General features: G+C 47.9%; 2 protein-coding genes across 9 annotated transcripts; one reads left to right on the forward strand and one right to left on the reverse strand.

Annotated features, from left to right (window-relative positions):
* The first annotated feature begins 449 nt into the window (after nucleotides 1–449).
* Nucleotides 450–44673, forward strand: ETV4 (ETS variant transcription factor 4). Of its 8 annotated transcripts, none has more exons than XM_044999839.1 (13): nucleotides 450–579; nucleotides 953–1055; nucleotides 1187–1280; nucleotides 1542–1589; nucleotides 20065–20118; nucleotides 28187–28313; nucleotides 29910–30068; nucleotides 30488–30738; nucleotides 36749–36823; nucleotides 36936–37004; nucleotides 38535–38707; nucleotides 40015–40116; nucleotides 41087–44673. In XM_044999839.1, the coding sequence occupies exons 2-13, from the start codon at nucleotides 978–980 to the stop codon at nucleotides 41306–41308; spliced, it is 1452 nt and encodes a 483-aa protein (XP_044855774.1). In that variant the 5' UTR covers nucleotides 450–579; nucleotides 953–977; the 3' UTR covers nucleotides 41309–44673. The 8 variants fall into 8 exon arrangements, with proteins under 8 accessions (XP_044855774.1, XP_044855775.1, XP_044855780.1 ...); XM_044999840.1 differs by having other exon boundaries at nucleotides 38538–38707; XM_044999845.1 differs by having other exon boundaries at nucleotides 29994–30068.
* Nucleotides 44674–58999: 14326 nt separating this feature from the next.
* DHX8 (DEAH-box helicase 8) lies at nucleotides 59000–77064 on the reverse strand. Its single transcript, XM_044999663.1, has 23 exons — nucleotides 76918–77064; nucleotides 75247–75332; nucleotides 74572–74644; nucleotides 74072–74157; nucleotides 72958–73067; nucleotides 72542–72853; nucleotides 72027–72171; nucleotides 70589–70792; nucleotides 69681–69768; nucleotides 69219–69316; nucleotides 68477–68624; nucleotides 67899–68080; nucleotides 67298–67492; nucleotides 66872–67057; nucleotides 66071–66281; nucleotides 65701–65882; nucleotides 64862–65002; nucleotides 64405–64560; nucleotides 63500–63637; nucleotides 62860–62988; nucleotides 61215–61411; nucleotides 60869–61048; nucleotides 59000–60284 (listed from the first exon to the last, which is right to left on the reverse strand). Exons 1-23 carry the CDS (start codon nucleotides 77057–77059, stop codon nucleotides 60065–60067), a joined length of 3609 nt encoding a protein of 1202 aa, XP_044855598.1. The 5' UTR covers nucleotides 77060–77064; the 3' UTR covers nucleotides 59000–60064.
* Nucleotides 77065–143880: the final 66816 nt, after the last annotated feature.

The raw sequence follows: 143880 nt of genomic DNA on the forward strand, positions 1-143880 counted from the left end.
GGTTGGTACAACGGGACAGAAGGAGATTCTAAATGTGAGTGATATTTTCAAAGTCTCACTGAAACTTTAAAAAAAAACAACTCGTGATAACAGGAGTGTAGATACTTTAAGACCTGCTTTAAAAATGACTCCAGTGTTGAGTGGGAGTTGTCAGGCCGGGACGTGTGCAAGTCCTGGGGGAGTCTGGTGGTGTGAGCCGTGCACACGCCGTGCCATGCACACAACTCAGCTCAGCACGGCTCTGGCTCCCCGTCCCTTGCAGACCTTTATGAATGAACTTTGGGAGTTTTTTTATGAATGGGAGCCCCAGCCTTGAATGAATCCCAGAGTGACGCGATCTGATTGGCCCTGGAAGCCGTAGCCTCTCCCCCTTCTGCTCTGGGAGAGGGCCAAGCAGAGCTGTGATTGGCGGGCGTGTCCCAGCCCGGGGCTTCATTCACAAAGTCAATGAAACAAAGAAGCAAGAAAGCTGAGCCTGGGAAGGAGGAAATGCACCAATGGGAGGCTCCCCCCGGGCACACAACTGTCTGAGCCGCCAGGAAAGCGAGCCCTTTCCGTGGGAGCGGGACTGGGGAACAGGTGAGAGCCCGGCCCGGGGGACTGGGCAGGGTGCTGGGTGGCAGTTTCTATTGGGGAGAGAGGCATCACCCCGCCTCTTCGCACAAGTTTTGCCAGATGCAGCGCGAACGACGCCTCGTTGCACATCACACCCAGCACTGCAGCCGGGGAACAGGGAGGGGCGGTGGGGCCGCTGCTGGTAACCTGCCCCCAGGGTCGTTTTAGGAAGGGGCCCCGCTCCCGCAGCTAGGACAAGCCCCGGGGGTCGGGGATGGGGAGATGCCACGAGGCCCAGCCCGGGACCTGGTGGGCTAAAGCAGGTGCAGCCGAGACTCCCAGGGGCGCTCTCTCTTTGCCCGCCAGCCCTTGTGAAACAGGCTCCCTCTGCCCGCAGGTCGCTGCACTGAGCTGGCTGCTCCATGCCCACGAGGAGTTCACACGCCGACGGGAGGATGAAAGGGTACTTGGACCAGCAAGTGCCTTACACGTTCACACACGTGAGTAGAGCTGGAGCCCCCGGGCCGAGGCTGCAGGCAGCGCCCAGCGCCCAGCACCCAGCCCCGGGGAGAGGTGGCCCAGGGCCCAGTCCTGACATGACTTTCCCAAGCGGGTTTGTCCTTTTCTTCAGAAACCGCCCGGAAATGGGACCCTCAGCAGCCGAGCTCTGATGGGCGCCAGGAGACCCATGGACCCAGGCTTAGCTCCCCTTCAGGACTCGGAAGGTAAAGGCAGTAGCAGCACCCCAGGGGCAGTGGGGAGGGACAGGGCTCATGGGGGACAGTGGGAGGAGGTGGGGGGGAGGGACAGGGCTCATGGGTAGGGAGGAGGTAGGGATCAGACCCTCCCCTCCCTCTGCTTCACTTCCCCATTTCCCTGCAGTGTTTGTGTTTCTTTCCCATCCCACATCACCAACCCTGGAGCATCCTGCTGCCAGTCCAGCCCAGGTCAGCCTTCAGTAAAGGCACCTTTCACTTTTCTTGCAGACCTCTTCCAGGATCTGAGCCAGTTTCAGGAGACTTGGCTGACAGAAGGTAGGCACCCATTCCTCTCTTTTTGTCTGTCAATCATTTGTTTGTCTTTGGTGTTTGCTCTGTTCTTCCTTTACTTCGTTTGCCTAGTTCCAAACATTAAATATATTTTTCAGCCTGGCCAACCTCTAGTCTTGTGTAAATCAAGGATTATGAATCACACTATTGTGCTGGGTATTTGCTTATGAATGGAACTTGGCCCTTGGCCCATTTTCAGTGTCTGCTGGCAACTGCTGGGATTTTGTGTTAATTTGTCACTTATCTTTGTTAGTTGCCAAAACACTGATGATTTCTTTAATAAACAATGGAATGTTGCCTTCAGTTTTGGGAGCAAAATGCTCTTCTGCTAATTCAGAAAAGCCAGTGCTCTGAGGAGATTGTCTTGGAATTTCTTTGTGTCTCTAAACTGTGTATTTAGTTTTTATGTTTAAACTGTTTTGCCTTTTGACTTCAGCACTGAAGGGAAATTATCAAATCTCGATGAGCCTGATTAATTTAAATTGCAACTAATTCTAAGTGGTCTTTCGTATTTGCTTTAACTGCAAGGATACCAGTGGCCTGTCCTCTGAAAGAGTTAAAATGTTTGTTTAATTTACTTATTAGCTGAAGAAGTACTCATGTGTCTAAGAAAGCCCCTAGTATGTTGTTGGTATTTAACAAATATTTAATAATAATATCCTAAATACATATGGTAATCTGAGCAGCAATCTTTCCCTTAATTCTACCACAACAAGAAAATATACTCCTGCAAAAGCAGGGTTTTTAAAAACAAAAATTTGTCAATTGAATACAAAAAATTGGCTTTTATTTAAAAAAATGTTTTCTATTCAGTTAAAACCAAAGTGAGAAGACTTTTTGATCAGGCAATGTTCAGGAATGCGGACTTCATGGGCACAAAATATCATCTAGAGGCCAGACCAGGATTAGAATACCCATCCTGTTCATGCTACAAGGGAAAAAGAGGTGGATTTGCTTGAAGTCCATCTATGTAAATACCTTTCATACACTCAGATTATGAAAGAGGTTCTTTTAACTCTCAAAAACTGTAGAGGTGTTAGCAAAAGGACATCACGTCAGACTTGGGTTCTGGTGGAGTTTCCGTTCGGGGCCTTCTGCTCTCTGATAGTTGTTTTAAATTTGACACCATTAAAGTCAGAAGAGTTTGCACAGAATCTCTCGTGCAATGTTCCCGTAAATAATAGCATGCCCTGCAGTAAGTAATTTGTGAAATTACTAGAGGGGGAAAGAGAGGCCACATCAAGGTCTCAGTGCTATGGACAGAGATAAGATATTGTTAGATAGTAATGCAAATCACGACAAAATATAGTGAAGAAATTATGGCTCTCTGCCTGGGCATACGTTGGGTAAAAGTTGTGGAGAGCTGCCTAATGGTTAGAGTGCTGGACTGGAAGAAAGAACTCCTGGATTCTGTTTCCCAGCTTTTGTCATCGGCTTTCTGTATGACCTTGGACAAGCCACTTCACCTCTCTGATCTCCAATTTCCTGACTTGCAAATTCATAATAAATATTAATCCTTTGCACTTCTGTAGTAAGCTGCCATGCCAGGATCTCAAAGCACTTTACTGACAGTGATGAATGTATACATTCTCTGTGAAGAATGTATTGCAATTCCCCTTCTGAGGCATGGAGCATCTCGGAGACTTGCTCCAGGGCACACAGCGAGGAACAAAATCCAGGTCTCCTGATACTTGGTTGCACGGTATAACTGCAAGACCACACTCCCTCTCATGGGGGATAATACGGACCCACTTTACCCAGGCAATTTGCTATGTCATCTTTGGATGAAAATGCAGAGTTGTTATATTTGTTGAATATTTGGAGCTGGGAAAATGATATTTTTGGGGGAAGGAGTAGGTGGACTGGGGTAGACATTCTCCTTCCCCTGACAAGTATATATATACAGTATATATTAGGGAGCTAAGAGAAGACCATCCATGATAAGTCTGTGAAGCTGCCTGCACCGTACAAAACCCTATGGACTTTCCATTCCCACCACCTCTTTCTCTTTCATAAGATCCAACTTCCAGAGCAAAACTAAAGAAATCCTGAGCTTCCCAGTTATTTACAGACCATCTGCATTATAAGAAATGACCAACTATAACAAAAATAATTGTATTTATTTGTAAAAAAGTGAGATGCTGTTTCTGCGGACACAGTTCTCCTGGAAACTGCCAAACTTCTAGTATTTTAAATCTAGCTCACTGAGTCTAGTCAGAGTCCATTTGGAGCCTTAGTTGAGATTGTGCAGAGGCTTTAACAAACCAGGTTCCATTCCTTAGACCGTAAGTGTGTGGTGAACTGGCTCTTCAGCTAATCAGAGATGCTGTAAATTTGTAAGTGAAACAAACAAATTGCAGGCTGAGGATTTAAGTCCCAATTTCCCTGAGGAGAGCTCCCCTCTCGAGCAGGCTATTATTTGTTCACTGTACTTGCATTTGCTAACATGTTTGATAATCAGTTATTATCTAATGTCTGGGTATGTGGCTATCTGCTAGCATTTTTGTATCAGATTTAGACAATTCTAAGCTACAGACATATCTTTGAACAGTGCAAGGGAAAACTGAGAAATTTAAGAAATATGAATAATGTGAAAAAAGTGAAACTTTGAAATATTTTGTGTATTTCCTGCCTCCACCTCATGCAATTGAGAAATATAGCTTTGTGTTAAAGGCTCCTGCAATTACTTTTAAAATAAAAGACTGCAGGAAGGAAACAACTTGTAAATATAAAATCAGGAATTAGTTTGTGCCAAGCATCCAGCTATGCACAAAATAAAAAATTTAAGTATGTAACTTAACTTTGTTCTACAATTAGTTTCATTCAGGATGTTTTTATAGCAGCAAATAGGGCCCAATTTACACATTGCACTGGTATAAATCACCAATCTCTGTACATGTGCAAGTCTTTTTTAGCAGACACGGGAATCTTAGGCCTTATAGCCATAACTTTGATGCTCTTTTCCACATCACTTTCTGTCTGAATTGGAGCATGTTAGAATGAAATGTGACTCTAGCAGTAGGTAACTGTGGAACTAGTTTTGTGCCAAAGCTTTCATAAATGTGACTCAGGATTCAAAGATGCAAAGGCTTCCCTGGAGAAAAGTTTCTGTATTTTCCTTAGTTGTCTGTGCTGACTCCTCTGTTTTTAGAACAACCGGGGAAGTGGGGTGTGGGAAATATTCTTCCTTGTGTGACTCTGGTCTGAAAGTGTTGGTTGTAACCCAATGGAGACCGTAAGTGCTATGGGATAAGATCGGGCAAGTGTTGATGGATTCAGTTTAAATAACTAAAATAAGCCAGGAGAGAGGCTATGAGAAGCCTCTTTAGTTCGCTGCTCTCTTGGAAGCACGTCTGGTGGCTTAGGGGCAAAGAGGATGGAAGTAAATTTCTTGGACTATGTTTCAGTTATGTGAGATGGAGAACAAATTCGGAGAATTATGGTTCTCATGTAAGTGAGACTGACTGACAGCTCTGGCTTCAGGGCACAGGGCCTGTTGGTGCATCCTCCCACTGCCCTCCCCCAGCCCTATAGGGCAGTAGTCTTCAACCTTTCCAGACTCCTGTACCCCTTTCAGGAGTCTGATTTAGCTGGTGTACCCCCAAGTTCCACCTCACTTATAAACTACTTGCTTACAAAATCAGACATCAAAATACAAGTGTCACAGCACACTAGTACTGTACAATTGCTTACCGTCTCATTTTTACCATATGATTATAAAAAATCCATTGGAATATAAATATTCTACTTACATTTCAGTGTATGGTATATAGAACAGTATAAACACATCATTGTCTGTATGAAATTTTAGTTTGTACTGACTTCACTAGTGCTTTTTATTTAGCCTATTGTAAAACTAAGCAAATATCTAGATGTGTTGCTGCTCCCCTGGAAGACCTCTGCGTACCCACATGGATACACGTACTCCTGGCTGATTGCCACCGCTATCAGGCATTACACCTCAGAGTTGCATTCCAGCCATGCCCCTTCTGTTTGATTCCCCCACCTTAGAGCAGACACCATCCACTCTGTGGGGCTGAGATATGGACCATTGCCCTTTGGCAGCTGGTCATGATGCTCTATTAAAAATAACAGAATAGACACAGGCTCTCCGGGCAATAGACTGAGACCCCTAAACTCAGCTCATCTGTTGCTGAGACTGAATTTTAACCTACAGTCCCCTTGGTGCTATTTTCCAACTACCACCTAGAGCCTGGGTGCCCTCGTCAGTCACTTGCGATGACAGATTTCTCAAAGACTGTTGTTCACTCTTTGAATTCTGTAGGAATTTTCTTTTCTTGGCTCTTGGTTCCACTTAGAGCCATGCAGATTATTTCAAATGACAGTAATTTGAGTGTTTTACTGGCTCCAGTCTAGTCTGTTACTCAGGCCAGTACAGGGTTATTCCCTACAGTATCTTTCTGGGGTGCTTTGTCCAATCTAATTTTAAGTGCCTTGGGTGGCTGGGCTTCCACCGGTGGATGTAGCTGGCTGCCAGTCCTACTATCGTGTATTCAGGCAGCTGCTAGTCCTGCCTTGCCTCTGTCCTTTAAAGCGTATGGTCTCTAGCACACTTTCTGCAGTGCAGTTGAAAATGGTTTTGTCCATTCAGCACTAGCAGCTGAAGTGTTTTCAGCAGCAATTTGATAGAGGCTTTGGGGAACAAGCATTCACTGCCGGTACTCGTTTTCCTGCTGTGAGAAGGCCCAGGAAATGCTTGTAAGAAATAATAATAAAACACTAGCCAGGCCTGTGCCGTCTGGTCTGTATTGTCTCCATGACTATTTCATTTATGGCAACGGGCAGGTGCTTGGTCCTTTGGCAGATATCTTATGGACATGCCCTTTGCGATCTCTGCACGGCGCTAGTGACCTGACCGTGTGTAACGGCAGGTCTGTCTGAGCGAGGCTCGGGACTCTGTCCCTATTTGTGTGTTCCAGAGAGCAGAGCTGGCACATAGCTGAGAGGAGTGAGACGAGCGGGCAGTGTGTACACAATCGCTGGTTGCCACCCTGATTCCAGCTCTGTTCCTGGGAGACTGTCTTGGGCTCTGACTGAAATGTTTCCTGATATTCAGCCTACAACTTCCCCTGACCAGTCAAGTGAATCGCTTGGTTTTGGTTCTGTCCCCTGGGATCCCACCCTAGTTTTCCCACATCCTGTGCTCTTTAGAGACTTGCAGCTGTTTTTCATTCCCTCCTGCCCCCATCTACATTACTAACATTTTCCACTATTTCACCTCCACTGGTGGTGCCAGTGCAGAGAAGGGTCTCGATGCTGCCACTGTGGTCACGTAGACCTGCTCTGAGCAGGGTTGGCATCAAGGTGTTACCACACTAGCAGCTGCTGGAGTCCTGTCTATTCTGGAGCCCCAGGGGAGCTGCACCCTTGGGAGAAATAGCAGAAACAGCCATAGTTGCTATTTGTCCAAGCAATGCACATTTACCTCTCATCATTGCTTCTTGTGAATCAGCTCGAGTCATCTGTGCTGCATTTTTTAGTTCCCGTTGCTTTATTGGCATCATCCTGGCTGGAGCAAATGAAATAGTCACATGCTCTTGGAATGTTAAAAACAGGTTACAAAAAATTTGTACTAAAGGAAACTTTCCCTTCCTAAGCGGTGTCGACCAGAGAGCTGCTCGTGCACTTCCCCAAAATGGCTCCTGCTGGAGACACAATAAGTCCCCTCCTGCCCCCGTGTGTCATGGGGCAGTTAGGACGGTAGTTTTAAATTACACTAAACCACCTTTTTATGTCAGTGTTCCAGCAAAAATGTGCTCCCTGCTGTGCAACAAGAGTGACCTCCAGTGGCAATCCAGGCTGCTCCTAAGTAAGGTGTCCCTGTGCCTGTCCCCAGGGAGCACTGTCGGCTCTTCCTAGTTCAACTTGCGTCTATGGTCAGCGATACATATTTGTCACTGTGAGTCCCAACAGTCAGGATTCCGGGTGGGATCAACTCCCTTCCAGCAGGCTGGAACCTTCTGTGCCAGGATTCCAGCATAGCTTGTTACTTCGGGTTTTCTCAGCACTATCACTCTACTGCTGGAAACTCAGAGGAGCAGTTGGCTTCAGACAGTTTCTCTGTTCAGTCCCCTTTGAGTCACTTCCAGCTTTTCGTGGGACTTTATTTCCCCTCTCCAGAAGGGAGGAAGCTGTGCACTTCATTTTGGGGGCTGTTGAATGGTGGGGTTAGCAGCTAGTACCCCTGGGGTGTAGCTCTCAGTTTAGCAGCAGTAGAATCTGACACTGGTGGCTGCAGCTCTTGCTCAGCTCTGACAGGCCAGGTCCTTGCACTGTCTTCTCCACTTATCTGTGATACCAGGGAAATCCCTGTATGGTTTCACTCCCCTGCATGATTTTCATTAACCTTGAACTTTGGTTTGCAGAGTTAACTGGAAAAAAGAACAAAACAACTTGCCCCAAAACTATCAGTTTGCAAGTTTCCTAACTAGGTTTAAATGCGGACCCTAGATCTCTCCCGAGAACATAACTCTGCAACTAGACACTGTGCTGCATCTTATTGTTCCTTAACCTACAGAACCCGACGTCTCCAAGTCCCAGCTTCTTAACAATACAGATGCAAAACTTTGGGAATGAAACACTTTCAGCCCCTGAGTAAGAGCAGCGTTGTTCCAGCCCAGCCTGGCACAGCTTAGTGCGATTGTCTCCTTTGGCGTCACTGTCAGTTCCCCCCCCCCATTAGTTTCTGACAAGAATAGAGGTGGTGGCAGCATGAAGATCTCTTCAATCTCTTAATATGCAAGTGATAACGTAGCTGGTTGTTTAGACTCAAAATATTGCCTAAAAGTTAGAACTTCCTACAGATCATAAACTTCTCTTTTTACCTGTAATAAAATAAACTCCCTGCTCTAGCCAAGGTGAGAACACTAGCTGTTATTTTCTAGTTCCTTAAGAAACCAAGTGAGTTTTTCCTCTTCCTCCTGCAGCGCCAGCAAAGAGACGCTATTCTCTGGGCTGACTGACCTCACTGATGCTGTGAACAAAGTAATAGTAATAATATGTATTAGTATCTGTAAATTAGGCTCTGTGTCCTCACCGCCCCCTGTATGTGTAGGTGCTGTCTACATTACAAAGTGAAGCTATGCTGTAATCTGTTTTCAGGACTCATCTATATTAGAAATACCACCAAGACTTGCATCTGTCAGTGACGTTGTCTGTGGACCTGGCCATGATTAGAGAGCTCAGTTGCTCCTAGATCACAGTCCTGTGCGCTGTCCACTAGATCACTCCTACAGAGTACAGAAAATGAGCTATGTTCCTTTCAGCTCTGTTAAAAACACAAACGTGAGTCTTTTCACATAAAATCCATCTTTCCCAAGTGGACAAGGGCAAAAGCCAGTGAATACATCATGTTTCTCCCTTTGCTTGTAAAACCCAGTTCAAAGTTCTCATCACTTTTAGAAGCATCTTTTCAACAAGAAAAGCAAAGCTGTATTCAAAACAAACAAACCACTAGCAAGTGAGCAAATTTGATCTCTGCTGTCCAAATCTAGCATTTGAAATGCATGAAACAGAGCACATGTAAATGTCAAAAATTTCCATGTTGCTTATCTCTGCTAAGCAGAGAAATACATATTTTCACTAGGCAGAAGGAGTAGGGTTGCTATGTCTCTGTGCGTATGTGATATACATTTTTCCTGCATCATAGTGCCAGGATACAAAATGTATTTCAGGGGACTATCCCATGGAAATCAGAATGGACGTCGAGAGCAGCTCTTCTGACTCATGTTGTGGTATCCCCTTTACAAGCCCGGTCTTAAATACTCACAGTGAGATTGCAAGTCTCGATTTCAGAACTGTGCAGTCCTTCTTATCGGCGTTTAGCCTCATTTAGACTAAAGTTCAGCACCTACTCCTACAGCTTCTTGCGAAGTCTCCCTTATTTCTATTTTAAAAGTTTCTATACGATTTTGATCATCTCATTTTAAACCTCAACAGATGAGCTGCTGCAGTCTGGCTCTCATTTTCCTTACAGATTGTTCAGATTTATATTTATATGCATATGGATATTTTTTTCTTCTGTGGTCTAACTAGAACATCTCACCATATTCAGTTGCTTGGTTCCTTAATTTGTTTCATACAGAAATGCTTAAAGGGATACTGTCAACTTGAATTCGGTCTCGGATTTAATTTTTATTTTCTTTTTTTTTAAATGTGAGACTAAAATAAATGTTTCCACCATTTAAAAAAAATCGAGACAAACAGTTTTTTTGAAAAGGCTCAAATCCCGAGCAATGCGGTGCTATAAACCTGACAATGAAACTAGATATAAACAAAAGATGAACCAGTGGCTAAATCCACATAAATTGCATCCACAAAAATTCTTTTAAAGGGTAACATTAAAATCTATTAATCTCTTCTTTGGCCCCATGCTATTTAATATATTTATCAGTGACCTGGATAAAAACCCCAAAGTCATCACCAATAAAGTTTGCAGATTACAGAAAAATTGGAGGAGTGGTAAACAATGTAGAGGACAGATCTCTGATTCAGAGCAATCAGGATCACTTGGTAAACTGGGCACAAGCAAACGATGCATTTTAATGTTTTGTTTCTAAAAGATTTGCTCTAGGAATTATTCTGGGACAGTTCTATGACCTGTGCTATATAGGTCAGACGACACGATCACAAGGGTCCCTTCTGGATTTAGAATCTATCTAAAGAGTCTCCTAACCCAGCTAAGAGAAAAACAGAAAGTGAGTAAAGAGCATAATATTCCATGGGATTGAGTGTTCCTAGTAACCTAGGGAAAGAAATGTACCTGCTTGAAATGTGTTTTCAAGTTGACCGAGTCGCTCTAACATTCTGGGGCCTAATTGTCTCATCAGCAGGATCAGTCACTGGGAATTATGTATGTTCTATTGACAGGATAATGGGGGGCAGCTCCATGTCCCTCTAGTTCTAACCTCTTCTTCCATTACTGGAGCTTTAGCTGATGGATAGAGCTCTGTGTCTGTCACAGAGGTCACAGATTCCATGACTTTCTGCGACCTCCATGACTTCTGTAGCCACCAGTGTGGCTGACTGTGTGCTCAGGCGGCCCTGGGGACAGCCACACTGGCCGCTGCTCGAGTGGATCTGCAGCCAACCACTCGGGCGGCCCGACAGCCAGCCGCATCAGTCACTGCTGGAGCAGTCCCAGGGCCAGCCAAACCGGCCGCTGTTCGGGCAGCCCCTGGGGGCAGCCAGAGCAGCGGCAGTTGGGTGGCCCCAGGGGCAGCCGGAAAAAGCAGCCACTGCTCAGTGGCCCCTGGCAGCTGGTGCCGCTGGCTCCCCCCACACCAGCAGAGCAGCAGCCTGCCCTTTGCCCCCCACAGCAGTGGCCCCCCAGCTAAGATTTATTCAGGGATATTTATAGCACAAGTCATGGACAGGTCACGGGCCGTGAATTTTTATTTATTGCCTGTGACCCGTCCATGACTTTTACTAAAAATACCCCTGACTAAATCATAGAATCATAGAATCATAGAATTCAAGATCAGAAGGGACCATTATGATCATCTAGTCTGACCTCCTGCAAGATGCAGGCCTCATATGCCGATCCACCCACTCCTTAAGCAAGCGACCCCTGCCCCATCGTAGCCTTACTGATGGAGCTAGCAGTGATAGATCTCGGATGGGGCTTCTGGCTGCTCTAAAACCTTGCAGTGAAACTTGCTGTAGGGTGCCGGTTCTCAGGCCTGTCACAGAGCTTCGTTAACAGCAAAGGGTTCTTGCTTCTTGCCCCACTCATGTTTGTGTGCTCTGTATGTGTGTGTTCGTTTGCTCTGAAGACTGTCCAAAGGCCTGGTACTGATGATGTGTCAGTGCAGCGGAACTGGACAATCAGGGACTATGGATCCTAACCCTTGTCTTATGGCTTTGCTGTGGGAACATAAGGAAACCCCTTCGAGCTGCGTGGCAGCTGAGGCCCCCTTTGAAGCCTGGTGCCAGCCTCATGGAATCTGTGGCGGGTTCTGTTTGGGATGCTCTGACCTCTGGGGTGGCTAATATGTGCTTCAGCCACTGCTTGTACTTTACCTAACCGCCTGTATCCTTCCAATCAGCATCCCAGATCGTTGTGTGTGACTCCTTAGGAGGCAAAGCATCTCTGGATTCTGAACAAACGAGTCTGGTTTCTAGCCTTCAGGTCTCACTCTAGATTTCTAAGGAGGAAACTGCAGCTGTGCTTAGCCTTATCCTGTTAAATTTGCATGAGTGATCTGATGGAAACAAGCATTCAGAAAAAAGGAGTATCTTTTATGCTGTGATAAACCTGCCTTGATTTGCCTACTTTTTTTTTTTTTAGCAGTTTGTTCTGAACCCAAAATGTGGACTTTTGCCTCCAATGAAGAAAGACATGGAAATCACCCCACCTTCCCTCCCTACACATTCACCCACGCCTAACCACTGGGACATTCTTGATTGCTAGAGAATTTGTCGACACTTACAAGCTTACAGCAGCACGGCTGTATATTGTAAGATCTCTCGTGTAGCTGCTCCCGCAAATCACCCCCAACAAGCGGCGGTAGCTATGTTGGCAGGAGATCGTCTCCTACCGACATAGTGCTATGCACACGAGCACTTATGCTAACAAAACGTATGTCGCTCGGGGGGGTGTTTTTTTCACACCCTGAGTGACAAAAGTTTTGACGACATAAGCGTTAGGGTAGACATGGCCTAATACTTGACAGTGTCTCTACAAAACTTAGCTGATGCTTGTGTTGATTCACAGCATTAGTTCAAGCCAGCTCTTTGAACCCGGTGAAATGGAAAAAGTCTCAAAATTCAGTGACAAGCTACACAAGTGTTGCCAAAGTGTAAAGGTGACGGGAGAGATCACGTGTCTCTCAGAGGTCTGTACAGCCCATGCACCTGCCCAAGACAAGGCCTCACAGTGTATCCGAGCCTTAATCCCCTGGGTCCAGGGTCCTTGAGACTTAGACACTGGGGGGGAGGGGTGTCATTCTCGTAGCTGAAGTCGACGTATCTTAGATCGACTTAGAATCACTTACTTCACGTCCTCGCGGTGCTGGATCAACGGCCACGGCTCCCCTGTCAACTTTGCTTCCGCCTCTTGCTGAGCTGGAGTTCAGCAGTAGATGGGAGAGTGATCGGGGATCAATTTATCGTGTCTACACTACACGCGATAAATCGATCCCCAATAGATCAATTGCTACCCACCGATCTGGTGGGTAGTGTAGACGTACCCTAAGTGATGCATGGCTTGCCAGAGCTCTGCTAGAGGGCAACATGCATGTCTCAGCAGAGCTCCAGGGAACCAGACTTGGAAACATGCTGCATTGGCTCACAGGGAGCGCCTTTGTGGGGACTTGTGACATGTTTATAACTTGTTGACTGTCCTCCTGACCTCCTCATTACTGACATTTTTCTTTAACATTTTGCATGTTGTACCAGCATGGTGCAGCCCTATGGGGGCAATAGCAGTGGGGCAGCCCAATACAGATGAGGTGCCAGTGTGTCTAGACTTGTTCAGACAAACTGGGAAGGCAAGCAAGAAAATGCAGGTGACTAGAAGGATAATTAGATCGTCCTGCTTTGGCGGAAAAGCAATAGCTCTGGAGGCTTTTCATTTGAAAATTGAAGGCGTATTCTTCTGTGTGAGAAGGTAGGGTAGAAAGGTAAACTTGGCAGGGGAGGTGTTTGCACAGAATTGAATGGAGATGTGCAGGTATTTGGAGGAAGTTGGTTGGGTGTGGCCACTGCAACTCCAGGTATGTTGCTTAGGGCTGAAATCTCTGCACAATGTAAGCTCAGACTGGCTGGGAAAGAGTTAGTTGTGTATTGGTACAAGGGCCAGTTTCTGAGCAACAAATGCTATGCTGAAACCAGGATTCTCTTCCTATTTTGATTGCCTCGGTCTCTTTGCTGTTCTTAGTAGAAGTTTGTCTTCTCATCCAGAAATTAAGGGTGTCCTAGAATAAATACAGCTAGATGTTGTTGCTTTTGAAGACAAAGCTGGGTTGGTACCTTTATTTTTTATATTTTTGTCCCATTTTATAGGGAGACGATTATGAGAGAAGAACTTCAACAAAACTACATCCTAGGTTGAGGGCCATGTCGGGCCAGCCTAACTTCAACACTTGGAAAGACACTGAACAAATCAATCAGTTTGTTAGCATCTAGAGGATAACAGGGTTATAAGGAATAGCCAGCATGTATTTGTCAAGAACAAATCATATCAAACCAACCTAATTTCCTTTGTGATGGCTACTGTGGATGAGGGGAAGCTGTAGACATGATATCTCTTGATTTAATTAAGGCTTTTGACACAGTCCCACGTGACATTCTCAGAAGCAAACTAGGGAAATGTGGTCTAGAGGAAATTACTATAAGGTGGGTGCAAAGCTGGTTGAATGAACGTATTCAAAGAGTAGTTATCTATGGTTTACTGTCAAACTGGGAAGACGTATCTAGTGTGGTCACGTAGGCGTCTGTCTTGGGTCCAGTACTAATCAATATTTTCATTAATGACTTGGATAATGGAGTGAGAGTATACTTATAAAATTTGCAAATGACTCCAAGCTGGGAGGGGTTGCAAGCACTTTGGAGGACAGGATTAGAATTCAAAATGACCTTGATAAACTGGAGAACTTGTCTGAAATCAATAAGATGAAATTCAGTAAAGTCAGTGCAAAGTAGTACACTTAGGAAGAAAAAATTAAATGCACAACTACAAAATGGGGGCTAACTGGCTAGGTGATAGTACTGCTGAAAAGAGTCTGGGGTTATAGTGGATCACAAATTGAATATGGATCAATGTGATGTAATTGCAAAAGAGGCTAATATCATTCTGGGGTGAATTAACAGAAGCGTCATAGGTAAGACATGGGAGGTAATTGTCCTGCTCTACTTGGCACTGGTGAGGCCTCAGCTGGTGTCCTGGGTCCAGTTCTGGGCTCCACATTTCAAGAAGGATGTGGATAAAAAGTGGAGAGCATCCAGAGGCAAACAACAAAAATGATAAAAGGTTTAGAAAACCTAAGCTGTGAGGAGCGGTTAAAAAAACTGGGCAAAGAAGACTGAGGGGTGACCTGGTAAGTCCTCAGATACGTTAAGGGCTGTTATAAAGAGGATGGTGATCAATTATTCTCCATATCCTCTGAAAGTAGGACAAGAAGTAATCCGCTGAAACTTGCAACAAGGGAGATTTAGGTTAAATATTAGGAAAAAATTTCTAACTATGGCTAGTTAAGCAATGGAATAGGCTTCCAAGGGAGATTGTGGAATCCCCGTCATTGAAGGTTTTTAAGAACAGGGCCCTGGACTGGATGACCTCTCATGCTCCTTTTAGCTTTACATTTCTATTCTCAAATAGCTACAAAAGAAGGAAAATGGGCACAAATAACCTGGGAGGAGGGTGTGTCTACAGACTCATTATAATTGGAAAATCTGACTGAATTGCTCCTTCTCTGAATGTTTGAGGGGAATGTTCATTAAAGCTCTTCCTAGCAAAAAAGAAAAGCGGAACAAGAGCAAATCCCTATCTGGCTATTCCCTGAAACTGAAAAAACTTATAACTGGAGGGTGCCTATCTATGATATCAGTAGAACAGGAATGGCTGAGTAAACTTCAATTCCTGTGCTGAAGCCATGGGCTGTAGCACTGTGGTGACTATTAATATAAAGTTTGTAGGCTGGAATACCCTGTCCAGGGCCTGCCCATAGAATCTGCTGTGTCAGCTCTCCTAGTTAAGTGGTGTAGTCCTTGTTCCTTTACTATATATGTTTTACTCTGTTTTATTATTATTATTTATATTGTGATAGTGCCTAGGCAACTCAGTCATGGAGCAGGGCCCCTGGTTCAATCCCAGAACAAAGGGACTGTCCCTGCCCCCAAAAGCTCACAGTTTTATGACCAGAAACAGGTAGGTAGGCGGGGAGCACAAGATGACAGTGAGTCACCGGGAGTCAGCATGATAGGCAGCTGCCAAGCACACCAGCTGCCTCACCATTGTCAAGCTTTTCACAGGCCTCCTGGCGCAGGAGAATTCTAGGATTGAAGCCTGTTTAATTGAATGTATGTGTTAGCTGGGAGAAAAGTTGAAACAATAAAGCCTGAGATGGGTGGTTAAGATTCTGACCACTCTACAAGCTTGTAACCAGTTAGTGGCTCCAGAAATGATTTGTGACCATATGCACAACATGGTTAAAGCTTCCTTACAAACCAAAGTGGTGACAGTGTTTTGTCCCTGCCAGAGCCCTAGTCTGGTGCACAGATGGCTCTCTGCAACCAGTTCATCACGCAGCGGACAGGACGCCCTCCGTATATTGGTGGAACCAGTTTGGCTGGGCCTGCTTACTCCCAGCTGCCTGTCTAGTAGGTTTCCCCAGGGTGCATTGTTCTGTATGTCCGCTGGGCACTATATCCGCTACAAAGCTCGGGTTTTCCCAGCATGCACTGCTACAAACATGGTCATGATGCAGAAAATTTGCTGTGTGCAGACACAAAGTGTTTATGCTTTAAAGAGACTCAAAGAATTCTTATCAGAAGAAAGCAAAGAGCCATCCCTGGAAAGGATTCTTCATTTGTTCTAGTGTCTCTGGAGTAGAGGCTGTGGGGATCTCGGCACATGAGGTTTTACAGCTTTCTCCAAAGTCTAAGCTTTCATTTAAAATAATAATAATAATTAATAATTATAGCCCTTTGGGCTGTGGAGAGAAATGAGAGTGTAAACTGCCTGGCTGTTGGCTTGTCATCCCTGCAGACAAGCAAGTGTGGCTTGATGAGGCATTAATTGTTGAAGCCTTGTTATTATTATTGAGTTGCTAACGCTGTTAACCATTTCACTGCTCTTCCATGCTCCCACAAGATGGGATGGTCCATGGGCAATGAGGCTGCAGATATTCAAACACCTTTATCAGACAGTTTCTGGATTATTCAAAAACCACTGAGGCAATTGCTATTGTCATTAAGATGAGTGCTGTCTACAGTATCTTCAGCAGGAAGTGCAGGCCTCCTGGGGTGTGACTGTGAGCTGTTTAGTGTTGTCTTTGTGAGGCGAGAGATCAGGTGTTTGGCAGGTCATATAAGATGCCAATATGCTACAATTTTCTCCTAAGTTTCCCACTTGAGAGAGCATGCATACACAGGGGAGGATTTCTCTCCCACACATACATACAGAGCTTAAATGCTTTCTCGGAAATGTTCTGTCTCCTGTTAGTAACTTATGAACTCCAGCCTTCCCCACCAGTGCCAAGCAATCTGCTTTTTCTGGCGCTATTGCTTTGCAAAGGCTACGTCTGTGCAGAGACATAGATGTTTCTTACTTGTCTCAGGACAAGGGGGTTGGACTAGATGACCTCCTCAGGTCCCTTCCAACCCTGATATTCTATGATCATGGTGATGCAATGCCCCAAACACGCTCCAGCCGGGAATTTGTGGATCTTATTGGTCTGTGGGAAGAAGAGTCTGTGCAGGGACATAGCTCCTGTCCAGCTGAAGAAATGTAGACATCTACGAAAAGCTTGTGCAGGGCCTGGGAGAGAAGGGCTACACCAGGGACATGCAACAGTGCCGCGTGAAAATCAAAGAACTTAGGCAGGCTACCAGAAGACAAGGGAGGTGAACAGTCATTCTGGTTCTGCACCACCGACATGTCACTTCTACAGTGAGCTGCATGTGATTCTCAGCAGTGACCCCTACCACTGCTGCCAAACGCAGTGTCTGAGTCTGAGTCCTGGGCCACTTCAGGCAACACTAAGGAGGACATTCTGGATGAGGAAGAGGAGGAGGAGGAGAATGTGGGACAGGCAAGTGGTGGATCCATTCTCCCCAAGAGCCAGGAGCTATTTTTAACCCTGTAGCCCAGCAAGTCGCAGGACACCTTGGTGGCCAAGCATGATGCTGGGGAAGGCACCTCTGGTGAGTATGCAATTCCAACCAAACTGTAGGGGTTACATGCTCTTATGCTTTATGTTTAAGATGAAGAAAAAGTGAGGTGCAGTGGGAATCTGCTTCCCAGTGCAGAGGGTGAACCCCAGAAAAGTCTGTTTATGTGCACAGGGACAGTCTGGGAATCCTCCATGGAGACCTCCAGGAAACTTTCATGGAGGTACTCTGCAATCCTTTGCAAGTTTCTGGGAAGGAGTGCCTTATTTCTTCCACCACAGTAGGACACTTTCCCATGCCACTCCAGTATTAACTCTGCTGGCTTCATTGCAGTACACATCATAGCAGCATAAGGACCAGTTCTCTACCCAGACGTTTGCAGCATCTGCTCCTTTGCCACCTCTGTCATCCTCAGGAGAGTGATGTCACATAGGGTCACCTTGGGAGACTGTGGAAGTTTTCATTACAAGTGCTTGGACCACAAACAATAGAGCATGTGATCTACTACCCGCGGTGATTTATGAGTCCCTCAACCACAGTTTCCCTAACATGCCAGTGTTTTGGTTGGCAGGGAACTCGGAATCTGCAAGCCCAGGGCGACTGCTACCAGCAGCAATAAGGGAAGTGGAGGGTGGGCTTCCTGTGTTCCTCCCACCTTGGAGCTGCCTCAGATAAAAAAACACAATTTGGGAGGCTTAACATTGGTCCCTGGTCTCCAAGCACCATCCATGTTGCTAAAGGAAAGAGGCATTGTCCACCTGTGCTCCCAAGATGGGTTTCCCACAAGTTACAGAGAACACTACTGTGGCTCATTATTGAACCGAGTTTTCAAACCTCCTGTGGAGACAGAGCTCCTCGCTGGGCTCTTCTTATTGCCCTGATATCTGGCCACTCAAAACCGGCTGTCAACCTATCCGCCTTCATGCCACACCTCTGCGGAAACTTCTCTCCCTTTGCCTCACGGATATTATGGAGCACACAGCAGGCAGCGATAACAATGGGCATGTTGCTTTCACTGAGGTGTAAGCAAACTGCTCCAGTGACTCTTTAAATGCCCAAAGTCACATTCCACCACCATTCTGCACTTACTCAGCCTATTGCTGAACCGATCCTTACTGCTGTCCAGGTGGCCGGTGTACGGCTTCATGAGCCATGGGAACAAGGGGGACTGGGTCTCCCAGGATCACTGTTGGCATTTCAACATCATCAATGGTTATTTTGCGATCTGGAAAGAAAGTCCCTGATTGCAGCTTTCTGAAGAGACCGGAGTTCCTAAAGATACACACGTCATGCACCTTTCCTGGCCATCCCACACTGATGTTGGTGAAACGACCCCTGTGATCCACGAGTGCTTGCAACATCATAGAGTACAGTTTGTGTACTCTTTGGCAAGGTGGTCTGCTGTCAAGGTAGGGATATGCGTTCCGTCTATAGCCCCACCGCAGTTAAGGAACCCCATCGCGGCAAAACCATCCACTATGCCTGCACACTGCTCAGAGTCACTACCCTTCTTAGCAGAAGTCTATTAACGGCCCTGCACATTTGGATCACAACAGTATCCATGGTGGATTTACCAACTCTGAATTGACTCCCCACTGACCGGTATCAGTCTGGCCTTGCAAGCTTCCTCAGAGAGATCACCACTCGCATCTCCATGGCCATAGCAGGTCTCATTTTAGTGTGGCTGGGGAAAGCTCTGCACAAAGTTCCTGGAAAGTGGCCTTCTGCATTCAAAAGTTCTACAAGCACTGCCCGTCATCCTGCAGTCGTGCTTTTCGTCGCTGCATAACGATGTGATCCCACCAGTCAGTGCTTGTTTCCCAGGACCAGAAATGGCACTCCACCATGTTCAGCTGCTGCATGACTGCCAGCAGCAACCAGGAACTGTTTCATTTTTTGGGCTGCAGCAGGGCTGCTTGAATGACATTGCAGTGTTCCTCAGGGTGGCTCCTGGAAATACGGCAGGGTAAGGCGTGAGGTGATTGTAATGCTCACAATAAGAGTGCACAGCTGAGCTGGGTCCATGCTTCTTGGTCTGTGGTGTACACACAGCTAAGCCAGGCTTTGAAAAAAGACACAAAAAGTATAGGTTGTATACCGTTGATTTTAGGATAGAGAGGGAGGAAACTACATCATGGGAGGTCGAAGCCATGTTCCCATTCTCATTCCCCCCTGCAACAATATTTTGGTCCCATGAGGCATTGCAAGCCCTTCCCAAAACCCCCTGCAGCTAGTTGCACTGTGGCATAGCTACCCAAAGTGCACTGCTCTGTGAATTGATGCAAGTGCTGCTGGTGAGGACACACTCCACCGACACAATGAATGTGGTATAGACTTGCCCAACTGACTTAATTGCTGCAGCGGCTGGATGTCGACTTAAATTAAGTCGACCTAACTTTGTAGTGTAGACGTTCCCTGAATCTGCAGGGGGAAGAATTGCATCAATGTGCTTGTAATCCCTAATGGAAACCAGCCCCGGGCCATACAGAGCCTTCCAGCTGAAAGCTCTGATCTTACAGTCATAGACTCATTTCTGCCTTACTGTTTAATAACTGCTTACTAAGTGCCAAATCTAATTCTCTTCATCTCTCTTTCCCCCACTTTGCAGCTCAGGTTCCAGACAGCGATGAGCAATTTGTGCCTGACTTTCATTCAGAAAACTGTAAGTACCATGGGAATGTGTTTATGGGGAAGGGGCAGGAGATGCTTAAACCAAACAAATATATCAATGATAAGATCACTGCACCACATGGAGAAGCAAAGCAAAGGCACTAGCTCCCTCCTGCACCACCCAAAGCAGAGGGATAGTGACCACCTATCCCTATCTAATCCCAGTCAAAGGCATTTGGCACATTCCCCTAACACAGAGGTTCCAAGGCTGTTGGTGTTTGGTGGCAGATATGTGTGGTGGTTAATTGGGCAATTCCAGCCAGCGAAGGGGTGGCACTGGCATGAGCTGCAAAGGCGAAACCGTCACCTATAGCCACTAAGCTGAAGGAAATTGGCTTGGATGGAGATGTTCTCACTGGAGGGAGGGGAAAAGAGGGAAGGAGGGGAAATCCATCTTTAGTCATGTCAATTATTTTTGGTTAGGATCTTATTTCAAAGCAAAGCTCTTGAGATGGGACATTAACAGTACGGAATTGGGGTCTGGGGTACAAATGCCATCGGCGCCTTTAAATCTCCCAAGGTGGGGAGTCTGAAGGCACCTACCCACCTTTGGCTATACATGGAAGTGCGGTGAGAGCTCCCTTGACAAGTTGGGAACCTCCTAATTATCACTTCTGCTGGGCTCTGAAAATCAGCTTTGGCACCTGCCACCTGGGCAGGGGGTTGGGTTAGGAGCTGGGCACTGTATAGGGGGACTTGGTGCTGCCCAGATTGGAGACACTGTGTAACAACTGAACTCTCCTGAGGTCGACCTGCAGTAGAACAGTCAGTTTCCTTAATAGAGCCATGCTCCAGCCTGATCTTTGTGTTTTACCAAACGTTCAATGAAAGAATCACATGTGTGTGTTTGCCCATGTGTGTGGGACCATTTATATCAGCCACCCTCATTCTGACACCAGAGCACTTCTGTTCACGAAGGAGGGTCTGATACAGCGCGGCTAGTGCAGCACCAGGGAGCCGTCTCTGTATAATAACGGTGCCCAGTCCTTGCAGAGCACTTCCATCCTCCAGGGGCTGAGCAGGCCCTAATGAACATGCCCAGGAGGGATGGCTACTTTCTAGATGTGGACCCAGACGCAAGGCCACACAGGTGTCACTGGCAGAGCTGGGAAGAGAGACCAGGAGTTCCTGGCTCTCAGTTCATGGTCCATCCCTTTCTCCACTCCAGGGGCCCCTGTGCTGACCCCAGCTTGTGTACATGGCACAGGGTGATATTTTGAGAGTCTAGCTGGATTCTCATCAGAATTAATCTTGTAGCTGGGAGCCACTGAACCTGCTGCCTGTTGTCCTGTACAACTGCCTGTCCCATCCAGTCAGACTGGAAGCTGATGCTGGGCTGTTTCAGACCAAGAGACTAAAATTAATAGACTGTTCTGAGTAGCGAGTCTGTGTTCCAAGCAGGGTCGACGAGAGGGGTGGGAAGCCGGTACAAATTACCGGGGCCCGGCAGTCCGGAAGGGGGCCCGGGGCCCAGCTTCCCTGGCTTTGTCGGCCCTGTTTAGCCGGTCCACCCTTGCTGGGGGGCCTGAACCCGCTCTCGGCTGCCCTGGTTCCAGGCTGGCTGAGAGAGCCCAGAGCCTGGCATGTCAGAGCTGCAGGAAGCCCCTCTCCAAGCCCCTGCACATGTGAACATCTCACAGTAACAGAACAGAGAGAGATGGATGTTTAAAGCCTTCCAGACAGCTCTGTTCTTTTCCAGGGACGATGCTCCTCTCTCCCCATTAGCTCCAGGGATGGGTTCCCCTCCCCCTTTCTGTGTCTGCTCATGAAAAAAAGGACAAAGCACTTTTTCTGATTGCTGCCCTCTCGCAGTCTCTGGGATTTGGCTTTGCAGCACTGGCCCAGCGGGTGCGCTAAGTCATATGCCTTCTTTCTTCCTCCCGCTGACCTGGAGCTGAGGAGAGGGCTGGTCCCATGTTTCATTCTGAATGAATGAGCCAGTTGTAATGTGATAGCCTGTTCCAGCTATTAGGGGCCGGAAAGGCTTGGCCGCTCCTAGCACACTTTGCTTCATGAGGCTTGAATGGAGCTCAGTGTACTGGGCAGTGGGGTTTTTTCTCTCCCTTGAGAGCAGCATTTTTGCGGCTTGTTCTATAGTTTCTGTTTACTCTGTAAAACGAATTGAGCTGTCACAGACAGAAGGGGAAGGAGTGCTCCAGAGCTATGGAAAGAGCCGGCTCTCCTCTGCCCCTGCTCCTGGGACTGCACTGTTTGCACAGATGTCATGCTTCAGACACTGAATCTCTCCCAGGTGTGGGACAGGCCCCAGGGGGCGGGGTTGTGGGGGGAAGAGGATTCTCTCCTGCTCAGGTTGTGCAAGGAGCTATTCATGAGCACGCCACTGGCCCACTCCACTGTGATTGACGGATGCCTCAGGTTTGGCTGTAGGATCAAGCCCTCACCTCACCAATAAGGACTGGGAGCCTCTCTGCTGCTGCAGATGTATTTATTTGTGTTGATTTCTACCTGAGGGTTTGGATCCCTGTGGGGTGTGGAGTGATTTGAGGAATAAGCACATGGGCTGTTCTCCTCTGGGCTGAAAGTCAGAGCAGATGAAGGGAGTGAGGCTCCAGGTGCTTGTCTCTCCCTTAACTGAGACTGGGTTTGTTTGGAGTCACCAGGTGTGGCCTAGACCCACACTGCGGTGATAAGCTGCCCCTTTCTCCAGTCCTGGACTGGGATACCTGCTTGTTCACAGTTGAGGGGCCACACGTCACCTCCACAGAGAGATTACTTTGGATTTGAACCAGGGCCTCTAGTATCACTAGCCAGTATTGTACCACTAGGCCACTGAAACAAGGCCAGCCACCTCCTAGGCCTCTCCTCTCACGGCCAGAATGCCCTCTGCTGTGCCCTGCTAACAACTTCTGCCCTCATCAGGGCCCCTTAATAGCTTACTAGCCACAGGTAATTACAGCACTCCCCTCCTGGGCTACCTGTATTCAGGGCTGACTCCAGGCACCAGCAAAGGAAGCAGGTGCTTGGGGCAGCACGTCCAGGTCTTCGGCGGCAATTCAGCAGTGGGTCCCTCAGTCCCTCGCTTCCTCTTTGAGCTGCTGCTGACGAGGAAGAGAGGGAGCGAAGGATCCGCCACCAAAGAAGCGGCACAATTGGACTGCTGCTGAAATGCTGCCGATCAGCCTTCTCTCCCCCTCCCCCTCCAGGCAGCAAAAAAGCTGGAGTTGGCCCTGCCTGTATTGAGTCCTTCCATAGCAGGCCTCCCGGCTCCAGCCCCAGTTCCATCCCTCTCCCCCTTTATGTAGGGCATTCCCAGCCCTTCTTCCCAGAGCTAGGCCCAAGTCTCTCAGGCTTTAGGTGGCAGGAGTTCAGCCTCTCTCAGCTCTCTGGCTTCCAGTCCCTAACCCTTCTCTCAGGCAGGATCCCTAGCAGAAGCATCCTGCTCATTACAGTTCCTTGCCACAGACCCCTTGAGCTCAGAGTCTCAGCCCTGCAGGAACCATTCACAATCTCTCTACTGCAGCCTATGCTTCCCTTCCTCAGGGGAGCCTCCTGCTGCTCTTTATAGGCAGCCACCCTGATCTCCCAGGAGTGGCTCATTCTGTAATCAGGGCTGGCTAACCCCAGCCCTCCTGCCCATAACAGGTGAGCCACCCTATTTACAGCCTCCAACCCACTTCTACCCCAGGTAGGTTGTTTATGGGGAGTCCAGGGCATCTTCAGCATCTCACAGAGGAGAAGAGAAACACCAAGGGCCAACTCTGCTTTCAGTTACAACAGCATAATCCCAGAGTAACACAAAGTCATTGCTCCAGATTTAGGTCGCTGTAACTGACAGCGGAGCTGCTTTCAAGCATTTGTTTCCAGCAATATCTGCTCATGAAAATAGGAAAGTTAGTGCCTAAAATGTGGGAAATTAAAAAAAAAAACAAAAAACACAACAACAACCAAGCCTTGTCCTGGAGAGCTCTCAATGGCCAGGCTCCTGGGTGCTCAGTAAGGCTCCAAGAATGCTCAAAGGTGCCTCCTTGAGCAGCTGAAAAGCAAAGGTGGCTGGGTTGGAGAACGACTGCTGTGGGGATGGAAATAAAAAAACTGGGGCAACTCTTGGCAGTAAACTAGCCTGACACAGTTGGGGTACTGCTCTTGGTATTCCTGAGGGGAATCTCAGGGGCTTGTTCTCCCACCGCAGGGCACGAGGCATTTCAAGAATTCACTTGGACCCGCTCTTGTAGGAGGTGAAGTAGGTCTTGCTCCCTTCACCAGCTGCTGCAGGGCAGAGTGCACAGCAGAATCCTCATGGCCAGAACTCAGCAAATCAGCCAGCGTGGCTCATCTCAGAGAGGGCTGCCTGCTGTTGGCAAACTGGCCAATTAACGTCTCAGGTTACTTAGTGCTAAAATAAACCCAGCAAGCCATTCACAGATCAGCACTTAACCTTGCCTAGGCTTCTGGGGAGATTTTAAGCACCTGAACCCCTGGTAAGTGAAATGGTATCAGCTAGAGTGGATGGAATTTTTAACTAGGTATGAACCTGGTGACTGAGGACCAAACATAGACCCAGTGCAAAAGTGCACCTCTCTCTGTACCTGATCCCTCCACTCCTTATACCTTGCATGGATGGGTGGGAGGGATAGCTCAGTGGTTTGCACATTGGCCTGCTAAACCCAGGGTTGTGAGTTCAATTCTTGAGGGGGGCCACTTAGGGATCTGGGGCAAAAATTGGTCCTGCTAGTGAAGGCAGGGGGCTGGACTTCATGACCTTTCAAGGTCCCTTCCAGTTCTAGGAGATTGGTATATCTCCCATTATTATGTCTTCCCTTTTCTCCCCTCTCCTTGTTTGAATGTTCAAAATGGGGCATAACCCATGTAGCTCTTTCCTTCCTATGTCCAGTGATGACTTGAGGCAGCAGAGGCAAAGTCAGACGGTGCATACCTTGTTCACAGAGCTGCATGTGGCCCTCAGCCTGAGACATGCTCCTCAGAAGAGCCTGTAAAGAGATTTTGCTCCCTGCTGGATTTAATTATGCATAAGAAGTAACAATATCTGCATCCCACTTCCTGACCCTGTAAACTGCAACCCACGTTTGTTATTCATTACATTCTAGCCAGCTCAGAAATATTTCTTCCCGCCTGCATCAGGCCAAAGCCACTGGCTGGAGCGATGAAGAAGGGACAGTGCTTTAACTGAGTGTGGAATCAACCAAACATGCGCACATACAGAGGATGGTGATTAATTGTTTTCCATGATCACTGAAAGTAGGACAAGAAACAATGGGCTTAATCTACAGTAAGGGAGATTTAGGTTAGAGATTAAGAAAAACTTTCTAACTCTGTGGGCTTGGCTACACTTACAAATTTGCAGCGCTGCAGCAGGGTGTGAAAACACACCCTCTCCAGCGCTGCAAATTGTGGCGCTGCAAAGCGCCAGTGTGGTCAAAGCCCCAGCGCTGGGAGCGCGGCTCCCAGCGCTGTCCGTTATTCCCCACAGGGAGGTGGAGTACGGACAGCGCTGGGAGAGCTCTCTCCCAGCGCTGGCGCTTTGACTACACTTAGCGCTTCAAAGCGCTGCCGCGGCAGCGCTTTGAAGTGCTAAGTGTAGCCACAGCCTGTGGATAGTTAAGCTCTAGGTCAAGCTTTCCAAGGAGGTTGTGGAATCCCCAGCACTGGAGGTTTTTAAGAACAGGTTGGAGAAAGACCTGTCAGGAATCGTCTAGGTTTACTTGGTCTTGCCTCAGCACAGGGGGCTGGACTTGATGACTTCTCGAGGTCCCTTCCAGCCCCACAGTTGTGTGATTCTATACCTTTCTGCAATGGTTCATGCAGTAACATGCTCCCCACCCCCATCTATGCACACACTCCTATAGGAGGCTACTGCATCTCCTCTGCAAGTTCATTCTCTGGCAGTCTACCAGTTTGGACCAAACAGGCTGCTTGTTTCTCCCTGCCCCTCCCTCAGCATGGAAAGAAGCCAAGTCCGCCAAAGGAAATCACCACAACCCACCATGCCGGTGCTGCAGAAACCTGGAGCAAAGTGGCAGACACTTGAGCTGCTGGAGGCTGATTGTGGTGCACTGCATCCGGGAGATTGGTAGCATTGTCCTTCCTGCTGATGTGTAATGTGCTAGCACCTGTCCAGAGAAGTGGTGGCACACTGAAAATTAGACAGGACAAGACACTAGGGAACACTGGGTCCCCAAGGATTGAACTACATGTGACCTAGCTGGGCTTCTCCAGCCCTAATTAAAACATTAGACTAGAAAACCTGCCTTATAGTGATAGACTCAAAGGAGCTACTTATCTTAACAAAGAGAATGTTAAGGGATGACTTGATTATAGTCCATAGGACCTTACTGGTAAACAAAGATTTGTTAATAGGCTCTTCAATCTAGCAGGTAAAGGTCTAGTGTGATCCAATGGCTGGAAACGAAAGCTAAACAAATTCAGACTGGAAATAAAGTGTGTGTTGTTAACAGTTATGAGGGAACTCTCTGGCTTGTAGCTGCCTACTGACAGCCTGATGGCTTTCCATGCTCTTGTTGTCAGTGAGGGGCTGTTGGTTTGCATCTGATTTTTGCTACTTATCTGTAGGGATTCTGAATAAAGAGCATTTCCTAAAGATCTAAAAGAAAATGCAACAATGGCAGACTGATTGTGCGACTTTAAAGTGCACGGTGCTTTGCTGATCTGTCACTCACTAGGCAAACATTTACCTAACTACATTGGGCCTTTCTCCAGATAGCTGCAACTCAGAACTCTGCGTGACCTGCACTGTTCTCGGTTCTAAGTAGATAATGAAAAATAAAAAAGAGGGTGTTGGGAAAGCAGTGTCTATGCCTCCTTCACAATAAATATCTCCTCCTTCCAGCTCCATGAGCAGTCTCTGTGTGAGAGGGCACCAGGGAACATCCCTAATTGTTATATGTCGTCTGAACCCACGCTGTCAAATGTCACATAGCATGCAGCCGGCTGTGTAATGGTGCTGCGGGTGTTAGTGAACTGTGTGGGTACCCTTAGCTGGTTCCCAGGAGACAGCCTGAAATCGCTAATGTTACAAAGGGGCATCTTGCTGATACTGCTAGTTAGGAGGGAGTTTTAATCTTCCAAATTAAAAAGAACAAACAAAACTCCCTAGCACTGAAAGCTTTGACCTCTGACCCATGAGTCCGATGGTCCTGTGTGATATTGTCTGTACTGACTTTTGGGCAGAGACCTTAGATAAATTTTTCAAGAGCCCCTAAGTGACTTAGAAGCTGAACTCCCAGTGACAGTGAGTGGTATTTAGACTCTTAACTGTCTAAGTCACTTGAAAATGGAATTTAGCCTCCTAAGTCACTAAGGGGCTCTTGAAAATATTAGTCCTTGTTTTCTTCTGCATTGGTACAGCACTAAGCAGTGAAGATGGCTCAATAAGTGTAATAATATTTCCCTACGGACATCCTTCAGCAGCCAGTATAGCCGTTTCTATAGTAACCATCTTAAACTGTTTGTCCTATAGGACAAACTAGCATATCATGAAATGTACCTCATGAGACGGTGTCAGTACAGTATGGCACAATGTAACGACATGGTGATGTTACTCACAACACACTGTTAGCATGTGAACCTGAGAGGGTGGTTAGCATGATGCAAAGCCAGACCTTAGGTTCTAGGTGTTGAAAAGCAGAATATGAATGTGTTACCCTTTGGGTTATAACATAGAATAATTAGATGCACACACCATGTCGCCCCTCCCCTGCCAAGTCCTGAACTGCTTCGCGTATGCCTACTCTCCCTCCTACCTAGCCTGCCCTGGACTTTCACAGCGCCTATAATCTCTTCCCCAGATTTGCGTCTTTAAGGGTAAGGGCACAGTATGAACCTAACTAAATATTCGGACAGCAGCTAGTGTAAACAAAGGGTAGGGAGGGGTATTTGGGACAGAGTTCGGGAAACTCCAGAGAACAGTTGTACCCATTGTCATTCTGTTTCACCTGGAGGCAGGTAAGTAGGTCAGGCAGTGCCCATGTATCTCAGTTGCGGTTAGTTTCTCCGCTGACACAAATGCCCTCTCTCCGGGCCCAGGAGGAGTTTTGACTTGACTGTTTCTTTCTCTCTCTCAGTAGCTTTTCACAGCCCTCCTGCTAAAGTTAAGAAGGAGCCACAGAGTCCCTGTTCTGACCCAGCACTGTCCTGCAGCCATAAGCAGCCATTTCGGTACCGCAATGGCGAGCAATGCCTTTACGCCAGGTAATGCCGCTCACATGCAGGAGGGAGGGAAGGGTAACTAAAGATGAGGGACTTGCAACATGTCCTGTTGGGTCGCTGGGTCTCTTCTGACATGCCAGTTACATCCCATTTAACACTGCACCCCCGGCAGCCTGCTCACCTGCTAGTTTATTGTACAGTATCACTTACACCCAAGAAAATCAGGGCCAGCCAGGAGCGGATTTACCATGAAACAACTGCGCCGCTTCGCTCTTGGAAGGGGCTGGCATGTCCTTGTGGCCCCTGGAGGGGGAGTGGGGGTGGTGGTGTCTCTATGCGCTGCCCCCGCACCAAGCACCAACACCGTAGCTCCCATTGGCTGGGAACTGTGGCCAATGAGAGCTGCAGAGGGCACCGATGGGCAGCGGTGTGCATAGACCCCCATGCCCTCCCCTCCGCCTAGGAGCCACAGCCGGTGGGGTGGTGCCAGTCGCTTTGGGAGCCACTCTGCCCGAGGTAAGCGCCACCCCCTGCCCCAGCCCACAGCCTGCACCCCACACCCAAACTTCCTCCCAGAGCCCGACGCCTGCACCCCAACCCCCTGCCCTCAGCAACATCCCTCCTTTTATTTTCATTTACTTCCCATTACTTATAATATAGGAGGAGGAGGAAGAAAAAAAGAATGAAAAATGGGGGGGGGTAGGAGAGAATGTCCTTTTTCTTGGCTGGGTCTAGGCCCGGGGGCCGGGGGAAATGAAGCTGCGCACAGGGCCCCACTAACTCTAAATCCGCCACTGGTGCCAGCATGTTGACTTGTTCAGATAAACCCTCCCAATGTAGCCGTGCTCTGCTGTGCCCTTGTTCTCAATCCCTGCACGGTCCCCTGGCATCTCCTGATTGGTGTCTTGGCTGCCCCGATGCTTAGAACAATTTCCCTCTTCTTGCCTGCCAAGCACTGTCCCTCTCCTCTTTCATCCCTCCTCTCCCCAGACCCTCCCTGTACTGACCTCCCCACCACTCCTCTGCACGTCTTTGTATTTGCACTGTAAGCGCTTCACCACCCAGGCCTTGTCCTCCCATTCATAAGAACATAAAAACAGCCATACTGGGTCAGACCAAAGGTCGATCTAGCCAAGTATCCTGTCTTCCGACAGCGGCCAATGCCAGGTGCCCCAGAGGGAATGAACAGAACAGGGAATCATCAAGTGATCCATCCCCTGTCACCCATGCCCAGCTTCTGGCAAACAGAGGCTGGGGACACCATCCCTTGCCCATCCTGGTTAATAGCTATTGATGGACCTGTCCTTCATGAACTTATCTAGTTCTTTTTTGAACCCTGTTATAGTCTTGGCCTTCACAACATCCTCTGGCAAAGAGTTCCACAGGTTGACTGTGCATTGTATGAAGAAATACTGCCTTGTGTTTGTTTTAAACCTGCTGCCTATTAATTTCATTGGGTGACCCCTCTGTAAAGTGCCATTAGTTTGATCAAGGAGAATGATCAGCAATAAGAAAGAGGGAAGTTTACTCAGAGAGCTGCATTGCCAGGTGACTGCCTGTGGCACGTTCTCCCCAGGTGAATGGAATGGGTCGCTGTCAGGAGATTGTAATATTCCAATATCTGTTTGACTGTCCCAGTGCCTATGACCAAACCAGACAAGTTGGACTCAAGTCCCCAAACCCAGGAACCCCGATACAGTCACCGCTTCAACATTTCCCTAGGCAGGACAGGAGCTTCCTGAGCCCTCAGGGGCCGTCCCAACCCACATCCAGCCGTGGATACCTCATGGAACACAGGTGAGTGACCACGCCAGTGGCAAGGTGGTAGACAGCCTCCAATGAAAGGGGCTGCTCTCCCCAAAGCTCCCTTGACGTCCCCCACTGTATCTGAATCAAAGCTGTCTCTTTCCAGCAATCATAGCCCTTCCCTCTTGTTACCAGCCTGGGTCCCAAGCTGCTGCCTGGTGCCCATGCTGGGGGAGTCTGTTGTCTGAAGCCCATTCAGCTCTGTAGCTGTAGATTCTGTATGGCCTACGGCTATGCAACAGCCCCTGGGAATACCCTGCAAGGTGCCCTTTCCTTGCTAGAGCTCTGCATGTGTGTCTCTTTTGATTAAGGTACAACCCTCTAAATCCCTGTTCCTCCTACCATATGAGTCCCAGACAGTTTGCGATTAGGGAAAGCAGTCACCACATCAGCTATTTTCCCCTATTTAGCTCCGTCTACCAGCCACCTACGGAGATGTGCCGTTCCTTCCCCTCCTCTCAGGGCATGGGCCGAGAAGCTCCAGTTGCCTACCAGCGACAGATGTCCGAGCCCTGCCTACAGTACCACCCACAGGGCTTTAAACAGGAGTACCACGACCCGATGTATGAGCAGGCAAGCCAGCTGGGGAGCAGCAGTGACCACCGGTACCCAGCGGGAGTGGTGATCAAGCAGGAGCAGACAGACTATGCCTATGACTCAGGTAGGGCAGGAGAATTATCCTGACTAAAGCAATACATGCAGGCCAGATGCTGCTGGGTGCGCTGGCTGCTGGGGAACCTTCTTGCTGGCCTTGTCACGGGCTTTGAAGTGGCATTTTTGTTCTAGCTTTTCTTTGCCATGCTATGGGGCAGCAGCGCATAGGTGCTTTGGCTAACAGCCTCCCTCCCGCTGGGAAACCTCCCCTCCCAATTTCCACACCCTCGGAGCCTGAGGGAGGTTTCAGGAGAGCAGCAGGGAAGGAGCCATGAGAATGATTCGAGGTTGGAAAACGTGCCTTAGACTGAGTGAGAGGCTTCAGAAACCCAGTCGGTTTAGTTTAACCATGAGAAAGGTGAAGAGGTAACTTGATACCACTCTACACATACTTGCCTAGGGAAGACGTTTCTGACAGAAAATGGCTCTTTAGCAGAAAAGGCAGAACAAGACCCACTGATTGGAAGCTGAAACTAGACAAATTGCACCTAGGAAAAAGGCAGACGTTTTTATTAGGATGGGTGATTAACCATTGGGACAATTTACCTAGGGCCATCATGGCTTCTCCATCCCATGAAATCTTCAAATCGAGACTGGGTCTCTTGCTAAAAGACAAGCTCCAGCTCAACCAGCATTTAGAGGCTTGATGCAGAAATTACTGGGTGAGGTTCTCGGGCCTGTGCTATGCAAGCGGTCAGACTAGATCAGGGGTTCTCAAACTGTGGGTCACGACCCCATTTTAATGGGGTCGCCAGGCCTGGCTTAGACTTGCTTGGGCCTGGGGCTAAAACCAAGGCCCAAGCCCTGAGCTGCAGGGCTCAGGTTACAGGCCCCCTGCCTGGGGCTAAAGCCAAGGCCCAAGCCCTGAGCTGCAGGGCTCAGGTTACAGGCCCCCTGCCTGGGGCTAAAGCCAAGGCCCAAGCCCTGAGCTGCAGGGCTCAGGTTACAGGCCCCCTGCCCGGGGCTGAAGCTTTGCGCCTCCCCTCCCCAACCAGAGGTGGTGGGGCTCAGACTTTGGACACCCCCCATCCCAGGGCAGCAGGGCTTGGGTGGGCTCAGTTCCCCCTCCTGAGGGCACGTAGTAATTTTTGTTTTCAGAAGGGAGTCACGGAGCAAATAAGTTGGAGAACCCCTGCGCTAGATGATCAGAATGACCCATTCTGGCCTTGAACTCTGTGAATCGATGAATCAGATTTTCCAGGCTGCAGAAGGAGAATCCCCCAGCTGTAGCTGCCCAGTAGGAATTCATGTTGTTAGTGTTTTATTTCTATTTTAATATTGCCTAGGGGTTCTGGTCAAAGAGCAGGACCCTATTGTGCTGGGTGCTACATACACACATGGGATGCCACGTTGCCTGCCCCAAAGGGAAAGGGACAGAGCATCCCAGAGGGTCTGCAGGGGATTACAGGTCACTGGGCTGCTCCCCAAGTCTGTCCTCTACCTTTCCCTGAAGCCTACAATTACTGCTCAAAAAGAGGTGTGGCCTTCCTCCCCCTGTGTCTGAACCCTAATTACAGGAATGCTGCCCTGCCAGAGATTCTCGTGGCCCTCAGAGCTGGGAAATTAACGAAGGCTAATGCACAGTAATGCATGTTCTTTACTAGCCTGTTATTGACAATCTTAAGTGGTGAAGGGGCCAGAAATGGAGGCCAAGAAGCATAATCTCTCTGCCTCGCCCTAGCTGGCCTATTACAGAGGACATTCCACGGGCTCTCTGGAGCAAATTCCTTTCTCCCTGAATGATAAAGTGGAGGATTTTTGGAAAGCAGCGACTTTTGAGATGATGATGAGTCTATAATTGCTTAGAAAATGGACTGCTGCCCTGCCAGTTTCCAGTGAAACCTCAGAACTGCCTGGCAGTATTGGCAATGCTGCCATGTCCTGCCTGCTCAGCATTGCAGTGGGTTCTGTGCTGCCCACAACCCTGCAGGGACAGGACGATTCTGCTTTATTGCGATCAATGGCAAAACTCCATCAGTAATGCAGGACTGGGCCCATATTGAGCCCAATTTGTAAGGAGTCATGAAAGTGCCTTGCACCCTGACTGGGGTAACAAAGACCATGGAAAAAAGCTCAAGTCCCATATTTAATCTTTGAGCTATGCCCCACAAACTGCCTGCTAACAACAACAATACATAATAACTTTTGCTTCCTTAAAAAGATCAGAGAATGTTTCCTGGTAGGAACTCTGACTCTTGCAAGCTGCAGAAATGCTCTGGCAGCTTGCCAGGCTACAATGACCTCCTCTTGATGGATCTGGGAACACTGAGCAGGACTCTTGCTTTCTGGATGTATTTTTAGTCATGGTCTGGTTAGATTCCAAGGGTGAGTCCTCAGAAAAAGGAGCCCATACCTCTGGATCCAGACCTGTGCATGGGCAGTGTAGGTCACATCTGGTTTCTCTGCTTCCTTGAAGAATCCTGGGGGTGCCTAGTTGTCTTCTGACACCTCCCCCAGCAATGCACAATCACTAATCCAAAGTCCCCAGTGAATGATGAGTAAGTGACAAAATACAGAGGGGAATGGAACTCTGTGTGTGTTCCTCACACCACAGCATATGAACTGCTAATCCTGATCAGACCAAGGGTCCATCTAACCAGGCTCCTGTCTGCAACAGTGCCCAGCACCAGATGCTTTGGCAAGCGATATAAAACACCCTATACTGGACAGTTATGGAATAATCTGCCCCTAGCCTCAGGCACTTAGAGGTTGGCTCATGCCCTGAAGAAGAAGTGTTTAACACCCCTATAAATTCTATTTTTAATGTAACTCTGGATAGTCTCATGATTTACATAAATGTCAAATCCCACTCAGCTCTTGGCCTCAAAATATCATGTGGCAATGAGTTCCACAGGCTAAGTATGCATTGTGTTTTAAAAAAACCCAAGAAGGATAGCATCTTAGCAGCTTCATTTTCCCTCTTGTTCTTTTGACAAGGCGGGTGAGGTAATATCTTCTATTGGATCAACTTCTGTTGGTGAGGGAGGCAAGCTTTCGAGCTACACAGAGCTCGTCCTTGGGTCTGGGAAAGGGACTCGGCGCGTCACTCACTTGTTCTGGTGTCATGAGATGGGTCAGAAATGGAACACTTGTCAGCGAAGACCACTAGGGACTTCAGTGTGGCTCTTGGTTTTGCATGGAAGGTGCTCAAATATTGTGCTGATGGGAGGCTTTTACTCCCTAAATAAGAGAGGTGTGATGGTGAGCGCTTTTCAGCAGGCGCTGATATCCAGACGACACGTTCTCCCACCGCAAAGGGAGGAAATGTGATTTCCTAGTGAAACGCCAACAGACCCCGGTCGGCGGCGGGCGGGATTGAAGCTGGGACCTCTAGAGCTTAGTGCATGAGCTAAAAGCCAACTGGCTGTAGAGCAGATTCATTTTCTCTCTCTCTAAGTGGTCTCAGTGCCACTAGGGATGGGCCAGAACACCACGCCCAGAAGGTGTGTGGGTTACACTAGCTCTTAGGAAGAGCTTTGGGCACCTAGGAGGCAGCCGTGCTCCAAGGGAATAGCAAGTGGGTTCTGCTGAAAGCGGTTTCCCCCCCGGGCCAGGGGTGCTGGAACAGTTTTTATAGTGGGTGCTGAGAGCCATTGAACCAAACTGGAAACCCGGTATATAATGAACCACCTCAAGCCAGGGGGAGCGGCTGCACCCCTAGTTCCAGCACTTCTGGTGTGAGTGCACGCTGCAAGCTCCCCTGCATTCTGTCTAGCTCTCTGCAGACTTTGCTGTGTTACACAAGGACCAGCCTTGCAGAAGTTGCACAGAAATCCCTTTGTCAAAAGCTGCAGAAGGGAGTCCAGTGGCTTGGAACTAGGACAGAGAATGCGCTGCGGTCGCTGCAGCGCCAGTGACCTTCAGCTGCTAGGGGAGCTGGAGCGCTCCTCCCCAGTGCCAGGGATTGCATTACATAACCTTGAACTGTGCTCCCGCCCTGCAGCTTGGCACACATTGCTCCTCTCCCTCTGAATGGAGTCGGAGGAATTTCATTCACAAAATGGAGGGCTGGGGAAGGAGCTGAGCTCCCAGTTGGGCTGGCGGTGGTGTCGGCTTTCACCACATGCTTTCTTTTCATAGGCAGCTGACATCAGCCAGTGGCTGGTAACATGAGCTGGTGTGTTGCTGTCTGACTGCTGCCTGGAGCGAGTCAGGGACAATGAGAAAGACTCCCTCGTTTGGAGGTTAAATCGCAAGATAAACCAGCTTTGTTCTGAGAAGCAAATCTTTTCTTTTTACATCTGTCCCACTAACACCAAACTGGAGGATGGGAGCCACTCCAAGTACAGCTGGGTCTGTCTGCTGCGCTAAGCAGAACTTTCTAATCAGCTGGACTCACTGTCTTTTTCTTGGCTGTCACCCCCACAGCAAGCATCCTGGGGGAAGTCAGGGGTGAAGACCCAGTATCTCAGAGGATGTCAGAGCTGATCACAGCACTACAGAAATGTTTATTTATAATCTCCAAAGGGGGCTGCCTGGGAACCCAACCAGTCAGGGAATAAAGTTAGTTTTTCTCAGTGAAAAGCTTATTTTCCAGCAGACTCCTGCCCAAGGTGTGGGCACACGCTGCCGTGATCCACACTAAATCAAACCCCCTTTGAAGAGAGAAGGTTGCTCCCGTTCTCCTGGCGTTTTAATGGCCACTTTGGACTGGTTTTCATGAGCAAAAATAAATTCAGTCAAATTTCCCACTGGGGTTCTGAATGTATCTCTCTGCCCACCATGGAGACAATACCCCTCACTGAGTGCCTCCGCCCAGCCATGGGTAAAAGTGACCCTGCTTCCAGCAGAAGAAACTAGTTTATGCCTATAATAACATACAATGCAGACTGCAGTCAGTTCACTGTACCCCTGCCCTTAGCATCAGCAAAACAGCGCTGAAGGTAACTGCATTATACAAGAGGACATGAGAGATATGAGAAAACTCTTCCAAAGCATCCAGTTACTTCCCCCATTCCCGCTGGGGCTGCAAAATTAGTGTATAAACTACAGTAACCAGTCATACTGTATGTGCAGTATGGAACCTTTCAAACCACTGCCCTCTTCCACACCCACCTTATTTTTACCCTCTTGCTTTCTCTAATGCTCATGAGAACTCCCAATCTTTGCAGCCAGATGTCTCAGATTAACACCAGTAAGACCCCAACAGTATGGGGCCTGCAGTCCATAGCTGCACTATAGCAAAATAAGAATGTGGGAATGGCCAGACTGTGTCAGACCAAAGGTCCATCTAGCCCAGTGTCCTGTCTTCCGACAGTGGCCATTGCCAGGTGCCCCAGAGGGAGTGAACAGAACAGGAAATCATCAAGTGATCCATCTCCTGTCACTCATTCCAGCTTCTGGCAAACAGAGGATAGGGACACCCTCCCTGCCCGTCCTGACTAATAACATCCTCTTCATCTGTAACTATCGTAGTGCAGTCCAGTGTCACATCACCCTAAACCCTAAATGAAGGAGAAATAGCAAACAAATGTAACCTGTGTTAATATTCTGCTCTGTCTGTCATCACGGATGAAACCAGTGCTTTGGATGGGGTCACCGTTGTACATTAATTTAATCCGTGGCTATCCGTGGTGAGAGGACAAGCCCTAGAACTAGGGCCGGCTCAGGCACCGGCACAGCAAGCAGGTGCTTGGGGCAGCCAATGGAAAGGGGCGGCACGTCTGGCTCTTCGGCGGCAATTCAGCGACGGGTCCCTCACTCCCTCTTGGAGCGCAGGACCAGCCACCGAATTGCCGCCAAAGAACGAAGCGGTAACCATAGAGCTGCCCCTGATCGTGGCTTTTTTATTTTATTTTATTTTTATTTTTTTGTGCCGCTGGAGCTGGCCCTGCCTGGAACCAGTGTGAGCTGGAGCGAAGACGGGATCTAGAGTCTCAGTTTTCTCTCAGGAGGGCACAAGGCTAGTGGTTGGCCTGGCTGCTTCAGGGCCTGAGGCTGTGATCCTATATGACGAGCAGGCCGGCCCTGCTGGGTTTTGTGTTGGCAGTGATCTGTGTGTATTGCTCATTCTGTAGATGTTCCTGGCTGTCCTTCCATGTACATGAACGCTGAGGGGTATCAAAGCCATTCAAATACCGAAGGGACATTAGGTAAGAAACTTCCATGGCTCTGTCTCCTCTTCATCTGCTCCTGCAATAGGCCTCACTCCAGTGCTGCAGCTTGTCTGTGTTCTCTGATTGCATCTGCTGCTGTCTCTTCCAGGCTATGGCTACAACAAGCAGATGAGGCCATTTGCTGATGATGTCTGTGTCGTCCCAGAGAAGTTTGAAGGTCAGAGAGAATCCTGTGTGTCTTCCAAATCTTGGGGTAGGATGAGGTTACCCCAGGCCCTATGTAGCCATGTGAGCTGGAATATGCACACTGCCAGCTCTGCTTACCCTATTCGTGACCCTATTCATTAGGAGATGCTGCACCTGGATGTATGAGTCATGGCTGATGTGCTTCCTGGGAGTTTGTTTTCTGCGTTTTCATCGCAGCAGAAAGACATTTCAACAGCTGAGCCCAGATCACTACAGTTGGTGGTGGATTTCTCCTCCTCTTCACTCCTGTGCAAACTGAAATGTTGCAGGCAAACACTTGAGAGATACTGATTTCTGCACAGTAGTTGAACCCAGAACCACCCAGCCAATGGCCCCCTATTTCCCAGCCTTGTCATTGGTGTTGGGGCCCAGTCCCAGCTCTCCACAAACGCCCCCAAACCTTCTCGCCAAGATCACTGCCCTTTCCTAGTGCCCGCGGGGCATGGCACCCCAGGGCCTCTGTACCTGGCTTCAGCTTACAGTAGTTCCACCCAGGCACCCCTAGAGTCGCTATGTGGTTGTCAGTGTCTCTCCACAGCCAGGCGGCAGCGCATCTAACATGGGCTCACTCACAGTAACGGAGCTTGGTCCTGATGTGCAGCCTGCCACCCACACCAGGTCAGAGTGTGTGGGATTGCCCTGGGATGAGACACAAGCTGAAATCATTCTGTTGTGCTTTGCTGCTGCAGGGAGTCACGGCGGAACGTGTAAATGCCTCGTGCTAGAAGCCAGGCCCGGCATCTGCCCAGGATCTTGGCACCTGTATTTCCAGCCTCTCTCCTCGTCCCCTTTGGGATTCGCCCACCCCCGTTGGGTACCCCAGGGCCAGCCCTGCCTTTATGAACATTAGAGGAGGAGATTATCTAATGGGCTTTGATGCTGGGCATCAGCCAGCTGGGCCGTCTGCACATTAACAGCAGTTCTGAGCCAGGGCCTGAATGAGGAGCTCGTGATTTCCCACTGCCCAGGGGTGCAGGAGTCGAGAGGGGTGGGGGCCTGTCTCTGAAGGGGGCAGCAAAGCACATTTGCTCCAAAACTCTATTTCTGCAGAGTTCTCTCAGAACTCAGAGGGCAGCCGGTTCCTTTAGCTCCCATCTCTGGAGGATGGGGCTCCCCTGGGAGCAGATGCCGTGGCACAGTGCATGAGGGTCTTGTTGCATTTACACTGTGGAGTGATCCCTGAACTACAGTAAAACTCCCCCAGCTTCTTCCAATTAAACAAAGAGCGAACAACTCTTTCAGCTGGCTGGTCACACGATTCCTGCTGCACTCGAGGCTCTTGCTTTCTAGCCAGGCTCTCCTCTTGGGTAAACAGCGGGTGAGAAGAGGTTAGTCCTCGGGCATCCCTGCAGTAACCTCTGTAGGTGGCCTGGAGCCTGCTTTGTCTTTTGTGGCTGTCCACCCAGAAGCTGTCTCTGCATCTTCCTCCGTCAGGAGAGGCAGAACGGCTGGAGGGCAGGGAAAGGGACATAGCAAACCCCTTTGTGTTTGTTCTGCTCAGCAGGAGACATCAAGCAGGAAGTGGGCGGGTACCGGGAAGGACCCCCGTACCAGCGCCGAGGGTCTCTTCAGCTCTGGCAGTTCCTGGTGGCTTTGCTGGATGATCCCACTAATTCCCACTTCATCGCCTGGACCGGCAGAGGGATGGAGTTCAAACTCATTGAGCCTGAGGAGGTGAAAACTCTGGAACAAGAGGGGCCCCTGGGCTGACTTACAGATTCTTCAGATTCCTGAGGGCCGGGGCCTTTGCCACACGTCTGTAAAGCCTCCTGCCTGCCAGTTGCCCTAAGAGCCACCACTGAGGCTGAGGTTTTAGAGGAGGAGGCCACGGCAGCTACGTGCCCAGAAATCCCAGCTTTATGATGGCCGCTCCCATCACCTGAGCTCCAGCAGTGGGACCCAGATACAGGAGATGGCAGTTTCCCCTCCAATAGCTCCCTCATTAGGATCTCAGAGTTGCTAAAGGGAACTGCAGTTGGTGGGTTTCTCAGCTGGTCTCCTCCTTCCAAGGGGTTTTACTCTTGGGCTGTCCCACGTTGGTTCTGTGCCACCTACCTCGCGTTCAGTGCCCGATGCCATCTCTGAGAGCCGGGGCAGGAGCGTACCTCATTGATCACAGCATTTTAAATAAAAATCTGGGAGAAACCATGTCCTAATCTGGGGCTGGATGGATTCGAACTGCAATTAACAGAGATATCACTTCTAGTGCCACCATGTTCCAAACAGAGCAATAAACTCTGATAATAGCTGGGAAATGTGTCTGGAACATCCATTAATGTCAGGATCCGATTTATGGCTGTGTTTAGTGGCTGCTCTAGCTAATCCCCAGGCTCTTACGAACATATGCAGTGCAGATGGGCTGAGTCACTTTGCTGGGTCACTTCACTATTAACATTCGTTTTCTCAGCCAGTGCTCATCATTCAAGGCTGAAGATGGTTTCAGGTGCAGTGGCCCTTTCCCGGTGCTGTGGGCGTATCCCGCCAATACATAGGCACTGGCTAAAAGTGCCAAGCACTTCACATGTAGCCTGTAGTAACATGTGACCTTTTTGTCAGCCCCTCAGCACCCAGGATTACCCCGGATTCTCAACCCCCTTCCTCTGAGAATCGGGATGTGGGGGATCGAGGAAGGGAGTTCATGGCCTGACAATGTTTGCCCACTGATGGATTTTTTCCATCAATACAATTGCCGCAGGGACGTTTGCACGCACACATTCTCTCAGTGATGAAAGGAAGCTTCTGTTTATCAGCCTTGCCCTCCTTGTTCGCTGCAGTGAAGTGTAAATGGTGCTGCATTTATTATTTGTATTCCATTGTTTGCCTGCTATAAATTATTATTTATATTGCCTTTTGAGCAGCATTCTTCCCTCAGAAATGGATCACATGGAACATCCCCCAGACAGACAGACACAGGCATTTGTCATGTGCTCCTTCCCTTAGAGCTCACAGACATTAATGCACCCTGGTGTTCTGTCCTGCAGGTGGCCAGGCTATGGGGTATCCAAAAGAACCGGCCAGCCATGAACTATGACAAGCTGAGCCGGTCCCTTCGCTATTATTATGAGAAAGGCATCATGCAGAAGGTTAGTTTGTGACGGGATCCAAGTTCTATGCTCGACCTGACACTTGTCTTGCTTGTGATTGGAGGTTTGGCTGGCTCATGGCAAGTTCTGAACCCCCCGACTTCCTGAGGTTCCCTCTTTCCCTGTGACTCTCTCCCCGGCCCACCATTCACAGAGCAGGAAGCAAAAAAACAAGCCCACTGAGGAAACGTTGAATCCAGGCATCCCAGGGGAAAGCCGATTGAGGGACGGGGTCATGCTTTCTCCATGTATACCTGCATTGGGGAGCAAGGGGGGGTCCTCTTAACAACAGTCAGGGCGCCTGTCATGGGATTAGCTGGCAAGGGAGGCTCTTGTTAGTGCTGGTTAGAGTTATAAAAAGGCTAAAGGTAGCACCTATCCATGTGCTCTGGGCAGCCTTGACGTAACCTATAAATACAGCATAAGTCCAGCAATTGAAGATAACCCACGACAAACCCTGCTCCTCATCGAATGGTTCTCCATCCCTACGGCTAAGAGTCTCCTCCCCGCCCTCCCCATTTCCAGCCCCCTAAGAGAAAAGCTGCCCCTTGCAACGTGCCCTGCCTGTTTATCGGGTGTGGTGTCACTGTCCCTGCAGCTATTCCAGGTGGGACTAGAGCAGCAGCCACAGAGGATGCTGGACAAAGTGGTGAAAACTGCCTCTCTGACATGGGGACAATCTAGAGGAGCCCAGGGTCTTTCCTAGCTCTGCGGGGTCTAGGGTGACCAGACAGCAAGTGTGAAAAATCAGGACAGGGGGTTGGGGGTAATAGGAGCTTTTATAAGAAAAATACCCCAAAATCAGGACTGTCCCTATAAAATCGGGACATCTGGTCACCCTAGGGTCCCTCTCATCCCCCACTGAACAACTCTCGTGCCAATGGCAGCTGTCATTCGCTGGGAGCAGCTAGCTGCATAACGAGTGGGTGGGACAGAGACCAGCATTCACCTTGTCTCCTCCTCCCTGCAGGTTGCTGGAGAGCGCTATGTGTACAAGTTTGTGTGTGAGCCTGAAGCCCTTTTCTCCCTGGCCTTCCCTGACAATCAGCGGCCAACCCTGAAAGCAGAGTTTGACCGGCAGATCAGCGAGGAAGACACTGTTCCTCTCTCCCACCTGGATGAGAACACGGCTTACATCCAGGACCTTGGGAGCCTCCCTTCCCAGGCTTACAGCAAGAGCTACCCCTACTAATCCCACCAGGAGCCCGCTGCACGGCCATTGTGTTTGTATCTATGGAGACGTTTGCTAGTAATCGATCTGCATAGGAGCTTTCCTGGCCAGCTTGGGCTCCACTAGACTCTTTGAATAGCTGCCTGTGAACAGGCAGCGGTGATGCAAGCCCATCCTTGGACAGCTAGCCAGTAGCTGAAGCTCGGAAAGACACTGGCTGCACCTCATTCACCCAGGATGTGGGCCCAGACTTGGTGCAGTTGAACTGGCTCTCTCCAATACAGAAACCTCTCAGTGCTGCCAGGGCAGAACAGCAGCAGCATCCGGAGCCAGTGCCATTAAATGTGTGATCGTGTCACATCCCCAGCATCAATCCTGTCTCTGGCCTTGGCCTCCCGCCAAGCGGGGTGGGGAGGAAATGGGAGCCTGTTGGGCTCGCTCCTCTCATTTTATGATTCTATGAAACTGCAGTTAATTCCCTCGCTTCCCCAGACACCGACACTCCTACACCCAACCTTCCTACAAGCACTGTTCTTACCCACACTACTTCTTACACGCTGGGGACAGGCCTGTCCCCAGAAGGGCAGTAGGGATCTGAAGGTTTCAGCTCACACTTGTTCCATACAAACTGCTCGGCAGGAATGGGGAACATTTCTTCCCTTGGATGTATTTGCTCCTGTCTTGGTGCCTACTTGCTCAGGATGCTTCGTCTCTGGGCTATTTAATGTTTGAAGCCTATTGTCATACTGGGAACGATACGAAGGGGACCAGCTGCTACCAGCCAATGCTGGCACGGTTCTGGTCTGCTTGACAGGAAATGTCACCATGGTGAGCCATGGAGCCCCTGGACTCCACTGGCCTGGAGTGTGGCTCTGAGCCAGAGGAACCCTGCAGATAAGTGGGTTAGGGTTAGGGTTAGGCTAGAGAGCAAAGCCTGAGATGGAAAGGGATGCTGGTGCCCATGGCTGGGCTGCTGATTGCTCCTGACTGAGTAGGGGCTGCCTACAGCAGCCAGGCTCCTCAAAACTGAAGAGCTTCCACCAAAAACATCCTCAGCAATTTTGAGAGACCCATTAATGCTGGTCAGACCTGCTGTTCCTGGGCATGTGGGTAAATCCTGGAGGTTAGAAAATAATCTCAGCCTCTGGATGTGAGGCATTCGCTTTGCAAAAAAGCCACACTCCCCTTGTTCATCTGTAGCTGGCTTTCCCAGATGGGCATGTGCGAGGGGTAAGAGAGGAGTTCATGAGAAGCTGTTGGGGGTCCCTACCGGCTAATGCAGCACGGGCTGCATAATGAGAGATTAGGAGACGCTTTACCAGCCTTCTCACTGAGAGGGCCCTTCTCCTACCCCCACTGTGCTAAGCAGCCCCACCCAGACACAACCACAGTAGGATCGCAGGAGCAGCAGTGCCTGTGTGGTGGAGCTCAGCTCTCCTTGCACCCCGTTGCTCCTCTGGCTGATTTTCAGGCTCCTGAGGGCAGAAAGGTGTTGGCTCAGCCTCATGTGGCAGTTTGGAGGGCAAGTTTTTTTATATTGCTTAAGAGGCTGATTTCCCAGGAGCTTCCTCTCTGTGCAGCTGGCAGGGATCCTCACGTCGGCTCCGGGTGCAATGTGGAGGGGAAGCTCTCCCTGACCCACAGGGTGGTGGGGATGTGCCATTTACAAAGTGCTCAGCCTGCTCCTCTGCACCCTTGTGAGAATCTCCCTCCTCCTCTGGCCCTCTGCAGCCTGCAGCCCTCGACCTGCTCACTCTCCATTGCCCCACAAGTGACGGAGAAGGGGGGGCCCTTCCCACTGGCATCATTTCTTTTTATTATTTATGAGTGTAAAAAATACTATAATCAATAAATTGGTCTATATCTTTGGCCGGTGCCCCTTCATTCAGCTCCCTGGCTTCTTCTGCCTTCCCTTCTAAGCTTGCTGTGCTTGGCTCATTGGCATCAGCATGCAGCTTTGTATGGATTGATTCAGCCAGATGGGGGATGTGCATTTACTTTCATGTTCCGTGTAGACCAAGGTATCGTCACTGACCAGAACTCTGTGCACTAGTGACCTGCTCCTGTGAAATCCTCCAACCCAAGTCGTGTCTGCCCTGCTGCAGCCCTTTCCAGCAGGTGAGACAAGGACAGGAGCAGTGGCAGATCATGGGCCTGCAGTGTGAGCTGGGCACGTGCAAGTTTTATACCAAATATTTGGGGGGATGTTTTTTCTCACTATGTGTTTAGTTTTTGTACCTGGCTAACAGCATTTGCTTTTTATGATTTGCAGTCAACTCTCATTGAGAAACAATGTACATTATAAGACTGCGCTAGCACCAGCTGCCTAAGATAAAGGTGCAAATTCTCCCAACGCTTTAAACCACCATTTTGGGTCAGGCCCTGTTCAGATACAGCTTTACAAATTACAATGCAGGGCATTACAGAAATCCCTTCCCACAATCCCCACCCTGCCCCTCCCATGCATGATTCACCCTACAGCCCAGCATCGGCTCCAGTCTTACTGGGCCATTGTCAGGGTGCTGAGAGTTGCTTTACCAATATACTAGCTGCAAATGTTCCCATGGGAAATGCTATTTGAGCTGTTCAAGCCTGCCCAGAGCTGGCTGCTGCTGGAAGGAGGATGGGGGCAAATATTAGATTTATAAACTTAATATTAAGTGAGAAAATGGAGTGTTTTGTTCTGTCCCCTGCCAGGCTGTGCAGGCAAGAAACCCAGAGTGAATGACTTGCATTCACACTGGCACCATGCTAGGCTTCCTGTGCATGTTAAATTGCTCCTGTCACAGCACCGCATAAGTCCCTGTTTAAAGGAGAAGTTGGTGGTCCAGTATTGCCTCTCCATTGCAGGAGGGCTGAGACTCAGAGTGCACATGTCCGCACTCAGGAAGAGATTGTGATACCTGGACAAATCTTTGTGGCTTTTCCACTCCTCAGAGGTGGGCTCCGTGGCCTCAGGAGTCAGTGAGCGCCTTCGGCTTTGAGTGCCTGCAAAGGGCATCCCAGGAGTCCTGCACTGAGGGAGCTGGGCCTGCGCGCTTTGCACAACTGCCTGGGTGGCAGGAAGCAGGTGAGAGGGCGGTGGTGGGCTGGGGAGAAAAATACACCAGGAAGCAATGGGGCAAGAGAAGAAGTGTGTTTTGTAGCTTGTCATTTCAGCACAGGACGACTGGAGACGCTGGCTGTGCTTGTGGGAGTCTGGTCATGCGAGGGTGATGCTGGGACTCTCCCATTAAACTTGGACAGGCAGGAGTTTTAATGTCGTGGTAATGCCCAGAAGAGAGAAGGTGCTTCTCATGACTCCACACTCGGCAGACTCTTTACTTCCTCCCTGAGCCTGTCTGTATTCACCATCCTCAGACCCGAATAAAAGAACCCGCTGTGCTTCACCCCACCCTGTCTCCATGTTCTCTGTGTGAGGCTGTTAGCGGACGGCTGCTCCCCCGCCTTGGCTAGGAAGCTCTAGGCCTGGGGCTTTCCCCACGGGAGAAGGATTGTCCAGAGTTCCACATCCCCCTGGTCCGTTTCCATCACCACAAACCTTCTGTCCATCTCCTTCCGCGATAGAGTGGAAACCCTGGAGAGTCACAAGCCAGGTGAATTTACTTCTGAGCTGAATCTCTCCTGACCATGGGCCTCTCGACCCTCCTCGCAGGCAGGTGCATGGGGTCAGAGGTGCTGGAAGCTTGTGTTAAATAGGAGGGTTGAAGGGAGAGGAGAGCGAGGTGGGTGCTCTGCAGGGGGAGCTGCTGAGACTTGACAGGGGAGGGGTGGCTCCCAGCTCCAGACTGGGAAGGGGGAGCCCCAGCAATGCATCTCTCTCCCCAGGTGTAGCTGCTGCTGGCACCAGCCCAATCACCCCAGTTCCTACCTGACCCCAGGCACCATGGCAGCCACTCCAGTTCCCACAGGTCCTGCTCTCGTTTTCATCTGTCCCCACCCACCTGGCACATGCATGCAGTTTACAGGGAATGACCCACGAGGGTGCACCCCACCCCCAATATTTCCATTGCAACGGTGCTAGCCTCCACCCCACTCCACCCTTGCCAGTTCCCCCCCATGCAGGGTGAGAGCCTCCCATCCTCCTGGATTAAACGCTGACATTTTGGTAGGTACAGCACAGTGGGGCTGTGAGCTGCGTTGTAACGCACATGTACAGCTACCTCCCAGCCTGGCCTTGAGCGTTAGAGACTCTGAGTGATTCCCTGTGCTTAATAAAGCTCATGAAGGTGCTCTGTGTAAGCAGGGCCCTGGGGACTCTAAACTCCAGCTGAGAGGCTGGACACCATGTGCAGGGTGTGGGATCTGCAGAATCACTGGCTGGAAAGTCCACTTGTTTCTGTCCTGGCTCTACAGTGTTTGCAGGGGTGGGGAAATCCCTGCTCTGGGAACTCCTGGTGTGTTCTCTGGCTCTGGCCTGGAAGGAGCTATAGAGCTCCTGCTGCAGAAGCCCCTTCTTGGCAGTCAAGCCAGGAACTGGGTTTGTGGTGCCCCCCGGGGTGTTGCTGCAGGATGCAGGAGGAACAGACTGAGGGCTTTGGGGGACATGGGAAGAAGGAAAGTTCATTATTTCAATAACTGTACCTGTATCAGCCCAGCCTGCCTTGGCAGGGACGGGACACTGCCATCTGGCTCAAGCGGTCCTTGTTAGGACAGTTCACAATGAAATCAGTAGTTTCCTGCCGCATCTGGTGCCAGGGGAGTAGCTATCTGCCTTGGCAGAGAACATCCCCCACATTCCTCTGCACAGTCCCAGGCTGATACAGGCTCCTGCCATTGGATCTCAGCTCTGTTATTTTAATTAAAATGGTCTTTTCCTGAGCCTGCTCCATACCACCACCCTCTTGTTGGGAAGTCTCACTATGAGCACTAGGGGCGCAGCGTGGGGCCAGCTTATGACTGAGCTCCCAGGCCCTAGCTGCAGAGCTGCCCATATAATAGAACAAGGTGCCATACAGGCAGTACCAAGCAGGATGACACCACCCGAGTGCACAGCAGAGGTAAGAGAGAAAAGCCATCCTGGGAGGATGTCAGAGGCACCGTCATCCCCTCAGCTGAGCTTTAGAAACAGCCTAGGAAATGCTGGCTCCAGCCAGCAACTGGCACAGGAGCCATCTCTAAGCCCAGGAATTCTTTGCTGCAGCTTTGCCTCCTGTCCCCAGGAAGGTCTTGTACATTCCTAAAGATTCTTTTCTCTCTTCTAGGAACCAAACCGTGCAGCTGTGAAAAAGGATCTGAGCTAGCCCCCTGTGTTCCCTGGTGTTGCACTTGCTGCCTCGTGAAAATTAAGAACAGTGGTAGCTTGCATTTATCTAGTGTATTTCACCCTGCAGGATATGACAGAGGTCTATTAACTCATGAATGGTGTGGAGAAAGTGAATAAGGAACACAAGAACCCTGGCTCACCCAATGATATTAATTGGCAGCAGGTTTAAAACAAACAAAGGCAAGTACTTCTTCACACAACCTGTGGAACTCGTTACCAGAGGATGTTGTGAAGAATATAACGGTTCAGAAAAGAACCGGATAAGTTCATGGAGGATAGGTCCATCAATGGTTATTAGCCAGGATGGTCAGAGATGCAAACCCATGCTCTGGGTGTCCCTAATCTTCTGACTGCGAGAAGCTGGGATTGGACGACAGGGCTGGATCACTCAATAATTGCCCTGTTCTGTTCATCTCGTCTGAAGCATCTGAGACCAAGTACTGTTGGAAGACAGGATACTGGGCTAGGTGGACCATTGGTCCGGCCCAGCAAGGTCATTCTTTTGTTCTTATCCCAAAGTGCTTTGCATACACATTATGCTGCAATTTCTATGCTAGTGCTCAGTCCAGCCAGCCCCTGAGCAGGGTATTTTGGGGACTAATCCACTTTCAGGCAAAATTTTAAACCTGTGTCTCTCTTTGGATTTTTCAAGTCACTGCAGTAGGATGGACAGACATGGGGGGTGGTTCTGGGAACTGGTGAGATCAGGTTCTCATAACCAAGGAGGAGTGAGCTCTGAAGGACAGAGGTTTATAATCAGCAGATCAGAGCCCTGGGAGTCAATAAATCTCAGCAGGAGACTGCTGGGGCAGGTGACTAGTGAGGGAGCTGCTCAAATGTTAAAGCCCACATCTTCCATCCCTAACTCTGCACCTGAGAGGCAAGTATTGTTCCTACCAGATAAAACATTTGTCAATTCTGGGCCTGACCTACATAATGGTGCACATGCTAGCTAGTGTATTAAAGCAGCAGCAGTTCTTTTGTTACAAAGATAATTCTAAAGCACAGCAGGGTCCGAACAGAGGGGATTTTTCTCTTGGACTCCCATGTCACTGTCACTACAGTAGATTTCCTTACATGTGTTAGCTGCAGTTAATTGCTTGAAAGCACGTCAAGCTAGCAAAACATACAACCTCCCCCAACCCATTAGAAAAATTCCCAATTCAAGTTTTGTTCCCTAATGGGCAGATGGGGAGAAAGCCCATGATATTCTTTATGAAACTGCCAAAAGTCATGGGTTCTGTCACAGGAATTCTGATCATGACAAAGAGCCAGACACTGGGTACAATACGTATATTGAAAAGGTCTCACCATCTTTTCCATTGTTGCTGATTACACCTCTCGTTTCAGCCTGGTGAATTAGCCACTGAAACGTGACTATGCTACAGGACCAACTGGAAACAAATTCTCCATGATAAGTTCTTTGTGATTTAGTTTTTCCTAATGTGGATTTTCTATTTTCAGAGCAGTTTCTATTGTTGCTCTAGCCCCACAGCTACTCCTGCTGTAGGAATAATACAAAGCCCAGCAGGAAGCATCATAAATCGACTACCCAGAGTCTGATGCAAAGTTCCTTTCTGGTCATACTAAATAATTAACGTAACGTTACAGTCTGTCCCAGATGTGCCCTTAGAATACGCTGTATGGGATGAGGGAATTCATCCTAATATTAAAGGACGGCCATGCAGAACTACACTCATATCAGAGTGTGGCTAGAGCACTTTCTCATGCAGGCTACATAAGAAATTCTTGGTAACATAAAAAAATCCTCTTACTCTGAAATATTAATGAATGGAGATACTGAAGGACACAGGCAGCAGCAAAATTCCTATTGAAGGTGGAGCCATGAGTGAACAGGAGAGGATTAGGAGAGGAGGGTTATATTATATGTTGCTTAGGTCAGATGCAATAATTTAAGGTGCCTTGTCCATTCTGCTTGGGGGTTCTGAAAATGCTTCCTCACACCATGAGTGAAGCAGCATTCGCAGCACTATGCAGGCGAGACGCACGCTGCTGGAAAGGGATTATTGCCTGGCCCCAATCCCCTGACCTGGGTCAGAGTCCCAGAGGTCACATGACAGGGCATGAAAATATAGCTTCCCCTCGACTGTTATGTGTGTTTCCAAATAACGTCTTCTTGACAGCCCAGCATGCTGCTGCTGCTGAACCTTCCCTTCCTCCCACTTGCCTCTGCCAGAGCATGGAGTCCCTCAGGCAGAGCCGGGTTCTGTGCTCTGGGAACACCCTGCCTCTCCATGCTGCTCACCAGTTTAGAGCGAGCTGGATACTGGCCCATCATTCCCATTAATGCTAATGGAGGGACTGCAGCACATTAAGCAGGCAATCTACCCAACAGCCACTGGGACAGAAACCCCTTGCTCTCCCAGGCAAGGAATCCCACTGGACAGGGCAGTGACACTGTAACATGGACTGAGACTCTGGAGCGAACTACACCTTCACTTGTGACCCCATGATGCCCTCCCAGCCCCACCATGAGGTGGGTCAAGATAATTCACCCTACATTACTCAGAAGGAAACAGGCACCGAGAAGGGAAGTGACTATCTTTTAACCAGTTACTGATCCATGAGAGGACCTTCCCTCTTATTCCATGACTTCTTACTTTGCTTAAGAGCCTTTCATGCAAGACCTTGAGAAAGATTTGCCCCTATCCTGTTTATTCAGCACATTATTGCTGCATCTGTCTCTGAAATTCCCTTCTCCATTATTGCTCATTGATCTGTCATTTCATGCTACATGTTTCCACTTTTCGGAATTAGCTTCATGCTCCTTGCAGGTGCTGCTTGCTGCTATTGCACTTTTGCTCTGGTTCTGTGTGATTACGTCTGCCTACTTAGAGCTGTCAGCATTGAGGACTCTCCCATCAGTCTAGGTCACAAACCAGCTTCCAATAACATAACAGCCCACTGGCTGACTTTCAGTGCTAGAGCCCAGCTGCACCCACTGAATTGCTTCTACTGGCTTGAAAACTCCAAACTACCCTGAACTGACTGAACTAGAACCCATGGAGGGAAGAGCTCTTAGAAGGATGAATGGTTTAAGAGAGGGAGACAGGTGTCAATCATGGAGCTGAGCAAAATGTTTGCAGCACCAGGAGAAGAGCCTGCAGGAAACTTGCCTGCTTTTGTCACAGAGGAGCAGCGCAGGTGATTGGCATTCACTTTATAGCACTGCGTTTAAATTAGGGTTTCAGGGTGAAAATTGCCCGTTCCAGCTGCATTTTGCAGCTGGATTTGGAGTTTGTCTGAACCCAAATCTTATGGGCTACAGGCTCCAATAGATTGGAACCAAAGGATCTCATCACACAAACTGCCAAGGCAAAACCTCTACCAGTCTCCACAGCGTGGGGAAATTCCTTAATCTGTGCACCCCTTGTGTGTGAACGCTGAACTCAGCGCTCCCTCTGCTGGACTCAGGGAGAGTCAGACTAGTTTTATGTAACTAATGCTGCCTAGGCCCTTGTTGACCAGGAAAGTGGCTGCTTCACTCCAGCTGTCACTGACATCATTCCTCACCCTGGCGCTGCTCCTGGCCAAAGAAAATAGATGGGACCAGGGCAGCTCCACCACAGCCTGACTGCTACAAACCGCAGACGGGTAACGGTGCTTTACGCAAACCTTCCCCACTTCCCCCCACCTGTCCACACACAATGGAAACAGGATCCCTGGCTCCTCCGCTTGTGTCTTTCCCACTATTTATCCTCTCACACGCTCTACATTTCTGCTTGTTAATGGCAGAGGATTTGGGAGCTGGCAGTTCCCCCTTCTGGGATTTGCTTTAAACCTCTGCAGTTTGTGCAAACTCTGCCTGTTGGACCTTCTCCAGGGAAATCGTTGGGAAAATAAATTGGGGGGGAGGGAGGGAGGGAAGGCCAGAGCCCTAGAACTGACAGTTTTCTGCCACATATTAGCAGGCATAAGTCAGCCAAGGGGAGCACAGGCATTGGCATTTCTACCCCTCTGCCCCTCACAGCCATCCTCAGCTGGGGTTGATGCTGCCTCCTTTTCCTGCTGAATTCAGGGGATTTATCCTGAGCTAGAGCAGACTCAACCCCAGATTTCAGGCTTTAGAATTACAGCAGCTGCACAAGGGATTACCTGGGACCAGGAGGCTGCAGGGTAAAAAGGCAAACCCCACCCATTGCCCCATCTCTAGGTTCAACAGAGGAACCCATCTACGCTCCCCATCACTGCATGCACACACCACCCTCACTGATCTTAGACTGAATTTATTGCCTGCCACCAGTCATGTGACTGGGGTCAGGGTTGAAAGGTCAGCACCCATATCACATGACATGTTAGTGTCACCTGATTGCCCAGTTACAAAGCCCTACCACACTTCCTGCGCACACAGTGCTCAAAGTTCCTGATCTTCTCAAATACAAACCAAGCAGAGGCCCAGGCAGGCCTCTGTAGGGGTCAGACTCTGGCCAGAGCCCTGCACATAAAGGGAAGCTTAGAATTTTTTTTTCCACAAAATGTTGTTTCTCTTTCATTCTCCTATAATTAAAAAAACTTGGAAGGGAAGTTGCTCAGAACTCCTGTTTTGGGGAAGATAGCTGTAGCAAACACCACAGCGGTGAATGCTGCAGGAAGTTCTGCAAGTGGGAAACGAGGGTTGTAACGGAAAGTGTTTTCCATCCTGAGCTATCGCGCTAGCTAGTGGCCATTCTAATATAACAGGAGTAGCGCCCCATTCCCTCTGCTGCAGGAACAGATCATTCACAGCACAGCCAGAACCCAGCCTTTCTTGGCAGACTGCATCCTTGAAGGTTGTGCAGCCCATCTGAGCCCCAGCCAGGATGCCAGCATTGCTGAATCTCATGATAACTGTTTTTCTTAAAGCCGCAGCTTCCAGAAGCAAGAGTGCCTGACAATCTGTTTTTTGGTTTGTTTTTGTTTTTTTAAGTAAGTTTCTAGCCTTCATGGTTGTGAAGAAAAGCTTGAAAACATGAAGCAAGTGCAGTCTAAAGGCTCAAAAGGCAAAGAAAAAGAACCAAACAGTGACTTTAAAAAAAACAACCTCATGATTTTAAGACAGTCACACAATTTTTGAATGCTGGGTCTAGCACTAAGTGGGATGCGCAGGCTGGGCTGCTTACCTCACACGTATTTTTGTTGACTCAAGTATCCAATCGATGGAGAGAGAGTGAAGGGCGAGCAGCTGTAGCCCAAAGCTCGTCACAGACTTCTCCACCAGGAGATGGAATCAAATAGGTGGCTTGAATTTATTTTTCCAGACTTGAAGGAAATCAAACAGTGGCCTTATGCCATTGCTCTTCTTAGAGAGCAACCCTGTCACTCGGGCTGGTTTGAGTCATGGGAGACTTTCTGATCACACCACTGCTAGTAATGGGGGTTGAATCAGTTTTCTGTTATTGGCTGTGACCAAACACTGTGGTTTGCATCTGCACACTGCCATAGATCACACACCGTTCTAGGGCCTAGCTGCCAGCCCTGGAGGCTCTCATGTGGTTTCTGATAGCAAAGTTGCTCTTTCAAATATTGTTCCCCCCATCAGGGCTGGCCTTACCCTGGGGCGACCGCCTCAGGTGCCAGACTGTGGGGGGCACCACTAGGACCCGGAGTGTAGAAAATTGTGTCTGCTGCTGGTGCACATGTATTCTCTCTGCTCTGGATGCACAGAGATGGTGGAGTGCTGTGCTGGAGGAAGGAGGGCACAAGAGACATAACAGGCAGGCAGGAGAAAATGTGAGAGGGAGATAAAGCAGCAGGAGCTGCAGAGAGAGAGAGGAGGAGGAGCCTCTTATGTACCTCTCTAGCACCCCCAGGAGCCTGGACTGATTCCCACCAGCTTCTCAGGGAGCTTCCTGTTTCCTGCTGCTTCCCTGAACCCACTTGAGGAGAACTGGCAGTCACCTGAAGTAGTAGGAGCCAGTTAGGCCCTTAAGATGCTGATATCTTCCCTCACTCAGGCCCTGCTATCAGCCTGCTTATTTGTCCCCTTCAACTGAGTGTTGAGAGCCACTATAGCTGGCACAGAACAGCAGTCATGAGTGAAAGAAGAAAATGCCCCTCTGGGGCAGCATTCAGAAAAAGAAAGAAAGCGAAGGAAGCTTTTCTATCTAAGCAGGAAGGAGCTCTCCTGAGATACATAGACACAAATGTTCACGGTGAGCTTCCAGCCCCAGTGAGGATGGGAGTGGTGAGGAGATGCCTGATCTTCCAGTTAGTCAGAGTGCAGGTGACCTGGCAGCTACTGCAGCATCCATATCTCCATCTCAAATGGATGTAACCATGCACATTCCTAATGAAAAGTGTAGATCAGAGAAGTGTGGTGGAGGCGCAAGAAACAGCTGCTGCTGAGTTTAGTTCCTTAAGTCTAGAAGATCCAGGACTGTGGACCCACTTGAGCAGTAGCCTGAAGGACTTCCTTGTACTGCATGGGCCACAGCAAGTGAAAAACTTCATGTTCTCCAAAGACAATGAAAATAGAAGTTTCCATCCAAAACATTACTGGTGTGAAATCCCCAATGGTGACAAAGTGCAGAGGCCATGGCTTAGGTACTCAAAACCTCAGAATTAAAGGTTATAATTGGAGATATACCAATCTCTTAGAACTGGAAGGGACCTTGAAAGGTCATCAAGTCCAGCCCCCTGCCTTCACTAGCAGGACCAATTTTTGCCCCAGCTCCCTAAGTGGCCCCCTCAAGGATTGAACTCACAACCCTGGGTTTAGCAGGCCAATGCTCAAACCACTGAGCTATCCCTCCTCCCTAAGTTGCATACTGTTTTTGTTGTGAACTCTTCCAGTCTAATGTTCCAGCCACATTGAGTTCTACAGGAACAAAGGACTGGAATAATCTGGCTAGAAATCTGGCATGCCATAAGAAGGCAGCAAATCACCCGAGAGCATTCCATAGGCGGAAAGAGCTTGAGATGAGACTAAGGTTAAAGGCCACCATAGATTATCAGTATCAAGAGAAGATTGCATCAGAGTCTCTTTACTGGCAAAATGTTCTGAAAAGGCTCGTTGCCATTGTGAGAATGCTTGCTACCCAAAACCTAGCACTGCGTGGCACTTCAGATCAGCTGCAACAATGGAAACTTCCTTAAAATTGTGGTGCTGATGGCTGAGTTTGATGCTGTATTCTAGGAGCATCTACGAAAAGTCACCACCCAAGAAATGTACACACACCGTTACCTTGGAAAACAATTCAAAATGAGATCACACAGTTACTGGCAACAAAAGTCAAACAGAAGATTGTGGCAGATCTGAAGTCAGCAAGATATAACTCTGTTATTCTGGACTGCACACCTGACATCAGCCATATGGAACAAATGACTTTAATGGTGCGTTTTGTAACAACAACAGAACCTAGTGAAAATGTCCCTGCAATGGTGACTGTCAGAGAGCATTTTCTAGAATTTATTGACAGTGATGATACTACAGGAGCTGTTATAACAAATGTACTTCTTAAAAAGCTGGACGATATGGGAATTGCAATAGGTGACATCAGAGGTCAGTGCTACGATAATGGTGCCAACATGAGAAGAAAGAACAGAGGAGTGCAGACACGGATCCAAGAGTTAAACCCTTGAGCTTTTTTTGTCCCATGTAGTTCTCATTCATTGAACTTGGTGGCCAGTGATGCAGCATCAGTTTCTAATGAGGCTGCTGAATTTTGTAATGTAATTCAAAGCATCTATGTATTTTTCTCTGCATCCACTCATCGATGGTAAATTTTGAAGAAACATCTGGGAACATCCTCTCTGACACTGAAACCACTAAGTGCCACACGATGGGAAAGTCGAGTGGAGGCAATAAAGCCTATCAAACACCAAATTGGGAAGATAGATGATGCCATAGTTGCCATCATGGAGGATAATGCTATGACAGGAACTGTTCGTGCGAGAACAGTGGCAGAGGGATATGGAATCACCAGAAACATACATAACTTCCAATTTTTGTCTGGCTTCGTGTTGTGGTATGACATACTGTTTGAAATAAATGTTGTAAGCAAGAGACTCCCAAGGTGTTGACCTTGGAATATCTGGAGCAATGGAACAACTGGACAAAGCAAAGTCATACCTACAGTCTTACCGGGTAGATGAGGGATTTCAAAACATTCTGAAGAGTGCACAGAAGTTGGCAGAGGAACTTCAAACTGAAGCTATTTTCCCGCCCATTCAAAAATACAAGTCACCGAAGAAGACAACATTTTGATTACGAGGCACGGGATTAATCCCATAAGAGACCCCAAACAACAATTCAAAGTTGAATTCTTTAACCAGGTGCTAGATTGTGCAATACAGTCAGTTGAAGAACATTTCATGCAGCTCAAGGACCACAGCAATATATTTGGGATGTTGTATGATATTCCAAAACTCCTCACTATACCTGAACAAGACCTACACCAGCAATGCAGAGCACTAGAGACAGTGTTGACACATGATGACATGTGCGATATTGATGCGAGTGGATTTAGGTGATGAACTGAAAGCCCTTTCAAGATACATTTCAGCAGGATCAACTCCAAAGGCTGTTCTGGAATATATGTGCATAAATAAGATGACCACCCTCTTTCCAAATGCTTTTGTTGCTCTGCGCATATTTCTAACACTTCCTGTAACAGTTGCCAGTGGAGAATGCAGCTTCTCCAAGCTGAAGTTAATACAAACACATCTACGCTCCACAATGACACAGGAGAGGCTGGTCGGCCTTGCAACCATCTCAATAGAGCATGAGCTGGACCAGACTGTGGACCTTCAGGAAGCAGTTCAAATCTTTGCAACCAAGAAGGCACGGAAAGCACCACTTCGATTGTTCAGATAAAAATGCCGGTGTTTACTATGCAGACAAGAAAAGTTAACTTTTAAATACCTGAACAGCAAATGTGTTACTTAAAATTTTTGAACAAGGCATTTTAAGTTGTTAGTTCTCCTTTATTGGGGTAGGTAGCAGAGCAGTACCATGAGAGGAGAACAGGAAGAAGGCAGAATTGAGACCTTTCAAAGTTTTGGCCCAAGCGAGGGGGTATGGGGGCGTCATTTGAGCTCCCTGCCTCAGGTGAAATGTTGTGGGCCGGCCCTGTCCCCTGTGCTAAAATCATGCCAACCCCAGCCATCTCGGAAGGAACAAACATCCTCTCCAGCACAATTCTATCAGGCCCGTGTGAGATACCGTTTCTGAACAAACCTGCAGCAAGCACAGTTCAGTCCCCAGGGTACGTGAGTGCCTAAGCTGTGCTAAGTGAGCACGAACTAAGGGAAGAAGAGTGGTTAGAACACAGGACTGGGAGTCAGGCACCTAATCTCTGCCACTGACTCAGAGTGAGCCTGGGCAAATAGCTTCCCCTTGCCTGTGTCCCTGTAGAACGGAGATAACACTGAACACAGACAGGATCAGGACACACATCTACAGCAAACAGGGAGGTGCTGTTTTGAGTGGCATTTTTTGGTGTATAACTGCACTTTGACTGAGCCAACTGCTCACCAGCCACAAGCACAGAATTTAAATAAACTAGTGTGCAGGTTTCTTCACCCCAAGCCTATGGTCAGACCAGCTACAGGATTTATGTATGCTGCAGAACATACACCTATAAACCACATTTCGGAGATTCAGATACTCAGTTACCATATTCCCAGCTGGCCTGAAAGAACAATACATTCATAAATGAGAAATTCCACCAAACTGCTAATGGGTCAGTATCGTGACCCTCTCTCTAATTGTCACAAAATCTCATGAAAACCAAATTAGGAGAAAACAAAACTCTCATTGTATGGCAGCACACTGCTGTCACAATGGGTCTGGTAACAAGCCCATTAAATGAGGGGAAGGCAGTTGCTATAACAGATGGAACACGTGTGGGGCTGCCTGTAAAAGTCTTATTTATCTTGCTTGGATTAAGGGCAAAAGGTTGATTTATTTGGAGAGAGAGTGTGCATGTGAGAGAAGTTTGATATTTTTTGTCCAAGATACTTTATGTGACAGCAGGCTGTATGCAGGCGACACATACAAAGGGGACTGCAGATCTTCAGCATGTGCAGCTGGAGTTTGGACAAGTGCACTGGATGTTGTGTGTCCCCACAAAGATTCACCACGTGAATTCAACAGAATTGGAGGGGAGCACGCTGGGGCTTCTTGTACTTGGGGGTAGGAGAGCATCACACCAACCTCTGAGAAACCAGTGGGAGTGACCTTACTTGAGGCTAGTTACTGCACCTTGCATCAGGGTGCTCCACGAGTAACACTCCCAGCTTCTAGAAGTGGAAAGTCCATAGAGACTTTGACATGAACTGGGCAGGAGAGGCTGCAAGCTCCTCTTTGTCAGAGCCCAAAGCTCCTGAGAAGAGCAGAGTGTTTCAGATTGCTTCTTGGACTTCAACAGAGAAGCCTTTTGAATAAAGCAGCTGATACCAGGACACATGATGCTATAGCCAGCTAGCAAAGGGCAGGGTAGGACAGCCCTTTCCCTACCCAGATCCTGAGCACTGATGGCAGCCTGCCCACTGCCTATTGTAGCAGTTTGGTTATACATTTTTAATCCTTGGGTTCCTAGATCTGCATCCCTGGTTCTCCCTGTGCTTAACTGTAACTTGCCTTCTGCCACCAGCTATAAAGTTAACAAGGATGCTTTGGCAGCCATTTCCCTGCTTAATTACAGTGTATGGCTTTGTGCAAGCACTTTGTCCAGCTGCAACAGGAAGCAGAGAGCCACCCTGGCCTGAGGGCATATTGTTTTCTCCCACCCCCACCCCCACGCACATAAGCCTGCTGCTGCCAGGGATGAGAAGCTAGAGCCAGCACACCCCATCACATCATGTTCATGAAAAGATCTCTGCTATCATCCCCAGCACCACAACCAGGGCTGCAGAAGTGTAAGGAGATGGTTCATTTCTAAAACTCTGATCCCCAGTGGTAGAGAGGGACGGATGAGGAGACTATGTGTATGGCTCTACATACACTGCTCTGGGTCAAGCGTTCCCTCAGGCCTGTCTACATGGGAAAGTTTTTACCAGTTATACCGGTTTAACCCCCTCGGTTGACACACTTACGCTAGTGAAAAAGTGGCTTTTTTGGTTTAAACACCTTCCCAAACGGATATAAGCTAACACCACTCTGATACCAGAATCCAAGTGCCTACACACTGGGGCTTATATTAGTATACCTATATTGGTTTAAATTCACATTTTACCTTATATTGGTATAACCTTCCAGCATAGACAAGTCCTCAGACCCTCTGTCACCTTGATTTTCCCAGAGTTTAGTTACATGCACACTGCTGAAATAGTTATTCTTTAGACTAACTGCAGATGGGCCTCCTAGAGGAATCACTGAGTGAAATTCTAGGGCCTGTGTTATACTTGAGGACAAACTAGGTGCTCATAATGATCCTTTCTAGCCTCAGAATCTACAGATATCAATGAACAGTTGCTTAACTTTAGACTAGAAACCTTTGTAGTGACTGTACTTCCTTCTGACTCTAATTCCATGGGTACAGTGACTTTCTAGCATCTGCCAGTGGATACATCTGAGAACTTGTTCCAAGCAGGACAGCTCTATAAAGCCTGTTGCAAAGGGCTGTGTGTAAACCAACATGCCGGTTTCATAGTTCAGTTCTGGAAGGCATGTGCACGCTGCCTTGGAGCCCAACAGTTCACATGGAAAATACTGCAAGTGAGGAGGAGCGTATTACTCACCAATTACAGCAAGAGCAGAGCTACTCCCAGTAAAGAGCACGACTGCTGACTTCCAAAAGAGAAAACAAAATTCTGTCTTTTGATTCCCCTACCAAAGAAGGGCCGAGCTCTCAAGCCAGCCAAGGAAACAGAAAATGCTGTTCCAAACAGGAAGAGAAATAAAAACAATTTGGAATTAAGAGACCTTGTCTTGAAGCCCCCCCAAGCCCCACTGCTGTCTGACCTGAGCCCTCAGTGAATATATCCCAAATCTTCCACCGGCTTTTAAAAAATGTGGTTCAAATACAAAGTTTCACCAGAATCGGGGTAACAATTACAGCAGCACAAAGAGGTTTTACCACGTTGGACGCCATTCTGTTACCACCAAAGGACAAACCCCTGTGCATATTTGATGCTGAAAGTTTCCTGTTTCAGAAGTTTATTTTAATAATAATTTTCTTTGTGAAGGCTTCTGAGGAACTTAGGGCATTTGTACAACATATTAAAAACAATATTTACACCATCCCTCTCACTACCCTCTTCACAGACAGATGCAGATTTCAAATGTACCCAATTTTCAGTGAGCAATCACGGTGTTGTCTTGTAGCTCACAGAGTCAGGTGCAAATCCAACCAGTCAGCTCTTCTGTGCACTTTTCACCAGTCACTTCGTATATACACTAGCTTGAGAAAAGTTAGAAAGTTTGGGTCTCTAGCTCTGAAGCCAGGTAGCTATTTCCAGCTTTGAAAAGGCAGGTCTGAGCACAGGCATTACCATAACAGAAAGAAAATAAAGCAAGTTTATGTACAGCTTCAACATGACAACACACACACTGGCAAGTCATTCTGGAATTACATTTTCATAAACAACTGTTCTATGCAGATCTTTGCTGAAATCCATTTTTAGCCCTAAGAAAATATTGTATAAAAAAGAGCAGTTGTGATGTCAGCTAATGTTGTCAGAGGAAACAAAACACATGACACATTGTGTAGAAAATCTCTCTCTGGGACATCTGTAACCATTTAAGTTCACAGACTGAGCTGCGCTGCAGAGTGGATGTGGTTAATTAACATGTGATATTCTAGTTTTCAGTGCACAGGAGATGCTGATGAAAGATAAGACCACCAGTCTGACCTGTGCCATTGTCCAAGTGTAACAGACACTTGGGTTGGGTTTCAGGGGATCTCTTCCACCTTATTCCAAATCACAGATACTAAATCTCTCTCCACAGCTGGCTGCAGGAGTTTTTGATTTCAAGTAAGAGACAAATAGTTACAGAAAGTAAGAAAATGGAAAAGTTAAAGGAGGTTGAGCACAAGTGGTGAAGTCTGCCAAAGAAAACTGGTCATCGTCCAAGAGCAGAGACAGAAGTGTCAGCCGAAATCAATCCCTCTTCAGCGTGGCTAGAAACTCAGGCCATTCTAGCATCTGAAGATCCAGTCAGGTGGGAGACAATCAAGTTGACAAACAACTGGTTTTTAGATCATTGCCTCTGTTAGTTTTGTTGATTAGTGCCCAGATTTCTAAGCCTTCAGATTTTCAAACGGTTGGAAGTAGGAGGAAGTGATACAACACACCTGAGTGAGCCTGGACATGAGAAGTGACCTGCTAACTGTAGCAGCTGAAGGGCAGAGGACATGAATCAGTGATATTGTCCAGTTCTTTTGGCCCCTAATGAAGACATTTACAAAGTGAATAGGAAATCAGACTAAAGCCTGAATTAGTCTGGATTTCAGCTGCAACTGGATTTGGGTTCAACTGCATGTGTCCCGAAAAGGGGATTTTAAAACAGTGCAGAATCTCATCCACCAGGAACACTTCGCCAAAAGCAACCCATGCCAGAGCCAGGCTCATCGCCTCCTGAATGCACGAGAGATCCTCCAGGCATTGGGCTCCTCATAGCGATTGTACAGAGGCTCAAGCCGTTGCTGCTTCTTCTGTTTGCTCAGTTTGGTTGGATCAGAGACTTTGAAGAAGGCTGGTGCAAATTCCACCAGCCAGCGCGGGTCAATGGTGGTCACTTCGCGCATATACTCCTTGGTAGTCAGCACCAGCTCATGATAGACCACCCTGCAGAGAGAGAAGGCAGCAATATTAAAGCTTGCAGAAGGGGAAATGGTTCTTAACAACGACAAGGTCTTTGGGGCTGAATACCTCATCTCATGTGAGGGGTGCTTGAGACCTGTCCCCCCGGGTCCAGTTCTCTAACTCTCCTTCCCCCCTTCAACATTACCTCCAGGATCATCAGACCCCAAAAGAGCCACCCCCAGCAGAAAGCCTCTCTCATCCACCTCCCACATTCTGCAGCATGGAGCTGCTTGGTTTCATGTCAGGATCCCCCTCTCGCTGACTTATGCTGCTGCGTTGAACTCCATACGTGGAGGAGAGGCACAACAGGACAGCTGGAGGCAGGACTCCAGACAGCCTTGGTTTGCAGTAGTTGTAGCATCTCATATGTCCTGTACACGTCTGCTCTGGAGCCGAGAACAGATCAGAGTCTGTATCTTTGCTCTCTATTCTTGTTCCATGCCCATCACTGAAGTATCGGAGCATTCACAGATTTTGATCTGTATTTTATGTATAGCCCATGCTGAGGACTTTCTAGCTGTAGAGTTGAGAATTAAACTTAGAATTAAGAGTCCCTATTTTCCTACCATTCTGGCTGCCTGTTGAAGAGGGCACTGGATGGGTGAATATAGACCACCTGCTGGTCAATGAGAGTCCGGTAGCCCTCCTGGGGGTCCTTCTTTGCTGCATTTCGGAAGAAACCGCTGCAGATGGCCTTCTGGACTCGCACCGTCGCCTTCCCGCATGACACCACATCCAGCTTGTGTCTGCCAGAAGAGAGTCATAAAGAAAAAATTTAGAGGGCCCCCATGTTTGGTGTTCAAGGCACAGACACCATAACACCCAAACAGCAAGCACCAATCAGCTGCTGCTAAAGGACGAGAATGCTAAAAAAAGCAGAACCAGTTCCAGTCCTCTGCTGGATTTGCTCACCTGTCCATAATGCCCAGCATTTGTTTACGGATGTCCTGTGCCCTGCGCAAGGACCGGGCCTGGATAAAATTCTCATAGCACCAGGGATTCGAGAACTTATTATTCTTCCAGGAATTGTAGACAGCCAGCAGGGTGAGGTGGTCTCCTTCTGTCTGGTGGAACTTGGCTTTCTTCTGGTCAGCAAGTGCTTGTTTATCCTAACACACAAAACACGTTTCCATCACGTGTGCTTTAGAGACAGTATCATGTACCCCTGGCAATGGGGCACTGCATGTTCTTATGTGCTACTGAAATGGACAGCCCCGTGTTTAACCAGTGCAAGGTTGTGATGCATACAGAGCATACTGGCTTTTTTTGTAAAGGATTAAATACAAAGCACTGCAGATCAGACTCAGCCCTGCCAGGTCTGGGAGGTCCCTCGCCCACACCAGGGCTGAACTGGACCCCTATGATTAAGGCATTACCATTATGACAAAATGTTAAACCTGAAAAAGACTAGCACAGCTGCTACCTGAAAACACAGACCTGTTGCAGACTCCTCCTCTCCTCTCTCACAACAGGGGAGGGCTAGAGCAGGGAATCTGCAACAGTGCGTCTTTCCTGAGGCACCCTTCTCTTTCCTCACCCCAACTATTCTTGAAATGACACTACAGGACACCTGGCTCACTTACGCTGTCGGCTGGCATTGTGTTGCATGCACAGAACTAGTCAAATTTCTGTTGCTTAGAAATCTGGCTTTCAATGACTGAGTGTATGGCTACACTATGGAGACTATATGACACAATCATGTCAGCATAGCTATGCTGGCACAGCCCCCCTACACAAACAGAAAGAGTTTTTTCTGTAAGTTTTGGAAAACCACTTCCCTGAATGATATTAGCTACGTTGACAGAAGCACTCTCTGTCAACATAGCTGCATCTTCACTGGAGGGTTTGTTGGCATAACGATGTCAGTCGGGGGTGTGGTTTTTTCACACCCCTGACTGATGTAGCTATGCCAATATAACTTTTCAGTGTAGACCAGGCCTAATCAATAGACTCTGCAGAGAGGTCCATGTTTCTCAATTCCATGGATGTAGCCTTGGGATATCGATCAAACACTGAGGTCACTGGACTAGACAGCAATAGGACATTATAATGAAGAAATAACAGATCCAAAAGGGGTCTGATATGAAGCAGTCATGTCACCACCAGAGCCTGCAGCCCAGAGGTGCAGGAAGAGGGTCAGCACAGGAGGGGCTTATGATGTGTAACTTCATTCTGAAACCATTTCTGTTTCTCTGGGAGAGGAACGGGGTTCCTCCAGTCACCCTACAAGAACAGCTCCGAATTCCAGAGCAGGAGATGGCAGGTTCTAATGTTGTGTTTCATTTACTGTTGGGAAGCAAAGAAAAAAGCAAAGCCTCCAACTTTCACTTCCCCAAGGGCAAAGAGGCAGCAAACATCCACAGCTCGGGGGCATGTACCAAAGAGGTGAATTAGCTGTGCAATATGTAATCAAATGAACCCTTTAATTACCATCTTGTCTGCGGGGGGGTACGCACATACCATTACCCCAGATGCATTCAATAAACACCACCAGATTCCTCCTTCCCACCATGCAACCAGGGCTGGGCACTACAGCACACAGGCCTGAATTCCTTACCTTTGGTCTGTAGAACACATTCTGTACAGACAGCATAGAGACTATAGTTAACATTTCTTCACTGCATCCCAAATGTACAGACATGATCAACATCTTACATAACATGGGCTCCAAGGGGAACTCTGCCATCTGCAGGAATAAAGGACAATGACATATTTTCCCTGGTGCTGAAGCAAGGCTTCAAGAGGTCTCAAGATCAGAAAATAGGCCAGACTTATTTCACTTGGAGACTCTAACTAAACCTTAATGGGAGAGAAGATGATGCCATTGAGTGTTTCCCTACCATAGCACTGCCCACTACCTAGGGGAGCTTTACTCAGCACAGAGCAGATGACCTTTGCCATCTACATGATCAGAGCAGCCCAACACTTACAGGAGATTTTTAGACACTTGTAAAATGGAACTCACTTATTAGAGAAAACGGCACTGCTCCATTGGGAAGCAGAAAATACATTATTATTTACTACCTGTCTGCAAAGGCCAATTGCTAGTGGGGAAGTGTGGCTTTGGACCCACTAACAATGCACAAGAACACAAAGAGAAAGCACTGACAGTGCCAGGTAACCCTATGGACAGCTACACCCAGGCCAGCCTGAGAACACAATACAACCAGTGTTCAGAGGCACAATATTTAACCTACTCTGCGCCCAAGTCGAGTGAGCAGCCCCTCATCGTCCAGGGCTCCCAAGGTGTAGAGCTGTTCCATGGCGGTGATTAGCGTTTCCATCGGGGGAGCATCCATAAAATCAAAGGACAGCAAGTCATTGATCCCCATAGCCTGAAACAGAGTGAAAATCTGAGGGTAAGAAACACCAGGAAAGAAACAGGAAACCAGGCTCCATTAGAAGAGACAACTCCAGAAGCAACAAAACATGAGTCAAAAGCCAAAACCAAGGTCTAAGCAGCATTGATGAGCTCTTGTGCCCAGGTTCATGCCTTATCTCCAGTATAACCACAAATCCCAGTGGGCGCATTATTCCATCCCTTGGGACAAAGACCAAAACAAGAAAAAGTTCTAGTAAAGGTACAATAGTGAACAATCTTGCACTAGCCCCAGGGAGATGCGTGTGGTGACCTAATAGTTCTGTGCCATCTCTAACATCTATGACTCTCACATGGGTATGGTCTTCTATAGATCTCCAGAGTATCTGGGGAAACATATATTTGAAGGACTCAACTACCACCACCGCAAAAGAGAAGTCCCTGCCATGCTGTGAGATGATGGCCTGAGAAATGTACCCTATTTTATAAAAGATTTTGTTTGTTTTTTATGTATGATTCCACTAAGACTCCGGGGGCTTTGCATTTCTAGAACTTGCAATGAAATATGGCTTTCAGGTTGTGTGTAAAGAATGGCCTTTGTGGGACTGATATCTGTAAAGCTAAGTCTGAGTCACAACCCCCTGGGAGAAAGAACTGGAGAGTAAGCTATAGTTCTGCCAATGGTACAGTGTTCCTTCCAATCCATTTGCCTTAGTAATTTCCACCCTTTTACTAATCACATCAGCCTGTATTTCAGCAAAACAATGAGATACTGATTCCTACCTTAAGGGAGAGCACTGTGCTGGCCAAGTTGGTTCTCTGGATTTCAGGCACGTTGGTGGTTAGCATTTCATCTCGGTAAGCACGCTCCGTGTACAGTCTGTAACACTTTCCTGGCCCTGTTCTTCCAGCTCTTCCTGCTCGCTGCTTTGCCTGCGCCTATAGGATTTCAGAGGGAATACTACATCTCAGAGGCAGGTAAGCATTATCCAGGACAATGATTCAATCAAGAGACTAAGTGAGAGAGGAACGAAGGATTAGTTGCTTGCAGTTCTGTTAGCATTATTACAGGGGCTCCCAACACAATGCAGGGATGGATATGATGTGCTAAGCATAGTCTGAGTGTGATGCAAGACAATGTGCATAAGAAAGTGGTATTTATTTCCCCACATTGTTTCCATAAAATTTCCTCTAAGCCACAGATTTATTACCAATACGTTATCAAACATATGCTGTGTACCTGGGAAATTGGTGTAACCACCAGCTGATCAATTCCAGTCTTGGAGTTATACACTTTCTGCTTCACAAACCCAGGATCCACCACATAATAGATTCCATCAATAGTCAGGGAGGTCTCGGCAATGTTGGTAGCAATGACAACCTGTAAGCAAGAGTGCAGTCTGTTGCTGACACAACTGCTATGATTTAAAATTACTGATTATTCTCCTGCCACCATGTGTGAGCAGATTTCGCCTTTCACCCACAAAAATGGCCAGATTTTAAACCTGTTTTAAGCTTTAGGGCAGTATGTGATGTGAACACAGTGGAACTCATTGATAAAAACGAGGAAAAGGTTACCAATTTCTGCTCAAAGAATTTTACATGATCCATTAAAAGTATTATTTTGCCTGGCTCTGCAACATAGCCCTTATGAGACAAGAAACCACCACAGAATGTGCTTCAAGAGAATTACTGCCATCCTCTGGGAGCTGCTTCTATACAGACTTTTCAGAAACTCAGACTTGCACAGAGGACAACAATGCCCTTGAAAGGCAGCATCTCTAGAGAATCTTTCTGCTGCATCAATGTTATTTATAAAGCAATTCTGCACAAAAGGGTTTGGGTTAAAATAAAACAGAAGACTACTTAAATGCCAAAAAATGAATGGAGACTTGGCCAAGAAAAGTTCTGAGAGTTAAGCCACATAAGAGCTGCTGTTTCAAAGCTACAGAGCACAGTCTATAATGACTCTCCTCCCCAACCCATGGCACATAAGATTCTGAATGGAATGAACAGTTTAACAAGTCCCACTATTAAGTGTTTCATCAGAGGGGGAAGCCGCCCTTTGCCTGGGATTACCTTCCTGCTGCCTGGTGGGGCTGGGTCAAAGATCCTGGTTTGCATCTCGCTAGGTAAAGCTGAATACACGGGGAGGATAATTAACTCTGGCACGTCGGGTCCCAGAGATTTCATTCTCTCATAGAGGATCTCGCAAGCTGTATCAATCTCTTCCTGACCCGTCAGGAACACTAGGATGTCACCTACAAAAAGGAAAGTGTCCACAGAATTAATCCTGCTCCACACAACTCCTACCTAACCACTCCCTTTGCTTCCTTCTTCCCCTCTTCTCTTCCATGTAGAAAGATCTCCCCTTCAGATGTGCTCCTTTTAAAGCCATATGACCCCATGACACAGGACTCTGCCACCACCAAATTTTAATCGCACTTACCTGGTGGCTCCGTCAAATGGATCTGCATCACTGTGATCAGACTGGCATCCAGATAATCGGTCTCTGGTTCTTTCGTGTACAGAATTTCCACAGGGTACGTTCTGCCGGGAATCGTGAAGATTGGAGCTTCATAGAAATACTGGGAGAATTTCACAGCATCTAATGTCGCCGAAGTTACAATCAGCTTCATATCCTGACGTTTCTGCACTGTCTGTAGCAGGAGAGAACGTTCCCATACCATGTTAATAGTGACAAAGGCAACAAATAAGGGCTTCAACAAGCCCCTTCACTCAGTTACATTATTCCAGGTAACAAGAGGCTTCCATCATCTCAGGGGCTTTGGCAGATTCGCAGAATCATCTAAATGCAAAGGAGGATACACTGTCCTTCTCAGAGAGGCAAAAGCCCAGAATCTCATGCAATTTAAAGCTAAGGCCATATTTACAATACACTTCCCTTTCTTCCTAGTTAAGGGAAATCCCAGCACAGAGACCTTTTGTGAGAGGCAGACTGCGTTAAGTGAGACTATTTCCTTATTCTGAGACAGCTGCTTATTCACCCCCAGAAATGTTCTGAATTAAATGAGCTTCATCTGTTGCCAAAACTCCATTTCATTTACAGTCAGAGCTAAGACCAGGTGAGCTACCCTTGTAAAGGTACCGTCACCTTCAACCACAGCTCAGTTCTCACAACTGACCGTTTTAAGACACGAGGGTCTTGAAAGGCAAACATGTCTGCCTTCCTCCTGCGTTCCCTCCTGATATAACCTGCGGAGAGCCCAGGGGCCAAACCTAACATTACCTTTTTCAGAAGCCCAAAGAGCACATCAGTGTGAATGGTCCTCTCGTGGGCCTCATCCAGCATGATGATGGCGTACTGGCTCAGGTCCGGGTCAATCAGGCACTCCCGCAGTAACATACCATCCGTCATGTACTTGATGACAGTCTCAGGGCTGGTGCAGTCTTCAAATCGAATCGTGTACCCAACCTACCCAACACGAGATGGAAGCAGAACAATGGGTTTGAATGAGTAATGATGTGTCTGCCCCTTACACTAAACTAACTGAACTGATGAAACAAAATTGTTGGCAATGATCATCCCAGGCTGAGTTATTCTGCCAGCCTCTCAATCCAAACTTGCCAGAGAGCAGATTAATTATCCCATTACTGATTTTTCCCTGCTTTTCATCGTCTTTATGCAGCTGCCTCCTCCAATACAGAACTTTACCTCCTGTCCCAAACAGCAACCAAACTCCTCAGATACTCTCTTGGCAACAGACATTGCAGCCACTCTACGAGGCTGGGTGCATCCAATCTTTCCTCTTGACGTGTAACCTGCCTCAGCCAGGTACTGGGTGATCTGGGTCGTTTTCCCAGAGCCGGTCTCGCCGATAACAATCAGGATCTGATTGTCATGAACTGCCTGAAAGAGGACATGTTAGAAAGTGCTTGTTAGGATTTTTTTTTTTTAATACAGTCAATCTAAGACTAGATGTAGCCCCCAAGTGCCCTCACTCATGCTGGCTCAGACAAAGTGTTCTAGCCTAGGTCTTGCTAACCAGCAAGCCAGTAAACTCTTTAGCCACTCAGATGACTCACTCTGCCATAAAGACTTGTGTCATTTGGGATCTTAGCTCCAATTTTGGCCCTACTGCTTTAAGAAGCACCAGCAGTTTTATAAAGACGTATAGAGAAAAATTATGATTTTAAAATACCATTTAATTCTAAAAACTCTCAAGTGGCTACTAACGTGTCAATAAACAGACCCAGTAACATTCATATTAATCCTTCCCACTCCAAGGAGAAGGCGGCTCCTGCATGGGTCTTACCTGAATCAGCTGCTCCTTTAGTCTGAAGATTGGGAGACTCTCCCTCTGCTCAATGATGGAAAGTTGGGTTTTTTTACCATAGGAAGCTTTGTTGCCACCGAATGCATGTTTCTTCCACTCTGGGATATCATTGGGCATCATCCCAATACCCCGCATGTTGGCAGCTATTTGTCTCCCATCCACTACGAGAAAAAAAGACATGAGAATTTAGTTATTGCACTTCAGTTCACATGGCACAAATGTAGTAATGAACTAGACACAGTAAAAAGGCATTTTACAGACAACACTACAATCTGCCTGTTTAAAACCCGAGTGAGCTGTTCTGGCACATTGATTGTGATTTTGGGCCTACTACAATTTTTGCCATAGTTCCATCTGTGCAACACTTGGTAATACACCCAGTCCACTCTCCCATCACACTCTGACTAAAAGACTAAACATAAAAGCTAGGCTCAGGATGAAAAAAGGTTTAAGTGAAGTGGCCACACACACAGACACCAAGACATTCTCCTGGAATGGGTCAGCTCCCACAATGAATGGCACAATAGATACTTAAACAGAGACAAGTCAGAACACACCGTCAGGAAGAGGATCCACCCAGTGTGTATTAAGTCCCATAGGGATAGAGTCCATCTCTGCTTCCCTTTGAGCTTGTTTGAGTTCTCGCCTTTCTTTGGCTAAAGCACTTTGCATCATTGCGGCCTGGGACAAGGAGCCATCAGGATTCTGAGGAACAAAAACAACATACAATTACAAGCACTGTCCAGTCCTCTGCTGGAGCCCTCTACTCTGTACACCTTTATTACAGCCCAGCCCATCTGTCCTTGAGCTTGAAGGCAATCTCTTTCCCATAGCGACTTCAAAGGCTTTTAAAACTTTATTATTTCACAAGTGCAGAAATATTTTTGATGGCTAGATTTCCAAGATGCCAGTGGCTGTGACTGTAAAATAGGAGACTCCTTTCATAGTCCAATCAAGGATGAGATTACTGGTAATGAGGTGGGAAGGATAAATTTCCTGGCTATCCCCACCTCATCAAAAACAAGAGGATGAGTGGGCCAGAAGAACACCACTTGGTTCTAACTCTTTTTCTGTGAAATGTAGGCTGCATGTTAACCTTGCATTTCTATTCCATGATCTCATTTCACTGTTACCAATTAAATGAAAACCGAACTAGATATAATAAAAGAAAAAGATCTCCAACCCAGCGCTCCTGATTTTCTGGGCTATGGATACCAAGATTCCACTCGTTATTGCTAATTCCTGTGTATTTACATAAAACCAGCGTACAAGTTTTCAATCATTAGTCTGATCTCTTACCTTCACTATTTTAATGGGACTCATATCCATGCTTTGCTTCGTATGCCCTCGCAGGAACGGTGGCTCTTCTTCAACCAGCTCAATCTCAAGGTCTTCATCTAAACCCACAAATAATTCAGGTTTAACAAGGAGACACATGCAGCTTTTTTCAACAAACTTCCGCCGCAGCAAAAGGAAGCTACATTACTGAAGTGTTTTCTGTGCATCCTATTTACTGTATAATTACATATTTTACAAAGGTAAAAATGTCACAGGCAAGGAGAGAGCTCCCGGCCAAAGGCCACCAGCACTTCATTAACCAAAGGGAGCCAGCACACCTCCCAGCTCCAGGTGTTTAGAGCTACTGCTAACTATGAAACTCCTTACACTTGCTTGCATCAGAAGTTCCTTTTTGCATAGATCACATACACAGAAACACATGGAATCTATTAAACCCACAGTGAAACTACCAGACAATATTACCTTCTTCGTCATCAACTTTGGGGAGGATTCCAGTCTCCTCATCAAAGTCAGGAAACTCTTCTTTGGAGAGCACATTAGCAGCAATCATCTGGGAAGGGAATGGAGAGGGAAGGATTAGTTCCCATATGTGAACATCATTCAAGGATTGATTGGCCCATTTAAGATTCTACAGCTCTCTGGGATGGAAGGAGGGTTCACTTTGCAAAGAGACAGGAAGTGTAAGTTCTCCCAGGACATTGTGGCGCTGGGATTGTCTGAGGGGATTGTGTCTATTAGTGTGGTACAACAGAGGAGAAATAGGATGAAATTAAGAAAGGGACATTTACAATGAATTTTCAGATAATACATCCCAACAGGGTGATGTACTGGGTTGTAGACGTCTCCCGAAAGAATTCAGTTGTGACTTTAAAACTTCTCTGGACACAACATTAGTAGATGTGCTGCAGGGAACAACCCAGCATCAGCAGAGATGGATTAGTATGGCTTTTTAACCTCTGACACCTTGTCTTTCCTGGATTTTAGTGCTGGTGAAAGATGCTGGTATGACAAGTGATGCTTCTAACAAAGATGTTTCAGTTATTAACAGCACTGGACAGATTTATGAATCAGAGATATAGAAGCGAAAGGCTCCACATTCCATTATGGATCCCTGGGACTAACAGAGAGGGACAGCTGTCTTATACTTAACTGGATCACACTATTAGCCAAAGATTACTCAAAGCCTTATGAGGTCAGAGCTTGGGAAACCCAGATTTCAGAGAGCTTATAACAGTGAGGACGATGTACCCAAGAAACCATGGTCTATTAAGAAAAATGGGAAGGTGGATGGTAGTCTGTGAAACTCCCCTACAACCATACTGAATGACATTGCCCCAGACATCCCAGTATGAGATGGTAATGCTTTACACCTGTTTGATTTCCCATTTCTCTGGGTCTGATATCCGGGTGAGACGCTTCCGTTCAAGGCTATCATCCTCCACTTCAGGGGCATTCACCAGGGAGAGGTGACTGGGTCTGTCTGGGTTCCTCATAGCGGTCTCTTCATTGGTCTCTCCAACCAGGTTTCTGCGTCGGTTTGGGTTCAAGTCTTCCCCAGTCTCTTGATCAACATCCTATATCAAATATGATTGACAGATTTATTAATCACTGTCCCACCTTTCCTTAGATACCTGGCCTTGTCCTCCTTTCTCTATCAAGCATGTAAAGGCAAGGCTCTCTCAGTTTCCCAGAGAGGCCACAGCCAAACACAGCCCATATATGTGAAGACATTTCACTATTATTTGTTTTTTAAATTAACGTCTCAGAAGTGATTAAAGTCTGTGGTCAGAAGCACATTGTGGCCTGTAATTTAAAATAAAATGCCTCTTTCTCATACAGTGAATGGAGGATGGCCATAAGTGACAGCTTGGTGTCTGGCTGGGCACCTGACTAAAGACTTCAAAGTTACCACTTTGTTTGGTTCAATGAGTGGTACAAACACTTTTGAATGTTTAAGAATCTTTATATGCAAGGCATCTGAAAAGAACATGTGAAGAAAACAGGGAGTAGGAACCAATGGGTGGCATAAATACAGAACTATAACTTACCAGCTTTAAGTATTGAAATTTGTATTTTGAAGGGATTCAAATTGGTATTTCACATATTGCTGTAAACAGTGATGAGCTGCCAAAATCTTAACAACTGGTTCCCTCCTCACCCCACAAGGGGGTCGTGGCCCGCCCCCGCCCCCCGGGACTCCTGCCCCATCCAACCCCCTGCGTTCCTTGACGCCCTCCCCCAGGACCCCTGCCCCATTCACCCCCCTTCCCTGTCCCCTGACTGCCCCCCGCTGCCCCATCCAACCCCTCCTCTCATTCTTGATGGTCCCCTGGGACCCCTGCCCCATCCAACCACCCCTTCTCCCTGTTCCCTGACCACCCCTGCCCCAGCTCACCTCCGCTCCGCCTCCGCAGGCCTGAGCGCAAAGCCACCTCTTGCTTCTCCACCCTCCCAGGCTTCCCGTGGGAAGCAGGGGGGAGGGGGAGAAGCAGGGCAGAGCATTCAGGGGAGGCGGCGGAGTGGAGGTGAGCTGGGGCCGGGGAGCTGGAGCACCCACAGGGTTGGTGCCTAAGGCACCACTTTTGGATAATGTGCTCAGGGGGCAGCAGTCGCTCCCCTTGTTCCCCCCCAGCTATGCTCCTGGGTCACTTCAACTTACCGGGTTCTAAAAGGGCTTCTAAATTTAACAACCAGTCCCCGCAAATCAGCTCCAGCTCACCACTGGCTGTAAACTAGAACTGTAAACACTCTCTCTCTCCACCATCATTTGATCTGTGTTCAACACATATCTATAAAAGTCTTCCATACCTTCATGCTCAGGCTGGTTTTGGACCCAGTAAAGGATAGCACTTTGACCTTTACTCTTTGACCTTTGCTCACAACATCAGCAACATTAGCAACACGTCCCTCTCTGCGAAGTTCAGAAATATGAACCAAGCCTTCCCAGCGTTTCCTGTGGGTCACACGTGGAGAGAAGAGCATGAGACACTGTATATTACTCTGGGAAACAGCCCTTCCCATATCACTTTAGCATTTAAATGTCTTAAAATGTTTTAGTGCTCAGAGGTTTTAGCATGTTTATAAATTATCCCTGGAAAGAGGAACATTCTTTGCTGTCAGTTTTACTTTTTTGAAACAGAAAATTCACTGTGGTCATGAAATGCAGTGTGTATCACTGGCATACTTGCCTGAGCCTAATAAAAAAAGGTATGATGCCTTAAGTCATATTAATAACAGAAGTTGAAGCCAATGTTTATAATACACAAGGGAAGGGTGATGGTACAAGAAGCGGTAATGGCTCACTGTGAAGGTCAGATGGGTACCTTAGTCCTTCCAGCTGCACAAAGCACCCAAACTGCATTATACTTGTGACTTTGCCGTTGTAAATTTCTCCAATCGAAGGCTCTTCAGGTGGGGGCCGATCCACATGCTTGTCCCTCCATCTGTCATTACACTTCTCTGCGTATTTCTCTCGATCCTTACGGTCCCTGCTGGGACTCAGACTCCTGCTCCTTGAGCGGTATCTGGATTTCCCCTTGTTCTTATCCCGAGTCCTAGAACGTGACCTGGAACGGGATCGGTGTCTCCGTTTCCTGTCTCTGTCGTGACTGCGACTCCTCCTCTTTTTTTTTGCCCTGGCAAACATTAACAATCTGTGTTCAACTTTCATACAAGAGCAGGTCATGCAGACAGAAAACTTACTGGCTAGCCCTTGCCCAGAGATGCACTGGAAACTTACCGGTGGTCAGTATTCCTTTGTTTTTCCTGCCCACCTGCACTAGGCATTAAAGCTTCAAGTTCTTTAAGAGCATCAACGGCCACTTTCACATCATCTTCATCCAGCATAGTCTGTAGACACAGATAATATCTCTGTAAGCAGGCTGATTAAAATCCTATCACCAGCACAAAGCATTAATCTATGCAATGGGACAATCACTCTCATTTCTATAGCCAGAAAGAAGGAAAGTAGTAGAAAAGATCACAGAGACAAAGCAAAGATATGGGGATGATTAAACCAGGAGTCTCAAAGCCAAACCCTTCTCTGCCACATGGCTCTACCAGTTCTGCCTTGATGTAAGAATTTGGAGACTAACTTTTTTAAATTGTTACTGAAACCTTAATACGCATGTTACTAGTAGGCAACTTCAGTAGCCTAGATTTTAATCCTGAAGTCCTGACAAAAATTAACTTCTCCATAAGTAGATGCTTACTACAGGTCCCAATCTGATTAAAGGTATATGCTAATAATTTATTTCACCCACCTCAGCTTCAAACCTCTGCACAGTTCCACCTTTTCCTCTGCCTCCTCCATGCCTCTCACTTTCTGCACTCTTCTGGATCCTCTTTCCTATCTACCATCTTCAGCTTTCCTGCTCTTTGTACCTTCTATCATGCAACCCCTTATACTAGGTGTATAAGGGCCTTTCAATCCTAGGTGCCAAACATGCTCCTTCAAAACCACTCCTTAAATGAAGTGTACTACAATGGTCTCAGTGTCACCATGCAGTCTTGCACCTGAAACATTATCTGCTTATTATGTTCTGTGAGTTACACTGTGAATTTGTCAGGGTAGGATCCTTGTGTTGTTGGGTGTTCTGCAAAGCAATGTTTGCCCTGAGAGAGCTATATTAACAATAATCCCCTGCAACTAACCTCCAGCAGTCCCAAACCAACTACTTACTTCCCACTCTATTCTGCGTTTTCATTTCTCATGCCCTGTCACATTTTGTGCATTAGAAGCACAATATAGATGGTCATGTTAATGTAGCAACTGCAAACCAAGAGTGAGGAAATAGAAAACAAGCATCGTATTTCCGTTCACTGAATGTTAATGTGTGAAATTGCATCCTTACCCTGATGGTGGGATTGTCTGGCCTGCAAAGGGCTGGGAACAGGTCCTTCAGCTTTTCCTTTTCTGTTTTAGGTTTGACAACTACCTCTGGTTTTAGAATTTAAAAAAGGGTAAAAATAAATTAGAAGTGCACCTTTATCACATGGCTAGAATAGTTTTCTACCTATCATTTCTGAAACTGAGTATTCATTTCAGCTCTGAATGTAAATTTTACTGCAGTTTTTAAAAGCTGAATTAAAAACAACTACATTTCCCCTCACAAAGGAAATTCTGATTAGTGAAATATGCAATATTCTGAATTCTGCACTGAATAAAGCTCTCTTCGAGTAGCCCAAAAGCTTTGCACCAGCGACTCACGTAATACAGAGAACTCCACTGGAATGATAGTATATAAGATATAAGAATAGCGATTTCTTCTGTCATACTCACAATGTCCAACAGACGCTGAAAGGGTTAGGACTGTTTTCTATTGAACTGTTGGAGCAGTGAGACTATACTTACCTTTGCCTGTAGATGGCTTTGCTGGAGGCCGCATTGTCTGTATGAGACGTAACAAATTACTAATGAGGGAATCCTGAAAAATTAGATAAAGCACAGAAGATTTTTTTAAGTGACTGCAATATTTTTGCACATTAGCACAAGGGAGGGTTTGTTGAAAGGGAACAAAAAGTTCTGTCCCAACTTCTAAAGATGTAGAAGTATAGGGCCATAGTCACAAGAAATCACACACACACTATAAAAGTTCAGTTGCCTGGTGTAGAGAACCAAGACAAAAAGTGACTTGACTTTACAATGTTATGAAAATTCCATTTAAGTAACTCTCCACACCAGTCACTGGCTCTAACTAGGACAATAATTTTGACCTGTTTCTAAGGTACTTATCTACCTGGTGTGTGAGGACCATAAAAAGTTTGTTTTCATGACAAGTTATTTTTCTTGCACTACACATGCATAGTAATAAGACACCAAAGAGCCCAGATGAGTCTTCAAAATTGCATAGTGCTTCAGAGACTGCATCAAGCAAAGTTAAATAAAGCTTAATTAGACAGAAGTGTTTGGAAGCCAGCAAATATGAACTATTAAGTGAAAATAATTGCACATTAATAAACACAAATACTTAATCCTTGCAACTCTCTTTTAAATAAAAGATGATCTCTGTGTTCAAATCTCACTTACTGTGAACTCGGCGCCATTCTTTGTAAGGGCAGCCTTGAATGTGTCAAATGTGGTGTTTTTCTCAGCAAGATTTATCACAAACTCAGCTGCAAAGAAAAGGTGATCAAGAGTGAAACAAACAAAAATAATCTGAAGTCAGGTCAAGTGCATTTCACTCTGAGGAAAGGGGCTGGCTTAGCAACCTGGGAACCTGAAGTCCCTCATCTAGCCACAGAACATGGAATGCACGGTCTGCAGCAGTGAAAGTTTCACTCTCTACACTGCCTTAAGTCCATTTTCAGGATCCCAGACCTGGAGGGATTGTGTCTCGGGATGAGATGAGAGCTCATTTTCTAACTCACACTGTCAACTCTTTGGGGGCAGGGACTGTCTTTTGTCTCTCTTTGTTCAGCACCTAGCACAACTACTGGAGCTACAAACAATTAATAATGGAAGTGTCAGGGCAATGAGGCTGAAGCTGGTTCCTCGTTCCCAATTCCTTATTTGATTATATAGTTAATAAATATTTACATAATTACACATTTACTTTTTACCACACTCACTCCTGTCAGTCTGATGAAATTTCTAAAAATGTAAATCTTACATTGAGATTCTTGAAAACAAACCCTGTTGCCTCCTCTGTCCGCATATCTACTCTAGCAACACCATCATACGACCCAACCACACCAGCGACACCATCAGAGGCTCATTCACGGGCACATCAACTAATGTGATATATGCCATCATATGTCAGCAATGCCTCTCTGTCATGTACATTGGCCAAACCGGACAGTCTCTATGTAAAGGATAAATGGACAGAAATCAGACATCAGGAATGGTAACATACAAAAGCCAGTAGGAGAATACTTCAATCTTCCTGGACATTCAATAACAGATTTAAAAGTAGCCATTCTTCAACAACAATAACAAAAACCCTTCAGAAACAGACTTCAAAGAGAAACTGCAGAGTTACAATTCATTTGCAAACCTAACACCATCAATTTGGGCTTGAATAGGGACTGGGAGCGGCTGGCTCACTACAAAAATAATTTTTCCTCATTAATTATTGGGAGTGGACCACATCCACCCTGACTGAATTGGCCTTCAACATTGGTTCTCCACTTGTAGGGTAACTCTCTTCTCTTCATGTGCCAATATATATTTATGCCTGTATTTGTAATTTTCACTCCATGCATCTGAAGCAGTGGGCTGCCCAAATATAACTATAACTCTCCTTATCGTTAGTATGGCAACACCCATTTTTTCATGTCCTCTGTGTAGATATATCGTCCTACTGTATTTTCCACTGCATGCAGCCAGTGAAGTGGGTTTTAGCCCACAAAAGCTTGTGCTCAAATAAATTTGTTCATCTCTAAGATGCCACAAGTCCTCCTGTCCTTTTTGCCAAATAAATCTGCTAGTCTATAAGGTGCCACCGGACTCCTCGTTGTTTTTGTGGTTACGGACTAACAGGGCTGCCCCTCTGATACTTGAAACTAATGCTGGCCTCTGACTAAGGAGCTGAGATCCAGACTCCAACTTCAGCCTCGCGCCATGGCAAACGTCCAGCCTCGCATCACCACAGGGGCTCCCCCCACCCGCCCCCTTCCTCCTCCAGAGGGGTCCCGGGCTCCTGCCCCCGGGGGTCACCCCCGCCCGGCCCGGCCCCCGCGCTCCCCGCCGGCCTCTCACCCAGGTCCTTGTCGTTGATGCCCAGGTGATTGTCCAGCTCGGTGCAAACCTTGGACACCAGCGACAGGTACTCGAGCTTCGCGAGCTCGTCGGCGCCCGCTGGGTCCCCCATAGCCCCGGCCCCCGACTCACACACCGCCATCCACTTCCGGGTGTGGGTCGCGTCAGGGCTACGTCACGCCCCTGCTGGGGTCACGCAAGGCGCTGGCCATAGAGACGGCGGCGCTGGCTAGAGCGGCTCAGGCTGGGGCCTGGGAGGGAGGCCGCGCCTCCGACTCTATGGTCTAGGGCCGCTGGCGGGGCGGGGCGGCCCTTTCCTTCCCGCTCTCTTGGAGGTCTGGGGTGGGGAGAGGGCAGCAGGGCCTGGCACGGTGCCGCCCTCAGCCTGGGGAGGAGGCGATTCGCTGCCCCAGGGTCAGCGACAGGAATCGCCCCCTCAGGTGCATATTCGTGAGGAGATTCCCGCTCACTGGGGAGGGGGCAGATTCCCCTCTCCCCCCCGCCCCCCGTATCCCTGAGGAGATTTCGCGCCCCCCCCCCGTATCCATTAGGAGATTTCGCGCCCCCCCACCCCCGTATCCATGAGGAGATTCTCCCCTCCCCCCCCCCGTATCCATTCAGAGACATTTACAATACACACCAAGGGAAGATGCTCACCTGCTCCAGGAACTTTCCAGGCTGCATCCAGAACCTGAGGCTGAAGCCTAAATTGCCACAAAATGGAATCTGAGGGGAAACATCTGGCACAATGAAATCCCTGCACCAGCCCGTCCAATGAAGGGTGAAAACAAACCCTGAGCGAGGCCCTCCTCATCCCATGTATCAGTGACCTACCTGCTTCACTAGATCCACTACCTAGAGCACCAGCTAAACAACCAGGAATAAAATGACTATTGTCTGGTGGTAACCTGGTCATACTATTGCACACAAGAGGTCTCCATCCATTTTCTGGCTTGCAAGGTCATCCTGCAACCTATACCCACAAAGTCACATTGTTTTTGGAAAAACCTCAAAACAAATTTTGTTAGAGACAGAGAAATTGAGTGCATGTTAAATTAGGCACCTGGGCCATGTTAAAAACACATCAACATTTGGGTTGGTTCAAAGCATTAGAAGAAAAAGCTATGCAGGCTCTCTCTGCCATACAGAAATCGCTAGAGAAACACAATCCAGTGATAATGCTACTGCTAAACCTACTGGACAGTATATAACCCCTATTGTATTGTATGGATTGAAGGCAGGGACCCAGCTCTAGCAACTATGCTAACTGGGACAAAGTGTCACAGAAACCTTACATGCATGACTCCGCAAGTAATTATTACAACATTTATTCCAGCAACAATGGGCTGCAGAGGAGAGGTTGATGATTTCCACCCTTCTGGTGCCACCTCAACCAAAGCAGTAAACACTTCCCCTCTCTAAAGCACTAGAGAGCCCAAAATGAAATCCAAACAAAACTAAAATTCACTGCTATCTAACATCACTCTTGTGGCCCAGGGGCACTAAACTGCTGAGCAGTGGAACAAACAAGCCTCCCAGACAAATTATACAATACACCAAAAACACCAATGTCTGAGTGACTGCGAAGAAAAGTTCAGAAAAGTTTGATACAGAACTATCATCCTGCACATACACCTCACCACAGTGAAATGTGCATAGCTAAAGTAGACTCTTACCAAATACAGAAACAAAGGCAGTAAACAATAGGTTGAAACTGGGAGATATAAAGCAGAGTGCAAGCCCAATGAGTAGCAGCTGACAACTAATGTGACAGAGAAGAGATCAGGATAGTGAGACACTTTCTACTCCTAATGTCCAAAATATGAGAGAATGTGAAAATAATTACAATCAGAGATAAAGGGTAAAATCCCTAATGCACTTGTGAATCATGTTCTGAGGGACAGTCAACATACCTATCTGTTTCAGGAGATAACAGGTGTACCTGCCTCAACCATAGCCTAGCCCTGGGACCGTGTCTTGAGTGAGATTCTGTTAAACACTTTACGTATTATAGGGAGAGGCACATAGATGACATAGACATGTTGGGGAAGAGTCAACATGGCTTTTGTAAAGGGAAATTATGCCTCACCAATCTATTAGAATTCTCTGAGGAGTTCAACAAATATGTGGAAAAAGGTGGTTTAGTGGACATAGTGTACTTGGACTTTCAGAAAGCCTTTGACAAAATCATCTCATGGATCAGTAACTGGTTAAAAGACAGGAAACAAAGGATAGGAATAAATGGTCACTTTTCACAATGGAAAGAAGTAAATAACCGAGTTCTCCACGGATCTGTATTGAAACCAGTGCTGTTCAATATATTCATAAATGATCTGGAAAAGGGGTGTAAACAGTGAGGTGATAAAGTTTGCAGGCAGTATAAATTACTCGAGACAATGAAGTCCAACATAGACGGTGGAGACTTTCAACAAAGGGATCTCACTAAACTGGGTGACTGGGCACCGCACAGTTGAAAGACAGGCTAGTAGGTTAGATGGATCATTGCTCTAACCTATATGGCCATTCTTATGTAAAGATGCTAAGGACAACCCTTACAATTGTAGTGTGGAATATTACAGTAGTGCAAAGTGTTTCTGATTTTCACATAGTGTGAATGAGACTTAAGTGATGCGTCACAGCTGCAAATGTGTCTGCTGTCTTCCCAAGAGAAAAGTTAGGGCTGTATGTCTCCACAGCATTCCTTTGTCAAATGGTGCATAGCAGTTTAAAAGAAAAATCCAGACCCTGTTATCTATTGCATTTGATACAGAGGAGAAGAGGCTAGGAAATGAAATGGCAAAGTATCAGCACTGAAGGAAAAGAAAAAATCCCTCTCTCTTTCCAGCCCAAGTATTCTGCTAGAAAAATGTTATCTTATCCAAGATCGAACTCTTGGATAAGAACCCATCCTGAGAAAACCAGAGTAAAATAGAAAAGACACTAGGCAAAAACTTAGTATCTTTTCATGAAATGTTAGATTTTTAGGAAACAGCACTAAATACATTAAAAACTGCAGAGACACCCTTAAATTCCAGGATCCACTATTTTTTCTCAGTGGGATTCTCTTAGTCCATTCATAATGACCCTAACCATGGTTATAAATCTGTTGCATATATTTCTGCTTCCATTGCTCTCTGTCTATGGAAGTAGAGTCTGATAGTGGAGTTCTCCATCCCATGGCTATATTTGCTGCGTGCGTCCTGTACACATTACTACAGGTGCTTTGCAAAGTCTGAGTGGTAGAAGTTGGGCTGATCTGGTCTAAGATAGACACAGTTGTAGGGGGCTTTAGGTATATATCTCACTTCTGGTGAACATGTATCTCTGCTTCACTACAGCTGATTAGACTTCAAAGGAGGGTATCATTCCCCTGACTTTACAAAGCCAGTCATTACTATGACAGAAAATGAGCAGCAGCTGTTACCCTCTTTCCCACATGACAACTGCCATCCCTTCATTAATTGCTATTCTGGACTCTGCTCTTGGCAGCACTGACTTATTTATATGCATTGACATCCAACTTCACACTATGATAATTCAGCAGCTAAAATGTCTTGTGTTGATGGCCAGGGGGAGAGGCAGATGGACGAGGAGTTCAGAGCCTTGATTGGATTTCAGGCAAAAGCAGTTCAGCTGGACAGATAGTGAGCACCTCACCACCCCAAGGGGGTTGGAACAATACATTACCCTTGAACAGAGAAACAGAACATAAATATTCAAATTGAATGCTGATGGAAATAGGCCTTGGTTATGCTTTGCCTTCAAATATGCTAATGAGTCAAAAGGTCCCTACAATGTCTGAAGGAAATGCATAGCAACATAGCAACAGAAATGCTGGATTCTGCTGTCCTATGCCATCAATGTTCATGTCATGCAGGAATCAACTCTTTCCGTGAGAGACTGAAGCCCAAAACCGTTCCTCTGCAGCATGTCCTAGCTGGGAACATAATGTTAATAGGGTCAATAAAAGTAAAAAAAAAAATCCTGATGTTTGTAAGAGACTTGACGATGCTAACTATGGCTTCTGCGTTCTGTCTAAACAAGTGGTGAAACACCATCTATTAAGACTTTTATAAGTGGACTGGACAAAGTACTGAAAAATACACTATGATACATAAATTATGAGAGGCCATCACTTTACTAAGTGAGCACACCAGCACATCAATCAGCCTTTCAGTTATCATTTAACTGTGTTAATCACTTGCACTGCAGTGTCAGCTGCCTATATAGAATAGGGGTAAATCCTGCACTGGCCAAGGGAAGGGCAACAGATATTTTCCATTTCTTTGTTACTGAAGCTGTTGCCCTAATGCATTATGAAGAGGACTGTATAAAACTATTATACTTTAATTAGTATTTCATCTGCTCTCTGGGATAGGGTGACCAGATGTCCTGATTTTATAGGGACAGTCCCGATATTTGGGGCTTTTTCCTATGTAGGCTCCTATTATCCCCCACCCCAGTCCCGATTTTTCACACTTGCTATCTGGTCACCCTACTCTGGGAGTTTTGTTTTCCATCAGCCTTTATATTTCAGACTGTTTGGAGCACAACATGGAAAATGACATGGAATGTGACCTTGGAAACTTTGAATTTACTGAGTGTATGTAATTGGATGAGAATCATAGAATATCAGGGTTGGAAGGGACCTCAGGAGATCATCTAGTCTAACTCCCTGCTCAACACAGGACCAATCCCCAACTAAATCATCCCAGCCAGGGCTTTGTCAAGCCTGACCTTAAAAACCTCTAAGGAAGGAGATTCCACCACCTCCCTAAGTAACCCATTCCAGTGCTTCAACACCCTCCTAGTGAAAAAGTTTTTCCTAATGTCCAACCTAAACCTCCCCCACTGCAACTTGAGACCATTGCTTCTTGTTCAGTCATCTGGTACCACTGAGAACAGTCTAGATCAGTGGTTCCCAAATTTGTTCCACCGCTTGTGCAGGGAAAGCCCCTGGCAGGCCGGGCCAGTTTGTGTACCTGCCGCATCTGCAGGTTCAGCCAATCGGGGCTCCCAGTGGCTGCAGTTCGCTGTTCCAGGCCAATGGGAGCTGCTGGAAGCAGTGGCCAGTACGTCCCTCGGCCCGCACCACTTCCAGCAGCTCCCATTGGCCTGGAACAGCGAACCGCGGCCACTGGGAGCCCCGATCGGTCAAACCTGCGGATGCGGCAGATACACAAACTGGCCCGGCCCATCAGGGGCTTTTCCTGCACAAGCGGCGGAACAACTTTGGGAACAACTGGTCTAGATCCATCCTCTTGGGAACCCCCTTTCAGGTAGTTGAAAGCAGCTATCAAATCTCCCCTCACTCTTCTCTTCTGCAGGCTAAACAATCCCAGTTCCCTCAGCCTCTCCTCATAAGTCATGTGCTCCAGCCCCCTAATCATTTTTATTGCCCTCCGCTGGACTCTCTCCAATTTGTCCACATCCTTTTTGTAGTGTGGGGCCCAAAACTGGACACAGTACTCCAGATGAGGCCTCACCAGTGCTGAGTACAGGGGAATGATCACATCCCTCGATCTGCTGGCAATGCCCCTACTTATACAGGCCAAAATGCCATTAGCCTTCTTGGCAACAAGGGCACACTGTTGACTCATATCCAGCTTCTCATCCACTATAACCCCCAGGTCCTTTTCTGCAGAATTGCTGCCTAGCCATTCGGTCCCTAGTCTGTAGCAGTGCATGGGATTCTTCTGTCCTAAGTGCAAGACTCTGCACTTGTCCTTGTTGAACCTCATCAGATTTCTTTTGGCCCAATCGTCTAATTTGTCTAGGTCCCCCTGTATCCTATCCCTACCCTCTAGCGTATCTACTACTCTTTCCAGTTTAGTGTCATCTGCAAACTTGCTGAGGGTGCAATCCACGCCATCCTCCAGATCATTAATGAAGATATTGAACAAAACCAGCCCAAGGACCAACCCTTGGGGCACTCCACTTGATACCAGCTGCCAACTAGACATGGAGCCATTGATCACTACCCATTGAGCCTGACAATCTAGATAGCTTTCTATCCACCGTATAGTCCATAGTCTTATATTGATTCATTTATATTGATTAGTTTTCACTTCTGATGCCCTGTGTGACCTTCAATGGCCCTAATTCCAACTAAAGATGGCAGCATATTGGAAGGTATATTCAGAATTACGTTATTTCAGATGCTGCTGAGTGAACTGCAGAGAGAACACACAGGGAGTGTGTCTCTTGCATTTTGGCCTCTGATGCCTCTCTTCCCTTAGATTTGAGTTCTCTTAAAAAAATCTACCTTTTAAGACTCACAACATACAATGCAGATGCTGTGTGGCTCCACCAAATGTAAATTGCACGGCTCATTGATTAAATTGGTCATAAAAGAGTTCTACCATTGTATGTCATGACAGTCTTCAAGGAGAAAAGTAACATTCGAGCTAGCACTCTGTGGTCATTCTCTTCTGTGGTCACATTCAAGGAGTGGAGAAATACATGAAAAGTTAAAGTATTATTTTTGTTAGACATATTCAGAGGGCCTGGTATATCCCATTGTGAGTGTGCAACCTCCATTAGTATTATTTAAATAGAACTTTTCATTTTAATCAAAATTTCCCACCCTAATGTTCAGTCTCTTACCAAGGAAAACCCATTGTATGTAGACCAATGAGTGGTGTATATGGAGGAAGCCAAGCTAATTCCTCCCATCAAACTCTCTGTGCCCTGGCTCAAAAGAATTCACTAACTTGATAGCCAGGGAACAGATTTTCTTCTTTGCACTATATATCTATAGTCTGTATGATAAGAAGAATGGCCACTGGATTAGACCAATGGTCCATCTAACCCAGTATCCTGTTTCTGACAATGGCCAGTGCCAGATGCTTCAGAGAGAATGAACGGAACAGGGCAATTATTGAGCAATACATCCCTTGTCAGCCAATCCTAGCTTCTGGCAGTCAAAGGTTTAGAGATACCCAGAGCATAGGGTTGCATCCCTGATCATCTTGCCATTGATAAATCTATCTTCTAGGAACATATTTAATTATTTTTTGAATCCAGTTATATTTTTGGCCTTCGCAATATCACATAGCAACAAGTTTCACAGGTTGACTGTGCATTGTATGAAGAAGTACTTTCTTTTGTTTGTTTTAAACCTGCTGCCTATGAATTTCAGGGTGTGACCCCTTGTTCTTCTGTTATGTGAAGGGGTAAATACCTTTTCTATTCACTTTCTTCATACCATTCATGATTTTATAGACCTCTATAATATCCCTCCTTAGTCTTCTCTTTTCTAAGTTGAACACTCCTAGTGTTTTTAATTTCACCTAATATGGAAGCTGTTCCATAGTCATCTAAACATTTTTGTTGCCCTTCTCTGCACCTTTTCCAATTCTAATACATATTTTTTGAGATGGGGTGACGAGAACTGCATGCAGTATTCAGGGTGTGGACATAACATTGATTTATATAGTGGCATTATGATATTTTCTGTCTTTTTATCTGTCCATTTCCTAATGGCTAACATTGTTAGCTCTTTTGACTGCTGTTGCACACTGAGCAGATGTTTTCAGTTAACTATCCCTGATGACTCCAAGATCTCTTTCTTTGAGTGGTAACAACTAATGTAGACACCATTATCTTGTCTGTATAGTTGGGACTGTTGTTTCCAGTGTGCATTACTTTGCACTTATCAACAGTGAATTTCATCTGCCATTTTGTCACCCAGTCACCCAGTTTAGTAAGATCCCTTTGTAACTCTTTGCAGTCAGCTTTGGATTTAACTACCTTGACTAATTTTATATTTTGCCATCTCACTGTTTATCTCTTTTTCAAATAATTTATTAATATGTTGAACTGCACAGGTCCCAGTACAGATCCTAGGGGGACCGTGCTATTTATCTTTCTCCATTGTGACTGTTATTCCAACCCTTTGTTTCCTATTTTTTAACCAGTTACTAATCCATGGTCGCTTGCCCAGTTTATTCTGAAAAGCTATTGACTGTGACATGGATGAGGATCCCTGTCTGCACTGTGCTCCCACATACAGGTGCTGGCCCAAAGAGTCTCTTACCCAGCTTCTCTCAGGGCCCCTGAATGATCTGAGTTGGTGATGCCTGTCTCTATCGTTCACTGCCCACCTTGTTAAATTCACTTTCTGAGGCTGCGTTGAGAAGGGGAGGACAGGGATTTACATCAGATGTAATTTTCAGGACCAAAGTCACCAGATCTGTTCAGCCCTTATAATATAATAAAATACACAACGGGAAAAATGTCTGAAAAGGTTTTGGGGCTGCATGTTCCCTGTATGGATGTCCTGCATCTTGTCATCTAAAGAGTTACATTTTTGAAGCCAGGAGAGAGAGATGTGTAATTCACTTTGGCCAGTGGGTGGCAGTAAAAGACCTTATCTATGTTTTTAAAAAGCTGGGATTTCTGAAAGCTGCTGGTATGTTTTGACAGGTTTCAGAGTAGCAGCCGTGTTAGTCTGTATCCGCAAAAAGAACAAGAATACTTGTGGCACCTTAGAGACTAACAAATTTATTTTAGCATGAGCTTTTGTGAGCTGCAGCTCACTTCTTCGGATGTTTTGAGAGGTTACATGTGTACATAGGAGTTGCCATACCCCGTAAAAGTACTGCTCCATCTAATCCAGGATCCTGCCCCCAGCAGCAATACCTTATGTTTCACAGAAAGGTGAAAATTCCCTGACTCGCGCTTAGCCCAAAGTAGGCTAGGTCTTACCAAGCAGCAGTGTAAACTTCACACAAGAAGCACAATGTGGGACCTTAAGACAAAGTGCTGCAGAAGTTTGAGAGGAAGACTGGAGCACTGTGAGGCACTTCAACAAACACCATTGCCAGTAGCAGGTTGATCAAACCCCATGTTTATTGTTTCCTATAACAATAATAGACTTGAATTGACCAATTGTTTTTCTCACAGATATTTCCATTTTCTTGGGGAAGGTTTTTCCTGTCCTACCGTAGCTTTGCCAGAGTTCTTAAGTCCCCTTTTACACATTTATAGTTAAATATAAGAAGTACCAAAAGTGCATTAAACAGATTCATGCCTGCTGACACTGAGGCCTGACCAAACTGCACATGACACCAGCATCTGTCACAATGACCCTTAACAGAGCAACAGGGAGAAGCCAGCATTGTTCTGCTAGCAGCCAAATTACCTTTCACTAGTGCAATACTTCAAACAAGGATTTGCTGGAGTGGTGAATTCCTCTGGAGTCTTGTGACATACACTCAGTGATCTACATACAGTGCATGACATTTCTCTGGGCACACTCTTATAGCTAGTGTTCATGAAATGCCTCTATCTGACCACAAGTGCTTTCCCTAGGATGAAGAGACTGATTTAAAAAACTATGTAAAGCAAGCATGACTTTATCATTTCCATTATCCATTTTCAGAGAGTCTTCATTGGACATAAGTAATCCATCTTCCATAGAATTAGCCTTATAGGGTCCTATAAATCTAACTTCTCCCACATCCAGTGCCCCCTGCCCTTCTAAACTGGTGGGAGCTCAGAGAACAATAAAAATGATCAGTGGTTGGAAGGACTGATGTTTGGGGTAAGGTTAAAAGAGCTAAACATTTATAATGTAGCTAGGAGATGGGTTCATAATCATATCTGCACATATCTGAAGGATGTAAAAGCCAAGAAGAGGAGCAATGATTTGGGGTTGTACACTGAGGTACAGTGAGACTGACTCAAGAAAGGGAACGTGTATTATTTTATTCTTCATTCAGTGTCTTAAGTGAGCTAGGCACTCTAGGCTGGCTCTCAAGAAAACCTCCCTAGCAGTGAGATGTTTCAGCCTAGGGAATGGTCTCCTAAGGGAAGCCAAGGAAGTCCTGTTGCTTGGGCTTTGAAAACTAGACTGGACAAACCACTAGAAAAAATGGCCTATGGGAACCGATCCTGCTGTAGTATGGAGTTGGACCAGATGGCCTAGCAGAGCTTTCCCAGCTCTCACATCTGTGATCAAAAAGCTGGTGCTCTTATAGAGCTCTAAAGGGAGAGAGGGAGTGACTGTATTTTGTTGAGGCTTTGCTCTCCAAGGAAGGGAGTAAGGAAATGAAGGACATTGCTGACAATTCCACTGCAGTCAGGCTGTCACGCTTATTGATGTTTAACAGGTAAATAAGCCGCCTCCATAGTAAGTTCATTCTTACAGTCATTCAAGCAATGCTATATTACCTCAGCACATCCTATGTCCTGCCAGCAGAAATGATGGATCAGAACAATTTACTTCCTCTGTAGGGGCACTGGCCGGGTCCATGCATCTGTCCTCGGACTGATGAATGAATGAGACACCCCCATACTTCCTACTTGCACTGTTTACACTTTGCCCCAGGGAACTGAACCCAGCTGCGAGGATTTTGAAGGATGAAAGTGGCATAACCCTGTTAATAGTAGCAGACAAGGGAAGGGAATGTCTATGTGGGTGCTCTCTGGGGAGTGACGGAAGTGCATCAGGTTTTGTGACAGCTGAGACAGGTCAGTTATATCGGATGGCTGCCGTTTGATGGAAAACACAATTGCTTTAGGCCAGAGAGATCAGAATGACCAGATGACAAGAGGGAGGCCTCTTTCTGCACTCAGGAAAAACTGAGGGCACTAATACATGCTCTAATATCCCACTGCCATGGAAATCCAGCACAATGAAGTAATTGGTATTGTTTGGATTTCATGTTGACTTGCACACTTACATGAAATCCTGTGCTGAAATACAAGAGACTCCGGAGTAACAAAGTGTGAGGGACTGTTGTTGATCGGAATGTGTACAAACTGTTCCTGCTGTCTGAGGGTTATGCTGCTGTAGCCAAGGAGTGAATTCCTCACGTACTGACGTGGTTCTGCTGCTGTTTCCTTGGCATCTGTTAATTATTTAAAAAATGCCCCAAAAACTCCAGGTCTAGTCCTGATTGTCCTGTCTGCTACCTGAACAAAGAGGTGATAAGAGAATATCTGATTAGACCATAAATCTCATAGTAAACCATCAGAATTCACCTAAAACCAGTGATACACAAGCAGTAGGGATGTGATGGGAGCATTATAATGTCAGCATCAGTTCATCGCCATGTTAGGTTTACTGCAATCAGTTATTTTTGTCATTCCAGCTTATCTTCTTATGCCAGGATACAATTTAACATGGCCAGATAAAGCCAGCCTCAGCTTCTGTGTATTTGACCTGAAATTCCCTCTTGCTTTAAAGAGGAATGCCATAAGTTTTATAACCTGCTGCCCTCGAACAGACTTTCCATCTTGGAGTCGTCCCCTTAACTTTTGTTCTTGCCAGAGCCAGAGGCAATGCATGTGTGGGGGTGGGTGGGGGATGGGGATGTGGAGTCATGTGCTCCCCCGCCTTTCCCCCCCCAATTTCTGCCAGGGAATATATGCACTGCCCTGAAACCTGCTTCATACCACCAGAACCTTTAAACTGTGCCCCCTCTCCCCCGCACACACAACTATCAACAGTTACACATATCTCTGGCCAGCTGTATGAGTCAGACAGATACAGCACAGTTCACTCTTGGTATGTGGTTCTGCTATGCCAAACTCAGAAGTGCTGTGCATGCTGGAGAGAGCTAACATCTCCCTCTCTCTCCCCCCACTCCACCTCTTTATTCAATTTATGATGTTGGATTCTTCCCTTTATGTGGCAAATAGTACAAAAATCCTGAGGAGAGAAGCTAAATTTCCAAATCTTGAGCCAGCAGTGCACAACGAGTCTATACACAGACAGAGCCAGAGATGCTGTGTTTCTCTGAGCATCCTCTATCAGCTTATACATACCATGGTGCACAGGCAATGGCTGTGGAGCAAGATAAGGCAATTTCACTTAACCTGCCTACTCCAGGATCAATGCAATTGCCTCACTGCCAAGTAAAGCAGCAATCGAAAGACTCTATGCAGTGCTATGCATGAAGTCTGAGGGGCTCAGCATAGCCTGCTGCCCTGGTGTGATCTGAAATCACTGAACACACTAACCTGAGCTGGCAGGATCCAGGAGATTCCCTCACTAAACAGTGTTTGTCATGGTGTTAGACAGTCCCAGGCCCAGTACAGGGCAGCCCCGGTTCCCCTTAGAATCCTGCAGTACTCAGCAATACATATGACAGGTTTAGGTTAAGGGGGAGAAGTTACATTTTGATCAAACCAAAGAATTCTGCCACTCCAGACATAGGCACAGCAAAGACTCCAAAGAGTCAGCCAACATCACCTTCCTGTAACACAGCCCCTTTATTCCAGGGCACCAGAGAGAACATGGCATCATCTTGACCAAATCTGACCCATTAGGGGAGCTGGGTCGTGATATTTTGGTGGAGAGGGGAAGCTAAATCGAACACTCATCAATGAGTGCAAATACAAGTGATTGAAAAGCTGTTGCTGGGGGCCAGTGTGGTCTCCCAGGCTCTGCAGAGAAGCTTCACACCATTTCTTCCCCTTCCTTGGGGAGTGTGGACCTTTTAACATGATTCATGCACAATTCTTTGCATGTGATTTCTAACATCTCTGTGACTCAGTGGAATACTTCTAGAGCCAGACTTAAGCGGAGCTGCCCTGCGGACTGCCAGAGGGGCTGAGCATCGAGAGGGCCAAAAGACAGGCTGATGGGAGAATAAGAGAACAATAGGCAGGAATGCATCAGTGAACAGATTCACAAGACAAGGCCCACATTGTCGTGACATCAAGGTCACAGATAAACCCAGAGGCCTTCACGCACATTGATTTCCAGTCTCGGTTTCACTCAGGTCCTCTTGAGGGCTCAGCTGTAAGTACCTGGTGGCAGCACCCGTAGCTATCACTGGCAACTGCCTCCTCTTTACAGGATCACAGAAATTATGTTGATTTATGCTGCTGAAGTGAAAATGAGCAATCTGTGATGTAACTGAAAATTACTGTGTCCCGGTCCCTGCTCTGTTCCACCTGGCTGTGCTGCAACTTGAACCATCTCCCATTGCAATTAAGTGCCACAGTCACTGAACCCAGAACAGGAAGAGAATGCTCCCACTGACTTTCTGTGACGTTTCCCTTGTGTTATCCAGACGGTGATCTGCTAGGTCACTCCAATCCTTGACTCTGGGAGCCAGCCTGACCCTGCTCTGCTGTGAGAACTCCCACTCCTGGGCTGGTCACGCACAGCCTCTGGCATGTAAGCTGCCCCTTGGATTGTGCAATCAAATGACACTAGCCAATATCTCCAGTCCCAGACACAACCCTAGGAACCTCTGTCTTGCAGTGTCCAGTTATGCCCGCTGGATGCTGCAAGCTTATATGAGTTTGTCAATTTAACAAAGAAATTGATATGCACCAGGCTTGTTATCCCAAGGGGAGTCTCTGACATGCTTCAAACCAAACGCACTGTTTCAGGTAGAAAAAACAAACAGATTTATTAACTACAAAAAGAGATTTTAAGTGATTATATGTCAAAGCATAACAAGTCGGATTTGGTCAAATGAAATAAAAGCAAAATGCATTCTAAGCTGATCTTAACACTTTCAGTGCCCTTACAAACTGAGATGCTTCTCACCACAGGCTGGCTGGTTGCCCTTCAGCCAGGCTCTCCCCTTTGATCAGTGCTTCAGTCGCTTGGTGTGGTGTCTGTAGATGTAAGAGAGAGAGCATGGCAAACATCTCTCCCTTTTATCATGTTCTTTCTTCCCTCTTGGCTTTGCCCCTCCCCCTTCAGAGTCAGGTGAGCATTACCTCATTGCAGTCCCAAGCTGGCCAAAGGAATTATAGAATATCAGGGTTGGAAGGGACCTCAGGAGGTCATCTACTCCACCCCCCTGCTCAAAGTAGGACCAATCCCCGGACAGATTTTTGTCCCAGAGCCCCCTCAAGGACTGAGCTCACAACCCTGAGCTTTGCAGGTCAATGCTCAAACCACTGAGCTATTCCTCTCCTCCTATGCCAAGGGTCTGGAATTTCACTTCCTACACCATAGCAATCTCCTTTCCCGCAAACCAGTAAAGATGAGTGTCCCCTCATGGTGCCCAGTAACCTCAAAATCCTCAACCTTGTTACAGTGGGCATGACGGACACAATGGCCATCTTTAAATCTGCCCCTTCATTTTAAGTTCACTCTGCTGCAGCTACTGCTGATCCACCACACAGATGGGGCTCTCAGCTGCCTTTGCCACTGGTGAGTCTATTGGCCTTTTGGGGGCAACTTGTCCTGACAATGAATGAGGGCAGAGTAGGGATAACATAACAGATGAACCAAAGGGAGGGGTGGACAGGCAGCGTTATCTAACCCCTCTGCCACTGCATGGTCTGAGGTCAGAAAATTGGAGATCAGTACTTAGGTACCACAGAGATGTACACAGTGTAAATGCCAAGGCAGAGAGGAAAACCCAGGGCTTGCCAGTATCAAAGTACTGGTTGGTTTGCAAGGCTAGTCTGCACACAATTCACCATGTTTGTGGAGGTGGACCAAAAAACAGTGATCACATGGCATGGAGGTCAAGTGTCCTGACAAGGGGTGGGAGAAGCTGAACAGTCATCACAAGGGCACATAAGAACATGCCATGATGACGACTAACAAATACATTTATCAAGCACACACCTGCAGTTTCATTCCATCAGCTGATCTCCAGGAAGCACGGAAAGGACAGAAGAGGATGGAGAGGGTGATTCCATACAGCACAAAGCTGCATGAAGAGTGACTACCCTGTGCATACCTATAATTACATATAGTAGTATTATACCCTGCTATTAGGAGCCAACTTCAATAGACACAGCATTGTATCTCCCAACTATCCTCTGCATCAGAGTAGTTGCTGGTATATTTATTGTGTGACATAAACAGCTCCCTCCCACCCAATACATATTTATTCCAGAAATGAAAGTGGAGTGTGTTTTGCTTTAAACACCCAGTGTTTGCAGCAGAACAGGACTGCAAAGTAATGCAGCGCTGTGCCTTTAAGAAAAAACAGGTTGTATCCAGCAGAAAATGTCTGGTGTTCAGAGAGCACTGGGGCTCAATTTTGAAAAGACAAAGCAACAAACACATATCACACAGTCCAGTGTGGGCGCATGCACACACCCCACATATGTTCATTTGTGAGCACACACACACCTCCCCACAGTTTTTCATTCAAGACATAACTGACAGGGGCCAGCCTATAGTGCATTCATTGACTGCCAGTAGAGGCCAGAAAGACAAGGTTGGGGAGGTAATATCTTCTATTGGTGAGAGAGACAAGCTTTCGAGCCACACAGAGGTCTCCCAGAGGTCTGGGAAAGGTATTCCGAGTGTTACAGCTAAATGCAATCTCCTTTCTTGCAAACCAGATCATTTATCATAAGTAATTACACATATTTCCAGGGATCATTCAAGGTGAAGGCTACAACAACACTGCATGCGCTAGGGGACAAAGGCACAGCAGAACCAAGACATGGAGAAATGTCCCCTTGGACTCTGGGGCGTTCAAAATCCAGACTGAAATTGTGCTACTTAGCCTATCACTGTCAGTCTGGTGTGTGTGCTGGGAGAGGCAACTTCCTGTCATCATTTAAGGACCACAGGAACCAGGAGAGAGGCTGGACACAAGCTTTGGGAAGACTTTGCCCAGCCCTATGGGGCCCTCACATCAGAAAGTTCTGAAGTCGTTTGGGCCTGCCCTAACTAACTTTGTTTGGTGGCTGCACTTCAGTGGGGTCGCCCAACTGTCCTTTTGAATAACTTATGAGACAGCACTTTGACACTGAGACCCTTAGGGATGAGCCTTGTTTGGCATGCATTTTCCAGTGAAAATCTCCCGTTTATGTCTCACTATAACTTCCCAGCTGTTTAGAGATCTCATAGTGTAGCAGATGCTGCATTATTGTATCCACTGTTACCTAGCTGTCCCTGTTTGCTTGATGCACTCAGCATGTTCTCTCTGCATGAGCTGGCTTTGCTATCTAGCCTTCAGGAGCTTTTCAGAGAGAGCTTCCCAAAATCCCAGGGCAAAGCGATATCATCCACAAGGATAAGGTGACTTACGCCCCGCGTTGCTAGTCTATGTGAGATAATAGGCTGTTCCTTTAATGATTTTCAGTATGAATAGCCAGCCACACTGAATTCCTCTCAGGGCTACTTTCACTTAGAAAAACAGACCGGGCTGTTTTGTTGTGCACATGCTGATCTACATAATGTGCCAGTCCAAGTGTGCTGTCTGAATATGTTCCAGGACTATCAGGCTGCAGCCTCAGCCTCACAGCAAGCCGGCTGGTCAGTTCCAAACAATAGAAATAAAAAGCCAGCCACCTAAGGAAGCCTTTATTTCTGTTTGTGTGTTGCTGTAGCTGTGGGCTACAGATGATAAGAAAGGGGGAGCAGGGTGTTTGCATATGTCCAAGTAGACTGGTAGCTCTGTGTCCCTTCCTCCTCAGTCCCACACGGCCACACTAACCTGGAGAATGTCCTTGTCAGGTACTGTGGTGGGGTAACTTGTGGCTGTGTGCATCCAGGGATGGTGAGTGACAGACACAGCATGGTCAGCAACAGAATTATTGACCTTCACCACAATACAGTTTTCTGCCTCACCAGTTTAAAGAACAGCTCCATTGACTCAAGAAAGAAAAGTAAGAGAGAAACACGATCAGGTCTGACACACCGCAGTGCACATGCGCACAGCCCAGTACAGTACTTGGGCAAGGAAAATAATAGAACACAACTCTTTAAACACCAGCCTTGTTGGGATGAGGAGTGCGCACTTCATTTCACAAAAGGTACTGTACCTCCATTATAAAGCATTTAGGAGAGCGGGCCTTGGAAGCTCTTTGCATCTCACAGACATGCTCCCATGACTGCAAGGGCTGGCAAAGAAGCTACTCAGCCACAAGCTAGAAACGCCATTGGTCATTTTGGGCACAAAATGAATGTTACTGGAAAGATCCTTTAATTTCCCACAGGTCTTCCCTGTGAATTTTTACCATTAGAAGCATAGAATCTATTTTTCTGTATTAGGGCTTTGTACTGGTGCTCAGCACCATAGTATCTGAGTGTCTCTCAGGGTAATAGTGAGGTCGCTAGTGGATTTCCTGGTGTTAGAGGATGCTTTCCAGAGGCTTTGCCTGATTCTTGGTTCTGTTGATCCATCACAAGCAAAGCTGAATCTAACATTTTGTCTGTCACATGTTCATGTGTCATGTCATGTACAAATGATGGATCTGACCATTGAGTGATTTCCTCTGGGAGGGAGAAGAGACTGTAAAGTAGAGAAATTAGTTGTTTGAAAATAAATAAAAGAAAAACATCATAAAACTCAACTGGGAACATGTTCACCCTCCAAGAACTGCATGGTATTAATAGGAGATGCTGTCAGCACATTTCTTGCAAAAATGCAAACCATTACTAAAAAAAATAAATACGCCCACTGCTCAGCTTAGAGCTCTCTGTCTGAAGCTGAATTAGGCAGACTGCTGGTTTTTGTCACGCCGGCTCCACCCCTGTCAGAGCAGAACGCAATGATACAATTATAATTGTTCTGTATTAATAGGAAGGGTCTCTTTCTTTAATTACAGAGGACACCTAAATATGGTGCTTTGAAGTTCTTTATAAAACATTATAAATGGGCTTGCTTGTAACCCCCTGACAAGGGGAATTGGCAAATGGAAATTAAATGTAACCTTTATAGGGCATAAAATGAATAATTTATGTAGGCTTGTTAAATATCTGATGTTCCAAATATAGAGGAGATGTACACTTTATACAGGCAGCTCTTTAGGGTAACACAAGACCTTGTGAACCCCTCTGAAGCTACAAATAGTTCAATATTTTATTAATAGTTTCCCGTTCTTATTGATATCCAGTTACCATGACAAGCCACAAAAGTAAATGAATGAAATAAGTTTATCAAGAGTCTATAGACAGGACAGTAGCTTTCCATTCTGTATACTTTTATAGGTAAAATGCTTGGGCTTATGTTACCTCCACAAATCAAGCTTACTTTCAATCTGCTCAGTGAGGAAGGAGTCACATGCTCCCCAACATTCCGACATTATGCTGTGCAATGAATACAGAATAATCTTGCTAGGACACAAGAAAGTTATTGGCCCATACAGCATTCTCAGATATCATGGCGATGGGCATACTATATAAAGCTGGATGAGGTAATACCTTTTATTGGACCAACTTCTGTTGGTGAGAGAAACAAGCTTTCGAGCTAGAGAGGTCTGGGAAAGATGCTTAGAGTGTCACAGCTAAATAAAGATCAAACAGATAGTTTAGCATAAGTAGTTAGCACATTTTGTAAGGGACCAGTCAAGGTGAAGTGGCCCGTTAACACCCCTGTAGCTGTGGCACTTGGAGTACCTTTCCCAGGCCAGACTTGGGGAAGAGCTCCTTACAGCTCTTGTCTCTATCACCAACAGAAGTTGGTCCAACAAAAAATTACCTCGTCCACCTTGTCTCTCTAATCTCCTGGGACCCACACGGCTAAAACAACACTGCATATATAAAGCTGAACAGAACAGTGCTGTTTGAGGTGCAGATACAGTTTCTCCAAGGAGTTCATTTTCTGCTACAGCTGCAGTTCTAGATATGTGGGTGGGAGATGAGCAAATGCATCACATGTATCTGTAAGCTGCTCTCTTCCTGGAAGTGAAGATGATGTAAGCACATCTGCAGCATTGCCAACATCAGCAAACTAGTTTCTTGCTGGCTGGGAGCCACCTTGGCCACTCATTTAGGGACTTGTTCTTGTAGCACTTCCAGTGACAAAGACATTAATTACAGTGGCATAAGGGGAGTTTTTCTCTCTGTCCCAGGTCGGTGTATGTGATTTAATCACTCTGTGGTGTATGACAGCAGTCTCCGTCCCTAAAATTCAGCCAAGAATTTTGCTTTCTTGGTATCAGATTATCTGATGTTTACATGAGCTACAGGTTCTTTTTCTATGGCTGCGTATAAGGATGAGTCATAGCCATAAACCAAGGCAGCAGGGACTGCAGCCATGAGAATCAATAATATAATTTATCATTATGTTGGCACAATACTAGTATACAATTTTCCAGCAGAGTCTGTTATTTTTCCACATAAGCCTACGGAGCAGTCCATTGATTTTCTTAAACTAGGTTTCTAACAGCACTAGGGAGCTGTTGGGAGCAGGCATCTCATCCTTCATGTCCTGCAGAGCAAAGAGCGCACTGACATTCTGTACATTCCACAAGCCTCATTTTGGAGATAAGAGCAAATTCGCGATCTCTCAGTTTTTCTGCTGAGTCCATCCCAAAGTGAGGAAATGAAATCTCCAGTTTATTTACTCCAGGCCAGAAATACCAAAAATAAATGGCCTAATTCACTACTACTGTATGTCCCTAATTCTCTCCACAGTGCCTGATAGAGGTTTATTATTACAGTGAAACCCAGACAAGAGACCATCTTTATTAAACCACCTCCCTCCCTAGGAGACTTCCCTGGAAATATCAGTTCCGATTCACCTTCATTAGCAGATCAGCTTGGTCAAGCAGCTGACTTTTATCAGTGTCTTGACTGGTCACTCAAGACAGATGTTACTGTATATAATATACTTTTTGCTTCTATAGCACTTTGATCAGAGGAGCTCAGAGATGTGTGTATTATGTTTATGATTTCTATATTAATGTAACCCCAGCAAAGAATGGAATTCTCCTATCGACATTTCTCCCATATCTGGAGACGTGAGAGTTAGTGGAGGAAGAGGGGAAACCAAGAACTTGGTGCTATTTAGAGTTTGTGAAACTGGTGGAACGGTTTGTTCCTCCCTCCCTAATTTGAGGGTTTATGAAAATTTTGAGTTTCATTCATTATTTTTCCCCTTTATTTAAACTGTTGATTTTTCAAGGGAAACAATGAGATGCTCAAGCCTTGCAAGCCTGCTCAGAGGCAAACTCATGCATATTCCTCAGGTATTAGGGTTACATTCATTAAATGCATTTATACAGAACATCTTACTGATCTCTAGAGCCCCAACAGCAGCTCAGGGTCATATCTGCAGCTTCACTTATATTCTTGGTGAAAAGTCAAGGCTTGCTGATCCACAATTGATACAAATCCTTATAGAACCAGAGTCTTCCTTTATTTAATCTGGCCAGGTAACAAGCTGCTTTTCTGCCACATTCATGTCAGTTCCTTGCTTTGCCATAATTAAGTCATCTGGCTGTCACTTTGCTGTCATGTGTGTGGTCTGTATTTGCAGCACAGTGGAAGCTTATATTGTAATATATATTACAATTGATAGTTCCTTATATCTCATGCAAATTGGGAAGATCTGTCTGAGGCCAAGACAATTCCCTTTCTGCATTTTAGCTACTGAACTTTAATATTATAATTATTAATTGTTTGTATTATGGTTGCATCTAGAAGTCTCAGCTGAGGCCTGAATCCCATTTGCTAGGCACTCTACAGACGCAGAGTGAGAGAGGCCCTGCCCCAGAGATCTTACAGTCTAAATAGACGACATAAATACAGGGTGGAAGGCAAAGCAGAGGCACTGAGAAAGGAAATGATTTGTCCAAGGTCACACAGCAAGTCAGTGACAGAGCCAGGAATAGAACCTAGGTCTCTGTGCAGTGCCCAGTCTGCTAGATTACACTGGTTCTATCCCTTAGGTTAGAGCGTGGAGCAGCAGCACTCAGAATACCTGCTCCATGCTCTAACCTAAGGGATAGATCCCATTGTTTGGGTCAGGGACAGCCCCTGCATCAGAACTACTGAGGTATTACCAGATCTTAATTACCCTGACAATCGGGCATTGGACCTCTGTTAAGCAGTGTTTGCAACAGCAGGGATGTAACACATGGTGACCTGTAACTTAAGGTGCCTCTTTCTGCTCTTCTTCAACCCCACATTGCACATTCGATCTGGGAGAAGCTCAGAATCCCACAGAGCAAAGGCCTTGAGGTGACCCAGGACTATATCTTTGACAACACCATGGGAGCCATTCCTCATGGCAGGAGTCAGGATACAATGCCAGCTTGGTCGAGGAACAGGATTGTGTATATCGCTGCAAAGTGTATAACATTTCACAGGTACTGCCTCGAGAGGCCCTTCTGCAGCTCTGGCTGTGGTTTCCAAATCCTGGTTTACTGCATGTGTTGCCAGTTAATTACCATCCGCTGATGCCTGCCCTGGTTCGGATAACTCCATACCAGCTCCAGCTTTGGATCTGGCTCCCTGAGCAGGAAATAATTAACATTAGAGGAGCGCTAAAAGGTTGGAAATCTACACGTAGGGATCAAAGCGCAAACAGCTCAGTAAAAAGATGGGTCTGGCTCAAGTCACAGTCCCTGGCCGTTTGAATTTCTGCCTTTTGTTGAGTTTAGTCACAGCTTTAATATGCTTTAATGTTTCTCCTTTTCATTATGATGAAGCCTCTGTGTGTGTTTGATACACAAGATGATACTCCTCCAAAAGCTCCTGAAAGCTCCTGAAAGTGATCCATCTGGCTCTCCGGAAGGTAGACCCAACTTTAGCCTGATTTACAACTGCTAGAACTCAATGGACCCAATCCTTGGATTCTAAACAGTCTTTCCACTGACTTCAGCGAGCTTTGGCTCAGGCCCTGTAATACATACAGTGCTCAGGGAAATCTCGCCCTTTGCTGCCACTAGAAAAGTAACACCTTTCTGTGCTTCTGGAGGTGGCTTTTCCTCCCAACCCAATCAAAAGGCAGGTCTTTAAAATGCTATGAGACATGTATGTCAGCTGCAAGATGCAAGAGCTCCAAAGGCCTGGAATGCAGCTTCCTTTTCTTACTGTTCCTGCACAATAATCAGGCTACAAGCTGCCCTTCTTATAACCCTCTCAGCCTTCCATATATCACCTTTTACAAAGAAGCCTGGAACAAGACTAGTTTTTAATTGACTTTAGTATCTATTAATGCGTTAGAAAAGGCGAAATAATTCCCCTTGAAATAAAACTGTTACAGACATGCTTAATGTGATTTAGCAGCGCTACAAAGATTCCTCACACCACAGGCATCCTCAGCTTCCCGCCTAGCCTGCTTTCTTTGACCCTTTCAATGCATGAAAGATAAAAGGCTGGGTGAGCTCCAGGGTAATACACAAGGTGCCAATTGCCGTGTTGTTTCTGGCATGCGCAGGTAGGGGCAATTGACTCTTTTAACTATGCCCTGAGAACCCCAGTTACAGTTATTGCTGGGAAATGTCTCGGTCGCGTCTTACAGATAGCTGTGTGTGCGTGTGTGGCCAGGAGCTGTGCACCGGCGAAGCCATCAGTATGATGCACCCTATGAGAACGTGAGTTAAATCCAGATCTCTTAAAAGTGACTAGAGTCAAAACTGAAGATGAGTATGGAGCAGCAGCACTCAGGACACCCATTCAGGGCCAAGCCAGATCCCAGTGCTTGGATCCCATACATGGGGATGTAGCACTTGCCAGACTAGTCAGTCCATGTTGTCTAGCATCCTGTTTCTGACAGTGGCCAGCATCAGATGCTTCAGAGACTGGAGCAAGAACCCATTGGGGGTAAACTGTGGACTAAGCTGCACCTAGAAGTATCTGCCTGACCCCATCCAGTTAGAGGTTCATTTGTATCTTCCACAGGAGGATTTAGTTCCCTTCCACACTACGAAGGGTTTTGGTTTATAGTTCTGTCACATGCAACAGGATGGTCTCATTCACATAGATGTGGAGTTGTAATAAACTCTCTGTTCTATTGAAACTAGCACCAACATTGCTTTGTTTTAAGGAACCCTTAATCTCTGTTCTTAAGAGACCCAGTCCATCTCTCTATGTATTTCTAGTGCATGTTATCTAAGCCCCAGTGACTGCTCATGGTTCCATCTGCCATGTGAGATGGTCTAGCCTGCTCTATATCCTGCTTGTGCCACATGGCAGTGGAGGAGTAAGATTGCCTGCACCTCTGCTGGGGATGAGCAGTATGGGTCTGTACTTCCAGTGAGCAAAAAATACAAGCTCTGGATCTGATCTCATTCTCCCAGGGAAATCGTAAAAGGGCAGAACTCAGGAGAGTTAAAGAGAGGCTCAGGGAGATGGATCACAGGTCTGACATCTGTGCAAACAGGGGAGCGATGTTGTGTTAATTTAGAAGGAATCAAGGGATCCAAAGAGTCAAAAGTGTCAACATGACTTTGTTTTACTGTCCAACATTAAACAATGTTAAACAAGGCTTGGGGTTTGATATATAGAGACCTCAACCCATAGGTGCTGGACCTAGGAGTACAGGGATGCTGCAGCACTCCTCGACTTGAAGGGGTTTCCATTATATACAGGGTTTACAGTTTGGTTCAATGGCTCTCAGCACCCTCGCTATAAAAATTGTTCCAGCACCCCTGCCTTAACCTGCTTAGTACCATGGCAGACATACCATTCAAATTCTTTTTAACCTTTCAGTAAAAATACAGAAAAAGGAAAACCAGTTAAAACATTTGAAATGTAAAGTATTAAATAGGCTTTATTTTAACAACATGCCTTGTTCCCTTTCACTTTAGCTGTAGAGTCTTTAGAGGGAAAAATGCCATGTTTGGCAGTCTCTTCAATGGTCCTAACAATCATTTTCGGGGAAAAGAGTTCATTAAGATGGGCTGGAGCTGTTGTTGTTAAAGTTTGATCCTGTTTCCTAGAAGATGAAACAAGACAAACACACACAAAAGAGGGAGAGAAAAGATAGAAAATGCAGCCCCCATCTCTGGTTTTGACTTTCACTCGCAACCTCACTGCTGAAGAACACAGGCAGAGCACATGGTCTTAGCAGCCACACCAAGACCTTGCAAGCTTGGGGCATTGAATTGAGTTGCCTCTTTAATTGAGTTGCCTCTTTCATATTAGAGAGGTGGGCAAAGTATACAGTCTTGGCTAATTCAGTCTTCCTGCTTTTGTTTTTTGCCCCTTTTCCCATCAACACTTGTTAGGGGTTATTGTGACATCTTAGGAACTTTCGCTCACTTTTCACAGTTGAGTTGACAATTAGGTTAAATTTGTGGGTCCAAGTATTACAACAGTCCCTGCATCAGGCAGCATTAGGGGGATGGTATCAGAGGGGTAGCCGTGTTAGTCTGGTTCTGTAGAAGCAGCAAAGAGTCCTGTGGCACCTTATAGACTAACAGACGTTTTGCAGCATGAGCTTTCGTGGGTGAATACCCACTTCTTCAGATGCAAGAAGTGGGTATTCACCCACGAAAGCTCATGCTGCAAAACGTCTGTTAGTCTATAAGGTGCCACAGGACTCTTTGCTGCTTCTATTAGGGGGATGGTGTCCCATAGCACAAGTGCTTCTATGGAGCAGAGGTAATGTGAGAGGGGAGGCCCCCTTAACCCTTGGTGGGCAGCAGAACAGAGTTTTACGTTTATAACAATTTTCCAGATAAACCATGGCTCTGATCCTTGCCTCTTTCCAACTAATTGCATTTGGTGTTCCAAGAAAGTGACTTTAGAGAAATGCCATGCAACTGGGACCATCATCAGATTGTTCCCGTGACTGACACAATCCAATGTGTTGCTCCAATGAGCTAGAGATGCAAAAGCCCTGTTATGCCCCAATCTGGTCCTAGCCAGACAACAAAGGATCATTTTCACAGGCTTCGTCCTGCCCTAGTTTTAAATGTCCCAGGCTGTGGGACTACTACCACTTCCCAGGGGATATGATGCCACAGGCTAATGCATTTCACTTTCAGTACGTTTCTTCTGACATTAGTCCTAAATTTCCCTTTCTTAATTCCATCCCATGACTCCTAGTTATACCTCCTTGTATAACCCTATACAATTCCTTTCCCTTCTGGGTATTTACCCTTCCAGTTTTTCTTAGCTTGTTATCATGTTCCAATCACCACTACCCTCCTAGCCATCATCTATCCAGATTTAGGATATGATTTCAAAAAGTACCTAAGTTACTTTGCCCCTGATTTTAAAAGGACTGTGTGCTCCTAGCTCAATTAGGTGGACACATTAAAATTCCCATCTTTAGCTTTTTCAAATGTCTCCTTAGGAGTCAATGGCTCCTTTCTGAACTCCTTCCTGTATGTCAATATCTTTCCGGTAAGGTGGTGCTCAGACTCAAACATTGCACCAGCCCAAAATAAAAAGCAGCATCAGTTTGAAAACAGCTCCTTCTCCTGCGAGAGGCGTCGCAAAGAGTTAAGGGGAACTTCTGGCTTCACATCAATCTACAGCAGCTGCTCAGGTTGTTGTTATTCTGCAGCTAGACAATGTGCTCACGGGGATTCGGGCTTTAGGCAAAAGCTTATATGAAAGCTGGCATTACACTGGAATCTCATCACCGAGAGCAAAGCTCTACTTGTGGTTTCTTTTAAGCCTATTTCAATTCATCTCCTCTCACAAACAAAACAATCTATGTTTTCTTCATTACACACGTCTCTCGTTAAACACAAACAAGGTTTTCTGCAGATGAGCAAATCTGCACAAGGGATTTTATCCAGCAGTGGAGCAAGGCAAGATGTTAACCCACCTGGGAGATCCCATCACTGCAGCAGAGCAGGTCCCACCTGTTCACAATATGTTTATTGTGTATCTCCATCAATAATCCAGCAGATAATACATCATTCAAATGCAGCTACACAATGACTGAAATTGGCCAAGGAATACCAATGGAGCAGCACCCAGGCCCCAGTGGTTGGGGTGGTGATGGCACACTGCCAGCAGGTGGGATAGCAGTGGGACAGTGCCTGAGCCCCAGCAAGTGTGCCAAGCAGTGCCAGGGCTCCCTTGTGCTTAATGCTGTACAAACACATAGAGACAGTCCCTGCCCACAGTGATCACGTCCCAAATCCTGGAGCGGCAGGGGGCACTGCATGGAGCCCAGTAGACGGGGGGAGTTTGAGGATGGTAGCTCACACATATTGACAAATTCTGTCCCTTCACATGATGGAAATCCTGAGGTGGACAGAGAGAAGCTGCCAAAATATCCCCTGGCACTCACATGGCTTGAAGTATTTCCATCTCATTTTATTCTGCATATAGGGAGAGACTTTCAAAAGTACAAATTGGAGGTAATGGGAATTGGGCACCTGATTTTCCGTGGAAGTTGGGAGCCAAGCCTTTGAGAATAATTCCTATTGTGGACACTGGAGCAGCACCGGGCATTGAAGTGCATGTGTATCCGGAGTGTGCAAGTTATTTTCTACTCAAAATTATTTGTTCTCCAAATGCACCGAACCAGTGAAAACCCAGCCAGGAAAAGCAGAGAAAAGGCTTCAAGACAGAGATGTAATCTTGACATAAAAATCAATGAGAAACCAGTAAATGCTGAATTCAGCACCAAGCATGCTACAAGCAAAAAGGCAGCAAGGATGGTCCCTCGTTCCTGTGGCTGTATTTCTGTTAGTATATTTTTATGCTAGATTGCACCTGCCTTTGGACCCTTAATATGGGTTCTGATCCGGCTCCATCCTTGACCCACTGAGTGACCTTAGACCAATTTGTGCTTCTTTTATCAAAGAATCCAGGGTAATAACGATACTAACCTACTTCAGAGAGGAGTTGTAAGGGATCAAGCCTGAAAGACCACGCTCCTCTCTGGTGAATGGTTCACTTCATCTCTGCGCCAGTAATGCTTCCTGCAGAACACACCCCAGAATGACCCCTAGGGAGAAGACCCAGTGGTCCAAGGGTCTCTCTTTCATACCAGATTTCTCTCCAGTCTGGAAATCTGGGGGAAGAGTGGGAGTGAAGACACTGGAATGAAAGAGGCTGCCATATAAAACTAGGCCCTTCACGGGGAGGTGGCAGGACAGGATGTGTGGAAAAGGCTTTGTCCTCTTCAATGAGGATGTGTGACAGCCACAGGAAATGACACACCTCTGTAATATTCAGAGTAGCACACACCTGCCAAATGGCAACTCGTCTCCAAGGGATCCCACTGGGGTTTCACACCTGAGCGTGCCAGAAATTACAGACCGAGAGCCCAATTATCAAAGCCTGTATAATTACCAGAGGAGTTACCCTGAGCAGGCTAGACTGTCCTTTAAAGGGGACACTATTGTTCCATGGGCCAGAGAAACATGATTTCAATACAAACCATGGGAGCAATGCAGCATTATGGCTGAGATTTCTCTCTCTCTGATATATCTGTACTTCCAGAGTGGGGATAAATGGCAAGCAGGACATTCAGAAAAGGGTCCCAGTGGCAGAGATTCAGAAGGAAGGCAGAGTAATGGAAGCCTGTCACCTCGATCCCATCCCCAGGTTCAGACATTACGGATGTTGGCTCCAGAGGGGGTCAGAACAGATCTCGGCTCCATTCTTGCCCTTTACAGGGACTCATCTCACACAGCAACCACACAGGGTATTTTCAGTCTGTTCTTTCACTGCAGACATCATCAGGCAGACCGTTATCAAAGCAGCCAGCCTGTATTACAGACAGTGACTGGTCTGTGCTTGATGGTGAGCCTCCTCCACTGCTCCCTGACCTCACCGCTCTCCAGACTGACAGTGGGGCAGTTGCAGTAAATCACAGGCTGTTCAGCAATGGAGGAGTAAAGAGAATCTGCTCCCTTTTTACCTAGAAAGAGCAGGTAACCATTGTACCCTCCTGGGTCAGCCAGGTTACGGGAGAGGAGACAGTAAATGGCACCTGAGTGCTGAGAGGGAACCTGTGGACTGGAAAAACCCAGGAGCGAGGGAGCATCAGAGACTGTTCTGTGTCTTTGGGGATTTAAAACTGAGGGTCCAAGCTAGGTAGGAAGCAGAATGTGAGAGAGGGCTAATGGCTGCTGTGCAGTCAGCTGAATGACTCTGTAATGTGCCACAGCACCCCTGGCATATGGCCTGCAGCTCCCCCCCCATCCCTGACTGGGCTACTCTGACTGTCAATTCTCCAAAGGGCCCTCAGAATAAACTGCAAGCCACCAACTCCCAGGCCAGGGCAGCCGCAGTCTGAGCCAATGGCCATTGGTGGGGTGGGGGTGCTGCACACACCCACTCAGTAAGCTAGAACTCATGGACCGTGTTCACCTCTTTTGTCAGCTGATTCCTTTTGACATTAAGGAAGGTAACACCAATGGCCCCACAGTTTATCAGTCTCAGTTACAAACCCACAGCAAGGTGAGACCCCAAATGGGTGAAGGAGTCACTCAGCCCCCTGCAGGTTGTACAGCCCATGCTTTTACATGTCAGCCATGCCAATCTGCCGTCAGACCTCTCGCCGTCCAGGGGACACTGGCACCAATGATTTGGCCCCACCTTTTGCACTCATCCTTTGCTAAGTGGAGACATAAGTAGCAGACAGATCTCCCCACCTGACCGATCATCGATCAGTCACTACTGAAATGCTGACCCATGCCTCTGATTGGCCCATAATGCCAGCCTCTGTCGCCCACTTGTTACATCTGCAAATAAGCACTTTTGTGCTTTCTCCTGGGCTCCCCTCCTGCTTGGAAGGAGCTCCCCAAAAAACATCCGCAAAGGTACTTCATTGTCCACCTTCAGAGCCCTTCTCAAAACTCCCCTTCACTGTGATACCTACACAAACCTTGGCAATGGTTTGATCGCTGGTGCGCTGGGACCACTGCCTGTCATGCTGACCAATAGCGTCTCATTGTTTCCTTGTGCTCCCCCATCTGTCTGTCTGGCTCCTGCTGTTGTCTCCTGTTACCCTCAGATTGTCAGCTCTTTGGGGCAGGGTTGGGCTTTTTGTATTGTGTTTGGATGGTGTCTAGCACCATGGGGGCCTGGCCTATGACCGGGGCTCCCTGACACTATGGTGGGAGAAATAATCATGTGGATTTACCGAACTGATGTCATGTCCGGCCACTAACTTCTCCATAAAGCTATCTAGTTAACTTCACCACCAGATCCTCAGTCAATATACTGAGCTGGTGATCAGCAGGACCGTGGTCTTGCTCCTTGGAATCTTCTGCGTTGAACCATAGTTTATGGACATGGGCAGGGACGTTGGAACAATTTGTATAGGGGGTGGGGGGGCTGAGAGACATCAAACCAGACTGTAAGCCCTGGATATGATGGAAACCGCTTCAAGCCAGGGGTTGCGGCAGTCCCCCCAGCACCCAAGTTCCAGCACCCCTAGAAGTGGGTGCTCGTGATTCTTCTATGCAGCTTGTACTTCCTGCTCGTAAGTCTCCTTTGTGCAGGAAGTACAAGATGTACAAATAACCCAGCTATCTGGCAGAGGGGCTTGCAGATCAGCACCCCTTGTTCAGATGTCCATGTACTGACCCCTAATAGGTGCAGCTACAGAAGATGTGCCCTTAAGTAATCCATATTAGCAGAGTGTGATTTTTGTCTCCCTCTAGTGGCTGGTCTAGGTAAGAGGGTACGAGCCTTCTAGAGCTGCCAATTGGAGAAGTTGCTGAGGTAGCAGAGGCTCATGCTTAGTACTGAAGGCCCTAGGTTCAAACTCTGCTGATGGCTCAAGGAGGAGGGACATTATGAAAAGCTGGTGCTAGGTCACACCTACTCCTAAGCATACGTTGTGCCTCATGGTCTGTCAGGTTCAGGACCAGGGCTGGAGAAGCTTTATGGGCCACCCATACCCCGACAGGCCTTGTGCCTTGAAGAGGCTAAAGGAGATGAACTCTGGAAAGGAGCAGCAGAAAGAAGGAATATTCCCTCCCCACCGGCACAGACAGCAGCAGAGCCCGCTCCATTGTGACAGCCTCATTACGGTGATTAAATTGTCCAGCGATGGTGACAGATTGGGCGATGCAAAAGGCAGGTTAAAAACAAAACAAGGCAGCTCATAAAATATTCAGCATCTTACTCAGCAAACAAAGTAACCCATCCATCACTCCTGAGGCTGTCAGGACGCATCACAGTCCCGCAAGGTGGGCTTCCGCGATAAGACAAAGATAGACTCTGCCAGGATGAGATCATTATTAGCCAGCTGTTAACTGCCCTCATTTGCATCTCTATTTTTTTAATTATTAGCATAAACTGAAGGAGCTGGAATGGTCTGATGTGACCCAGCCACTTTGTTTCCAGCAGAGCCAGACCAATCTGGTTCAGCCACTGCCAAACTGGTCTGGCTCAACCAGTGCCAGACTAGACTCTCAGTGGCAGACCGCTCTGGTTCCACAAGTGCCAGACTGGACTCCCAGTGCTGGACTAATCTAGTTCCACTTGTGCTGAGTTGGTCTCCAGTTGCTGGCAGCGCCTTCATGGCAGAAGCCTCCTGGATATCCATGCACTTATTTTAACGGATATGCTACATCATACATGCCCTTTGCTGTCTGTTGAGGATGAACTAGATGCCCCACCTGTATTCCAGAGGCAAACTGGGTCATAGAATCATAGAAGATTAGAGTTGGAAGAGACCTCAGGAGGTATCTAGTCCAACCCCCTGCTCAAAGCAGGACCAAACCCAACTAAATCATCCCAGCCAGGGCTCTGCCAAGCCAGGCCTTAAAAACCTCTAAGGATGGAGATGCCGCCACCTCCCTCAGTAACCCATTCCAGTGCTTCACCACCCTACTAGTGAAATAGTTTTTCCTAATATCCAACCTAGACCTCCCCCACCACAACTTGAGACCATTGCTTCTTATTCTGTCATCTGCCACCACTGAGAACAGCTGAGCTCCATCCTCTTTGGAACCCCCCTTTCAGGTAGTTGAAGGCTGCTATCAAATCCCCCCTCATTCTTCTCTTCTGCAGACTAAATAAGCCCAGTTCCCTCAGCCTCTCCTCATAAGTCATGTGCCCCAGTCCCCTAATCATTTTCCTTGCCCTCTGCTGGACTCCCTCCAATTTGTCCACATCCCTTCTGTAGTGGGGGGCCCAAATCTGGATGCAGTGTTCCAGGTGTGGCCTCACCAATGCTGAGTAGAGGGGAATAATCCCTTCCCTCGATCTGCTGGCAACGCTCCTACTAATGCAGCCCAATATGCCCTTAGCCTTCTTGGCAACAAGGGCGCCCTGCTGACTCATACCCAGCTTCTCGTCCACTCTGACCTTCCCACCAAGTTGTGGGGTAGGAGAGTAACTTCTTTCCCTGCGTGTGCAAGTAGCCCCCAAACAAGAGGATTCCAGCTATAACAAGAGGATGTAGCTTCAGTCTAGGCTGCTCAGGTACCTAGCACACATGCAAATGTTCTCCAGCTGTGTGAGTTTACCTCAGCTCCAGCAGTCCCCTGTGCTGCTAGCCCTTCGGGGCAGGGCTCTGCAACTGATCATACATATTCTCCTGTTTCACCACGCCACATAAACAACATGAAATCCAATGCCCCGGCTGCCTTCCTCAAGTGGGTACCATGACTCAGTGACCTGTTCCCTGGGAGGGCCTGGCTGCAAGCAGAGCAGAATTCAGCACCATGCCAGGCACAAGAAAATATTTTGTTAAATAATCTTGGGTGGTCAGATTCTGACCCACTTACTCATGCCGAATAGCACCCCATGCACAAGTGATGCCGTTGACTTCAGTTAAACAGCTGCAGCCCCGGGAGCGAGGGACTATGTGGCCTGAGAAAGAGCATCAGAACCAAGCCCTTCCTACCAAAAATCTGCAAAGACTTGGAGTACCGCTGGTCTAGGTAGAACAGCCACTTTGTTGGCGGGTTTTCTGAGCCCCACTAAGAGTCAGGCTACTCGAGATTTTCTGAAGACAAAACTGAAGCAAAGGCATCAGATAAGGTTGCCTCTGCAACCAAAGGGATTGTCCCAGTGAGCCATGCTACTAACAGGTTTGAAAGCCTGTGCCACTGGGTGGAGCATTGATAAACAACAGCCTCCCAGTGACCATAAGACTCCTTTCTCTCCCAAAGGCCAGCTGTTGAGGCTATCCGTCCGTCCTAGGGTTTTATTCTGGCAGACTGTCGTAGTAAGCACTTCATGGAGTAATGAGCCCTTCTCCCTTCCTGCTTGGGGTAGGAGATTCCTTTCGGTGGGGGTGGGGGGGAGAGGGCATGGTGGTTATTGCTGCTCTCTGCTCCATGTGCCCATCCCAGCACTAAGCTGCAGCCCAGTGCTGACACTGGAGGTGTCTCACTGGCATTCCCGGTGCTCAGGAGAGATGACAGTGACTAATGCTGAGAACGACGCATGCAGGGAGAAGTGCCAGGCGATGAACTCTCTCTGAATGAACGTGCTTGCATCTGACACACCTTTCCCTTAGGTGAGCAGGTCACTGGCGCCCTCTCTCATAGGAAAGAGGGGAGGGGAGCCAGCATTTGAGGTATTATTTGAAAGAAAAAACAAACAGCTTCTGTCAGGTTTGAGGGGCAGCCTCTCTGGAAAGGGTGACGTACTTGGAGAAAGAGAGGGAAAGGACAGGCTTTGGCATCAGACCAGACATTCCATCTGCCTTCATGCCTGTCCAGCTGCCTTGCGACTGGCATTCCTTGCTGCTGAAGCCTGGCCATCCTGCCCCTCTCTGGAGAACGAGGGAGTGCGCATCACATGCCTAGTGAACACTGTATCGTTCAGGTGCTATTGTCACTATTAACACATGCACGTGGCCCTGTAGAGTGGATTAAACATGAGGCACAAATTACCTGACTCTCCCAGCACACCACATGGGTGCAGAGTGAGCCCTGGACTGGGAAGCTTTGTAGGGCAGGGGATTCTTCAGGAACCTTTCTGAAAATTGCTTGGTGCAGGAATTTAAGGTGACCCATATTTCCCACAGGGAAAACGGGACACCCCCAGTCACTCACCCAAGCCTTTCCCCTCCCTGCCTCCCCCCACATGAGGCAGCTGCCCAGTCGCTGGCACCCTGCCGGCCCCCTGCCTGCTGGAACGCTGCCTCCCCATCTGGCGTCTCCGCTCCCACCCCCTCACATTGCTCCGCACCGCAGCCCACTTTTCTTTTCTTTTTTACAAAGGTGGACATTTGTTTAGTTTGCTTTTGCCAACTGATCCAGCCAACAAGAGCAAATGGGACAAATGCCCACTTTTGCCAAAAAGAGTTGGGATGGCCAGGACGGGGCTTAAAAAAGGGACTGTCTTGGCACAACTGGACATATGGTTACCCTATGCATGATGCTAGCATGGGGTGTTGCCCGCAGCAGTGTGCACTGCAGGATGTTCCTCCCAATTTCTACCCGCATGTGAGGTGAGCTGCAGGTGCAACGGGTGCTTTTGCTGCTGCCAGTTATTCTGATGTTACTAAGTGGTAGTTGTGTGCATGGGGCTGTATAAACAGGTGACCATGAGCCAATGCAGCACCATTTCTGGCAGTGCCACAGGCTTTCATAATGAGAACAGGGGAGACTCTGGTTTGTTGTTCCAAGGGATGATTTTCAAAGGCACAAATGGTAGCTGGACGCCTAGTGCTCGCTGACATTCCATGGCAGCTAGGCACCTAAAATCCTTGCTGTCTGGGTCCTTCTCACAACTAAGCCTGCCTGGCTGAGATGGAAGCTTTTCACTTGCTTACAAACCTGGTAAGAGATTTCCTTTCTTCAGGGCTAGTGTGTTTCCAGCATCTCCTTTTCAGTGGAGCCCTAAAGCTGCCGCTCTGGTGCATCAGAGGTGGTGCCTTTTTCTGCCAGCAAGTCACGATCTGAGCCTGTTACTCATAACTCGCCCATATCTGCACCAGGCTATAGTCCACAGCTCAAGGCCTGACCCTTTAATTAAACCATCCGCAAATCTTAACCTCAGAGTTCACAGTCTGAGATTATTATTACAAATCCTGAGCCAAAACCTTCTGTGAGCCAGGATGATAAATAACTGCAACAGGCAGGGCTCAAAATTCTTGCTTTGCACTTCAGCAAAAGTAGTTGGTTTATGTGCTGGATCTTTGAACTATTGGTATCAGCTTCCTAAATCTTATCCCCATGCACTGAATTGCCAGTTGTGTTTGTGAATCAATATTCTACTTGCAGTTCTAGACAACAGTATGCAGCCTTCAAAGGAAGAATTCTAGGTGCACAAACATACGGAGAAATCACACAGAGCACTGTGTGTATATTAATGTCTCTTGGGCTGATTAACAGTGGAAAATGTTTTTATCCTTCAAAACTGTGGATCTGTTACTGAAGCAACATTATTCATTCTAGGGCCAGAATTAGAATGGAATTTATGTGATCTGAACACTGACACCTTAATGAATCTGATAGGTTATGGCCCATAAATCATGCGTTGGGATGTAAATTACTATGTTAGATGCATTCCACCACTGGTATTCACACAGTGAACTTTCTGACCCACTCCAGAGGGATATTAAGAAAACACAAATGGAGAATGAATTGCCACAGCACAGGAAATGTTCCATTTGGAGCCAGGTCTGTGGGATTTCTTTAAAGAGATGCTAGACAAGTGTGTTTATAACCAACTCCAATGAGAAGTCAGTGTTATATCCTTGGGGCAGCCGGTGTAGGAAGCAATCACTTGAGGCCAGAGAGCAGGCAGCTAACCAAAACCTCCATTTTATTTACAGATATACAGAGAGCTCACTCAGCCGGTTGAAACTGGCTGAGCTATCCCTTAATAGTCTAACTCAGTTGCCATAGTAACAAAACCCATGACAACCAAATACACAACAGTCAGCGTTATAGTAAGTGGGGGAGAGCTTGGTTATGTATACATGGCAATCCAAATCTCTCCTTGGCTGAGGCCTGGCAAAGAAAGTTGGTGATACCAGTGCACACAGACAATAGCCTGCATGCTTTGCAGCTCCAGAGGCCATTTTCCAAAACATGCCACCCATTAAATGGATTAAAAACTGGCTAACTGATAGGTCTCAAAATGCAACTGTAAACAGAGAATTGCCATCAAGAAAGAATGCTTCCAGTGGAGTCCTACAGGGATTAATTCTTGCCCCTATGCTATTTAACATCTTTATCAATGACCTGGAAATAAACATAAAATCATCACTGATAAAGTTTGCACATGACACAAATATTGGAAGAGTGGCAAATAAAGAAGAAGGCAGGTCACTGATTCAGAGTTCTAGATCGCTTGGTAAACTGGGCACAAGCAAACAATAGTCATTTTAATACAGCTAAATATAAATGTATACATCGGGGACCAAAGAACATCAACCATACTTACAGAATGGGGGACTGTGTCCTGGGAAGCAGTCACTCTGAAAAAGATTTGGCCATTGAGCTCCCAGTGAGACGCTGTGGACAAAGGAGCTGATGTGATCACGGGGTGCATAAAAAGGGGAATCTCAAGTAGGAGTAAAGAGGTTGTTTGACCTCTCTATTTGGTATTGGTGCAATGGCTGCAGGTCTGGTGTCCACAATTCAAGAAGGAGGTTGATAAATTGGAGAGGGTTCAGAGAAGAGCCACTGGAATGATTAAAGGATTAGAAAACCTGCCTTATAGTGATTGACTCAAGGAACTCAATCTAGTTAGTTTAACAAAGATCAGGTTAAGGAGTGACTTGATTACAGTCTATAAGTACCTACATGGGGAACTGTGATGGGGCAGCTGCCCCACACTAGCAGAAAAGGGGTTAAAAGCAGCCCTAGGGAGGCTGCTGCAGAGGCCAATTAGAAAGGGTCCTGCAAAGCCTCTTCAGATTTAGGATCACAGCTTGACTTCTCTGCTGGGCCAAACTTTGAGATAAAATCAGTTTCCTGCTCTTAGTTTTGTGCTCTGGGCTTCATGAGTCTCAGGGCATGGGGAGGGCAGGGTGACCCTTCACTCAGACACTCTGGTAAATCAGGTAAGAGCTAACAGGGGAGAACCAGCTGACCTGCTGGGCTGACAGCACCTTCTGCTAATAGGACTGGGCTTATGGCTGAGCCTAAAGGAACATCTGTAAAATTCCTCTACTGAAGGGTGGATTTCATATGCCTCTAGAGCTAAGGCATTCTCTGAGCCCAAATACCCCAGCTTGTATCCACTCTCAGCTCCCCTTCCAGAACAGCATGTCAGCAATCACGCCTGCCTTTAGAGTGCAGGGAGGTTTCCATCCAAACACACAGGGGGGGGGTTCTATCTAGACACACCCATGTACTTGGGGGACTTTATCCAAGCACACACATAATCTTCACCGCTCCCTTCTGCCAGGGAAACGTACTAATGTTAAGTCCAATGCAGAAGCCAAACTAATAAAATGAATGTAAATCAAAGACATTTATGTTAATAACGGCTTTGGAAGCGGGTGCTTCACAAGACATTAGAACGCAGACAGCTTTAGTATCTGCCAGGACAAATTACACCATCGCTGTCAGAATCATTGCAAAGTTCATGTAAAATATGGCATTGGACACAATTAGCTCTCGTTTTTCATTAGTAAATTATTAACTGAACGAGCAGTTCCGGTGTTTGTTCTGTATCTGCATGGAAAATCACTTCATTATTCAGAATGGATTAGCCATGTAAAGCACAAGTGCATGGCACAACCTCCCCCTCTGCATTATTAAATATCATACGAAAGTACCTGATGTGTTTTCCTGTCTGCGTGTTGTGAGCAAAGTGACACAGGTAGATTGGGTGCTCCTATTCCCGTCTCTCATGACACAAGAGCAAAGGGACAGTCAATGAGCTTGACAAGCATAATATTTAAAATTGACACCAGGGAACACTTTCAGAATGCACTGTTAGCCTTTGAAACTCATTGCCACAAGATACTATGGAGGCCAAGAGCAAAGCAGGATCCAGAAAAGGACTGAATTTTCATATATATAACACCACCACCCAGAATTGCATTAGTACTGATGTATGTGAGGGTGCATGGGATCAAAAGCCTCCTGCTTCATGGAATAAGCCAGTTTCTAACTAGTAGGATTCAGAAAAAAATCTCTCTATGGGCATGTTGCTCCATTAATGCCCACTGCAGAATTTCTTGCACGATCTTCTGACACATCCAGTACTGGGCATTGCTGGAGATGGACCCCTGGGGCTGAGCCAGTCTAGCAGTTCCTATGTTTCTATGAAAAAACAACAACTTTGGAATAATTGAAACTGAGCCTGTAGTAGCCATAAGGCAAGGGGGTTGCATGACCCAAAGGACTAGGAGCAGGCCAGGGAGCCTTTCACCTCTAAGCCACCAGTTCAAACCCAGTGCAGGTTGGTAGTGAAAAGAATTGGGGGGATCTCAGTCCATTTCCTAGTGAGACGGTGCCCCCACCTCAACTCGCCCCCTGGTTGGCAACTCGGGTGAAATTTAGACACACGATACCTGTCAATACTGAAAAGGCACCAAAGTGATTTGCAATGAGGGGAGGCTATGGCAATTCTCATGAGCTATCCCTTGAGAGGCTCTAATGGGATTCCCCCTCCCCTCACTATCTTTCAGCAGTTTGTTCAATATATTACAGCACATCCACTTCATCTGGAGCTTCAAGACCCTACAGTGTCCTCCCACTGTCTCCAGGATCGTCACCAATAACAGGGGTGGCTCTAGACATTTCGCCGCCCCAAGCACGGCATCATGCCGCGGGGGGCGCTCTGCTGCTTGCCGGTCCCGCGGCTCCGGTGGACCTCCCACAGGCATGGCTGCGGAGGGTCCGCTGGTCCCAAGGCTTTGGTGGAGCCGCGGGACCAGCGGACTCTCCGCAGGCATGCCGCCGATGGCACCCTGCTTGCCACCTTCCCGGCAACCGGCAGAGCACGCCCCGCAGCATGCCGCCCCAAGCATGCGCTTGGCGTGCTGGGGCCTGGAGCCGCCCCGACCAATAAGAACATCCACACTGGGTCAGGCAGCCCAATAGTCCATCTAGCCCAGTATCCCGTCTTCCAACGGTGACCAGTGCCAGATGCTTCAGAGCTATGAAGCCCAGGGGAATTTGCTGGGGATTATTATTCTCATTGAGAAATTCAAACCTCCAGCCGCTTCTCTCTGGCTCTTAGATCCCTGTAATCCTTAATGAGATCCCAGTTGCAAGCTGCAGAAATCAATAAGCATCTTCTTTGTTTTGTTGAGCTTTGAAGAAGGAAGGGTGATTTCCCATTAGAACTCACTGATGAGCCCATTTGTATGGATGTCTGTGCAGCAGCTCAGAGTCAGGGGATGTTGATGCAAGTGTGGGAGAGGGGAGGGGGAAGCCGGCGGGGGCTGAGGGGTATGTTCTGATTTGTCAATGATAGAGAACAAGAAAAGGCTACATTTATTCCCCATCTGCAGGCTCGCGCTCGGCACTGATACATGCAGCTTAATCGTTTTGCCAAGATACAGGCAAGCAGGAGACTTGCCATGGGCTGCTACTGCTTATCCTAGTATCTGACATCAGGCTCTCTCTAAATTGAAGTCTGCTCTTGATAACAAGCCATCTTGTATACATCGCACCACAAAGAGAACAGGAGAATTTCAGCACAAAAGATGTCAGAGTCTCTTGAAACTGCTTGTTTAAAAGTGATCTCTCTGAAAGCGCAGGACATCTGCAAAGGACACCACTGGCCCTAGAGCTGGACTGACCTTCAGAAAGGGGGGGTGTCAGTGGCACATTGTAAAGGTTCACAGAGCACCCTCAGTTTCTATAGCCACCTCCTCTCAAGACAATGAGGAAAGAATGGGTTATTCTTGCTCATCCTTGCCCAGGACTCACTATCATTTTATCATTCCAGAGCTTGACTTTTTAGAAACAGCTGCTAGCTGGAAACATTTCTGGTTTAATCAATAGACTAGGGACCCTGTTCAGTACAGAAACTGCCCTTTGCAGCCAGAGGTCTGGAATGTTTCTTCAGGGAATGACAACACAGAGGTAAGGTCTGGTTTAAGGAAATGTAAAGGAAGAAGAGTGATTTTACAACAGCACTAAAAATACAAGCTCCATCATCCTCTGAGGAGGACAGATGTGCCAGCAGTGTTTATCTGCAATCAAGGGCTATTCACTTATCACCTCTCTCATGCAAATTTTTCATCAGCATCTTAGTGTAGCTATTCAGCCCTTGAATTGATGGCATTGACACAAGGAAACTGTGATAGCTCTGAACACAAAAACAAACCCTAAAATGCAATAGAAACTTTCCTGTTTATGGATGGTCATGGTCTGCACCTACTGCTGCAAGTGCTCGGGAGCCAGACATGCTGGGAAAGTTACAGGTATTCATTCTCAGCCCTAATATCACACATTATTCTGGAGGGAGAGTAATATTAACAATGTACTGGATAGCTGTGCATTTGTGTCTGTATATAATCCTTGAGCTGTGCTGCTGGGAACCAGGTCCTAAATGCTGCTGTCTCTGACATCCATGTTCCCAGTCCCAGCTGTTAAGTATAGTCTAACAATGGTTTCCCATAACATTTGTTGTTAGTATGGTTTCCCTACCCAGTATTTGGAATTCTATTGCAAACAGCAGAACTTGCCTATAAACTAACTGCACAGACTAGCCTATAGCTCATCTTCTGTACATGTTTTTTAAACATTATTTGTAACTGTGCTGGAGATGGATGCAAACTACAAAAACAGCATCAAACCCATTGACAAGCCCTAGTTAGGCAGGGTCCTGGGTACACTGCTCTCAGCTGTGGTGCAATCAGCAGTTTCCTAAGAGCTGTGAACCAAGGGGTGGGTCACGAGGGAGAGCACAGGGCACATCCTAAATGGCTGGGATGAGACAGAAGAATCCTTTGCCATTCAGAAAAGGACACTAACGGGGCTTGGGCACTTCATTACCATCAGGTCTGTATTTTAGCAGTATTAAGCTGCGTTCTAGAACAGGGAACAAGGAAGTCACTGGCGACGAATACTCTGCAAGAGACAACCTTTGGAGGAGGAGCAAGGAATTGTACGGCACGCTGCCCCTCTCCCCCCCACACACACAGAGAACAGCAATTTAGTGCTCAAGAATGTTCAGCCACTAGTTACTAGCCCTCCATTTTTCCAGGTAGCACAGTAATTAGATAGAAATCTGCCCATTAAATGCAACCAGAGGAAGGATTTTGGCTACATAGTGCTTACATAGTGTGTGTCTCCAAGAGTCTGGAGGAAGATCTTCATTCTGCCTCAACTGCTTTGTTACCTTAGGATAGGTAACAAAATCACCAACCAAATCTGGAAAAGGCAAGTCTGTGCTGAGCCACCCTCCCAGAACTGGTGCACATATAACTGCAACCAACGGCCTTGCTCTTACCACAGGGCGTCTGGGAGAAAATACTTTTGGCCTCACTGTGGGGGAGAAGGAAGAGGGGGCACGGTGTACTTGGGGGGTAAACCAGGAGCATCTGTTTATAAGACGTGACATACTCAAAGCAGTCAAAAAAGTTCAGGATAGTGAACAACAGTGTCCCCCGAGGTCAGGCGGGGCCAGCAACAGAGATACCCAGGCACAGGCTAGATAAAACGCTCAGCTTCATTAATATTCTAGAGCCACAAGCCTCCAGACAGCAGGGGGAGGGCGGGGTGACCTGTCAGCCCTTTCCTACCTCTGATTCTGTGATTAAACCCCCTTCCCAATGAGCTCAGCCCAGGAGAAGAAACCAATTGCGTAATTTCACCATCTGGACGATAATCACTCCCCATCAGCACCAAATGATGGGTTTGTGACACGCATCAGACCCTCCCTCGACACCTGGGATTCAATCCAATGAATTAGCTAAATCAGCTGAAGTTTGGGTATTTACTGCAATTGAAATAACATAAAAGCTTTCCACACTTAACATCTTCTCAAATGCATTACGTTTAATTTGCAAGGAATAAATGGGAGAGAGAATTTAGCAGAAGCCCAGACAAGTTTGCCTCTGTATAACTCGAGGTTGCTGCTCTGCAAAGTAGGTTCGGGGAATGTGGAAGATGCATTGTTTCCTGTGATGCCATGTTCAGTTCTGAATTCAGAGGTCCAAGCTCTGTAAATTTCACTCTGAAATAGGGTTTTCCACCAGTTGAAACATCAACACCTCAAAACATTACAGTTCTCCAAGCAATAATAAATATTTTCCATCAGGAATGCAAGGCCTTCTCTGTTGTGATATCTGCATTTTATTCTGTGGTATCGTGCCCCATATTTATTGTTACAATTTTTCCACACAATAAGTATATTTAATTTGTAGTATGTCCTAGGGATTGCAGGAGGAGGAGGTAGAGTTTTGGAGAGTATTTTTGGTATGCAGTTTAACTCTTTCCCTTCTCTCTACCATTTGCACCACACAGAAGATGCAGTTTTCTTTAATGGGGAATAATTTATTGGAATTCTCAGCCCAAAAACATTTTAGCAAATCCTGCTCTTTAGTGAGTTTCTCTTATTGCTGATTGATCCGACTGGCTACTGGCACACAGCAAAAATCTCATCCCTCCCATGTAGGTATTCACTAAGGCCAGGATCCTGAGCCTGAGCCAAGTAGCAGGCAGAGTGCTTGAAGCGGCCCTAAGAGAACTATAATGACCCGCCTCTTTACTCTGTTACCTCCAGTCAAAGGAAAAAGGGGTTTGTTCCAGTGCATGGCCCAGGCAGACAATAACCGGGTTCAGTCTGGCTGCATAGGAACGACATTGCTGCAATACTGCCCACCACGAGTTTCAAGGATTCTATGCAGGGACATTTGTTTATTGAGAGAACCTCTTCCAATGGCACCGGGAAATCAGCTCAAACCCATGAAAGGACGCGGAGCATGCGACAGGGCTGCTCTCCTCCAACTCCTCTACGCTCTGAGAAGAAACTTGTCAAAGCCAGTGTCATGTGACTGAGTTCCAAGGGCAGCAAGACAGTGTTGTGAAGGCAAAGATGCAGGTTTGAGGTGCCCTCAGGTGCCATGGGGTCTCTTGCAGTTCAGCAGTTTCTTACTCTTCGTGTTGTGTATGAATGAAAGGAAGTTTCGAGTTATAGAAAGTGCTGGAGAGTGGAGGGCTGTAGGTGGAGTCTTTAGATATTTCTCATGCAGGATCCTTTGATCTTATTTCTTCAAACATTCCAAAGACACAAACAGTTTAACCTGGAGCATCTCCTGACTCACATTCTGCCCACATGCTCTGTGCTTTCCAGACTGTCCTAGAGCACATGCTTCACTCCTGCGCCTACAAGCAGACCAGGGTACTCCCCCATGCTTAAAGTGACAGCTTCCAATTCCAACACAGTCCTCAGTACTCCACAATGGTCAAAGGGGGATGAGGAACAAAATACTGTCTTGCAGGCCTGCCCCAAAAGGCCAAGACCAGCCATCACGTGACATACTGTCATGACAGACAGGCATCAAGGGGTAATTGAAGGAGCTGCCAGAAACATCCCTAGATGTCTCCTAGACATCCCCAGTGTCTCCTAGAGCAAGGCCGCCTCTCACTCTCCATCGCAAAACTCCATTTTCAGTTGCTTATAATTTGGCCAAACTTAAACTGTTCAAGGCTGAGATTTTCTGTGCTGTGTGCCTGCCTCAGGTGAAAAGATTCAGCTAAAACAGTTCAGCTGTTTCTGAGAGGTTAGTGAAAAATACATTGTTTTGCTCATATTAAAAAATTCTTACAATTGTTTTGTTGAGAAGCTCCAGCATCTCCAGGCTTTGCAGGAAGGACTTGGAATTTGGCTGGGTGATTGCCACGGTGTCAGGGATGTGCCTTTTGCCATCCTGTGAACATCTGCCCAAATGTGGCCAAGTTATAAGTCTTTGAGAAATGCACATGCTCAGTAGAGGTTTATTGACAACTGACAGCATTATTCTCCTAAGATCCTCTCTCCACTGAGCAAGCTCCATCACCTCCTAGTCACCGTCACAACAAAGCAACTGGGAACGCTGCATCCCAGGGCTTCAAGGGATGAGCAGGACTTTCCTTGCAATCACCTGAGTCCTTTGATAGGAACCCAGGCAAATCTTAATGCTCCTTTAACACAGTGTTATCAGATGTAATTTAAATAACACCATACACCGTAAATGTGCTGGTCTGGGAGGACTGTGCCAAGCAATTACAAGTCACGCACTCCAAACAGCACAATCCAGGCCTGCTTTTAAATTCACAGACCCACAATCTAAACTACAAAGCTTGGGGAGAAGATGCTGTATGGCACCAGCAGGTCTGTGTTCACGCCTCTTTGCCATGCCTGATACTGTATATTTGGGCTGTCAGACAGGGACACAGCAATTTGCATAAGCAGCCACTGGTGTGTTGTGGTCTCTGAGGAAGGTTTAGGGGCTTCTGAGCTAATGGTTGGCACAGAATGCGCAGCTCCTTACGCCTCACATAAATCTGACAGCTTTAATTGAAACCTGTCACACTGCTTGAAGGCCTGCTGCAAATTGCATTCATCAACAAATTACAGCAATTAAAATAAGGGACTCCAGATGAATGTGGGTGGCAAGTCCAGCACATGGCCGCCATTTATTAGTAATTAAGCCTTAGCAAACAGAAAAATCAGAGGCATCAGTCTGCCAGCATATGTGACAAGCTAGAAAGGAAGCGCCTACCACTGGGCTGCTAAGTACAGAGACAATGTGGAGCCTAGACAGTTAAATTGCCCGTCAGTGAGGGTCCAGGAGCACCAGGCAGACTGGTATTCATAAGTGACCTCCGAAAGCCTGGCCCCTGTGACAGGAGTGGAAATCAGATGGCCCGCAGAGGTAAGGATGCACTAAGTCATGAGCCAGATGAATTGATTGGTCCCTGAATTCAGTGACCGAAAGCCGAGCAGAGCACCTGAATTCCCTGGAACTTGCTGCATGGTGCAGAACCCTGGCCAGGAGTAAAGAGAGGCCGAGTGGCAGCGTCTCTGAGGAGGAGGGGTCCAGGTGCATGTGCCAGTTTGGCTGCATCAGCTCTTCTATTTTGCTGAAGTTACTCTGTAGCAGCAGCTATCATTGCAAGATCAACCAGGGACCTGAGGTTTGTTAACTCTTGGGAGACCATAGGGCAGGGGCTGGGCTCTGAAACGGGACTTCCTGGGAGCAGTTAGTGCTTATTTGCAGACAGCCTCAGCGTGGTTCCTTTCCAAGCTAGCCCCTCAGATCCCCAAGGAGCACAGAGCCCCCAGGCTGGGGCACAAATCTGTGAGTTTCAATCCATCTTGATGCTTATCTGTCCCCCCTCACCACAGTTATAAGAGCCTGTCACAGACATTATTGAATTTATCCCACCAGCCACAGCAAGGTGGGTAACTCACTTTACAGTAAGTGTAAGCAACTGGGCCAATGTCACATAGGGCAACTTTAGAAGAGTAGGAAACTGAGCCCAGATCAGCTGAGTCCCAGCCCAGTGCCGTAAGCACGAGGCCAGCCTTCTCCCCTTCCCTCTAACATCAAAACGTTTCTCAGCCACGGAGCTCTGGACTCCGTTGAAACTATGAGTGGCCCCTGAAAGCAGAGCACATTGCAGAGCCAGCTCTTGTCCCCGAAAAGGGGCATTCTCGGCATTCAGTTTCCTCTCCTACTCTGCACCAGGAGGCTTCTGTGCATTTCACAATCTGGAAGACGGCGAAGGTGCGATTCCTGCGTCTGTCCTGCCCAAAGGAGATTTATGCCTCACATATTAACAGCCAAGCGAGACCCTGCTCAAATGGGCCCTTCTCAGGTAGAGGTCTCCACATGAAGTGAATAACAGAAATCCTTCCAGGTGGAGCCATGCGGTCTTGTCCTGTGAGGGACACCATAGTTGTACCAGGAAAGCACTTGGTAACGAGGCAGGCCCTGCTTAGAGACAAAATTCCAGTCAGGTTCTAGGACGCAGAATTCTGCAAAAATTATTGTGGGAAAATGCAAAACTTCACTCAGAAACATCTCATTTGCTCAAACACCCCCTCCCTCACACACACACAGACACACCCTGTTGGTTAGCTAATGTTGCCCAGATTTAATCGGTTTAGTCAGTTTGCTGTGACTGGTGTCTCATGTTGGCTGCATGAGGGGATGGAGTTTGCGTTGTGCTTGGAGCACCACTCATGCACAGACAGATGCATATGCATGGACATGCACTGCCGCCAGGGGCGGCTCTACAAATTCAGCTGCCCCAAGCAGTCATGCCCGGGAGGCGCCCCCGAGCCGCGGGAGCAGCGGACCTCCCGCGGGCATGACTGTGGAGGGTCCGCTGGTCGCGCGGCTCGGCTGGACTTCCCGCAGCTGCGGGCGGTTCGCTGGTCCGGCAGCTCCAGTTGAGCTGCCGCAGGCATGCCTGCGGGAGGTCCAGCCGAGCCGCGGGACCAGCGAACAGTCCGCAGCCATGCCTGTGGGAGGTCCACTGGAGCCGCGGGCCGAGCGTCTCCTCCGCAGTCATGCCTGCGGCAGGTCCGGTCGTCCCGGAGCTCCGGTGGACCTCCCGCAGGCATGACTGCGGCAGGTCCGCCGGACCAGCCTGCCGCCCCCCCGGGAAAGGGCCGCCCCAGGCGGGTGCTTGCCCCGCTGGGCTCTGGAGCCGGCCCTGACTGCCGCATGGCAAAGAAAGCCATGGTCACATGCATGCACGGACACAACACACATGAACATCTGCATGGTGAGCAGGACAGGCAGTTCTGCATATTTATTAAAAACTCCTGTTTCCTGCTGTGAAGTTGCAGAAACTAATCTGGTGCCATTGGAAGCTGCCCCAAGGGATTTCCATGAGGGAGGGTAAGGCTGGTCGTTTGCCCAGACAGCAGCCACTAAAAAGATGTGTTTGCAAGAGTGACGAGCAAGAGGCCTTGGCTACACTGGCGCTTTACAGCACTGCAACTTTCTCGCTCAGGGGTGTGAAAAAACACCCTCCTGAGTGCAGCAAGTTACAGCGTTGTAAAACGCCAGTGTAAACACTGCCCCAGCGCTGGAAGCGCGGCTCCCAGCGCTGGAAGCTAATCCCCACGGGGAGGTGAAGTACCTGCAACGCTGGGAGAGCTCTCTCCCAGCGCTGGCGCCGCGACCACACTCGCACTTCAAAGCGGCAGCGCTGTACAGCTGCAAGTGTAGCCATACCCAGAGTTTCAACTGGAGAGACATGGGGCCCTATCATGGGACATAAAAACTCTTAAGAGAGTTGGAGGCAAAGGGGGGCCATTCAGCACATGGACCAGAGTTCAATTATGCAAATTCTAAAATATGATTAAACTTGCACTACAGAATAAATTGAATGTTTGTTCTGCAGATTGCATTTGTGTTGTGTGTCCGACCAGGTTTATGGTTCCTAAACTAAACAGCCATCAATGCAGCTTTTAAAAGGCTCCCGGTATAATAGGGCACTAACACAGAACACAACAGCGGCGCTGGGAAACACTTTCCTCCTGTTTATGAAACAGTGACTAGATGCCAGCACGGTGTCTGACAAATGCGTGTGAGGCCCATGAAGGGAGCAGTGGTGGTAAATGGCTGGCAGAGACGCTTCTGACAAGCTGCTGGCACGGATGTTAGCTGAGATGGGGCTATTGTTAGTACGCGGTCCGGGCACGTTTACGGCAGGATTGAGTTGTGATCAGCAGGCACTAAGTGTACCATAACTCAGCTCATGTAAACGCCAGTGTGGAAAGCAAAGCTGCCTAATAAGGAGGCAGAACAAGGAGATTGAGTTCACTGTCCTGGCTCTTCCCCTCCTTATGACTAACTCATGTTCTGAGTGCTTACCTCACTGTCCCGGGAACCTTAGCAGGAGGCTGGGCTGAATACAGAGACTTCTGAACAGTTAGGGGCTCCCAGCCTGAGAGGGGAGGCTCCTTGCTGCCATGAGCAGCACCACCTAGGCCAGGAAATTCTGAGAGCCAGCATAGACCACCCCCAACAAGCGGAGCTCAGACGGGAAGGGCCTAGCAGAACGGGATCCTTGAATGGAACCTGGGGGCTCATAGGTCCCAGAGCAGCCTCCTGCTGGCTTTTAGCTAGAGGTGAAGTGAGGGGGGATTGGCATCAGTGCTCAGTGAGGTGCACGGTGGTCACACCTGGAGCATTGTGTGGGCAAAGCAAATGCACCGTTCAGCGGACAGCGCAGGTGAACATGCCTCCATGCTACAGGGCACAATGCAGGGCAAACACGTTCTCCAGGACACAGGGTGCAGGTCCAGGTGACAAGGAAGAGGAGAGTTCTGGGGAAGAGAAAGGCAGGGATTCCCAGAAAAGCCATCGGCCTGGGAAGAACTGGGAGAACAGCCCTGAGCACCCTGGCAAATTGTTTTCCCGAAACAAAGGCAGCTGGGAAGTACCTGGCAACAGCCCATTGTGAAACCATTTGAAATCCCTGGTTCCAGGCAGTGTTGACTGCTCCCCGCTATGGTTCCACACAGCTCCACCCGCCGAGCACCTCTGCACTCAGCCTTTCGCGGCTGATTGTGCCTTGCTGTCCTCCATGGTCTCTGCACCTTCCCTTGGGCTGGGGGGGGCCATCCACCTCTTGTATTCCCTGCATTCTAGGGCCAATCAGGGGTGAACGCCTCCACTCCCAGCCCACATCAGTTATAGCAGACTTGGGGCTGCTCTAGCTTGTCACTGCTTCCCTGATCCAGCAGCGCTATGCCAGCAAGGGAGCCCTTTCAAACAGGGGTGTTCGTTGCAGGTTGTTTCCAGTCCATGATGCTGCAAAGGCAGCACAGAGAGGCTGCAGCACAGGGGAAGATCAGCCCCCTTTATGGCACAAAGCCTCTCCATGACTCTCATTCCACACGTTTGCTCCCTGGATTAATTCCAAGGGAACAGCCCTGAGTAGCTGGAATCCCATAAACTAGGGTGAAGCCCATTACATGCTGGGCTCAGCCCGTGGAAATTGCTTTATCCTACCCCGGGCTTCTCATACAGCATTCTCTGTTAGGGCAATGAGCCCAAGGGGTGGAGGTCTGCCGGCTGCCTCCAGCCATACCCCAGGACTGCAGAGGGGCGCAATAGCTAAGCCCTTGCAATCAGGATTCAGCACTAATCTCTGCCACCTGCCTGGTGGCCTCTTGCAATCACTTATCCCTGTCACATGAGCGTTTCCATCTGATAAGGAGGCTGCAATTTATTTACTAACAAGGAAATGGAGGAATTTTGCCTTGAAGGAATTCCATAATCTGGAGACAGCTTGTGTCTGGCTGGTGATAGCAAGCGCATTCCTGCAGCCTGCACAGACACCCTGCAGGCCCGGGGGTTAGCTAGACACAGCTGGCTTGGTGGGGAAGAGGGGGAAGCCTTCCATGGGCTCTCATGGGGAAGGGGCTCAATGCTTTGTACCCTATCACAATGGCCCCAGCCCCCAGCGGTGCTCCAGCCTGGGCTGTCCTTGGCCAAGTCTGGGTAACACAAGCATTGACATGGAATCGAATAAATGGTGAGGCGGCCCTGGGGAGGTGTCATTTTTGTGTGCCGCCCCGGAGCCATTTCTCAGCTGGGTTCATGTATCAAGCTACTAGAGTGTCCCCTGCTGGCAGCACTGGCCTTTGAAGCCAGCAGCAGGGGTTACGGGCACAGGAGGAGAACAGCGATAAAGCCGCACTGGTTAGAAACCATTCAGCTCTGAGCTGTCTGTATCTGGCTTTACACGGCAAGGAGTTTGCCATCTGGCTCCCTTCATATCCCACCCGTCATAATCTGTCTCCCTCCCCAAGACCCCATCGCTGTCTGATTCCCCCTCGATCCCCCACCACTGTCTGCCTCCCCCTGAACAACCACAGTCTCCATTCCCTATTTGTTTGTTTTCCCTGCAATCCACTTGTTCCTTCACCCCCCACTCAGCTTTTATGCCCAAAGGCGGCACGTGAGCTGATTTTCAGGGGCACTCACAGTGCCCGGGTCCTGACACACACACACACACACACACACACACACACACACACACACACACACACACACACACACACACACACACACACACACACACACACACACACACACACACACACACACACCCCATAACTGAGAGGATTATAGGGTGACCAGACAGCAAATGTGAGAAATCAGGACAGGGGGTAATAGGAACCTATATAAGAAAAAGACCAAAAAAATCGGGACTGTCCCTATAAAATCGGGACATCTGGTCACCCTAGAGAGGAACCAACCAGTGTTGCCAACTGTCACAGTACTGGGGGGATTTTCTTAAAGCCCGAGCTCCTGAGGTTATTACCTGGAAATCTCGGCTTTCGTTCAAAACAAATGTTTCTAGCCTCGAGGAAAACATGGTTTGATTGCACCTTAAAGGCTCTGAAACCAGAAAACAAACAAAATGACCTCGTTGCACAGGGTGCTGCACAAACAGTGGGACAGCCAGTCCCTGCCCCAAAATGTTCCCAGCCATGAGAGCACCCCTGCCCCCCGGCATGTCAGAAGGGGACACGGGCACAGGAGCGGAGTCTGTAGCCCTCACACAGCGGTGGTTTGACTCTGCAGTGTGCTGTGCAGCACACCCCTCCCCAGATGTGGATCACTCATGAGCTCACAGTGCCCTTCAGTGCTCTCTCCGCGAAGCCTTCTCTGCTCTCCCTGTATTGAGCTATTTTTACTAACCGGACCATTGGACCAGGTTTTCTCAGCACCAGTTAATGGCATTAGTCTCCTGTGAAGTTAAGAAAACAAGGAATTTTTTCCCAAGGGCCACAGTTTCAAGCTGGTATTTTCCTCACAAAGCATCTTTCAGAATCTTACAAGTGAAAGCTGTAAGGACCTAGGGGTGTCGGGCTAGTGCCTATTCTGGTGGTGAGTAGGGCCGGGGTCACTACCAAGGATGCAGAGACAGCCGCAGGTCTCGCAGAGCAGGTAACCCAGGACCCAGGTTTAAGACTAACAGAAAAATGCTGAATAAACAGCTGTGAACACTGCAGAGAAAAAAGATGACGCTAAATGTATCTTCCCTTGATTTGATTTTCTCTGGGAGGGGGGTGCCCAGAGGCAGGAAGCATTCTGCGTCTGTCCTAAGACAATGCCAATGTGGAGCATGGTGGCTGGACTGGTGTGTGGGGCTCTCTATGAAATGTCAGGCACAGGAGGAAGTGCTGCGCAACTCTGGAAGGGGTCACATGCACCTCGACTGTTTGCAAACAGGTCCTGCTGAGCTTACCATATGCTTATTTGTGTCCTGCAGGGGGGATTCTCCACATCCCAGGGACTAAATCAGTCCTCCTTTCTCAGGCATCCGAGGGTGCTAAAGGAGCTGGCCGATGAGATTGCAGAGCCATTGGCCATTATCTTTGAAAAATCATGGCGATCGGGGGAGGTCCCGGATGACTGGAAAAAAGCTAATGTAGTGCCCATCTTTAAAAAAGGGAAGAAGGAAGATCCAGGGAACTACAGGCCAGTCAGTCTCACCTCAGTCCCTGGAAAAATCATGGAACAGGTCCTCAAGGAATCAATCCTGAACCACTTAAAGGAGGGGAAAGTGATCAGGAACAGTCAGCATGGATTCACCAAGGGCAAGTCATGCCTGACTAACCTAATTGCCTTCTATGACGAGATAACCGGCTCTGTGGATAAGGGGAAAGCAGTGGATGTACTATTTCTGGATTTTAGCAAAGCTTTTGATACAGTCTCCCACAGTATTCTTGCCAGCAAGTTAAAGAAGTCTGGGCTGGATGAATGGACGGTAAGGTGGATAGAAAACTGGCTAGATGGTCGGGCTCAACGGGTAGTGATCAATGGTTCCATGTCTAGATGGCAGCCGGTATCAAGTGGAGTGCCCCAAGGGTCGGTGCTGGGGCCGGTTTTGTTCAATATCTTCATTAATGATCTGGAGGATGGTGTGGACTGCACCCTTAGCAAGTTTGCAGATGACACTAAACTGGGAGGAGTGGTTGATACGCTGGAGGGTAGGGATAGGATACAGAGGGACCTAGACAAATTAGAGGATTGGGCCAAAAGAAATATGATGAGGTTCAACAAGGACAAGTGCAGAGTCCTGCACTTAGGACGGAAGAATCCCATGCACTGCTACAGACTAGGGACCGAATGGCTGGGTAGCAGTTCTGCAGAAAAGGACCTAGGGGTTACGGTGGACGAAAAGCTGAATATGAGTCAACAGTGTGCCCTTGTTGCCAAGAAGGCTAATGGCATTTTGGGTTGTATAAGTAGGGGCATTTCCAGCAGATCAAGGGATGTGATCATCCCCCTCTACTCAGCACTGGTGAGGCCTCATTTGGAGTACTGTGTCCAGTTTTGGGCCCCACACTACAAGAAGGATGTGGATAAATTGGAGAGAGTCCAGTGGAGGGCAACAAAAATGATTAGGGGGCTGGAGCACATGACTTATGAGGAGAGGCTGAGGGAACTGGGATTGTTTAGTCTGCAGAAGAGAAGAATGAGGGGGGATTTGATAGCTGCTTTCAACTACCTGAAAGGGGGTTCCAAAGAGGATGAATCTAGACTGTTCTCAGTGGTAGAAGATGACAGAACAAGGAGTAATGGTCTCAAGTTGCAGAGGGGGAGGTTTAGGTTGGATATTAGGAAAAACTTTTTCACTAGTAGGGTGGTGAAGCACTGGAATGGGTTACCTAGGGAGGTAGTGGAATCTCCTTCCTTAGAGGTTTTTAAGGTCAGGCTTGACAAAGCCCTGGCTGGGATGATTTAGTTGGGTTTGGTCCTGCTTTGAGCAGGGGGTTGGACTAGATGACCTCCTGAGGTCCCTTCCAACCCTGAGATTCTATGATTCTATGATTCTATGATTCTATGATAGGCCAAAGAATGACACCCCACCCCTCCCTCTGGACCCTGCTAGGAGTGACAAAACAAACGTGCCATCTTTGGCATTTCTTAGAAGCTCTCACACAAAAACAAATACATCCGAGGGCTAAATACCAGAGAGCGAGAGGAGCGATTTAAGCGTCAACATTGGCACAAGAACAAATGGATAGAAACTGGCCATGAATAAGTTTAGGCTTGGTTTCTAACCATCAGAGGAGTGAAGTTATGGAACAGCCTTTCAAAGGGAGCAGTGGGGGGAAAAACCTAATTTGTTTTAAGATTGAGCTTGAGAAGTTCATGGAGGGGCTGGTGTGATGAGATTGCCTACAATGGCATATGGCCCATTCGCAACTGCTATTAACAAATGTCTCCAACCGCCAGAGATAGGACACTAGATGGGGAGGGCTCTGAGTTACTACAGAGAATTCTTTCCCTGGTGTCTGGCTTGGGGGTTTTCCCACATGCTCAGGGTCGAACTGATCACCATATCTGGGGTCAGGAAAGATTTTTTCCCCAGATTAGCAGAGACAATGGCAGGGTTTCACCTTCCTCTGCAGCATGGCTCACTTGCTGGTTTGAACAAGTGTTTAAACAGTGGATTCTCTGAGGACTTCAGAAACTCAGCCAGAGTTTAGGGGTCTGTTACAGGAGCGAGTGGATGAGGTTCTGTGGCCTGCGATGTGCATGCAAAAGGTCAGATTAGACCGGGGTAGGCAACCTGAGGCATGTGTGCCAAAGGCAGCACGCGAGCTGATTTTCAGTTGCACTCACACTGCCTAGGCCCTGGCCACTGGTCCAGGGGGCTCTGCAATTTAATTTAATTAATCACTTCTGAAAGGTTGCCGACCCCTGGATTAGACCATCATGATGGTCCCTTCTGGCCTTCAAGTCTATGAGTCTAAAAAGGTAAAATAAAAACAGTTCTTAGTTATTAAAGCAGCCAGTGATTTTGGGGGCCCAGCTTAAGATCATGAGGAGCTCCCAGAAGGGTGCAGAACAGCAGTTTGGGGAAAGGAATCATCTGACCTTCCAAGGTGAGAGTATTTCATCCTTAGTCCTCAGCAGCAGGAAGCTCCCGGCTCCTCCTTGGCAGCTCCCTCAGCTCTTTGCTCTCCCTTGGCTATTCTGTAACTCTGGGAAGTATGTTGAGATACAGCTTTTGATGAAGGACAATGTGCCTTATACCTGCACAGGGAGAAGGTGTCTGCTAATAGAGGGCCCTTGAATCCAGCAGCCAAAAGCATGACAAGGTCCAGTGGCTGCAGGCTGAAGTGACACTCAGTCATTTGTGTCTTGTTTCAAATTGGAAATAAGTTGCATATTTTTAAACAATGAAGGCAATTAACCATTGGAACAAGGCATGAGATAAATTCTCCATCACTTGGACATCTTTTTATCTGTCTTAGGTGCTTATCTGGCCTCCGTTACCATGTAATCTGAGCTTCTCAAAATCTTTACTGTATTTATCCTCACAAAATCCACATGAGGAAAGACAGTGCTGATAGCCCCATTTCCAGGATGGAACACTGAGGCACAGAGACTAGGACTTGCCAAAGTCACACAGAAAGTCTGTGTTGGAGCAAAGAATTGAATGCAGGTCTCCAGGTCCAAGGCTAGTCCCTAACCACTGAACCATCCCTCCCATTCTTGTGCTAAAATACACCTCTAGTTCAGCCACAAATTCTCAGGCTTGAAATCACTAGGTGGAATTCTTGGCCTGTGCTGTGCAAGAGGTCAGACTAGATCACCACAATGGGCCCCTCTGGTCTTAACATCTATGGGCCAGATTCTCTCTTTCTCTGCAGCTTGTGCCCTCATTTGCACTAGTGCAAAGTGGCAGCAGAACATTTCTGAGTCACAGTGATAGTGCTCTGTGCCTGGTCTAATTGACTACTCCAGGGGCAGGCCAGCAGGGACTCTGGTCCTATGAAGCTAGGAAGCGAATTTGCTCTGTTTAATAGTGTTACAAGGAATGGTGCCAATTAGTGGCTACGTGTTGCTGTTGCATTATCCCTCCCTGCTGCTCAGGCTGTGCCTCCCTCCTGCGCACACCAATCAGAATCATTCCCATGCCCTGCAAAGTGGTGCATAGCATGAGCACGTCTCCCCCCTGCCTGTGTCTCCTGGGCCACGCTCCGCATGTCCTCTGCATTGCTCAGTCTAATACGTTTTCCCTCTCTGGGTACTGTTCGTTTGCTCTGTCGGGCCCTTTTACATGCAGCTCCAGCTGCTCCTTCTCCCTCCCCCGGCCTGCCAGTTCCTGTTCCTCAAATGGCAACACAGGACTTGTCTCCTGCCTCCCCCCCCAGCGTGACAAGTGTGTCTGGGCACCAAATGGAAAGTGCAGGCATGAGGCATCCCAGTGGGGACCTGGCTGAGGTCTGCCTTTATTGAGGGTTTCGTCCTTGCCGACAGGAGGACATGAGGCACAGGAGAGAACCCAAGGCCTGCTGGGAGGCACATGCATGCGCACACGCACACACACACACACGTTTGAGATTGGAGTTTCCTGCAGGCCTCTGCAGAATTCCTCCCATAGCGCCATGTGTCCTCTGGGGCCTGCACCACTCTGGTGCCCATAAGCCTATGAACCACCTACGTCCTGCGAGAACCCACTGGCACGTGCACAAGGATGACTTTCATGCCCAGCCCATTGCCTAGGCAGCACCTCCCGCTTTCGCTGGGCACACCTTGCACTTGGCAATGCAAATCACCACCTCGGTTTCGATGCTGCCCCAGTGAGAGCAAAAACAATAACAGGGAGCAGCCCGGGCGCCACGCTGGGCAATGGCCTTGTTGTCATCTCTGAAGGGATTAAAGCGTGACAGCTTGGGCTTTTCCAGGAGCAGTGGGGCAGAGAGACAGGCTTGTGTCGACACATCCGCAGAGCTTCCTACCTGCCAGGACGCCACTGGGCTGAGATCCTGCCCCGCCACAGCAGGCATCGCACGAGCCTTGCCATGTTCTCGGCTGCCTGCTGCTGCATCAGGGATCTCCCCACGCTCAGCAGCGTCAGCAAGAGGGGCTGCAGCACAGTCCTGAGCCCTAGTATTTTATTTAGTCATTTGGGGCTAAAATACTAACGTGGACTGTTGACGCCAGCACGGTTACCTATAAAATAAATGCAATTAAATCTCAGCAGCAGTAAAAGGATCAGAGCTCCAGGAACTCAGGCAGGCAGCCAGCTACCCGCTTCATCAGCCAGGAAGTACACCCTCGCACCTTCTCCCACCGGTGTCTTTTGCAGTGCTCCTGGAGAGTCCCCAAATCTGGACTGTTACAGACCAAGGCAGGGAGCAGGTTTCAGAGCCTCCGAGCCCTCACAGAGGAACTTCAAAAAACAGGAAGGAGGATTTAAAAAGCAACCAGGCCCTGAGCCCACAGCAAGAGTCTGGGAGCAAAATCTAATAGCGAGAGATCAAAGAGCCACCACTGCTACCCACTGGCCTCCTCTCTCCTCTTGGTGTGTCAGGGCCCAGTTAGCCTGTATAGGGCCTGTCCCCATCAAATAAAGGGTTGGGGAAGGAGGAGCCAGTCAGGCGCCAAGGGCTTTATTGAAAAGGCTCCCTGCTACCCAGAGGGAGGGGAGGGGACAGAGGAGAAATACTAAAATCTGGATGATTAAAGGATAAAAGGTTTTGTTAGCCAGCACATTTGAACCAACACTCCAATGCCCTGGCGGAGACGGAGCAAGTTGTAGTTTAACCTAGTGAACGCTTACAGGGAGCCTAGGCTGCAATGCGATCAGCTGTAACTTGTGCTGTTGAGTGTACTGGGGTGGGGTGTCACTGGCTTTTAAAGCCAGCCCTTTGTCCCCAGTGTTTGTGCACAGTGAGGACCCAATACCAAAGGAGGCCTCTGGGCACCGCTGCAATGCAAATAAAAAGACCAGCAATGGGTCAGAGCTGCTCCTCTCCTTATATTGCTGGAGAGGTTCCCCACTGCCCTGTCCAACGCCCCAGTCCCACACGCTTGCACCCCGCTACTTCTATCTAGCAGCCCATGCAGCCTCCCCCTCGGATTCACCCAGGAGGAGGCGGCTGGGGAGTAGAGCCAGGGATGCAGCTGACCTTTGAGATGCAGCATACTCTGCAGAGCTGTTTGCTCATTCAGCTCTGGGCTGATGCTAATGATTCCTGACACGTGTGGGAGGAGCTGTCTGAGTCAAAAGCATCCAGCAAATAATTGACTGGGGAGACCTTTGAAAGCAGGGCAGGAAAGCTACAGCGACAGGGAAAATGTGACTCTCTGAATAGCTGCGGGCGAAACCAGGTCTCTCCTGTGACACCTCACAGCCCACTTAACGGAGCTCCCTGCTAAGGGAAGAGAAGAGCTAAAATGTGTTTCCCGCGGTGCCAACCGAGCAACCGCAGCTGTGGAAATGCAGGAAAGTGATAAAGCTGCTAAATAACTAGTTCCAACCTAGCTACACCCATGATGTGCTGCATTCCTCCACTCCACACACAGATCTTACTCTCCTCTGCCAGAGAGGGAGCGAATGCCTTGCTAAGCTCTCCTGCTTCACATCCCAGACCAGGCAGGTGCTAACGGCCTAAAGCAGGAGTTTATAGCAAAGGCTCCTGTGACCCACAGGGTGGGGAGGAAAAATAATCAGATACTGATTGTCGATATTTATTTTTATTTAAAACACCAGCAACACCTCTCCCAAGCTCTAGACACCTGCCATCAAGTAACAGTGCAGTCAATAGGCACAGATGCCACCCCATCCACAAATGCAGATTGTCGGCACCATATCCCAGCCAGCCCCAAAGAGAGAGTTTTCCAGCCTGCACTGAAGGTTGTTGTAAACGAGGGTTGTTCCAGGCTGGGGCAGGGGGCAGTGAAAATTCCAGCCGAGGCTCCTTCCTCGGGATCATGCTAATAGGCAGGATCATGCTCCTAGCAGCGCAGGGGCTGGACAGCTGCTTGGCAATGGGAAGTGTTAGTGGTTTATTTTTTGGTATTTCATGGGGATGGGGGGGAGCTAATGGTGGTGATTTTACTAAAATTGTGTTACCAGCTAAACATGTCATTTTAAACCTAATCAATGTTAATTGGAAGATAAATAAATACCAGAAATGTTGGCTCAGCAAAGCACTAAAAACTGCTGAAAGACCTAGTGCTACAAACATAGAACTGCAACAAGCACCCAACAATTCAAGACAGGAATATAGACAGCATAAGCTTGGCCACCATAGAAAGAATTGTATATACACAGAAAACTTCTCAGAAATATAAGGTGCTTTCCTGGACATACCTGAATACTCCTATTAAATACTTGGGGGAGGCAGGGTTTTGCTTCACCCTCTACTCCCCCTCCTCCGAAATTTGCTTCTGTTCTTTATCTTATGCTAATCTGTTTTCTTTAATTTCTCGATACATAAACTAAGGATAAGGCAGAATAAGATCTAAAACTAATTGGATTTTTATAAACAAATTGTGTTTGTTTGTAAACTGTGTAACACACAGAACCAATTGTGTGTGTGTGTGTATAAACTGAGAAAACGGTGGGGATTTTACACAGTTTTACACTCAGCAACATGAATATAACATGTGAACACCACACGGTGGGTCCCTTCCAACCTGATGCTTTGTGCAGCACAAAGCTGATCATGCCCCAGCACTTGTCTCTGCTTTTCCCATATGGGACCCTGCTCTACATGCAGCCTGTCGGAGCAGGGGTGTCACCAGCTATCCTGGGGCTAAGCGCAGCTGGAGGCTCCCACATCAGTGTTAAATGCAACGTAAACCCCCACCCCCACCCCCATTTTGGGAGGTGGAAGATCTCCACTGTGGCAGTGCAAAAACTCATTTGCTTCCCAGTTAAAAACTTTTCCTTTAGTCCCAGATTCCTCATGCAAACCAGCTAGCACCTTCCTGGGTCTGATGGGAGGATTATGAGGCAGAATGACAGCAAATGGAAATGTGATTTCGGGAGCCTCCTTGTAATCAGACAGGCTGGGGTTGTTCCAAGCACAAACCATCTCACGAGAGATTAGCTGCAAGCAGCTGCTGCTGCCCAGGCTCTTTGCAATCACGCAGGCAAGTTAAGATTCGTGCAATGCACAGATGGAGCGCAGATCCCCCTGCCCCTCCCTCCTCTACAGATTAGCTATTATATAAGGAATCTCCGGCCTCAGACAGACAGACAGATGGACAGGTGGGAAAGGGGTGTGGATGATGGGGGATGTGGTCAGTTCCAGCCCTGGAACTGCTCTTGAATCTGATCAATGTGACACTTTCAGTTAAATCTTCAAATGAAACAAACTCTGGACGCTGCAGAGCTTGTCCTAGGACTAACATTGCTCCGTCGCCCTGCATGAAAATGAATTTTTAAAAAGTAAAAAAAAAAAGGACAAGATTGCAAAACCCAACACCTTGTAACTGTGTAACGACACCCTCGTGTTCCCCCAAAGCCCCCAGCAATTAACCAACAGGGGCAGGGTTTTTTTCTTTTTTTTCTTCTTCAAATCTCCTCTTCCTAAACCAAGTAAGAGAGGGAAGAGGAGACAGAGGAGAATGGGAGGGGTGGAGAGAAGGAGAAAGAACAGAGGGCACCTCTGCAGCGCACGCAGGGAGGGGACCATGAATCAGATGACAGGGTATTTACAAAACACCATTCACTGGACATCCGAGATTCTGGCAGTTTCACATTTTCTGAGCACCACCCAAAAGGCTTATTTCTCTTGGCGCAATAACGCAATTTCCCCCTTTCCTGACCATGATTTATATCTTCAGGGGTTGACCACCCCCACACAGACATACATCTGTGCACCCCCCCACACCACCACCACAGCTCTGGATTCTGGGGATTAAAGAAAACCCCCTCTCCTGGGATCACAATATTACCAGCCTGGCTGGGAACCTGACCAAGGGCTGGGGACTTCTGAAGGTGCAGTTCTTCGTCGGATGGGTCCTTGAACTGCCCATGCCAACAAGCTGCAGCTGGTGGATCGTACTCAGTGCTCCCTGTAAGGTGCTGGGAAGAGTATTTTTTGGTAACATGTTGAGACAGGCTCTCCTGCATTTCCAGCTGGGCAGGAGCAGGCAGGCCCCTGTACCCCCGGGAGGAAAGGGTGTTGTGAGGATTCATCCGTGGTGTCTGTGCATGGCTTGGAGCCGCACAGTGCTGTAAACACTGAGTGCTTTCCCCATCCGTGGTAATTGCTTAAGACTCACCTCGCTGCTGACGCAAGGCCTTTCCATCCTTCCCGTTATGATTCAGAGCAGCACAGGCTGCAAATGCTGGGGAGAGCACAGTGCACTCGCCCCAATCGCCGCAGGCGCATTAGCTCTCTCCAGGGCTGGAGAGGTGCCCAAGCCCAGCACTGAGGTGCACCAGGAGCCTGGTGGAGCTGCTTGCTTAAGAGATGGATCTCAGGAGCTGTGCATTGTCTCTGGCAGAGGGATGGGGGCCTGCCTTGGGAGATGGATTACTCAGAGATCTAGGGGAACGTGGCACTAAGTCCTGTGAGTGTTCAGCCATTATCATGTTAGTGAGAATGAAGGGCTGTTTGTCAGCTCCCCACACCAGCCCCGTCCCACTGTCTTCTTTGCCACCCCCTGGGGGAACACACTTCCCAAACCTGCCCCTAAAGCCACTGCCCAGTCCTCCTCCAAACCCCTCCTCAAGCACCACTCAGCTGTCGGACCAGAAGGGAACCTGCCAGATGAGGATGACTAGGGAGGTGGGCAGTACAAATGACTGCTATTTACCGGCTACTGCTCGGCATGCACGGGGGGAGTTCATGCAGTGCTCCTGCTCCTGCTCCCGCTCCCGCTCCCCTTAGGCCCTGGTTCTCTGGTCCCCCCCATTGCTGTGTCCTGACTTACGGCAGATGGTAAGCGCTTTGGGAGAGGCTGTCTGTCATTACGTATTTGTCCAGCACCCAGTACAAAGGGTCCCTGATGCTGAATGGGACCTCTGGCGGCTACCACAATACCAATAATAAAGGAGAAGGACATAGCACCACAGGGAGTCTGGGAAAACCCAGTCCTGGTGCAGACTTCCAGCCGGTGACTCCTGGCCAGCAGCACCTCTGTCTGGGACAGGGGCTGACAATCTCACCAACTTGTAATGTGGACAGATGGCCACTAGGCTGAGCACCAAACTTTTCACTTCTGTGACCTGAACTGGACTGAATCTCCAGGCTCCAGTGGTAGCTAGCTAGGCCATCCCGTCAGTATGGCACAGAATCCGCCTGCAGTGCTAAGCACCACATCCTGTAACAGCAACCCAGGGCACAGCTTCTGTGCATGGCCTCTGCACTGTGCTTAGGGCGGCTGGGCAGTGGCTAGCAGGACAGCAGGCAGTGCTGGACTCTCCAGTGATTTGCACCTTGTCCATATGACCCCTCTCTTGTCTTGCCCACATGCTCAGGGTTTAACTGATTGCCATATTTGGAGTCGGGAAGGAATTTTCCTCCAGGGCAGATTGGCAGAGGCCCTGGAGGTTTTTTGCCTTCCTCTGCAGCATGGGGCACGGGTCACTTGCTGGAGGATTCTTTGCACCCTGAGGTCTTTAAACCACGATTTGAGGACTTCAATAACTCAGACATAGGTTACGGGTTTGTAACAGGAGTGGGTGGGTGAGATTCTGTGGCCTGCATTGTGCAGGAGGTCAGACTAGATGATCATAATGGTCCCTTCTGACCTTAAGTCTATGAGCCTTTCCTCCGAGGATCTCGGATCCCTTCACACACTCCAAAGTGCCAATACTGAGGAAAGTTCCAAGGTTCTTGGGTTCACGTTTCCTGTGTCTCAGGCGGGTGAGTGTGTGCTGCAGAGGGTGGAGCAGCTCTGAATTAGGGTGTGGGTTTCTTTCCCAACATGAACCCAGCACACCTGCCCTGCTGGAGGCATTTTCCATTGAGGCAGGTGGGAGCAAGGAGTGCTTGCAGAGGATTTCTGCAGCTGGGGAAACCCTCAAAGTTTGAAATCTTCCACAGCAAGATTTTGGTTTTTTTTAAATGGAGATTTAGTGACATCCCCAACTGCAAACAGACTGAATTGTTCAGTCTCTTCTATAAACAGGGCTGCTGGGTGCAGAGCTGTGTAGGAGCAGAGGCAGCCCTGGACCTGTTCTGTCTGCAGTTGCTGTGGGACACCTCTGCCATCTCAGTCTTTTAAAGTGTTTTGGGCCAGAAGAGGGTAAAACTCACCAATGCGAACCACCAGCCGTTTCTCCCTTGCAAACCTGGGTGGGTTTGAGGGTCAGGTAAAAGCATTTATACATTTTGCCAGATCTGGAAGAGCTGCTGAAAAACCCCAACATGCCAAGGAGAGGGAAAGCCCTATAAACCTCTTTGTAAAGCTTCTTCCTTCACTGCACGTGCCCGACAGAGTCCCCTAGGCATGGCCTCTCTGCTTGTATGAAATTAGGTTCTGTGCAGCTTCTGCCACTGCTCTGAGAACCATGCTGGGCTCATCCTAATCCCTGCCCACAGCATCCAGGGCTGCTCCCAAGAAACACGTTGATTTTCTCTGCCCCAGAGCAGCTGCACTGAGAATGCCCTGCCTGTTCTGGGGCCTCATGTATCAAAAGCAACATGTCTCTGGACTCCCATTTCTTGGGATCTCAAGGTGTATCCTTATGCAGCATCATTAATCCCCCCGACCCCCGGCTTCTTGCACACAGCATCCTGGCTTCATCAGGGCACCTCTGCTAATTTGTCTGTTGCCAAGGTGCTGCAAAGTCATATCATGCTTCTCCGTCCAGAACAGATGTTTCTGAAAGAAAAGGGAACAAACAAAGTGCCATGGAGAATTGTGGATTGGAACTTCTTGTTGAGTCACTGGTTGCATGGCATCAGCCAGGATATATAGATATATATTTATATTCCTCTTTTCTATAAACAGCCTGAGGTCTGAGCCACTTATGTGTCCACAGGCCTACACATTGGCCTGAGTATCTGAGTTAGCATCCGCAATCACATTTCCTGTCGAAGGTGTCTGTCCCCTTAAGACTCCCAATAGCAGCAACGCTGATGTTCAAAACTCTGGCCAAAATGTTCAGATCCAGGTGCCTACAGATGGGCCAACAGAGCCACATTTCGGTACTTCAGTAAGGATCTAGATTTTCAGTACTGAGCACCCAGTGTGGATGTCAGCAGGAGCTGCAGCTGCTCAGCACCTCTGAAAACCAGCTAATTTTTATCTAGCTCCTTTATATGGATTTAGGCAACTAATTTTTAGATACTCAAGTTTGAAAATTTTGCTCTATTAACATAGTGTGGATAGAATGTTACCCCCATTTCCAGCTCTCGGAAATTCTTGCTTGTCTGGCTACTTCCTCCCCAGCTGCAGCCACAGAGTCTCTTGCCCTACGACAATCAGAGCCGCAGCCCATTTGCCTGGATTTCTGGCCCGGTAGTGTTTGACTTGCCAGTTGGGTAGGGCTGTGGCATGAGACCTCTTCTTAGCACCACGGGGCTCAGTCTTCACTTTGTAACCACATCCAGCTTGTGATCCTTTGGGACCGCCAGCCTCTGCCCTTGGTGTTTCTCAGGTTCCTATTAATTTAAAGCCTGGATTATTTTGCTCAGATGGTATTTTATGTGCTATTCTTCCACTCCGCTCCAAGACTAACCCTGGCTCCCTTTGCTACACAGATGGTATGTAAATCTAACTGCTGCCTCATTGATATGCAGATGATATGTAAATCTATTTGCAATTTTTTTTCTTGACCCTCCAAAGCTGTATCTTCTTTCAGGGCTTGTTTGGACAGTTTGGGATCCTGGCTCATCATCCACAGCCCAAATGAATGGCAGATGGGGCGGACTCCTCAGAAGCATGCACCATTGACCAAACCCTGCTCCCAGTGCAAACCAGTGGTGAAACACCCATGGACTTCAAGGGGTGCCAAGTTAGGCCAACACTTTGCTCTTAAAAAAAAATCCCTCCTGCTGTGTATTGGCTACTGGGTTTGAACGCCAGCTCCTGCTAGTCTCTTGACTCAAACTCATGCTCAATTTGCATTTGGAGGCAGTGGTCCCTAGTTCATCTTATGTAGCTCACTAACCATACTGACTAAGGCTGCTCTTTGGTGGCATGGGAACATCTTGTCTCTCTCTTTGCATGACAAGGGAGGGCTGGGGACTAGACACAGGATGTGGGGACATGAACTAGATGGCTTCTAAAAGGGATTGGCCCTTTATTTGTGTATCAGGAATATACAGCATTATCGTTCATTCTTACAAAGATCTGGGAGAGAGAATTACCCTTGTGCAGCAGAGTTTACACTGCTTTCTGGCTAAGAGACCAGGCTGACTCCTGATATGGAGCCAGATTATCCCTCATCTGCTACTGGGGGTTTCTTCCACCTTTCTCTACAGAGCTGGGGCTGGCCACTGTCAGAGACAGGAGACTGGACTAGATGGACCTCGAGGCTGATCCAGTCTGGCAGTTGCTATGTTCCTATGGGACCCTGTCAGCATTCCTCAGCTGTGAGTTCTTGTGATCTCTAGAAGCTCTCACACACACGCACCCCTTTAAAAGCAGCAAAGAGTCCTGTGGCACCTTATAGCCTAACAGACGTATTGGAGCATGAGCTTTCGTGGGTGAATACCCACTTCGTCAGATGCATGTCACACCCCTTTGTGATCCGTTTCTGTAAAATTATTTCCCCCAGTTCCTTTCAAAGAAACAGATGAATGGATTTTAGCTGGTGCAGGTCTTAGTGGCTCTCTCCCTCTCTGAGCCAAGTGCCAAGGCTGCCATATGCCTGAGCGCCAAAGACAGTTATTGCTCATCTCTCTACGTTTTTATTCCTTGCTCATCACCATGATGATGTCCATTTGCACAGCTTGCATTCCAGCGTAGGACATCCACGTTCTGGCACTGTGGCTCGTGTAAGTTGCTAGGAATTGCGAGCACTCCAGGCTGCCAGCCGGAGCTACGAGCGATAAATGCACACTATTGCTGCTGGAGTCTTGTAGCTCCAGACAACGCCTTTAAACCACACTTCTGTGTCTGCGGGTGATCTTTGCAGCCGTGTCCCAATGACATGCATTGTCTCTGCACTGCTGACTGCACTCGAGAGCCAAGGGGTGCCGTGCTACCAAGGTGAGGGGCTCACCAAACTGGGGGCTTTTCTGACTTGCTGGCGGTTTTCCTGGTCCTTCCACTGTTTTCTGCCAAGCTTTATTTCAAGAGCAGCTTCCCACATATGCGACATTCAATAGAAGAAAATATGTGGGCCACTCTTTAGGTTAACATTGAATCCCTTGCACCAGCCACATCCTGGCATGTTGCATGTTGCTTTCCATCAATGACCAGGGGCATGTGCAAGGGGGAGGCACACAGGGGCACAGGGACCTCCCAGTAACTGGCAGGGGCACAGAACTGCTGTGGAGGCAGGGAAGAGCAAGCTCCTTCTGGGGCCGGGCTGGGGCAGGGTGGAGGGAGGGAAGATCGAGTTCATTCCCAGGGCCGGAGGGGAAAGGGGGGGCAGCAAGCTTCTGTGCCCCTCCGAAGGGGGTCAGATTTAAATTCCTGCACACATTCCTGTCAAGGTGTGACTTGGGGTCCAGAGCACAGGACTCAGCTGGGAGCATTTGCTCTTGACTTCTCTAAACTTGTGTTTGTGACTTTGGAGCTCCTGAAAATGCCTGAACTGGCAGCACAAGTTTCCCACTACAACCCTGCCAATGCGCCTCTGTCCTGCTCCATACACCCCCCCTATCGCAGCCACGGGCCAATGCAGCTCTGTCCTGCTCCATACACCCCCGCTATCGCAGCCATGGGCCAATGCAGCTCTGTCCTGCTCCATACACCCCCGCTATCGCAGCCACGGGCCAATGCACCTCTGTCCTGCTCCATACACCCCCCCATCACAGCCACGTGCCAATGCACCTCTGTCCTGCTCCATACACCCCCCCTATCGCAGCCACGGGCCAATGCACCTCTGTCCTGCTCCATACACCCCCACTATCGCAGCCACGGGCCAATGCAGCTCTGTCCTGCTCCATACACCCCCGCTATCGCAGCCACGTGCCAATGCACCTCTGTCCTGCTCCATACAGCCACTCGATGGCAGCCACGTGCAAATGCACCTCTGTCCTGCTCCATACACCCCCGCTATCGCAGCCACGGGCCAATGCACCTCTGTCCTGCTCCATACACCCCCGCTATCGCAGCCACGTGCCAATGCACCTCTGTCCTGCTCCATACACCCCCCCCATCCCAGCCACGTGCCAATGCACCTCTGTCCTGCTCCATACACCCCCGCTATCGCAGCCACGTGCCAATGCACCTCTGTCCTGCTCCATACACCCCCCCATCAGAGCCATGTGCCAATGCACCTCTGTCCTGCTCCATACACCCCCCCATCACAGCCACGTGCCAATGCACCTCTGTCCTGCTCCATACACCCCCGCTATCGCAGCCCATGTGCCAATGCACCTGTGTCCTGCTCCATACACCCCCCCTATCGCAGCCACGGGCCAATGCACCTCTGTCCTGCTCCATACACCCCCCCCATCACAGCCACGTGCCAATGCACCTCTGTCCTGCTCCATACACCCCCGCTATCGCAGCCCATGTGCCAATGCACCTCTGTCCTGCTCCATACACCCCCGCTATCGCAGCCACGGGCCAATGCACCTCTGTCCTGCTCCATACACCCCCGCTATCGCAGCCACGTGCCAATGCACCTCTGTCCTGCTCCATACACCCCCCCATCACAGCCACGTGCCAATGCACCTCTGTCCTGCTCCATACACCCCCGCTATCGCAGCCCATGTGCCAATGCACCTGTGTCCTGCTCCATACACCCCCCCTATCGCAGCCACGGGCCAATGCACCTCTGTCCTGCTCCATACACCCCCGCTATCACAGCCATGTGCCAATGCACCTCTGTCCTGCTCCATACACCCCCCCTATCGCAGCCACGGGCCAATGCACCTCTGTCCTGCTCCATACACCCCCCTATCCCAGCCACGGGCCAATGCACCTCTGTCCTGCTCCATACACCCCCGCTATCGCAGCCACGGGCCAATGCACCTCTGTCCTGCTCCATACACCCCCCCATCGCAGCCACGGGCCAATGCACCTCTGTCCTGCTCCATACACCCCCGCTATCGCAGCCACGGGCCAATGCACCTCTGTCCTGCTCCATACACCCCCGCTATCGCAGCCACGGGCCAATGCACCTCTGTCCTGCTCCATACACCCCCGCTATAGCAGCCACGGGCCAACGCACCTCTGTCCTGCTCCATACACCCCCGCTATCGCAGCCACGGGCCAACGCACCTCTGTCCTGCTCCATACACCCCTGCTATCACAGCCACGGGCCAATGCACCTCTGTCCTGCTCCATACACCCCCGCTATCGCAGCCACGGGCCAACGCACCTCTGTCCTGCTCCATACACCCCTGCTATCACAGCCACGGGCCAACGCACCTCTGTCCTGCTCCATACACCCCTGCTATCACAGCCACGGGCCAATGCACCTCTGTCCTGCTCCATACACCCCCGCTATCGCAGCCACGGGCCAACGCACCTCTGTCCTGCTCCATACACCCCCCTATCGCAGCCACGGGCCAATGCACCTCTGTCCTGCTCCATACACCCCCGCTATCGCAGCCACGGGCCAACGCACCTCTGTCCTGCTCCATACACCCCCGCTATCGCAGCCCATGTGCCAATGCAGCTCTGTCCTGCTCCATACACCCCCGCTATCGCAGCCACGGGCCAATGCACCTCTGTCCTGCTCCATACACCCCCGCTATCGCAGCCACGGGCCAATGCACCTCTGTCCTGCTCCATACACCCCCGCTATCGCAGCCCATGTGCCAGCGCACCTCAGTCCAGCCCCACAGCAGCCCCTACTACTCCAGCACTGACCACACTCACAGCTCTGCCGCTGCACCACAATGCTGACTGCAGCACTGCTTCACACACACCCTTCACAGCTCTGTCAAGCACTGATTTTGGTGTCCTCTGTATTATGTGGGGTCTGAGGCAACCGGAAACTTTCACCTGTTCTGAAGCTCTAAACTGACACTGTTTTGCAGTGACCTCGTTTTTAATAAAACCTTTCTGTAAAAGAAACATGATCTTAGCAAACTCTGCGCACACCTCAGGGTTGGGAAAACGTGCTCCAGCTGCAGCACTTGCCCTGTCTAAAGTGGGGGAGCAGAGCCCAGACAAAGCAGAATGAACACAGCGGGTCTAACTCAGCCCTGGAGGATGCCATTGACTTCAGCAGAGCTGCCCAGGGACGCGCTGAGCCCAGGGGACCTGTCTGACTGTCTAAGAGCCTTCTCTGACCTGCAGTACAATGGTATCTGAGCAGCACCGTGTCTGTGATGTGTTTCTCCTCCCAACAGCCCTGTGAGGCAGGGCACAGCTGGGAACTGAAGCATAGAGAAGCTAAGTGACTTGCCCATGGCCACACAGGAAGTATGTGGCAGAATAGGGAACTGAACAGAGACTTCCAAGTGTCAGGCTAGCACTGGACCATCCTTGCTCTCGGTCAGACTGGGACCCAAGAGCTGTCACCGTCAGTCTGTGTGTGATTTATGTCAGCAGCGTCCCATGTGTGGCAGGTGCCTCACTCCCCTCCAAAGCACAGAGACAAACCCAGGTATAGTCTCACAGATGCAGTAGAGCCTTTTCTGTCATTTCCTGCTTGCATCAGCAGGAAACACCCCAGCTATTAATGGGAGCTGGCATCTTAAAGCCCTGAAATTGGACACTGCAGGAGGTTGGGGAA

Source organism: Mauremys mutica, chromosome 25 (assembly GCF_020497125.1).
Source record: "Mauremys mutica isolate MM-2020 ecotype Southern chromosome 25, ASM2049712v1, whole genome shotgun sequence".
In the NCBI taxonomy this organism is placed as follows: Eukaryota; Metazoa; Chordata; order Testudines; family Geoemydidae; genus Mauremys; species Mauremys mutica.

Excerpts from the sequence above, each read along its gene's own strand:
- ETV4 (XM_044999839.1), top strand. The coding sequence starts at position 978 with ATGCCCACGAGGAGTTCACACGCCGACGGGAGGATGAAAGGGTACTTG. Across the intron at positions 1,281-1,541 it reads TCCCCTTCAGGACTCGGAAG|ACCTCTTCCAGGATCTGAGC; the intron begins GTAAAGGCAGTA and ends CTTTTCTTGCAG. Across the intron at positions 30,069-30,487 it reads GGATACCTCATGGAACACAG|CTCCGTCTACCAGCCACCTA; the intron begins GTGAGTGACCAC and ends TCCCCTATTTAG.
- DHX8 (XM_044999663.1), bottom strand. The coding sequence starts at position 77,059 with ATGGCGGTGTGTGAGTCGGGGGCCGGGGCTATGGGGGACCCAGCGGGC. Across the intron at positions 65,883-66,070 it reads CCATTTGACGGAGCCACCAG|GTGACATCCTAGTGTTCCTG; the intron begins GTAAGTGCGATT and ends TCCTTTTTGTAG. Across the intron at positions 62,989-63,499 it reads TCACTCGACTTGGGCGCAGA|ATGGCAGAGTTCCCCTTGGA; the intron begins GTAGGTTAAATA and ends TTATTCCTGCAG.